A 136,007-nucleotide genomic window follows, 5' to 3' on the forward strand; every position below is an offset into this window, starting at 1 on the left:
CTGCCTTTGTGGTGCAAATTGGTCTTAGAGGAGGGCATATAAATCCTCTATTACTGTAATTTCTGATCACCTCACTCTTTGACGTATTGATTTCATACGGTGTAAATTAAAATAAGTTACCCCATTTAAAATACTTAGATTCTGCATTACTGATTTCTTGTATAAGGGGAAACCAACATGGAAGTCCCTGAAATCTGCTACTGCACATCACATTCCCTAACTCTGTGGAATTCATTCAGCATCATACTTCTTCAAGTAGAAGTAGTCTTAGCAGAACTCAATTTTTAAAATTTTGGTAGATAATGTAGGTTTAATTTTAAGCATTTTTTTTTAAAAAAAACCTACTTGAATTAAATGTTCACAGTTGTGGGAAGTTATGGGGGAGGGCAATTATTTAATGACAATGAACAGTGAGATTTTAAAAGTTAGAGCTTTCTAACCGTTCAAACACAAACTGTCCATAGCACCTGTTTAAAAAGTACAGTGACTAGCCTTCAGTTAAACTCGTGTCCTCAAGCAGCATTTTGCTTACTTTGCCTGTCCTACATTTTGATGGGTGCAGATGAATGTATTTTTTTGAGCCCTGTGTGTGAAATTTAAATTCACTGACATTTGCCCACATTTACCATACAACTCTCATCCTTCCAAGCCCGGCTAGGAGGCCCCAGCCCAGCCCCCAGGAGAGTGAGTCCCTCCCCCCACAACACGGATGTAGCATGGCTGACATGAGGGGGATTGGAGTCTAACTCTCCCTGACTCCTAAGGCGTTAGAAACGAAGGCGGCTCCCCAAAACTGGCTCTGCGGGCTGACCCCCCCCCACGGGCGGCGGGTCAGCAGCTCAAGCATCGTTGCGAGTTCAGTCCCGCTAGGCCCGTGCTGCTGAGGCAGAGGCGCTCCCGCTCCGGCGGGGGCGGAGGCAGGCCAGGCGCTGAGCTGCGCGCGGGCCTCTCTGGGGGCGTGGTCCCTGACGGGAGGACGGGGGGAGGCTGCGCAGAATAGGACATGGACGCTCATGGTAACCAAGCAACTGGGGGTGGGGCTCACTGTTTCTTTAAGGGCGAGTCGAGTGCCTATCGCATGGATGCGGCTCTAAGCTCGGCGCCGCGCTCACAGGGGTGGATGGGGCCCTCGGCAAGGCGGGGGCTACTGCTGGGGTCGAATTCGGGGCTCGGCTAGTCGGGTCTGGAGCGCGGGGGTTTTGACTGCGCCGTGGGGCGGCCGCTGGCGCTGCAAGGCAGGGGATCGCAGCGCCTGGCGCGGGCGCGCTGGGCCGCTGTCCTATGGCGTCTGTGCTGGTAAGGAAGGGAGCGGGCGGGCCTGGGGGAGACGCTGCCCGCCGAGCGCCGCTTCTGGGGCAGAGGAAAGGGAGGGACCCGGCAGCTCTGCTGTGCGCGCTGGGAGGGGCGGGCCTCCCGCTGACTGCGCTGAGGGAGCCCCGGGCAGCCGCCCGCCAGGGCCCGAACTGATGAGCGTGTCTCCAGCCGGGCACCAACCGGCGGAGCCGCCTGGGGTCCGCGCCTTCTGGCCCTGCCCCATGCGCTGCCCCTTCTCCACCGGGACCTGCTTGTCTCGGGCCGAGCTCTGGGTTCAAGTTGCCCCCTGGGGCGTGCGAGCCAGCGCCGCGGCGTTAGAGCACGTAACCCGGCCACCCGCCGCTCCCAGGGGAGGTGACAAGCCCCGCTAGTGCCCCGTGTTTTCCTCTACTCCTGCTGTTACCGCTAAGGGCAGCTCTCAGGTGTCACGGTGATGGGCGTCTGGGCAGATCGGTGATGGACGCTCCTGCTCCTCAGTGAGCGAACTGGCCAACTGGAAGGGAGCCTGGAGCCCAAAGATAACGGGGGACAGCTTGTCACAGCTCGCCCTGCCAAGGGAAAACCTCTGCCCTTGAAACAGGGAGGGCGGGGGGCGTCCAACAGCTGTTAAAGGGTTTTCGTTTGCGGTAACCAAACCAAAACGCATTCAGAACGCCCGTTCACTTTGATTTGTCAGAGGAGAGTTACAGTCCCTTAAAGGGGAGCAGGAGGGTGGCCTTGCATATGATTTGCTATATCCGTCCTGTTTGTTGCACGGCGTTTTTTACTGCCATCCAGGGCCAGATTCCACAGGGGCGGCGGGTTGTTGTTCCGGAACATCTGTGCTATAATAGGGACATTCTGTAGGGCCTGGCTTCTCGGGATTTTTCTCCATGTCAACATCTAGAGACCAGCACCTGGGCCTGGGCCTCTCTTGGCTGTCACCGCACTTCTCCGAGTAATGCAACCTTGAGCAGTGTTCTAGCTTTTAGGATGCTTTGCAGTACTCTCCTCCCCCACTATTATAATAATGAAAGTAAGTTTTATTCTGGGCCACCGCGCTGCTGCTTTCCCAGAATCTTTCAATTGTATCTCAGAGAAGCTACCGCCTTTCAATATTAATCTCGGTGTGATCATAACATGGCGAGTTCCGGGTTGACAGAACAAAAATCAGGTGATGACACAAAACTCAGTTCTCAGATATTACAGGTTTCAGAGTAGCAGCCCTGTTAGTCTGTATCCGCAAAAAGAAGAGGAATACTTGTGGCACCTTAGAGACTAACCAATTTATTAACTTCTTCTCCAGGAGGATCCTATCTTAATTCGTCCCTTTAAAGGCCATAAAGCTGCAGTCACCGGCGTTGACTTCAGCCCGAGCAGCACGGCACTTGGTGAGTTTGTTACCTTTGTAGCGCGTTAGAGTTGCAGGCTTGTGCTGAACGCTTTGTGTAGGATCCAGACGCCCAGGTCCTGCAACGGGACTGTACTCAAGGAGGAGGGAGGGTACAGTGCCGCTGGAGCGCACGGAGGGGGAGGAGCGAGCGGATGGCGACAGGTGGGTGGCCCCTACAGGTTGTTGCTTGGGCAGGAGGCGGTGTTTGCTCTCCGGGATGACTGAGGAAAGTTTCTCAGCGGCTTCCGGAGAAGCGTGCTCGTGTGGCTCCGGGTCTAGCTCCGGTCCCCGGCGGGTGGGGCCGGCGGAGGCGGGGCTGGCGCACAGGGTTGGCGGGGAGAGGCGTTTCTCTGTGTCGGACGGGCCAAGGGCTCCCTGCCTCTTTTTTTAAGCGACAACTTTTTGAGCAAACCAGGGGGCGGAGGGGGAGTGCCCGGGGGAGGGGTTTGTCCCGGGCACAGAGAGGAGGAAGTAAGGCACGAGAGAGCTGGGGCGGGGGCGCTCCGCACAGGAGGCGGGGAGCGGGCGGGCGCGCGGGGTTGGGAAGCAGCTTCGTTGTTTTTTTGCTGCTCCGCATCCCCGCTCCGGACGATATCCGGGAACAGGACCTGCCGCAACCCAGCCGACCCCTCCCCAGCAGCCTGGGCCCGGAACTGCTGCCTCCCCACGGAGGCAGCGCTGCAGTAACTTACAGCTCTCCCTGCCCGTTTTAATCGCTTGCAATGAGGATCCATCTGGCCAGAAGATGGACTTGGCTGGGCAGAAGCTGCCTGTTGCTTGGCCTCTTGATGATTGCTTACTTCGTAGTGGAGCTGTGTGTTTCTACCTTCCATGCCTCCTTCACCGGAGACAGCGTCACCAATGGGAGATGGGAGAGGCACTTTTCTGGCAGACAAGAAAAAGCAGAGGATTTGGCTCGTCCAGTTTATGAAAAATCCCCTCCTGATTCTTCTGCGCTAGGAGAATGGGGTAAAGCCTCTCGTCCACAGTTGACACCTGAGGAAAAGAAACTAGAAGAAGAGCTGATTGAAAAATATGCAATTAATATTTATTTGAGTGACAAAATATCTCTGCATCGTCACATACAGGACAATCGAATGTATGAATGTAAAGCCAAATCTTACAACTATAGAAAACTTCCAACTACATCCGTTATAATTGCTTTCTATAATGAAGCTTGGTCAACCTTACTGCGGACAATTCACAGCGTTCTTGAAACATCTCCTGCAGTACTTCTAAAAGAGATTATACTAGTGGATGACTTGAGCGATAAAATATACCTGAAGGCTGAACTTGAAAAGTACATTAGTAACCTGAAAAGAGTTCGTTTGATAAGAACCAGCAAACGAGAAGGACTGGTTCGTGCACGCTTAATTGGAGCTACCTTTGCTACTGGTGATGTCCTCACATTCCTAGACTGTCATTGTGAGTGTAACTCTGGTTGGCTGGAACCACTTTTAGAGAGGATTGTTGAGAATGAGACTGTGATCGTTTGTCCTGTTATAGATACCATTGATTGGAATACATTTGAATTCTACATGCAGACGGGGGAGCCCATGATTGGGGGATTTGACTGGCGATTGACATTTCAGTGGCATTCTGTACCTGAACACGAACGTCAAAGATGGAAATCTAAAACTGACCCCATTAGATCCCCAACTATGGCTGGTGGGCTATTTGCAGTTAGTAAGAAATATTTTGAGTATCTTGGTACATATGACACAGGGATGGATGTCTGGGGTGGGGAGAATTTAGAACTATCATTTAGGGTGTGGCAGTGTGGCGGCACATTGGAGATCCATCCTTGTTCCCATGTAGGCCATGTGTTTCCAAAGCGGGCTCCATATGCGAGGCCAAATTTCCTTCAGAACACAGCACGTGCTGCTGAAGTGTGGATGGATGAGTATAAAGAACATTTTTACAATAGAAATCCTCCAGCAAGAAAAGAAAATTATGGTGATATTTCTGAAAGAAAACTACTAAGAGAGCGTTTGAAATGTAAGAGTTTTGACTGGTATTTGAAAAATATTTTTTCCAACTTACATGTACCAGAGGATCGTCCAGGCTGGCATGGAGCTATCCACAGTATGGGAATATCATCAGAATGTCTAGACTACAATTCACCTGAACATAATCCTACTGGGACTCACGTGTCTCTCTTTGGATGTCATGGTCAAGGAGGCAATCAGTTCTTTGAATATACATCGAGTAAAGAAATTAGGTTTAACTCTGTGACTGAACTGTGTGCTGAAGTCCCTGAACAAAAGGATTTCATTGGCATGAGGAACTGCCCAAAAGATAGATCCCCTATCCCAGAAAATATCATATGGCATTTTAAAGAGGATGGGACTATTTATCATCCTCATTCAGGAAAGTGCCTTAGTGCTTATCGTACTTCTGAGGGTCGGCCTGATGTGCAAATGAGGACTTGTAATGCTGCAGATAAAAATCAAATTTGGAAGTTTGAGAAATAAAATGGCCATTGATGATAGTTATTATCTGAAGAACTTCAGAGTAAATTAGTGGCTAGCTATGATTTGATACATGAATTTCCTCTGAGAGCCTTCCCTGTAGTAGTTTAGGAACTGAATCTCCTATGCTGAAGTGTACGAAAGTGGGTTGGCAAATACTGGGAATTAATGTTTAAAAGTGCCTTTGTACTGACTTAAGGTTTTTATTTTTGTAGGGTCTTGATTCATTATTGCTCACATTTCAGTTTATATTTTAGTTTTAGGAAAAACATGACCTGTTTTAGACCTGAAGAGTTCTTACATCAAGTGAAAGAAAATCTATGTTACTTTAGATTAAGGTTAAGAATTTAAATCTAGAGAAGTTAAGGTTCTCACAGCAATGTTTACTTAGCTATATTGCAGATATGTATTATGACATAAATTCACAGAATAAATAATACAGTAGTACATGGCTGAGTTAACATTGGTGTTGGAAGTAGAACCTTAATCCTTAGTCCGTTGTATAATCATCCAGGTGTTTACTTTATTGGGGATCTGCCAACTCCTAAGGGTTTTGAAGAGGTCATATTATTTTTAAAGGAATGAAAGTTTCTATTGCCTAACTACGTGGAAGACAGGAAACATTAGGACTGGCCAGGCTTCATTCCTTAATTCATATCCCCCTCCACATGTGAACACCTCTTCAGTCTTGCCCTAGTTCCTGAAAGCAATTTGATTCTTCAACACCTGCCCTGCCCACCCTAATGCTAGAGGTAGTGGAACTAGAAAGATGGGCTAGCAGTATGAGAATGTTAGCCAGGTGGAGTTTGGGGGGTGGGAAGGGGATGGTTAGGGGTGGGAGACTATTGAGTGTGTGGCCGGCGAGCCCAAAATAGTGGGTAAGAACCTGGTGCATTTATCTTGAGTTTGAGAGAGAAAAGGATGGGTGTCATGTTGACATTTGTCTCTCATCTTTGAATTCTCAGAACTAGTATGCACATTCTGAGTGCTCTAAGCAGTAGCTAGCACTCAATTTCTGGACATTTGTTTATATTCTCAAAACTACCATTATGTTTACATAATCTTTTGCATTCTTTCTTGTGGTTTTTTTTTCATATATGTAATATTTTATATACCAGTATGTTAGGAGGTAAAGAGGTGCTGTGTGGATAACAACATTAAGGCAGTGGTTCTCCACCTATTTACTGTTGTGGGATGCATATGCAGCTCTCTATGTGTTATGTGGGCCACATTCACTCAATATATATATGGCCTGTGTGGCCCTGAGGATGTCATATGGGCTGCAACTGTGTACTGATTGGACCTGCAGGCTGCAGGTTGAGAACCATTGCACTAAGGTGTTTGTTTAAATGTGTGACCATAGATAGGATGATCAAATAAAGTTTCTTAGGTGTGTGATCATTGGATTGCATATTCTAGAAAAAGTACAATGCCAGTACCAAGTGTTTTGGGGCCTCTACATGATTCTTCTAGGCACTGGCTTAAGCTTTGGCAAATCCAGAGTTTTTTTTTCGTTCTGTATTCATCTTGTGCTGTCTATCAGTAGCCACCAGATACCAAATCTTGATCTTGGACTGACAGCTCTTACCTTCAGATAGAGAGCCACAAATTAATGACAGAAAGTGAACATAAAAATCTGGGGAAGGTCTAGTGGGATATAGTAGGTGGTGTTGGTTCATTACTCCAGGGCTAGGCAGAAGGGAAAGGAGATGGCTGTTTGGAGGGAGAAAGTGGGGTCATAAAAGGGCTGGGGACTTTCTTGAAATAATGAGGCAAGAAGGAAAAGGATGTGTGTTCAGAGGTATTTCTAAGAATTTGTGAAGGATTGGAGGGAGGAAGGGAAAGAAGTGACCAGCAAGCTGGGGCAAGAGTTGCTAGGATGGAAGAGTGACTAGATGAGGAAGGTTTCAGAGCAGCAGCCATGTTAGTCTGTATTCGCAAAAAGAAAAGGAGTACTTGTGGCACCTTAGTCTCTAAGTCACCTTAGTCTCCACAAGTACTCCTTTTCTTTTTAGATGAGGAAGATTCTGGATTACGGGTGTAGTGCAGGGCCATACTAAAAATGATTGCCACTATGTGGTGCTGGGCATTATAAGTCTCTGTAATTTATTTTAACATGACTAATTTGAAATCTGATTTGTATAAATTGATATAGAATAAGGGAATTGTCACATTATATTGATCAGCAAGGCAGTCTTTTGCACATTCCACCAAACCTGAAGTGCCAAGGAATACCTCTGCATTCCTCTGTAGACCTGCTACTTTGAGAGACTACAGCCCATGACATGCTGAAAGAGCAAGCTTTATATGGTCATATGCATTTGTGAAAGCCTTACCATAAATAAATTTGTTTCAGCATGCAATCTTCCAAACGAATTCATGCTTGCATAGGCATCTACCTTGTATGCCATGCATACTTACTGTATTGAGGGAAATGAAGTATTGTGCATGCAGACTATGCAATTTTTATTCAATTCTAACATTTATTATTTTTTAAAAACCTAGCAAACAGTGTGTTCCTTTTGGAGGACTATTTTATGAATTGGAAATTTAAAAATAACTTGTTGGGCTGTCTGAGCAGAAAATAAGAATGAACAAGTTTCTTAAATATTACACTTTTTTCAAGGCACTTATAACTGACAAACAATTCAAGAGAACTTTCTTATCCCATATTTCAGGTTTTTTAAACAGAAAAATAAGACTAAGAATGTAACACTTCTGCCCAATAGAAGCAATTTTTATAATATTATAAAGATCTGATAATAGGAACTTGGAAATGGCAATCTCAACCATAATTGAAGCATTGCTACTGTAATCTTTTAATTCTGTGTACGGATTTCTGGAAAATCTGAAACTCTCTGAAACAAAGGTATAAATATATCTATTTTTAATTCTATCAGTTTTATGAGAATTTTGGGGACAATAAAATTACTGTATGTGGATTTTAAACTACTGATTTTAAATGATAAAAGGAACTATGTAAATTTAACATTGATTAAATGTAAGCTTTTTGTTGTTGTTTTTGAAAAACAGTAATAAAAATGACAAATGAATGTTGGTTAGTTTTCTGGCTTTTGTTTTGTTTTTGATCTTTGCCACTTATATTAGTGCCCACTACATTTAGAATGAACTCCATCCATAGTATTTTGGCATTTTATAAAGGTTAATAATAATAAACCTCTTTTGCTTAAAAGCCAACCAAGATTCTGAATTTAAGCAGCCTCTCCATCCCTTTGGCAGAAATGAATTTTTCATCAAATAGAAACTCTTTAGAATTACTGTTGTATATGTATTTGCCATTGTAACTAATGATGAGAGAATATTTGATAGAGGCATAGTTGTGTTAATGTTCCCATTTGATTTAAATATTTAAGTCTATCTACACTGTAATTCCTATTTTACTGGGTGACCTGGTTACAGCAAGGTAGCCTCATGATATAGTTGAGCATTAAGTAGATGGGACCAAATCGTGTGTTTTAACTGTCTAACAGTTCTACAAAAGGTCAAAGCTGTGTACAGTTCAGTCCTACTAAATCTTGTTAACAATATCAGCGCTGCTGTGGTGTTCGGGGGGACTGGGTTGGAGTACAGTAGAAGTTCCACTCTCGATGGAACCTTACTGTCTTTGGTAGACACATGATCAATATGGCCAATTATTTTTATTCTGAATTTGGCAGTATTGAGGGGTGGGAGAGGAGCCTATATACTTCTAGAAGTACGTCCAGATGTCTTTATTTACTGCCAAGGAAATATCCTTGATTGAAGGCCATTTTACTAATAATTGCAGCCCAGAAATGTATAAACCTGGTGTTTGCATAACTATCATTCCATTGTTGGATGTGCAAGTCTTTGATTCATATGCAGAAAAGCAAAATATGTAAGGAAAAATCTATTCTTAATTTCTATTACTATTGCCTGTATCATTAGATACTTAAGTAAAACTGTGGTTGTAATATTGTTTTTTGTACATAGACAAGAATCAACAATGTTCTGACATGAGGTTTGTGCACAGTCAAGTTTTTGCCCTCTTAAAACATCGTTATTGTTGTAGTGTAGGCGGGTACTTAATTAGAACCATGTTCAAACATGAAAGGTGTTCACATATCTCCTGTGGGCAGTGCATACACCAGACCTGCTCATGTAATAAACTGTTTTTACAAAAGTAGTCTATGGACCAACTTACTGTGTTTAAAGGCTGTAACATGGCAATGTATCATGCCTATATAAAGACCAGACGGCATTATACCACAAAAAGAAAAGGATTACTTGTGGCACCTTAGAGACTAACAAATTTATTTGAGCATAAGCTTTTGTGAGCTACAGCTCACTTCATCGAATGCTCATGAAAGCTTATGCTTGTTGCCGGCACCCAGTGCCGAGAGGCTGAACAACAGCTTGAGTGGTTCGTTACCCGGTGTGCTACACCCAATAATCACAACGGGGTAGAGAAGCAGAAAAGTTTATTTGCAGCTGCAAAAAGGTACAGGGAGAATAAAATCTCAAATCCTGCACAACAGAGCAGGAAGTTACACAGGCTTTTATACATCCTTTTCCCCAGCATACTTATCCAATAGCAAGCTGCTCCAAGTATCCATATAGCCAGCCAATCCAGTTCCCAGCTAGTTAGTCCCTGATTCTCTGTATCATTTGTTAAACTATACATAAAGCTGCTTTATTCAGCATTGTTCTTCCATATCTCCCCTGTTTGGCCTTGCTTAGTTTCAGGCAGTCTGACTCTGCAACATACTGTTGCAGATTCTCAGCATAACTGCTGTGTGTGCCTCCAGGCGGGGGGGGGGGGGGGGGCAAGGACACTTGGGCCTAGCACGCAGAGCTGCTGCGAGTGCCTCCAGGCAGGAGGGGGGGCCAAGGACACCGGGGCCTAGTGCGAGGGGGCTTCATCGACACTTGTGGTCTTCCATCCCCTCGAGTTACCTAGTGGCCATGCCCCAGTGTTCCCAACATGCTCAAATAAATTTGTTAGTCTCTAAAGTGCCACTTGTACTCCTTTTCTTTTTGCGAAATCAGACTAACACGGCTGTTACTCTGAAACCTGTCATTATACCACAGTACATTTTCCAGTGTTGATGCATCCAGTAATATGTTTTGTAATAATTAGGCTTCATCTACAATGGCTTGGGACATCATATTTAGCCCCTCCCTGGGAAGAGCCATGTTTAAATAGGTATTTTAACATTTTATTTGAATTTTGTAGAACTTAATGCATTTATAATATCTTATTGAGGAAAAAGAAAACATGGTGCAAAAAGGGAAACAATAATTTTATAAAAAAATTCTGTGAAATACTTTGCTTGGATAACTCAGAGAACCATCTTAAACTGGAATGAAGAAACAGAAGAAATTAATTTAAAGTGCATTTTGTTACATATAAAGAATAATTTAAATACAATTGCTGCTAATATGGTTTCAGCTCCACTGTTGAAGAAATAAGCTGTTGCTGTTAGCAACATTAACCATAGATGTATTTATAATAATTCTTTCCTACCATGCTGTGTTCACAAAAGACAAATAAGGAAAGAAATCCTAAAATATCTTAATTTATATTATTGTGGCTAAGATATTGCAGAGGTTTAAGATTGTGGTATACCTTCTACATAAGATTACACACTGTTAGTTCAATTCCTGGAAGCAGAAATATTTATGCTGTCTCAGGATCCCATTGAAATTAATGGGACTCAGTTCTCTTTCCATGATTGGGGCCTTAGTTAAGGATGGACTGAGAGCTTCGGCTCTGAATTACCTTTCTTGTAATTGTGCTCATGTCTGTCTCTTTGTCTTCTTTTTTTTTATTTCCCCCAGCTTGATATAGACAGATGCTTATTTGTGGTTATTTTTAAAAAAATGAGTAAAGCAGTAAAAGGAAGGAGTTAGAATGTAATTTTAAAATATGTTAATGTCTGAAGCAAGAAAGTGAGCCAGTGCTATGTGATATGCCAGCTTGTGCTCCATGGGTTGCTGGTGGTTTGTGGATTATATTTATTTTAGGAAGTAGTGGCCTAATAAATAATCTGCCCTGTATTTTAAAGGTGGTGAACTCAAATTCTCTCTCCTAAAGCGAAAAAAGAAAAAAACACAAAATATTATTAGAAAGAGCCTACTATGAAATAACCAACTCTCAAAGTTAGAAAAAATTATCACATACCTACAAAACATACACCCTCCAAAGTAGGGGGTCCAGGGATAACACCTTGCCTCAGAGACTATCCTTCCCCTTGGCTTCTGGGAAAAGCGGGGATTAGATCCATGGAGAGGACTGTGTAGACTCTACTGACGGGCTCATCATTTTATGTACTAGTCTTGCCTTGTGCTGTATATGTCTCTTTAAATTTAGACCTCTCTTCCTCATCTCTTGCCTCCCAAATTACTGCCCTCGCTGGTGCAGGTCGGGCAGAGAAGTATTAACTTCTTCACATCTTCTGCAATTGCAAGGGAGATCCTATTCTCCCATCCCCTCTCTTCCCACTTTCAGTGAGGAAGGAATTATTTGTTTCTTCTCTCCTTTCTTTTTCTTTTTTTCCTTTCTGATCATGCCATCCCCCACCTGCTACACCCCAGTCATTCCCAGGCCTTCCCTGCCTTCATCTTTTCGAAGCACTGACATAGAACTTTACCAGACTGGTCATTTTCATTCAGCTGCTCAGAAACTTCTAGGTAAAGACTGAAAAACATTGTGCTTAAAAAGTTAAACACATCATTATACAGAATTATGTACACTATGTGATCAGCTGTTCTGACTGCAAAGGCACACAAATATGTTCCAGTGCTTGCTGTTATTGAACCAACACCTTCAGTTTCTCATTAAATTCACACTGACTCAAAGAATGTTCAAACTTAGATACCTAATTCCTTTTTTAGACACCTATGTTCCAGTTTAGGAGACTAAAACTGATATTAGGAGTGGAATTTTCAAGTAGATCTTTAGCACAGGCCTACCTCTGTGGAGTTAGGCCAACACATAGTGCTTTTTGAAAATCCCACGGTAGAGACGGAACTTTAGGCACCCATCTGTGAAAATTTGGCTCATGTCACCACTGTGACTTTAAATAGCTGCACGTAGAAATGGCAGTATTTGTTACCCTGTTTCCAGATGTTTTAAATTTTGTTCAGCATTGCGAAACCTGTGTTATAATTATTGGAATATTTACAGTATTTTCATTTTCAAAGTGCTTTGCAAACTAATTTGTTCAATACACCTCAGAAATAATGTCCTTATTTTACAGATGAGAAAATTTATAGTGACTTGTCTGAAGTCACAGTGAACCAATGTTAGTGTCAACATTTCTGTTTAGGAGTTCCTGGCTCCCAGACTTGGTACTAGGGCCACTAGACCAAACCTGTCTCTCAAAACATTAAATAGATAATAAATTAAGTGGCATTGACAAAATCAGCAGTCATTGTTTTTGTAGGCATTTTGTGTCATTTGACTTCCATATTAAAAATTAACAGATTGTTAATGATGGTGGAATTTAAGGTACTGTCACCAGTTAAGTATGTAGCTATAATACATGTGTATTTTAAATTTGAGCGGTTATCGGAGTTCTTATTATTTCAAGTGATCTAGTTGTTTGCTTTTAACAGAAAATAGCTTTCAAATTATTTCTTGCCAGCCTCATCTTCTTTGGATAGGTTTCTTATGATATGGAATTTGAGGCCACAGTCCAGAGCTTTCAGATTTGTGGGTCATGTGGAAGCTGTGACCAGTGTACAGTTTTCACCAGATGGACACCTCATGGCATCTGCTTCTCAGGATCGGACTGTTAGACTATGGATTCCCTGTATGTGAGTACAGTATAACTGAAGTATATTGGTTATATTTTTTGATACTGCAAATACCAGTATCAGAGAAACTTCAGATCTGTAGATTATTGCCCCCTTTCCAAACATCAGGTGGACCTGAGGGATAATGGGAGTCTGGGGCAGCTGGAAGCAAGGTTCTTAATTCTCCTTGGTTTCTCCGCTGTTCTATAAAAGTACAGAAATTAGGAAGCCTTAGCTCAAGGCAGGCAAGCATGAGTGGGTGGCAGGAGGAGGAAGGCCTAAATTCATGTGGCAGTGTTTTCTTTCAAACTCAAAGGATACATTTACTTAAATGGGAGTTGTATGGCTAAAATCCAGTGCAACAGTTTGCAATTTGTGGGTAAGTGATGAAAGAAGCCAAGACAGCAACTTTTATTCATTCAATCAAAATTTGTCTGTTCCTTTAGAGAAAAATGATAGTGATTTTGAACAAAAAATATTTTAGACATTTTACAGTATTGAGGCTAGTGTTTACCTTCACTCTTAAGATTGTTAGATTATTACAGTACATTAAAATATTTTTATTTCATTAATTAAATCTTCTGAACTAAGTAACAAGGCAAATGCTGGCAAGGCAAAGTACTTTTACATTTTAGAGTTAGTCATCTAGATAAACTTCTAATAGATCAGAAAACTCAGTTTTTCAAAATATCTGTGTGGCTTTGTCTAAAGCCCGTAATCAGGATTTACCAAGAGAGATTGTTCTTGTGTATAGGTGTATTCAGGGAAGAATTAATTTTGATCTTTTAATCAGTGTCAAATGATTATTGAGTTTTATATCCTCTATAAGGTTAATATTATGGAAAATGTTAACGTATTTTTTCAGTCATGGAGAATCTTCAGCCCTGAAAGCGCATACTGCACCTGTCCGTAGTGTGAACTTCTCACATGATGGCCAGTTCCTAGTTACAGCGTCCAATGACAAATCAATAAAAGTATGGAGTGTTCACCATCAGCGCCTTTTGCTTTCCTTATCCCAGCACACACACTGGGTTCGCTGTGCCAAGTGAGTGTTGTGGTGTTGTATTCTTTCATAGTGAGTTTGTAAAGGAGGAACATTATATGCTAATTTCCTTGTTTAGAACTTTAAACAAGGCATTTTATTTTCCAGAGGCTGAACAAGCATGCAGAAAAATGTGTAAATGGTAGAAAGCTGTTAAATGTGAATCATGTATCATACGAAGAAAAGGAGTACTTGTGGCACCTTAGAGACTAACCAATTTATTTGAGCATAAGCTTTCGTGAGCTACAGCTCACTTGCATCCGATAAAGTGAGCTGTAGCTCACGAAAGCTTATGCTCAAATAAATTGGTTAGTCTCTAAGGTGCCACAAGTACTCCTTTTCTTTTTGCGAATACAGACTAACACGGCTGTTACTCTGAAATGTATCATAAGGTATATTATTAAAATGATACAAGTTTAGTGCTATCCGTCCAGATTTTTAAAGGTGTTGCTGAGCTCAGCATACAATGCCTAACTGATTTAGAAGCCAAAATCCCATTGCCAGTAGCTGGAATTTGGGATCCTAAGTGCCTAAATCCTCTTTGAAAATGAAATTTAGCCTTCTAAATTAGTTAGGCTTTGTACATCGAGCTCAGCATGCCTAAATACCTTTAAATATCTGGGCTGAAATACTTAAATATATCTAGTTCACTTATCACTATACATGAAAAATATTGAAAAAAAATAGATATGGGAATTTTTTTGAAGAAAAAGTAAGACTTACTGTATTTTATCCTGGTTTTCCTATATTCTGTATGTATTCAAAAAGAGAAGTAATGAGTACTGGAGAAACTAGACTAATAAATTTGACTTTGACTAATCTCATTTTTTTTTCTTATTTTTAAAAACAGTTTTTCATTAATCAATCTGGGAGAGTTAGGGTAATTATTGAAGGATCATTGTTAGTTTAGAAAGACTTACCTAATGAAAATTCGCAAGCATGTGTATGTTTAATACCATTAAAATATTCATGGTAGAGAAAGCCTTAGTTTAAAATTTAAATGCAGAGTTCTAGGATGACCCTCTGTTTCCATTCACTTGTAACTTTTCTGTCAATTTTTCCTTTAGAGCTGAAACTTTCATACTTGGATTCAGCCTACAGGTCATTCTTGCACCCAATTAAGCTGTGTGGGTGTTTAAAAAATATATTTTAGTTTTTAGATTTCAGGGGCAGAAAAGGTTTTTTTTATAAATGGTATGGGAAGGGGTAATCTTTTCTGCCTTGTTTTGCAAACTTTGTTTCTCAGTAAGTATAACACCCTTAAACTGATATTGTCCTAGAAAATACCTTTTACTATTTACTATTCAGTTATCTGTATTACTGAATATTTGATACTACTTCTTAAATAGAAACCTTTTTTATACTTTACAGATTTTCACCTGATGGAAGATTAATAGCATCTTGCAGTGAGGATAAAACTGTTAAAATCTGGGATGCAGCAAATAAAGTATGCATTGATAGCTTTACAGACTATAAAGGGTAAGTGCCATGCAACAGAAGGAATGCAGAAGTTTATTCACTATGATATGAAGTTCATCTTCTGTGCTGTCTTAAATCAAATTTCACCAACATCTCTACGCAATATTTGAAAATAAATGCAAACTTTTCTACCAGCAGATGGAAATCAAAGAAATGCAAAGATTTTTTTTATTTTTAAGAAGCCAGTTGGCTGTCTAAATGTGCTCATCTGTTTTTCTGTCTCCAGGAGATGAGACCAAACCTGACTTGAGAAGATGGCTGGGTTAGACTTCTGACTACTTTTATCTTTGAATTTTTCCCCAATACTTTCCTTTCTGTTAATTTAGAGTAGGATGTTTTGTTAGTGAAGAATTCTCAGTTTTTCCCCTCATACTCATTAATATTCTGCAAGCTACAGTGTGTTCTGCCTTCTTTAGTTGTGGAAAGTACTTTGGTTTCATATTATCCCATATTCTTTTAAACATAAACGAGTCAGAGCTTTTGGGATGCATGGAACCTCCTGGAAGATAAGCCCAATATATACACTTTATTAGTTTCACTAGTGCTATGTTATCTCTCTCCACCTTTTGTCTGAGCTGAAAAGCACTTCAATTTTACTATTTTTTAAAAAGGTTCCAGAGGTGATCCTAGCAGTTTCAGGCTTGTAAACCTAACTTCAGTACCACACAAATTGGTTGAAATTATAATAAAGAACAGAATTATCAGATACATAGGAGAACAAAATATGTTGGAAAGTCAACAAGGCTTTTGTAAAGGGAAAGCATGCCTAACCAATCTATTAAAATTCTTTGAGGGGGGGTCAACAAGCATGTGGACAAGAGTGATCCAGTGGATATAGTGTACTTTGACGTCCCGAAAGCCTTTGACAAGATCCCTCACCAAAAGCTCTTAAGTAAAGTAAGCAGTCATGGGATAAGAGGAAAGGTCCTCTCTTGGATCAGTAAATGATTAAAAGACAGGAGAACAAAAGGGTAGGAATAAATGGTCAGTTTTCACAGTGGAGAGAGGTAAATAGCAGTGTCCCCCAGGGATCTGTACTGGGACCAGTGCTGTTCATCATATTCATAAATGATTTTGAAAACGGTGAACAGTCAGCTGGCTAAGTTTGCAGATGATACAAAATTAGTCAAGATACTTAAGTCCAAAGCTGACTGCGAAGAATTACAAAGGGATCTCACAAAACTGGATGACTGGGCAACAAAATGGCAGATGAAAATCAATGCTGATAAATGCAAAATTATGCACGTGGGAAAACATAATCCAAACTATACATGCAAAATGATGAGCTCTAAATTACGGTAGCTATTGCCACTCAAGAAAGAGATTGTGGAGTCATAGTGGATAGCGTTCTGAAAACATTTGCTAGATGAGAACATCTAATAGCACTGTATAAATCTGTGGTATGCCTACACCTGGAACACTGCATGCAGTTCTGATTGTGCCATCTCAAAAAGGATATATTAGAATTGGAAAAAGTACAGAGAAAGACAACAAAAATGATTGGGGGTATGGAACAGCTTCCATATGAGGAGAGACTAGGACTATTCATCTTAGAAAAGAGACAACTAATGGAGAATATGATAGAGGTCTATAAAATCATGAATGGTGTGGAGACAGTGAATAGGGGAGTGTTATTTATCCCTTCACATAACACAAGAACCAGGGGTCACTCAATGAAATTAATAGGAGCTTTAAACACATGGAAGTGCTTCTTCACACAATGTACAGTCAACCTGTGGAACTCATTGCTAGGGGATGTTGTGAAAGCCAAAAGTAGAAACATTCATGGAGGATAGGTCCATCAATGGTTCTCAGCCAAGGTGGACGCAACCCCATGCTCTGGGTGTCCCAAACTTCTAACAGCCAGAAGTTGGGAATAGAGGATGGCATGGATCACTTGATGATTGATTTGTTCTGTTCATTCCCTCTGGAGCTTCTGACACTGGCCACGGTTGGAAGACAGGATACTGGACTAGATAGATCATTCATCTGACCCAGTATGGCTATTCTTGTGTTCTTATTAATTCTCTTGAATTATAGATATTGCTGTTAAAAGAGCAATACTCATTAAATCTATTTTCATAATTTCCATCTAGGTTTGCAAACTATGTTGATTTCAATCCAAGTGGTACATGTGTAGTTTCTGCAGGTTCTAATCATACAGTGAAGCTCTGGGATATTCGAATGAACAAGTTACTGCAGCATTACCAAGGTAAAAGCTTATATAGCTTATGGTAACTAAACCTGTTTACTTAATTCTTTTATAATTATATTATATTATAAATTAAATTATATTATAATTTCTTTAAAATGGAAGCAATAAAATGTCTTGTAACTTTAAGAAATATTTCCTTAACTATCCTTTATTTACATTTTAGTGTACAACTTGATTTCATTTTATTCTGCTGAGAATACTTTCCCTTTTCATTCTGCTAATTCTTCTTGAGAGAAGAAGGATGAAATTATGCACAAAATGGAATTATAAAGTGGCCGAACAAGGTTGATTTCATTCAGTTTAACAGTTGACTTGTGAGGTTTTCTTGGCAGGAAATCCCACTGCCTCTTGGATTTCAAGACAGATGCTGTTTTCTAGTTTTTAATGCCGAATCTTCTACCTGGCCATTGTGAAAGTGACATATGAGCTAGACTCCTCAATAACATAACAGACAGCTACAATAACTCCTCGCTTAATGTTGTAGTTATGTTTTTGAAAAATGCCGTTTTAAGTGAAACAATGGTAAGCGAATCCAATTTCTGCATAAGAATTAATGTAAATAGGCGGGGTTAGGTTCCAGGGAAATGTTTTTCACCAGGCAAAAGACATTTATATATATATATACACACACACCGTATAAGTTTTAAACAAACAGTTTAATACTGTACACAGCAATTATGATTGTGAAGCTTGGTTGAGGTGGTGGAGTCAGAAGGTGGAAAGGATAGAATATTTCCCAGGGAATGCCTTGCTGCTAAATGATGAACTTGCACTCGACTGAGCCCTCAAGGGTTAACACATTGTTAATGTAGCCTCACACTCTACAAGGCAGCACAAATGATGCAAGGAGACACAATAGATGCATGGCAGTGGCTGCTAACATTCCCTGCGGAAACACAATGTGATGATGAACCCATGCTATCCCACTGGAGTGTACCACTCCCTCCACTTTCCAAAGTGCAGGAGAGGTGCATCTCTGTGTGAGTCAGAGACATACTGTGTGTGTGTGTGTGTGAGAGATACGCAAGCATTGCCCCTTTAAGTATACTGACTCCACTCTAAGTACACTGCCTTTTTAAGTAGATCAGCAAGTTGAGACACCACTTGCTGCCAGCAAGCTCCCTCTGTCCTGTGCCCTGTTGTGTCCATCTTCCTCTCTCCCTTTCTGTAGAGATGGGGTACAGGCAGTGTTTTCCCCAGGAATTGAAATTAGGGTGGGGGGTCAGGGCCAATGAAGGGTGAGACCATGAGGTTGAAGGTGGGCTGTATGGCACCATAGTAAAAACTGAAAAATGTTTCATGACCATTTTATTAGATTTAACTCATGTTTTAAAATTATCACACAAATTAAAGTTGGCTACTCAAGCCTTCTATGAAGCATTACATCTACATCTTTATTAGTTTCTTGTTATAATTTTGCACAACTCTGTTAATGAACTTCTTGAATGCAATGCGTTCATCTTTGGTGGCTTCTCGTATGTCCAGAACTTTCATTCCTTTAATTGATATGCTCATTAGTTCACTCACATGATCAGGCAGAAGGCGACTTCTTTTAGAACACAAAATTCTATTCAATGATGAAAAAGAATGCTCAACTGTAGCTGTTGTGACTGGGAGTAGCAAGAGATGAATTCCTACTTCTTTCATCCCAGAAAACCTAGCATAAAGATCTGGTCTAGCCACAAGTGACGATCAAATAGGAGTTGAAGTCAAATCTTCATTAATTCGTCATATGATATTCCACTCTGTGTTCAAATTCTCTATTCTGTCCTGAGCACATGGCTTTGCTGGTAGTGCCTCACTCCACTCAACTGTCGGTGTATTATAGGACAGAGATCTGTAAAAGCTATGTAGAGGTTGAGTAGAATCTAGAAGTCGCGGTTGTAAACGATTATAAAAAGATTTTTAAGAATAAAGTCTATGTACTTTTTCAGATGTCTTAACAAACACTTCTTGGTCTCTTCGCTTAAGGATTCAATATAAATGCCTTCATTAGTCAACTTCTAGACTGAAGTCTTTGCTTCTTCCAGTACTTTTTCAATGGATAGCTCTCTGATCCAAATGTAGCTTCTATTGCTGGACACAGATCTACTACTGTTGTAGCAGATGCCTGGATGGCATTGTTTAATGACCCAAGTGGTTTCAACAGTAGACTTACAAGAGAGAGAATGGCAATAGTCTTTTCTGAACGTAGTCGCAAAAGTAATCCACCAGCCTCACTACTTAGATCCATCCCATCTTGGTAGATACTTTCCAAAGCCAGTAATCTTCTATATTTTCTAAGATATTCAGTCTTTTTGGACTCTTGCTGAAAAAAGAACATAATGAAGACATTAAATTTATAGTTTTCTAATGTCTTTTGAAGAGTCTGCAGCTCATACTAGCGCTAGTTGGAGTAGATGGCCTGTGCAGTGTTTATAGGAGAGATTAGGGTTACACTTTTCTCTGAGCAAAGCTTGTACTCCACCATGTCTTCCAGAGAAGTTTGCAGCTCCATCAAATGCACAAGCAGCCATCTGTTTGGGGTCCAATTGACAAACATGTAACTCTTTTAAGATGTGGGTTGTCACAGATGCAGCTAATCTGTCTCTATAATTTGAACATCTAGAAATGCATCTACTGGCCTACCATTGACATCAAGATAACGTACACAATGACTTAATACTTGATGCCCATTTGCATCAGTGCATTCATCAGCCATTTATGGAAATTTTTTGAATGTGGTGAGAGAGCTCTTCACTTTTTCAACTGTTGAGTCTTTCACTGTTGCACCACATGTGTCTAGCCAGTCAGTTGAGTTTCTTGCAGAAAGCTAGTGAGCATTTGCTGGTTTTATTCGGAACCAGTGTTCAACTTCAGGATGAACAAGTGACAATGCACTTAACATTGGCCTCCAGTTTGTAGTATCTCTTGCTTAAATAGAAAGTATGATGCCACAGCCATGTTTGTTCGCATGAACTGTGTTGTGTCTCCAGCATTCTTAACAGCCTCATTTAATCTCACCAGTGTTGTCTTTGGTCAGTGGAGACTCAGACTTCAGAGGTGCTTTCACATGAATTCACCTCCGAGGTGGGGGGCAAGAAGGCACCTTGCTCATTCCTCCAGCTGCTCACTGTTCGCTCTGGCCACTGTTGTTCGTTGTGCCACCGTTCACTACATCACTCTGTTGCCAATGGCCCTGCGCTGTCTCCTTCTGCTGCCACCTGCCACTGTGATCTCTGTGAGTTGGTCTCTTGAGGTTCCACACAGCTCGCAGTGATTTCAGCTGAGCTCTCAGTGGAGGAACCTTGCTGCTAGTGCAGACGGGGCCGTCTCTTCCACAGAAATACTGTCCCACAGCAGGTCTAAGCACTTAGACCTGATTATCAGTGATTTCAGCTGTAGTCGTACTTAACAGAACAAGAAACTATCTATGGAGCCTAATCAGCTCTATCTTTAAACAGTGGAGAGGGGCAGGTCAAAAAGTACTTGTGACTCAGGCAGACCAACAAGCAAAACACATGTTCCCACCCTCTTGATGTCCTCAATCAGCACAGGCTGAGTACAGTTCTACTGCCCTTTACTCCTACAATAAGAACAACAACATTTAATTACCCCCTGCATTCAAGTGATTTGTAACCCAACCCCAGCCAAAATCTATCACTTGAGCAACACAGCTCTGTTTGCTGGATACCTAGATAGATTAGGTGTGAATGTAAATACAATCTGGTCTTAAAGCCTTTTCCCTCCAGCCACCACCTCATCACTAGCTGTTAGGGAGAGCTCATGTAGAATTTTGATTACAAATCATAATTTGAAATTATTAGGTTGGCCAACATCCCTGAAATGAATGTACTGACACTGTCATAAAAAACAACAGCTGTATAAGGAAACTAGTCTATGTTCACACTTTTCAAATCTATTATTTTTTTCAGATACACGTATTTTATCAAACACTTTATATGCTTTTAAAGTGTATATTAATGTTTCAACTTCAATTCAGATGTCCAAACAATCACTAAATTGGCAACACTGCATGTAACTAGTTCACAAAACTGGGGGGAGAGGGTGGGTGTTGGGAAAATTCGGGGGGTGGGGGGTAGGGAAATCCCTGGGTACAGGAGTGGGGGAGAGGGAGGCTTCCTGACATTAGCACCCCTTTTATCCACCCCACCCCCAGGAGCAGCTTCAAGGCAGGAGCAGCACACAGCAGTGGCAGGAGGGACACCTGAACTGCCCAGCAATTGTTAGCCTGCTGTGCGGCTGCTGCACAGGGAACTTAGGGGACCTGATATGGGGGCTGCAGGTCCTCCCTGGTTCCAAGCCCCCACCAGCCAGCTGCAACAGGCTGCTCTTCCTGCAGGCAGTCGACAAAGCAGGCGGCTGCCAAATGACATTATAAGGGAGCATTGCGCAACTTTAAACGAGCATGTTCTCTAATAGATCAGCGACGTGACAACGTTAAGTGAGGAGTTACTGTATAAGAAATGTTGCTTAATAACAGCTAACTGAGAAAGTGTGGTCCAGTGGTTAGAACGTGAAACTGGGAGTTAGAGCATGGGACTTCTGTCTTTTAATGCTAATTATGCCGCTGAGTAGTTCTCCGGTCTTGGACAAGTTACTTATCCTTTCAGTGTTTGGCTTTCCATATAGGTGTTTCAAGTAATAGTTAACATTTGAAAAGTGCTCTGGAAAATAGTTATGAAAAAATAAGTATTTTATTATTTAAATAAGGCAGAATGTGGGAGAAATAAATGGCATGAAAATTAGCATTCAAGTAGTTTTCATGTTACTTTGAAATAATATTCTGAATTTCAAGTTCTAGTCTATCATGAGAAGATAAAAATTTAGGAAAGGCTGGAGATATGGGGAGGAGACAGATTCATGATGGGGGAATACTATTCAGAATTTTTATTTAGAACTATTAGCTGAAAGCTCATCCTGTTGCATGGGTGTAATTCCTAAAAGCTGATAAAAAGGGCTCTTGTTTCCATGTGTTGTGTTGCAGAGAGCAATGTTGCTGTTTGTATATGTTCCCCAAAGTTTGTACACAGAGCAGCCCCCTGGTTGGTGGGACAACCATCTCCTTGTTACCCCATGTAGCTGTTACTCCTGCTTTCTCTGATCAACTGTCACATTCCAACCACCACGGAACCTTTGGACTCCAGCCTTCCATCTGGTTCTGACAGCCCACTGATGCTTGAACCTGGTGATATTCCAAATAAAAAAGAGCCATCAACCATGGTTCTAGCTGTTTCACTTCACAATGTCTCAGACATGCTAGGCTTCAGAGTGACAGAGAGAGAGAGAGACAGTCCTGGAAGATTTGTGTCGATTTGTGCAGGTGGCAAATGAGCAGTGTGCGCTGCTGTGAGGGGCTCTGTGTGTGTGTTGATTGTGTTGTTCTGTAAGAGATTTTGAAAAACTGGCAGTTGGGCCAAGTAATCCACCTTCTGTGCAGTCTTCCCCATACAACCAATTAAAGTGTTGCGTACAAATTAGTTGTAAGGCAGTGGTTTTCAACCTATGGTCCCCAGACCCTTCGGGGTCCGCCATTAATATCTAAAATTTCCAAAGGGATCTGCACTTCCATTCAAAAATGTTTAGGGATCTGCAAATGAAAAAAGGTTGAAAACCACCTTTGTAGTGTAAGGATGGCAGTTGGTTGAGTTACCTCTGATGTCACAATGGTGTAGTGTTTATTGTATGCCAAGAGACCATGCCTTACTAATTATAGTGTGCAATATAGTTATAGTAAAGTCAGAGTGGCTGAGAACTTAAAAATTGCATGGTAACAGACTGCAAAACTCCATGATAATTAAGCTGGTGATATTCTGAACAAAAAGGGTCCTCAGTCATGTTTGTAGCTGTTATCAGTTTTGCAGTGGCTCTGCAGACATTCTAGTCTACAGTGACAATCTGTTAATCTTATTAGGTAGGTGTTATTTTCCTTTGTCTTCCTACTTTTGATTTTCAGTACAGTATGTTACAGTATGAAAGTTTTAGGAAAACATACACATCTGTGATTAATAGCATAATTCAATATTTATAGAATATCAGTTTCCCATTAAGGCCTAGTCTACACTACAAACTTAGGTCAATGGAAGCCACCTTACATCTACCTAATAATGTATGCGTCTAAACTACCAGGACCCTTCCTCTGACCTAACTCGCCTGTAACATCTAATTAATTACTCCACGTCCGTGAGAGGCGTAGTGCTTAATTCGATGTTGATCGGTCAACAGAGAGGCAGTGTAGACACAGCATTGTATAAGTTGACTGAATTGGTGGCCAGGAAGTGTCCCATGATGCTCTGCTGTCACCGCTCTGGAGATCATTTTCAACTCCGCTGCACAGCAGCCAGGTACACAGGAAACAGTCCCTCCCTTGTTAAAGCCCTGGGAACTTTTGAATTTCCATTTCCTGTTTGATCAGTGTGGAGAGCTCACCAACCCAGCTGATCATGGGGACTCAATGCCCCAAACACACTCCAGCCTGGAGTACACAGGAGATGGTGGATCTTATTGGTCAGTGGAGAGAAGAGTCTGTTTGGGCACAGTGCCAATCCAGCCGAAGAAATATAGTCATCTACGCAAAGACTGCACGGGGCATGGGAGAGAAGGGCTACAGCAGGGACAGACAGGAGTTCCACATGAAAATCAAAGAACTTGGGGGGCATATCAGAAGACAAAGGAGGCAAAGAGTTGTTCTGGTTCTGCATCACAGACATGCTGCTTCTACAATGAGCTGCATGAGATTCTCAGCAGCAAACCTATTACTACCCCCAAACCCCACGTGGATACCTCCCAGGAGTCTGAGTCCCAGGCCACCTCAGGCAACAACAAGGAGGACGTTCTGGACAAGGAAGAGGAGGCGAGTGGGAGACAGGCAAGCAGTGGATCCATTCTCCTTGAGAGCCAGGAGCTATTTTTAACCTTGGGGCCCAGCCAGTCACAGGACAACATGGTAGCTGAGCATGATGCCAGGGAAGGCACCTCTGGTGACTATGCAATTCCAATCAAACTGTAGGATTTATATGCTCTTCTATTTTGTTTAATCTGAAGAAAAAGTGAGGTGCAGTGGGTATCTGCTTCACAGTGGCTGCTCTAGCTACACAGACGGTGCCCTCCAGACAATACTGTGTGTGCACAGGGATGACCCAGGAATCCTCAATGGAGATTTCTAGGAAACTTTCATGGAAGTACTCTGCAATCCTTTGCAGAAGGTGTCTGGGGAGGGCTGCCTTATTTGTTCTACCATGGTAGAACACTTTTGAATGGCACTCCAGTATTAAGTCTTCTGGCATTGCGATACACAGCATAGCAATGTAAGGACTGGGTCCGTTTATAGACACTTGCAGTATCCGTTTCCTTCAGGAGATTGATATCACATAAGGTCACCTCGGGGAGATGGTGGAAGTTTTCATTACAAGTGCTCATACCACAAATATTAGAGCATGTGATCTACCACCCATGGTGACTTCTGGGTCCCTCAACCACATTTTCTTTAACATGCTGGTGGTTTTGTTGGCAGGGAGCGGCACTGACCTTACATTCTGCAAGTCCAGGGTGACTATTACCAGCAGCATTAAGAGAAGTGAGGAGTGGGCTTCTGTGCTCTCTTGTGGCCACAAACCCCTGCCCCATCACCTTGGACAAAGACCGCAATTTGGGAGGCTTAACACGGGTCCCTGGTCTCAAAGCAACATCCATATTGCTAAGGGGCATGGTCTACATGTGCTCCCGATGTGGGTTTCCCACAAGTTGCAGCACAAGGCCTGTGCCCATGCCCATGCCCCTGAGCTGTACTCACCATGGGTGGAACAGCAAGTCAGTTCATTGAATAGCTAGGGATTCAGATTCTGTTCTGGCTTGCATTTGAGTGTAATAAGAGGAGTGATTTTTAAATAGCAACCTTGCACTAGATCCAGGGTATGCACTGACAATGGTTGCCTTGTGCTTTGTGTGCCTTACAGTGGAAGCTTGCCCTTCAGCACATCCTCCACACTAGCAGAGAGGCTTTCACAGATTAGGAGGAGGAAAAAAAGAACACACTATAGCGAAGCAAGACTCATCTGTGTGGCGCCTCCTGCTGGTTGCCCTGGGAATTAGCTCAATTCCAGCTCGGCGCACCCTCTGCTGGCCAGTGGCTCACCTGCCTCAGACATCCATGTCCCTCCTGGATCCCGTTGCCCCTTACCCTGGGGTTCTGCACCAGCAGTACCCCCACTCTGTGGGTCTCCCCTCCCAGGGGAACCCCTAACCCTCTAAGCCCACCTTGCCTCAGTCATTATTGCCAGTCATTATCTAGCCCCTGTTCAGTAGGGCAGACTGCAGTGTAATGGCCACTCATCACTGGCAAGCGGGGTTTGGAATTGCTGCCTTTCCCTACAGCACAGTACTTCTCTAGGCCTTCCTGTCAGTCTGCAGCCTGGGAGGTGGCCAGGCCTGAGCTCCCCAGCTCAGCCTGCCCCTTCCCCAGCACTGCTCTGTCCACGGTACTCTTTGCTCCTTCAGGCAGCTAGGTCCATCTCTCTCCAAAGCTAGAGAGACACTGACCCAGCTCCTGGCTCACAGCCTTTTGATAGGGCCAGCTGTCTCCTAATTGGGCATGGCCCCAGCTGTCGCTGCCTTCCCAATCAGCCTACCTTTTCTCCTTGTTTTTCCGGAGTGGGGTAACTGCCCCGCTACATACGCGGTGACATGTTCAGTGAGTTAATGAATGCCTCTGGGACTGCTGACATGGTGCTAAGATCCTGCAGTATTTCATTGTCTGAAAAACAGGACATGGACATGGAGGGCATCCCAGGAGCATGAGGGTGGCATGAAGGATGAGATACTGCTGATTATGAAGGACCAATCAGACATGTTGAGGCATCTGGTTGAGCTTCAAGAAAAACAGCTTGAGGCTAGACTCCCTTTGCAGCCTCTGCAAAGCTGCGTACAAGCATCGCCCTGTTCCCAATCCCCCTCCCTCAAGCATTCCAGGAGGTGGGGTGGGGGGGGGGGGAGTTCAGTATCCCTTCCAGTCAACTCTGGGAGAGGGTACAAAGAACAAACAAAGACTTTTGATGGGCAAGACTACTGCGTTTTCACAGACAAGCTGACTTGGTTTCTTCCCTCCCAATTTTATCACATTGTTTGCCCAAGGTTAAATTATATTCCTGGTCTTTGTTTCTTTATGCTTGTGCAATAAAAATCAGTGTTTCAAGAATGAAATACTCTTTATTTATTCCAATCGTGGGGACTTGGGAGTGGGAGAGGAGTACAGGGAAACTGATGCAACTGATGGGATGGTATGAGAAGGCACAACACAGATAAGCAGTGCACATTACTGTGGCTCATTACTGAAGCAGGTTTTCAAATCCTCCTGGAGATGCAGTGCTCCTTGCTGGGCTCTTCTTCTTGCCCTGGTATCTGGGTGCTCAAAATTAGTTGTGAACTTATCTGTCTCCATGCCCCACCCCTGCAGAAACTTCTCTCCCTTTGCCTCACAGGTATATTATGGAGCTCACAGGAGGCAGTGATAATAATAGGGATATTGCTTTCACTGAGGTCTAACCTAGTAAGCAGACTGTGTCAGCAACCCTTTAAATGGCCAAAGGCACATTCCACCACCAGCCTGCACTTGCTCTGCCTATTGTTGAACCATTCCTTACTGCTCCACGTGACCACTGTATGGCTTCATGAACCATAGGAGCAAGGGGTAGGCTGGGTCTTCCAGGATCAGTATTAGCATTTCAATGTCATCCATAGTTATTTTGTAATCTGGAAAGAAAGTTCCTGTTTGCATCTTTCTGAACAGACTTGTGTTCCTATAGATGCACACGTCATGCACCTTTCCTGACCATCCCATGTTGATGATGGTCACACGGCCCCTGTGATCCACCCACACTTGCAACACCATTGAAAAGTATCCCTAACGGTTTATATACTCTTTGGCTAAGTGGTCTGGTGCCAAGATAAGGATATGCATTCCGTCTATCGCCCCACCATGGCAAAGCCATCCACTATGTCCTGCACATTGCCCACAGTCATGACCCTTCTTAGCAGAAGTTGATTAATGGCGCTGCACACTTGGATCACAACAGCTCCCACAGAGGATTTAGCAACACTGAATTGATTCCCCACTGACCAGTAGCAGTCTGGCGTTGTAAGCTTCCACGGAGCGATCACCACTCACTTCTTCACGGTCAGAGCATGTCTCATTTTGGTGTTGCTGCTTTTCAGGGCTGGGGAAAGCTCTGCACAAAATTCCTGGAAAGTGGACTTTTGCATTTGAAAGTTCTGTAGCGATTGCGTATCATCTCATAGCCGCATAACAATGTCATCCCACCAGTCAGTTCTTGTTTCCCAGGACCAGAAACGGTGTTCCACTTATGTTCAGCTGCTGCGTGACTACCAGAAGCAACCAGGAATTGTTTCTTTCAATGGTTTTCAGCTGAGCTGCTTGAATGACATTGCAGTGTTCCGCGCTGTGGCTCCTGTCTCAGCTCTGGAAATACTGCAGGATAAGGCACAAGGTGTTTGTAATGCTCGCAACAAGAGTGCACAGCTGAGCAGGGTCCCTACTTCTCGGGCTATTGCATACGTGTGGCAAAGCCAGGGTTTCAAAAAAAGATACAAGAAAATATGGGTTGTTTGCCCCTGATATCAGAGGAGGGATGGAGGAAACTGCATCATGGGAGGCCAAAGCCATGTTCCCATTCCTCCCTGTGACAATGTTTTGGTCCCATGAGATGTTGCAAGCCCTTCCCAACCCCTCTGCAGCTAGTTAAACTGTGGGCTAGTTACCCGTGATGCACTACTCTGTGCATCAGTGCAAGCGTTGCTAGTGAGGACACACTCCATGGAAACAACCGACTGACTTATTTACTGCGGTGGCTGGGTGTCGACTTACATTTAAGTTGACTTAACTTTGTAGTGTAGACATGCCCCAAATCTATTTTCAAATGTTTAGAAAACAGCTAAGATATAGACATCTCCCTCTCTTCCTCCAAAAACAATTTTTCCTTAAAAATAATCATTTTGAACTTTTTATAGTGGCATGACTGCCCAAAGACATTTTGGGGGGAGTGGAGTTTCGTATTAAACCACTTTTTTTCTGTTTTTGTAACTATTAAAAATAGCTGCTACCCATTTGTATATTGAAATTCTCCAAGCCCTTAGCTTGTAGCAAAGACTAATATATTCCACTAAATAGCCACGTTTTAAAAATGATTAAAAAGAGCTGTAGTTAGTGTAATACTTTGTTTGTTTATTGGGGCAAGGAAAGGAGATTCTTAATCTGTTTTTTATGCCTGGGACACCATCCTTATGACCGAATAGGAGGATGGGCTCCATTCAGTGCCTGTTGCCACTCAGTAATGGGCAGGTCTTACAATGTGCTGATTGTCCTGATGCAGTTAGTTTAAAGTCCCTAGGATCCAAGGAAAGTCAATAGGAGATGAATGTGCTCTGCACCTCAGAAGATCCGGACCTGATTGACTAGGGCCCTGATCCAGTGAAGCACATGTTTAAGCATATGTTTAACTTCAAGCCTGTGCATAGTCCCACTGAAGTTAGCTCTGTGCTGAAGTATTTTGCTACATCAGGATGTGACAGTGTGATTAATGTGACTCAGTCCCTCTTCTCCAAGAACAGAAACTGACAATACAGAAAACAATGTAAACATTTAATATTTATTAAATATGTCTTTTCTATATGTTTTAGTGACTCAATATTACTTTTTGTCAACATTTTTAGCTTTCAGAAGAATGCCATTTGAGTTAAAAAACTGCAACGTATTTCAAGTTGGTCCCTTTGAAACTGTCCTTTAATTTTACAGCCTCTGAGAAGTTGCTATAATCTTAAGAATTCATATTTGTTTTATTTTAAAAAGCCACATGCTGTGAAAGTCAGCTTACCCATCTGAGTTTGGCCAATAAAAGATGGGACATTCAATGCTAAGGCTTGCTTTTCATCCTAAGCTCATGTTATTGGGTCTAGGTACCAGAAAACACACTCACTGGTACATGATCATAAGGAGTTTAGATTTAACAGTATGAAATTAATCACAGAGAATAGTCTTTGCTTTGAATTGCTTTATATTTTTTGGTTTGTCAAACTCTTTAATATCATGATTTTTAACATGCTATATTAGTGGTTCTCAAACTTTTGTATTGGTGACCCCTTTCACACAGCAAGCCTATGTGTGTAGACACTCCTCCCCCCCTTTATAAATTCAAAACACTTTTTAAATATATATTTAACACAATTATAGATGCTGGAGGCAAAGCAGGATTGGCAGTGGAGACTGACAGCTCACGACCCCCCACGTAATAACCTTGTGATCCCCTGGGGGGTCACGACCCCCCGTTTGAGAACCTCTGTGCTATATGTTAGTGTCTGAATTCTTTGTCTCTTTATAAATTTAATACATGTCAACAAATCTCCTCATACACCATAAATGCTTTTTTGTAATCAATGGATTATGATTACTATAAACTGCAATTATACTTGGATATTTTTTCTTTGTTAAATTAATATCTTTATCAATTTTAAATTAATTCCCCCTGGTAACTGGAAAGCAAACAAGTCTGCATCCTTTATTTCAATAAAAGCATTAATTACTTTAACATCTCACAATTTTTCTTCGTTTTATAATTTTTCTGGTGTATTAGCATGGAACTGGGTAACTGCTTTCTTTTACATTTGTTTTTCTTTTCTCCCAGTAATATTGGGAGTTGATTATTGTTTTGGGCACTAGAAAGCAACTACTACAGGAAATGTCGATTTTACTTCCAATAGTTAGTTTCAATGTCTGAATTTTGTCTCTTGTGAATTAGTTCACAGAGCAGGAGTTAATTGTGTATCATTCCATCCTTCTGGTAACTATATCATCACTGCCTCTACTGATGGTACCCTTAAAATTATGGATCTCTTAGAAGGAAGACTTATATATACGCTTCATGGACACAAGGTATAGCAGTACTGTAGTAGTTCTTTTTTAACTGAAATGTGAGTAGATTTTATCATATTGATATGTTTAATGACTTCATTAGAGGAAAAATAATACACTTACATGGTGCACTAATGATGGCAGTTATTTGCCAATGCATGACATTTTCAATGGAAAAACAAAGTCTTGCAGTAATGTGGCTGGTCACAAGTTGACAGAAATTGCATAACCTTAAGTGACAGTCAATGTGCTTAATGCTGGGTAACTGTTTTCATACTGAATATCTGAAATCAAGAGGGCAATGTTCAATAATTTTCATGTGAACAACTAATCATCTGCTAGATAAGTACATGTGCTGTATAAACCTTCTGTAGTTAATGGTGGAGTGTGTGGTAATCTTAACAGGAACCTCCTATCACCACTTTCCTTTTCTCTTCCTCCCTAATATGCAGCAAGCCCCACTTTCTGATTGAATTATTTATGATAAAAATATCAAATATATAGTAAAGTAAATATAAAGTAAAATAGATATAGGAAAGATTATGTTTAGAACAATAAGTAATACACCAATAATCATGACCTAATATTTTCCTGTGATTTGTAGTATTCATTTTTCACTCAACTTTAATTTTGTAGAAATCATCATTGCAGTTGGACTATTTCTCATTAGTTGTTTGCAGTGTTGTTATACTCATGTTAGTCCCAGGATATTGGAGCGACAATGTGGGTGAGGTAATATCTTTTAGTGAACCAATTTCTGTTGGAGAAAGAGACCAGTTTTCAAGCTGTACAGAGCTCTTCCTCTTCAGAAAGTTTGAAAGCTTGTCTCTTTCACGAACAGAAGGTGGTCCAGTAAAAATATTACTTCATCCACTTTCTTATTCATTAGCATTAGAAAGTTGTTGGAATTCTGTTGAACAAGAAATGGCTCTCTGTATTTCAATGTAAAGAGAGAGACTAATAGAAAAAAATTTTAGCACATGACTGAACTTTCTTTTAATTTTACAGGGACCTGTGCTTTCTGTGGCCTTTTCCAAAGGTGGGGAAAAATTTGCATCAGGTGGAGCTGATGCACAGGTTTGTTTAAAAACTTCATGTTCTATATAAAACAATTCTTCCAGTATTTATTATAGTGAGTGAATGAGTTAGTGTTCTGAAACCATAAGAATTACAGTGGACTTATTTGATCCATTTTGCATGTTTTTAGTAATTGTTTCTAGGTAGGCTTATATATGTTTAATTTGTGATATCTTATACTATTTTTGTTTTGTGCAATAAAATTACATTTTTACATTCACCAGTTCCAACTGAGTATTACAGTAAAAAACTCCATTTGTATTTTAGGAGTCCCATATCATAAGAAAGACACCATGAGTAATGATTCAAGTTCAGGGAAACAAATGTGGATCATAATACAGTAATTCAAACAAATCTCTTTAATTCAGAAGTGCACAGCAGGAAAGCAATTTGCTGTTACTAGTGTGCTTTGGCTAAAGATGATTATTTTGATGATGCACAAAAGATGTATCCTATCCTATCCACATACATGCTCTGTTTGCTACATTACCCCTTCTAATTAGAGGAAGGTACCTAGTCTTAGTGCACAAATTAATGAGATATTAGAAAATTTGGGCTGAGATAGGGCAAAATCTGTTTAGATTGTTCTGCCAGTTTAAATTAGCAAACACACTAGATTTCATGCAGAATATCAGTTTAATAATTATTAAACCACCGAGTCATATCATTAATCCTTATCCTGACTATGGGTGCAGTAGATTGCCACTGTGGGTAAATCTGGTCACTATGAAATTCTGCCATGTCTGGTCTTAGAGCTGCTTCTCCAGGTCTTTACATAGAGAAAGAAATAATCTACCACTTGGATTAGAACTGTAGTCTGTAAAATGCATCCTCAGTATTATGTGGCAACAAAAAACAACAAAATATGTTTTGGGAGCCCATGATGTAGGTGCAGAGAACAGCTTTGTGGAAGTTAACTCCCCGGAGTGTACTACAAACATGTTTCATATTTTGTTGGGGGGAAAAAAAGGGTGGAATTTTACTCAACAACTAATAGAAAACACAGCTTGAAGGAATAAAGTTCAAACTAAAAACGCGGCTGGTATTAGAAAGAAGACACCACTGTCTGACTCCTCAAGTACAATCAGATGCAAAGTACCAGAGATGTTGCTTCTATCTATCAGATCTGAAGTCTGATAGGAATTTTATTTGCATTAAGGAGCCAAAACAGAGTTAGCAAAAAATTCTTAAAGGGATCATTGTAAAATTATAATTCATAAACTAACAGATTTACGTGGAAATTCTGAGAAGCGTGTTTCTTACTAAAAAGAATAAGTGCTGTTCTCCAAAGGATATAGTATTCAGTGAGGGGGATATAAATCCTCCACTGTAACAGCCAGGAAGGGGTGAATGGGCAGAACGGTTACTTCCAGAGCTATGACTAAGCTGACCACCAACAGCTGAGATAAATGGCTGTTCTTGGAGAGAAGAGCCTCCAGAATAAAAGAGAAGAGAACAGGGAGGAGAACTCCATGGAAAAAGAAAAGAAATTTAAAGAGACTTCCCAAACAGTTGGAGAAGGCTCATGGTGCAAGGGGCTGCATGCAGCCAGAGAACTCAAAGGGAGAGTCCCCTGGGGCTCTCTGGCAGCATGCAGCACTCTTTCATCAGCCAGCATCAACCAGACAGCAGGAAGTAGCACAGAGAAACAGCAGGGAGTCTATAGAAGCACTCTAGCTGCTTCATAGAGTCCTTGGGCCAGAACCCAGACAAGAGGGAAGGCCTGGGTTCCCCCACTGATCCTCCAAAGTTATCAACCCTACAGTGAGGCTTCCAAGTCAATAGACTTCTGGTTTATTGGAGTCTTTATTACCCTGGAAGGGATAGGACTATAGATGACCTGATCAGAGGGCTGAGTCATGAAAAGGGGAGCAAGCCACCTCAGGCTCAGAGTGAGCAAGGATGGGGCACCAGAGACAAAGTGACTGCTAAGCTATGCTCAGCAATGGAAGGGCGCACTGGCCAGCCAGTGACCCCTCTATAATTGTTACAAGAGTTTAATTCCTGGGCTAAGTTGAAATCTCAACTCAACTTTATGGAACTGCTAAAGTCCTTCTCTTATCTCTACACTAAATGTATTCATTTTAGGGGATGTCTTGAGGTAATTAAGACTTTAGTAAATAGCTACAGTTAGTTGCACAGATAATGGACATAAAGGACACAGATTTCCTTGTAGTAATGCCTTAGCTCTAGTTACAAATGTAGTAACATTTGGCATCTGTTGAAAAAGCTACTTTATGTAAAAACATTAGACCAAAAATGTGCTCCAGAATTTATTATGAAGTGGATTTTGTCAGATTACATGGAATAGATAAAACTCAATCAGCTGTCACTTGCTTACATTTCCAGTCTATATAGAGGTTAATTTGAATTTGTTTTTGAATTTTTTCCTTCCTTCCAAAATGCTTAAGGAGCACGATTGAGTGCTGCTTTTGTACATTATCTTGAAATCCTACTTCCCTCTCTCTCCCCCCAGTGTGTTTTCTTTATAGCTGTCTTCAAGCTATTATATGGTATAGTATTGGCATCTCTTGTTGTTCTTAAAGTTTTTTAAAAAATATTTTTTAACTTTTGCATAAGTCACTGCATCGTAGATATTTTCAGTTTTTAAGGGAGAACTTAATTTAATGCAAGAGAATCCTGCATAACACATGCTTTTTGATTTTGGGGGTATTGTTATTACATGGCATTTTTGTGAAGATTTTCCATAGTAATATACTCCATATCATGTTGGCTATTGCTTTCTAAAATGTATAAAGTCTTGCTGTCCAACCTATTTTACCCCTTTATTTACCTTTCAAAGAGCTCTCTTCCTTTTCCCAATCATAATTCTATCTGGAGATCATTTTCTTGGTGCGTGGTGTTTTTTGCTACAGTTTATATTAGTATATCTTCATCTTTAAAGTTTGGCACAACCAACCATGGAATCTTTCATTTTTCACAACCCTTGCAGCTGCCAGACCTGCCAATGATGGAGGGAGGCACCCACAGCTGCAATCAATAAAGGAAATAGGGTCTGCTATAAAGATAAGAGGGCAGAGAAAGAAGGGGAGGCAGAAAGGCTTGGGTACCTTGCACCAGGCTGCCTACAAGAAAACAGCCAGGAGACTAGCAGAGAGACACACCTAGGAAGTGACAGGCTTTAAGGAATGTAAGGGTCCAAACACTGATCTCACTGACAGCAAGTTAAGGTGGGGAGGACAGTTAGGTGAAGCTGAGGCCCCTTGAGAGGCCACCCCAAGAGGCCATGATGGAACAATTTCACAGGGAATGTGTAACCTTCTAGGAGAAGAGTTTCAGATGTTTTGTACAGTTAACAACTTTAGGTTTCCACTCAAGCAGCAGCATGGAAGAGGTGAGACTTGAAAAAATCTTATAATGCAGATTGAGTCAAAAGTAACAATAACAATCCAGTTATTTGGGAATGGAGTAAAGATTGAACTGCCCAAAAACTACTTATTAATTCTTGTAAGACTAAAGGGATGAGCACATTCTCTGTACCTTATCTGCCTCTGATAAGAGCATGTTCTGTGAAAGCCCCCAGTCATGGGAGTAGTCAACATTACTGAATTTCCATCAACCCTTTTTTTCCCTACTATACACAGATATTGTAATTTCCTCCCCACAAACATTTTAAGTAATGTTTCCCTAGTGTTCTGTAATGACTGCAACAAATAACTTTTGAGTAGCTAGTCAAGCAGCTATAAAATGAACATGTGAACAGTGCACTATATTGTGTCTTCGATATCTTTCTTAATTTGGAGAGAGGCTACATAATTGTCAACTTTTGTTCAAACTGGCATGTTGGAAATAAGTTCCCCTAACAGATTTATCAAGGTTTGCCAGGATTTTTTCCACACAAAAATTTCTTTTGTACTCCAGAGTCCATTTGTTGTTGGTTACATCCAAAAATAACTATATATGTACTTATACTCTGTATTCTACTAACAATTCAGTTATAAGCATTGGCTAAAATACTTAGAACAGGATCAGGCTCTGGGTGATACCCCTCTGGAATCACACCAAATGAGAAGGTAAGGAAGAGCTCTTATGAACACATTCATTTCTAAAGAACCCTGCTTTTATATACTATAACAAACAAGTGATGTCATTGCTGGTAATTGGACTTTAGCTAAAGCCAAAGGAAGGAATTTTTGGGCTGAACACTGCACCTGGCACCTAATTGACCATGTTTTCTTCATTTCTGTTACTTGAGCCTAAACATTAAATAAGATAACACTGGTATCTCAAGGGTCATTGCATGTTTAATACAAACAATCCTCCTTTCTTGTGATCTCATTCTTTTTGGTCAACTGATCTATCACTCATGCTAATATCTAAACCCCACTTGAAACAATGTCTCACTCAAGCCAAAAATAGTTCTATATGGAGTCCTTCCACTAAAGAAATTAAAAGGAAACAGACATTTGATTTGGTACTGCATGATGTTTTAATTTAAAAAACCTAGAATATACAATTAACATGGCCCATGTTAAATAGATTAAAAACTAGGTCTCAAAATGTAACTGTAAATGGGGAATCATCTGAGCTGTGTTTCTAGTGGGGATTTGTAGGGATTGATTCTTGGCCCTAAGCTATTTAATTTTTATCAATGATTTGTAAGAAAACAAAATCCTACAAATAAAATGTACAGGTTACACAGATTAGGCATGTGGTAAATGATGAAGAGGACAGGTCACAGATACAGGTGATCTGGATTGCTTGGAAAACTGGACACAAATCAAAAATGCATTTCAGTATGGCCAAATGTAAGGTCACGTAGAAACAAAAAATGGGGGCCTCTACCCTGAGAGAGAGTGAATCTGAAAAGGACTTAGAATCATGGTGGATAATCAGGTGAACCTGGGTTACTAGTATGATGCTTTGGCCAAAAGGCTTGCACAATTCTTGGATGCATGAATGAGGGGATATTGAATAGGAACAGAGCGGCTCTGTTTCCTTCATATTTGGCTTGGGTGGGACTGCTGATAAACTATTGACCAGTTCTGGCGTCCACAATTCAAGAAGGATTTTGAAAAAATCTGAGGGCTCAGAGAAGAGCCATCTACTGACTGAAGGATTGGAAAAGCGTTTATAAGAAAAGACTTAAGGAGCTCAATCTGTTTGGTTTATCAAAAAGAAGGTTGAGTGACTTGACAATAGTCAATAAGTATTTACGTGGGGAATACAAATTTGATAATAGAGGGTTCTTCAGTATAGCACAGATCCATATTACAAGATTGAATGATTGGAAGTTGAAGCTAAAAAATTTCACTTCGTTTAGTCTGAATTTTTCTTAACTGTGATGGAATTAACTATTGGAACAATTTACCAAAGATGGTGGTGGATTCTCCATCACTGTCAATTTTAAAAATCAAGATGAGCATATCTTTTAGAAAAAAATCTTTAAACAAGAATTTTTCTTGTTCACTTAGGTCTTTTGTACCTTTCTACCTTCCAAGTTACTTCATTTTATCCAACTGGTCTTTAGCACATCACCTGTTTAGGTTTTATGTACCTATCCATTATACACGAGTAAGCTTCCATTACCCAACTTCTGAATTTTTCCTGATTCAGAACAATATGATCCAGAACCTGCAAAAGTGTCACCCTGTTCCTGGATCTTCCCAGAAAAGGGGTTTATCAATCATTACATGATTGTATATCTTACTTTCATCTTCCAACACATTACTTATCTTGACAGCAAATACATCTTTAACAATTCAGCAATTTTATGTCAAAAGAATAGACAAAACCACACTCATGCCAGGCAAGGGCTTGAATTAAGTGTTATCTATAATTCATTATTCATAATTACAAATTACTAAAACATAGCTGTATCAGAACTCAATCTTATTTAACAATCCTTCATTTTCTAGTTCAGTATGTTACCCTGTTTTATCCTTTAATCTATTAGAATCAGGGTGGGGACTGGAGGATATGCTATAATTCATTAACATTTCTTTTTCTGCAAGCATAGAATTCATGCTATTGAACCTTTATTTTAAACAGTGTTTTGCCTTTAAAATGAAATTGTAAGTTCTTTATGGAAATTGCATATAGCTATTGTATTGCAATTTAGAGAGCAGTAAATTTGCAACATTACTTTTTGAAAATCAAGTTCTTGTAGTTTTCCTTTTGAATAGTCATTTTCCTTAGAAAAAATGTTCCGTTTTAATAAGGTTGATGGTTGATTTACAGGTATTGCTGTGGAAGACCAATTTTGATACATTTAGCTACAAGGAAGTTCTTAAACATCATATTAGAAGAATACATACTGATGACCCACCTCACCTTCTTGATATTTATCCAAGATCACCTCATTCCCATGATGGGAAATCTCAGTCAATTGACGTAAGTTCCAGGATTACACACAATAATATTTACAGTTTCTCTATCTAACATTGGCTGTCAAAATACCATTTATATTGAGATGAGGTCTGTGTGGCAACAGATAATGCAGTGCTAAGCAATCTCTTGTCATTTATTATCTGTATCAACATTTTATTTTGTTTCAAAGAATATAACATTTTTAGAAACAAAGACAATGTATTGAAATATCTTTTAGCCTTTCTAAAAGTTAGATATCCTCATTTTCTACAAGAGGATGAGACTTGATTGTAATTCAGAAATTTCCTCTCATTAATGAAACCTAAAATAATGTATACTGTAAAGATTTAGAATTGTTTAAAGTAAATGATCAGGTATGGCTTGATCCATTTTTTCCTATCCCTGCAAATTTTTTGATCCTAGTGAGGAAGATTTGGGTCTATATTTTGGATACAAGCTCTGTGTTCTTGTGAGCAAGTAAGTGCAGAATGACAGGTTTCAGAGGAACAGCCGTGTTAGTCTGTATTCGCAAAAAGAAAAGGAGGACTTGTGGCACCTTAGAGACTAACCAATTTATTTGAGCATGAGCTTTCGTGAGCTACAGCTCACTTCATCAGATGTTTACCGTGGAAACTGCAGCAGACTTTATATACACACAGAAATCATGAAACAATACCTCCTCCCACCCCACTGTCCTGCTGGTAATAGCTTATCTAAAGTGATCAACAGGTGGGCCATTTCCAGCACAAATCCAGGTTTTCTCACCCTCCACCCCCCGACACAAATTCACTCTCCTGCTGGTGCTAGCCCATCCAAAGTGACAACTCTTTACATAATCAAGTCGGGCTATTTCCTGCATAGATCAAGGTTTTCTCACATCCCCCCCACCCCCATACACACACAAACTCACTCTCCTGCTGGTAATAGCTCATCTAAACTGACCATTCTCCAGGTTTAAATCCAAGTTAAACCAGAACATCTGGGGGGGGGGTAGGAAAAAACAAGAGGAAACAGGCTACCTTGCAAGGTAGCCTGTTTCCTCTTGTTTTTTCCTACCCCCCCCCCCCAGATGTTCTGGTTTAACTTGGATTTAAACCTGGAGAATGGTCAGTTTAGATGAGCTATTACCAGCAGGAGAGTGAGTTTGTGTGTGTATGGGGGTGGGGGGGATGTGAGAAAACCTTGATCTATGCAGGAAATAGCCCGACTTGATTATGTAAAGAGTTGTCACTTTGGATGGGCTAGCACCAGCAGGAGAGTGAATTTGTGTCGGGGGGTGGAGGGTGAGAAAACCTGGATTTGTGCTGGAAATGGCCCACCTGTTGATCACTTTAGATAAGCTATTACCAGCAGGACAGTGGGGTGGGAGGAGGTATTGTTTCATGATTTCTGTGTGTATATAAAGTCTGCTGCAGTTTCCACGGTAAACATCTGATGAAGTGAGCTGTAGCTCACGAAAGCTCATGCTCAAATAAATTGGTTAGTCTCTAAGGTGCCACAAGTCCTCCTTTTCTTTAAGTGCAGAATGCTATCCCTTGGCATTTCTCATTAGCACTAACTATACTTGAAAGGTTGTGGTACTTCACTTTGTTGGACCTCATGTTTATAATCAGGTAGAATCATAGAAGATTAGAGTTGGAAGAGACCTCAGGAGGTCATCTAGGCCAACCCCCTGCTCAAAGTATGACCAACCCCAACTATATCATCCCAGCTAGGGTGTTGTCAAGCCTGCCTTAAAAACCTCTAAGGCTAGAGATTCCACCACCTCCCTAGGTAACCCATTCCAGTGCTTCACCACCCTCCTAGTAAAATAGTTTTTCCTAATATTCAACCTAGACCTCCCCAGCTGCTTCTGCCATCTGCCACCACTGAGAACAGCCCAGTTCCATCCTTTTTGGAACCCCCCTTCAGGTAGTTGAAGGCTGCTATCAAATCACCCCTCACTCTTCTTTTCCACAGGTAGTTTTTCTAGCTGTAGATTGTCATATTAAAAAGCAGTGGTCTTAACGTGGTAAGACAAAAAATGTGACAAACTCAGTCAGCAACAATATGTAGGTGACCAATAATGACTTTGGCAATTTGTTGTTGGTTCTGTGATTTAAGTCCTCCATTTAATGTCCTACTCAGTCAGCAAAATTTAAAAAAAGTTAAGTCACCAATAAATAATAGAGATACAGTAACTTCTCTCCAGCTGTCTCATAGGATATAAATGGTCTTTGATGAATCATCAGAGCAGCAAACAATAATTCCAATGATAGCAGGAGGTTGCCTTAAAATTTTGAATGACCAGTTAATAGCTAAATCTGAGGTAGCATTTGTTAATAAAAGCATTTACCATCTCTGAAAGTTTCCAGACCCAGTGCACTCATTTTATATGTGAAATGAAGTGGTTTAAGAACATTCAGACTTGCAAACTAAGTTGAAGATTTGAAAGTCAAGCTGTCCCTTTCTGAGTATGCATAACCAGTAAGCCTTGCCTCCAAGTGAGGTGCATTATATAGCAGGTACAATTAATTGTGTAATTGAAGCACCTCAGTTGGTTAGGGTTCACTGCTCACGCACTAGTAATAATGCAAATTGACTTTCATATCCCATGTTCAGTTTGCATGGCTAAGAAAAAAGTTTTCTAAACTGAGTAAACTTGACCTGGAAGATACATCATCCCCTGTCTCATTATGCCATTTTAGAGTCACTTTTCAGATTATAACTACACTCTTTTTGTTCATAATTCATTTTTTCTCCCTGAAATAGCCCGGTCATCCTCTGCCCCACTCCCCTTCAAATAGGGGTATGTAGTTTATTTCAGCTGTAGGACAATCTGGTTAGGATACTTAATCCTTCTAGTAACTCATGTCTCCGGTGCACAGGTAAATGGAGACATTAAACAAAATGCAGAGCTGCTTAGCTTTGACAAACAACAAATGATATCTTATGGGGAATGGCAGGTGGAGAAGTTTGTCCTTAACTAAATCTAAGGCTTATTTATATTTAAAATGAAGCCAGTGATGCTTGGCATTGTACCACATTAAGAGGCCCCAGGAGCTGCGTTTTGTATTCATTAGAATGTAAACAAGCAGTAAGGGTGAAACCACAAATACATTTTAAGTGGCAGTAATAAAAGAATGCATGACCTTTCAAGCCTTTACAGAGACAGAAATGCAGTCTAGCAATATTCAAGAAGGGTTGAATATATTACTACAAAATAGTCAAGAAAGAGACCTACACACCTCCATAGCAGGAATGAAAACTATTTAATTGCCTTAGGAAAAATATATGAACACTAAGGCCTGGCCTACACCTAAGAATTAGATGGATCTAACTACAGTGCTAAGAGCTGTGAAAAATTCCATGCCTTGTGTGATGTAGTTAGGTTGACCTAACCTCCACTGTAGATGCATCTAGGTTGATGGTAGAATTCTTCCACCTCTCTGAAACGAGGTATCCATGTCAACGGAATACCTATATGTACAGAAAACCCCCTTCTGTCAATGTAGGAAGGGTCTACACTACAGCAGCACCACTGCAGAGCCATAGCTGTGCCGGTGCAGTCACTCTAGTATAGATATACCCTAAGACTGAATGACTGTATATGTGGGAATCAAAGAACACTGAAATCAGACATGTTCATAAAATAATTTGTTGCACAACTTATAAACCTCAGGGACTTCTATAAGTGGTTCATCTTGTGGTATTGAACCTCCTATAATGACAAACCTGAAGCTTCCAGGGAAGGTGTGAGTACATCCTAACTGCATCTTGATGCTTGTATAATGTTGTACACAATGATGGCACTAGTGAAGGTATCTTTCTGAATCTTCCAGGTGATCACTCCACTTTTTAAAGCTTAACTTGTAGCTAGTATAATACATGATCACAACTAGTAAGGAATTTATCCAGTCCTGCTTAAAATTCAGATCCATTATGTGTTTTAATGCACAGCACCAAATTCCATCTTTATAGCTTATAAAAACTTTACGATTCAATAAATCATCATCATTTAGGAGTAACCAGAGCTCCAAGTATTCTGCAGTTCTCAAATGTAAACTTTCATTTCAAACAAACAAAAAAACCCATGCACACACTCTGTAAGGCCTCTAAAGAATATGTCTACAATGTGATAAAAGACCCATGGCTGACCAGGGTAAGCTGGCTCAGCTGTGGGGCTATAACAGTACAGTGTAGATGTTCAGGCTTGGGCTGGAGTCTGGGCACTGAGATCCTGTGAAGGAGATGTGGCTCAGCCCAAGCTGCACAAGCCTGAGTCAGCTGACTCTGCCTCTGAGACTCAGTGGCACAGGTTTTTTAAGACAGTGTAGACATACCCATAGTTGCTGTTGTAGTCTTGAGAATGTCTAGAGTGTAAATAGATCCAGTGTTGTCTTCCTGTGTTAACAAGGACCTGAAATAATAGCTCTGAATTGTCCCATTCATTTTAATCAAGACCTCCTGGTTGTGTAGCTGCAGATATTGGCATTTTTCAGATATGCCATATGTAGCAATGCAGGACTCACCGCTACAGCACCTCCTACTGGTTGTCCAGGGAATTAGCTCTTGCAGCCTGGAGCACCCTCTGCAGGCCAGTGTCCAGCTTGCCTCAGGTCCCCATGTCCCTCTCAGACCCCAGTGCTCCTTTATCTTGGGGTGCTGCCCCCTCACAATACACACTCTCTGGGTCTCCCCATCCAGGGGAACCCCCAACCCTCTATCACCACCTCACCTCACCCTATGGCTACTGCTAGTCACCATCTAGCCCCTGCACACTGAGGCAGACTGCAGCATACAAGCCATTCATCATTGGCAAAGGGGGGTTTGTACCTGCTGCCTTTGCCTAACCCTGGGGCTGCAGCCTCTGCAACCCCAGTACCTGGTTTGGTCTTTGACAAGGCCTGCAGCGCTGCCAAGCAGGAGCTCTCCTGCTCCTCTCACCTTTCCCCAGCCCTGCTCAGTTGCCTGCACCCTCAGCTCCCAGGCAGCTAGGTCCTTCTCCCTCTGAAGCTGGAGGAAGAGTCCTGCCTGAACACCTAGCTAGCAGCCCTTTTATAGGGCTAGCTGTGGCCTGACTGAGGCGTGGCCCCAACTGTGGCTGCCTCCCCAATCAGCCTAGCATATTGGTTCCCCTGGGTAGCCCTTTCACAGGGCTGCTTTAACCCCTTCAGGGCCGGAGCGGGTGACCATCCCACTACACATAAAATTTACCATTTTGGTTGATGCAAGCATCTGATATTTTATTTTCTGTCTCCATAACCTGGCACCTGGTTATAGCTCTGTCTTGCTACCTATCTTCCCCACAAGGAGGAATTATTTGGATTACAGGTCACACTCCCTTCATGTTCATACACTAAACAATTTAAGAATTTCTCATAATAGATCAGACTATAGGTCCATGGAGCCAGGAAGTTAGGGAGCCAGAGTTGGAGTCCAGTTGACAGCCTGTGAGCAGAGAAAATCAGATATATATTTTGAGCTACCTAGAGAGCAAAACAGAAGTCAAGGCCTAGAGAAGTGAGTTGTTGAAGTCAGCTGCAAACTACTCTCTTCCTTGGCATAAATGGGGACAAGAAGGTTCTGAGCCAGGCCACCTAATAGATGGCTCTGCAGAAGCTGAGGCCCACAAATTGGAGCTGCGTTACCGGACTTGAAAATAAGCATTGACTTATTTTGCATCTGAATATCGTAAATCCCTAAATTGCCATTGAATGTTTTTCAAGGCATAATTGGATGAGAAACGAGTGTTTGGACTACAGAATAATTTAACAGTACTGTAGAATTCAGGCATTCTTGCCATGGAATTTGGTGGAATGGAATACAATTATGCTATGGAATACATATGGGCACTGGGAGTAACCAAATAAACAGCTATAGGTGCCTAGTAATTAACATCATAATTATCTAGTTGTTAATCTAGAGTTGTAGTGGGAAACACTGGACAAAAAGACTAGATTAAAATCTGCACAATACAAAACTGGCTTAGATTTACAGTTAAACTTTTAACGGGAAAAACATGTTCTGAACATAAGGGACTTCTTGTCTTTCATGCCATGTGTTTTTAATGGATTTTCTGTGAAAACATAAGTTGTGTATTATTTATCGGGAGATAGCAAGGCTTGCTTCAGGTTTAATTATTCAGAGATCCAGTTGTAGTGTAATATGCTAAATTATGTGCACCACTCTGGAAGAGACTAAGTTGTGTTTTTTGAGCTTTCTGTATTTCTGCTTTAATTGAATCCTCAGTAAGTAGTCGAGGTTTTTAAATTGATGGAAGGTTGAGCTAGTACATCATTTTTAAAAGATGTTCAAACTTGAATGTAATATTCTATTATATTTAAGTGTATTGTGTTTGTATTATGAGTTTGAATATGTTTTGCTTATCCAGTTGCACATTTAAATTTTTTGCGTAATTTTAAATCAGCATTTTCCTTAGGTGAACAGACTACTAATCCACACTAGGTGGCAGTAAAAATCAGAGAATATTTTCTTGGTTTGTTTTACCTTGAGGACTTCAACCCAGCAAAAAATCAGATTTTCAGATTAAACCAGGGGTCGGCAACCTTTCAGAAGTGGCACCTTAGAGACTAAGCAATTTATTTGAGCGTAAGCTTTCGTGAGCTACAGCTCACTTCATCGGAGCTGTAGCTCATGAAAGCTTATGCTCAAATAAATTGGTTAGTCTCTAAGGTGCCACAAGTACTCCTTTTCTTTTTGCGAATACAGACTAACACGGCTGCTACTCTGAAACTTTTCAGAAGCGGTGTGCCGAGTATTCATTTATTCACTCTAATTTAAGGTTTCGCGTGCCAGTAATACATTTTAACATTTTTAGAAGGTCTCTTTCTGTAGGTCTGTAATATATAACTAAACTATTGTTGTATGTAAAGTAAATAACATTTTTAAAATATTTAAGAAACTTCATTTAAAATTAAATTAAAATGCAGAGCTTATCAGTTTAGTGTGATCCTTGCCCTTACTTTTCCTTGCTGAGTTTCAAATGTCTGGCACATATTTGGATACTTTAAGCTGCACACAGGCTTCTGAGTGATCAGTTGTTAACCGGTTCTGAGAGGGACAGAGGACAGATTTCATGTGTGAAAATACCTGTTCACACAGGTATGTGGATCCAAATGGTGAAAGCATTGCAAACGCAATTTTCTTCAAACAGTTAAATTTCACTGGTAGGGACGTCCAGCAGGTCAGAATAGAAGCCCCCATGATCTCTCTCGGTAGTTTCACGTGCACTCCGCAGATCTCCAAACTTTAATGCCCACAATTCTGATCTTTTTAACTGAATGAGCTGCATTTTGAAATCTTCAACACCAATCCACTGAAATACAGACAAATCCAAGTCGCCTTCATTGAACTTTTCAGGTTTAATTAAAAAAGAAAGCATTGGGCCAAGTCTCTGGAAATCTTGAAATCTGTCAGAAAATTCTGATTCCAGCTCTTGCATGTACATTTTAATCTCAACGTCAAATGCAGTGCGCTGTTCCACATGGTGTGATAGTGATGTAAACAGCTTTTCAGGACTTAAAAATATTCCAGTACAGTGGCACTGGAACTATTTTTAAGGTGGGGTGCTGAGCTGCGCCCCCTCTTGCCCCGTCTGCACCCCTCACTGCCCCAGGATGGGGCCAGCTGCAGAGCCCCGGGCCAGTGGCTGGGACCCCGGGCCAGCAGCAGAGCCCCCCAGACCGGTGGCCGGGACCCAGGGCCAGCAGCAGGCTGAGCGGGGCAGCCGATGGAACCGCAGCTGGCAGGGGGCCAGCGGCCAGTACCCAAGGCCAGCAGCAGAGCCCCCGGGACCCATGGCCAGGACCCGGGCAGTGTGAGTGCCACTGAAAATCAGCTCGCATGCCTCCTTTGGCATGTGTGCCATAGGTTGCCTACCCCTGGATTAAACACACTATAAAGCTATAGTATGTAACAATATTTTTGTGTTTAATCTCTTCAAACCAATTCATGGAGGTCAGTAGAATAACAGTCATTTGGTTAGGAGTAGGAGACAGCAGACATTGATTCTAGTAATTTTTTTCTGCCATACTTTTTCCCTGTAATCTTCAGCAAATGACCTAACCTCTGTATACCTCATTTTCTTTAGCTATTATCCTCTACTTGAAGACCAAGTTCCCTTTAATAATTAATACTCAAAAAGTGCTGAGAATGGAAATTTGAATGGAAATTTCTGTCAAAGGTTAATATTCCTTTAGAAATTATTAGTCGATTAATGAACATGCTTAATATTCTAACCTAATTGACTAGGTACTGTTTTAATTAAGGAAGATTCTCTAGTCAATCTCCCTCTCAATGGAGAATTATTTGATACACTGTACTTTCTAGGGTTTTGGCCAGTCTCACTCTTTTTTTTTTTATTTTTTTATTTTTTTTTTTTAAAGTTAAATTAAATTTCCACCAATACCCTTGGGGAGACTGTTCTACAGTCTAGTTCATCTTGATGTCAGGAAATATTTTGAGAGATTTGTCTTAAATATTCTCTCTTAGCCTCATTCCATTGCTTCAGATTATGCTTATATATATTACACTAAATAATTATCCTCAGTATTTATACCCTTGAAATATTTGTAGACTGTTTCATGTCCTGCCCTCCTTACTTTCTTGCTTTATCTATACATATTTAGTTCTCTCTTTTTTTTTTTTATCTTGTAGACAGGCTCTGCAGCCCTTATTTTTGTTGTTGTTCTCTGAATTCTCTCCAGCTTGTCACTATCTCTCTGATGTTCCCAGAAAGCATATTACAGACTCACATAGAGAGAGACTATTACCTTCCGGCTCCAGGATGAAATTGCTATTGTATGAACAGTCCTCAGTCACCCTGCCTTCTTTAGTCAGATCACGTTATCTATTGGCTTTCCAATATCACTTCTAGGTCTCTTTCACGATGACCACTTCCCATGTTCCCTTTTAAGTAGAACTGGGTGGAAAATGGATTTTTCAGTGTCCTGGCACTCGTGAAAAATCATGGGAAAAAATTGTATTGTGTTCAACCAAAACCAATTTTTTTTTGAAAATTTTCTGCACGTTGGGGAAGTAAAAAAAATGTCAAGTTGGGTTAAAACAAAATATTTTGGTTCATTTTGCTCCAATGTTTTTTGTTTCAATTTCAGACATTTTCAGAAAAGCCAAAGGGAGGGGAGGAAGACCAGCCATTTAACTTTTAGCCCTTCTGTTAGGGTACTTTCCTGGGATATGGGAGACCCAGCTTTAATTTCCCCCTCTGCCTGATGCGGAGAAGGGATTTGAACTTGGCAAGATAATGCTCTAGCCACTGGGTTATGGAATATTCTGTTGTGGGTCTTTCTCAGTCTGTCCTGTTGAAGCTGTTCCATTGTGTGTAAATAAAGTCATTAGAGCAGGGACATGAAATTGGGCTTTTCACATCCTAGGTGAGTGTTCTAACCACCAGGGTCTAGAATAATTCTTGCACTTTCCATGGGCACATATATAGTGTAATACATATAAGCATAATCTAAAGCAATGGAAGCAATAGTCATTCATGTCTAGAGTTGCCTCTTGTTTATAGTTATCAAGCCAGGTTTTGTCCACTGCATTAATTTCTTATCTAAGCCAATTTTAATTGAGTTTTCATGAGACAGCAATAAATGTTTTATTAAAACCCAAATATATTACATGCACTATGCTTCTACTGTAACTGATTTTGTGATTTTATAAAAAAAAAAATGCAATCAGGTTTGTCCGACAGAACTTATTCTTTATTAGCCTATGCTGCCTATTGCTTGTGATTCACCTTACTCTATAAATGGCTAAGGAATTTTTTATTTTACTGAATTTCCTTGTTTTACATACTGTACAGCACAGCTGTATATTCTGTTCTGTAACTAACTTTGGTAAAAAGCCACATGAAGGAAAACACTAAATACTTGATTTTAGTGGCTTGCATGGATGAAAACAAATATCTTCACATATTACTGGAGATTACAGTTGTAGAGAGGAACAGGAAATTATGTCTACATTTTTCATTCTTATTGGTATCTACAGCTTGCTCTAAACAAAGTTGCACCAGTTTAATTCAAGGTGCAATGTTCCACCTATTTAGTTAAACTGGTGCAACTTTGTGCACGGACACACTGAACGTGCCAGATTAAATCTGTTTTACATGAGTTTAGCTTGCCTCTCAAGATGAGCTAAACCAATGTAAACCAGATTTAAGTCAATGTAGAATGGTCATACACAAACTTGCACCAGTTTAAATCAGTACTGCATCCTTTCTTTAGTTAAACTAGTGTAACCTGTGTGTAGACAAGTTCTAGATATCTTTACCGAAAAAAGTTTAGAAATAAATTTGTGGATGGTTAATTCAATATTTTTGGTTATTACATAAGCGTAATAGGTTAGCTGTAGTCTAACCAAATTAAAATCAGATAATTTTAAAATACCACTTGAGCACAAATGCTAATTTCATTTTTTTTTACAAAAGTGCAAATTATGCTCTGTATACAGATTCATTTTCTTTGCTTAATGTTGTTGCATTTGCCTTGAAATGGGAAATAGTTTAGTTTCACTATAACTTCTGTAAAATAGCTTTGTGTCCTCTGCTGAAATGTTAGTTTTGAACTAATGACAGAAACACTCCTCAGTGAATCACAGCAAGTACCCCTAATGTTTGTAAAGCCATTGGAAAATGGAAAAAGGTGGTGAAATGTGCTTCTTATTGTATTTTATTTGCTTTAAGATTATATTGAATAGTGTGCCCTTGGAACTGAAATTAAACTATGGATGTGGTTTGTCATGTATGTTGTTGTAATGATCCTTGAGAGAAAGTAGTAAAGGTGCTACAAGCAATAGTGAGAAGAGAGATTGGTTGAACAGTTACAGTTGTGGGCCAAATTTTGATCTCATGTACACTGGGGTAAATTCAGCGCAACTCCTAGAGTTATTCCCTCAATATTTTAAGTGTATTTTGTAAGTTTTTTTTTATTAAGATAATATGTTCAACTCAATTGTGTTGAACAGTAAGGCTTGCATTATGATATGCCACAGCTGTACATTGCATAAGATACTTTCTTTTTACAGGTACCCTATTCCGCACACTGGGCATGCACTTCATTTACTATTCCTTAGCTCTATGTCACACTCTTCTACTTTTTATCCAGTCCAAATATTTGGACTGGAAGAACATATTTGGCCCAAACATGTTTGAACTGAAGAACATATCAGAGCGTTTGATGCTCAGATAACAAGGTGATGGAAATGGTATAAAAACATAGATTCCCTAACCAGAAAAATGTAGTGTAAGGTCCTGATCTGCATGCTGCTTCATGTAAGCAGGCCCCTTGCTCCTATGTACAGCCTCACCAACTTCGCCGGGCCTCCTCATAGGTGTTAAGATCCATCAACATGAAGTATTCAGAGTAGCTGCTGTTAGTCTGTATTCGCAAAAAGAAAAGTGTGTATGGTAACACCCATTGTTTCATGTTCTCTATGTATATAAATCTCCCCACTGTATTTTCCACTGAATGCATCTGATGAAGTGAGGTGTAGCTCATGAAAGCATATGCTCAAATAAATTTGTTAGTCTCTAAGGTGCCACAAGTACTCCTTTTCTTTCAACATGAAGTAGTTTGTGTGACTGGGGCCAAAATAAACAAAAGGGTAGGAAGAGGAGAAAACAAAGGGAAAGGATGGAGAAAGTATAGGACAGCACTGAGAACACAAAGATTATATAGTTACATGGGATGTATGTTTTGGTGGTGGTTTAGATTTAATTAAAGCTGTGGTTTATAGGCAAGCTTATATAAATTGGATTTTAAGAAGGGATTTTAAGGAAGACAGGGACTGTAACACACAAGAGAAGCCGATATCTGGTTTTATAGTAATTTTGATGTTGACGCTCATGAGTCATTGATGCATAGGGGATAAGTTTTCAAAGTCTTCAGCCTATTTTGGAATAGTATATGACCTACATGACATAGCAGGAGTACAGGGCTCAGCATTCAGTGGCTCCAGTTGTTCCTCTCCAGCAGAGGTCTGTGTCATGATGGGTATTGCTCTTTCTCTCCAAAGGCTGTACATAGTGATCCGTATTATCTCCTCTTTTCAATATCTACATGAAATCAGTGCAAAAGATAGTGAGATGCCATGTACTCAGATGTCAACAGTATGCTGATGACACTCAACGCAGCTGCCCCCTTCACCCGGAAACTCTCCCCGACAGTAACCTCTGTCAGCACCACCTGGTGCTGGTAATAAACTTAGACGATAGTCCCAGGACAACATGGAGAAAAAGGGTTCTGTACCATCTGGGCTCAGCTTTCAGCTGTTGCCTCACCTGCTATAGAGCTCTGACTCTCAGGGCTTTTCCCCTGTGGGCAGAGGTGAAAGTCAGCTGGTATGCCCCAGTACGGCGTACCGGCAAGAGCCGATGCACCGTACTGGGGCAGCCTGGCTTCCCCAGGGGCAATTTAAAGGGTCTGGGCCTCCCAGCAGTGGCTGGAGCCCCAGGCCCTTTAAATTGCCTCCAGACTTTGCTGCTGGAGCCCTGGGGTAGCGGCTGCAGGGCTCTGGCAGCTATTTAAAGGGCCTGGGACTTCCCTGCTTCTACCGCCTGGGCCCTTTAAATAGCCACTGGAGCCCCGCCGCTGCTACTCCAGGGCTCCGGCGGCTATTTAAAGGATCGGGGCGGTACAAGCAGGGGAGCCGCGGGTCCTCTAAATAGCCCCCAGAGCCCTGGGGTAGCGGGGGCTCCGGGGCTATTTAAAGGGCCGGGGCTCCAGCTGTCTCTGCCGCCCTGGTCCTTTAAATAGCTGCTGGAGCCCTGCCACTTCCCCAGGGCTCCAGCGGCTATTTAAAGGGCCAGGGTGGTAGAAGAGGGGAGCCCTGGGCCCTTTAAATAGCCCCTGGAGCCCTGGGCTGCTCCTGCTACCCCGGTGCGGGTGGGGCACTTACCTTACAGGGTGGGCTGGGGCTGGCTCTGACCCCCTCAACACCGCCCCTTCCGGGGGCCAGAGCTGGCCCCAGAGTACCGGTAAGTCACTCGACTTACTTTCACCCCTGCCTGTGGGAGTCTTACCTCATCCTCTTCCAGGCTGTCTGCCTGGGAGTTATTCTTCTCCAGGGCCTGCCAGAGGCGCCATTTGCCCTTCTGCAGCTCCTCTCTCCAGACTGAGCTTTCTCAGCTCTCCACAGGCATCCCTTGCCCCCTTCCCAACTGGGTCTGATAATTAAACAGGGCCATCTGATCCTTAGCCAGTCAGGTCAGCTGGGACAGTAGCTGATCTGTCACAGGCAAGGCTGAGTCCAACGCCCCTTAAGGGGCCTGCCAGCCTGTGACAAATTTCCCCCAAGTAGAGTTTTTACTCAAAAACAAAATCACTCTGTGAAGTCCACAATAAACTATTATGAGTATTTTACATAAGATGCTCAGATACTATGGTAATCAGCAGTAATATAAAACCTTATGATAGATGTGAGAAGGATTTTCCTTCTGTGTTTTCATGAGGTTTTTATATTCCATTTACATTAATATTTCTCTTAGTTCTCCCATTTTAGATAAAGGAAATTTTCAGAACTATGACGAAAGGTACAAATCAAGCACTTCTAACTTCTGTTCCAAATTTATAGAACCAAACAATATCAAATAATTTAGTACCTGGACAGCACAGACTTCAGATATTTTGTGGTGTGTAGCTATGTAATGCATTTCAGGCAGAATGCAGCCCTTCATAGTCAATCACTTTCATATAGTAGCTCACCATGAATCAGTTTGTGCATGTTTTTCAGACATCGTGACTTCTATTCAGACACTTAACCTACCACAGAAACCACTGTTGCCTCATAACCTGAAAAACAAACATGATTTGCAAATAAGAATTAGAGTTCTTTTGAAAGTAGGGCTTAGGCTCCTAAATTACTTAGATGCTTTTGGAAATTGAACTTGTAGTCTAGCTATGTGCAAGCATATTTCCAGAGAGGAAAAAGATGAAATCATAGCAGAAATTTTACAAGGAATCTTCAAAAGAATAGGCTGCAAAAACTACATACTGCCCTTTTTAGTTTGGGCTTCAGATCACATGAAAAAATATATAGAGGCCACATTTGGAAACTTGGAAAAAAGCTTCCTGGAATGCATTTCTTCAGAGGTCATTAGTGATTCTATTGGAGATCAGCAGCTGGCTTAAATTTTGGGTAACATCAGTATTAACTGACCCGATTAAATCAATTTTATAGTTGCTATTTTCATATTTCTATTATAAAATTTAACTTCTTGATTCCTAGCTCTTGTGCTAAGAATAGGATAAGAACCTCTGAGTCAATTACTTTTTTGGGGTGTTTGAGGTTTATAACAAAAGTACGGACTATAGACCTATTTGATATGATCTATATTAATATAATTGTTTTCTTGAATGTGTGGTTACCAATACATTATGATTATGGTTACAGGAAAGGCTTCAAAGAAAGCAGTTTCTTTTATGAATATATTACCCTTACCTGTAGCTGTGTTGATAGGGATGCCCTCATTTAACATATGGTCTTTGTAGGCTCAGTCTTGTTTCCATTTTCTATTGATATAGAAATACTAACATCAAAATTTGTTTTTGACAGATAGATCCTAGCTTCGATGTGACAGATACACAAACGCTTGACCCACCTGTCATAGATATTAGTTCCTCCATGTATTTCAGTTCTCCGGTAAGTTTCCTGGGGGGCTTGTTCGGAAGGACAAAGTGTAGTTTAAATCAGTAGGTTAGTGGCAATGTGGACTTTCTCTAAATTGATAAAATGTAGTCAGAGTCCAGTAAATAGTTTTACTATTCAGAGAGTCTTAACTTCTTAGCCACCATGTTCAAATCTCCTTCCACAATTCAGAGTGTTAACCAGAAGATGGTGCAAGAGTGAAGTTTTCACTTTGCTGAAGAGATTTAATCTTTTATTGTACTGAAGAGAAGCTCATCATTAGTTGTTGAAAAATCACATGATATTTGTTTCTGTGTAAATATTTAATTTATGAAATATTTGATTTTGCAAACTTAAGTTGCAGACAAATAGACATGTACTGGAAAACAAAGAACAGTCTTTTTCTTGATAAAGAGTGCCAATAATGATATGATTTGATTTTTCTCCTTTTATGGTGTCAGCTAACACACATCATTCTAAGAAGGAATGATAGGATTAGCTCCTTTTAGTGTTCACTTTAATGTAACAGTGGTGTGTGGGAGGAAAGAAAGACAATATTTAAATGGTGCTTTCGTAGTAGGAGAAAAATGCTCACTCGGTGTTGGATAATAAAGGATGTACTGTTCTAGAGTTAGGTTAAAATGAGAAATCTTTTTCTAGGATGAGAATGTTTCCTCCTTCCCTCTCCCTCCCCATGAATTATTAGCTCTGAAATTGTTCCACTGAATTTAATTATTAGATGACAGGATGTGTAAAGAGTCTGCTGTCTAAGGCAATGGTAATCATCATAAGTAGCTGGCTAGAGTGGATGGATGATTTTATGCTTAAAGCACCGGACTGTGCAACAAGACTGTGTTTTGCTCCGTCTTTCCTCAGATTTTGTGTGACCATGAATGTCACTTGATCTCTCTGTCTCCATCTATAAAATGGTGGTAGTAACCCCTACATACAGGTGTGTGGTAAGAGTTATTTAATGTTTTAAAAGTGATTTGAGATCCTTGGATGAAATGCTCTATAGAGGTTGTAGTGCTGTTTAACCGTCTTTCCTCCCCAGCCAAACTGAAATCCTCACCTAACATTTGGCAAGGGCTTTTGTAATTCAAATGCTTTGATCTCATTAGCAATTTTGCTGTTGTGTTTTCAGCGTCACCGAGAAAATTTAGCTCTTTAACCTAGCTGGGGTCAAAATAATCCACTCACTTTACTGGGTATTTATTTTATAACTCTTGTAAGTAGTGTAGAGAAAATACCAAAAAAAGACCACCATAGTAACATTTAACTTCAGAAAGATTAACCATGCAAAAATAAGGAAGCTATTTAAGTGAAAATTAAAAGTTACAGTCACAAGAGTGAAACAGCAAAAAAAATTAAGTGCATCAGAAGTAGGAAGCCTGCCAAACAATCAGTGGGACCACTGTGATCATTACATTTCATTCTCTACACTTTCAGTTCTGCCATCTTCCTAGCTCAGGGGTGGCCAACCTGTGGCTCTGGAGCCACATGCAACTCTTCAGAAGTTAATATGCGGCTCCTTGCATAGGTGCTGACTCTGGGGCTGGAGCTACAGGTGCCAACTTTCCACTGCTCAACCCCATGCCCTGCTCCCACTCCGCCCCTTCCTGCCCCCTCCCCTGAGCCTGCTGCACCCTTGCTCCTCCCCCCTTCATCCCAGAGCCTCCTTTACACTGAGAAACAGCTGATCACGGTGGGCAGGAGGCACAGGGAGGGAGGGGGCTGGAGGCACAGGGAGAGAGGGCTGCCAGCAGGCAGGAAGTATTGGGGGTAGCGGGGGAGGGAGCTGATGGGGGCTGCTGATGTATTACTGTGGCTCTTTTTTTGCCATGTACATTGGTAAATTCTGGCTCCTTCTCAGGCTCAGGTTGGCCACCCCGTCCTAGCTGAACAACTCTACTTGTCCAACTTAATTGCATTCCACATTCTCAATTCCAGCTGCCTTTTTGCCACCTGTGACTCATTCCTCAAATCCTCCCCTTTTCTCTCCTCACAGGACCTCACTGATTTTTCTTCCAAGAGAAAAATGACAAAATACAATGTGACTTTCCCTTTTCTCTATCTCCTCCTACAACTCTTTCCTACTTCTTCTCTACTGTCACCCCTTCACTTGCCCTAGTCACTCCATCTCATCCCAGCTCTTGATCTCGTTTGTGCCCACTCTCATCCTCTCCCATACTCTTCTCCTTAACATCTTTCTTTTCTCTTGTATTGCCTCACAATACAAGCATGCTTTAGTCTCTCCCAACTTAACAAAAAAACAAACCAAAACAAACAAAAAACCCAAAACCTTCTCTCTCCAACTGCCCCTTCTTCTTTTCATCGGTAAGCTCACTGAACACACTATGTGAAGTTTCTTTCCTGCAATTCCATCCTAGACCCTCTCCAATCCAGCTTGTGCCCCTTTCACTCCACTGAAGACACTCTCACCAAAGTCTCCAATGGCCTCTTAGCCAGATCTCAGAACCAATATTCCATCCTCATCCTCCTTGGCCAATCAAATACCTTCAACACCATTGACCATGCTCTTCTTGAAATCTTGGCCTCCCTTGGCTTCTGTAATTGCTTCCTCTCCTGGTTTTCTTCTTCTACTTCTCTATTCGCTTCTTCAGCGTATCCTTTGGAGGAGCTTTCCCATCCCCCTCCTGACTGTCTGTGAGCATTCCGTCTTTGGTGTCCTTCACTTCTCCTTCGGCACCTTAACACATGATAATCTCATCCACAAACACAAATTTAAGTATCATCTCAATGCTGATGACTCACAAATCTACCTCTCTGCTCCAGACTTGTCTCCTTCTGTCTAAACTAAAATCTTGGCCTGTCTGTGTGACATCTCCTGGGCTGGTCTAGCCATCAGCTGAAGCTCAACATGGCTAAAACAAAGTTCCTAATCTCCCCCCCACACTCCATCTCCTACCCACAACCTCCTTTCTTGATCGCTGTGGACAACGCCACAATCTTGCCTGTCACTCAGATCTGTTACCTGGGTGTCATATTCAACTTGGACCCGTCAGTAGTCCTTACATCTAGGCTATATCTAAATCTTGCCAGTTCTTTCTGCACAGTATATTTAAGATACAGCCTTTCCTATCCATTCACACAGCTAAAACTGTCATCCAGACTTCATCATAGAATATCAGGGTTGGAAGGGACCTCAGGAGGTCATCTAGTCGAACCCCCTGCTCAAAGCAGGACCAATCCCCAATTTTTGCCCCAGATCCCTAAATGGTCCCCTCAAGGATTGAACTCATAACCCTGGGTTTAGTAGGCCAATGCTCAAACCACTGAGCTATCCCTCCCCACGAATCATCTCATGTCTCAATTATTGCAACATCCTTTTTTCCTATGGCCGTGGCAAATACAGTCTTTCCCCACTCAGCTCTGTCCAGAATTCTGCTTCAAAGATCATTTACCCAGCCTGTTTTGACCATATCACTCCCCTATTTGCCACCCTCCACTGGCTCCCCTTTTTATCACATCAAACATAAGCTGCTTGTCTTCACTTTTAAGTCTCTCATTCACTATTGAGATGTTGACTCCCACATCCAACCAGCCCATGACACTAGCCTCCATCTCCCACTTGTTCATTTTTCATAAACCTTCATGCTTTCTTTTATGCCGCCCCTCACATTTTGGGCAGCTCCACAAAGCAACCTTATTATTCTCCTTCAAAGCCATCCTTGAAATTCTCCTTTGCTGTGATGCTTCCAAGTAACGTGACAGTGGTCAGACTGCTGCTGTGTTGAAACTACTGCCTATCATGCTGAGCAATATTGTCTCATCGTTCATTTGTACTTCCCCATCTCTGTATCCATCTGTTATTTCCTGTCTTATACGTAGACTGTAAATTCTTTGAGGAGTAATTTTTTGTTTATTCTGTGTCTGTACAGCATGTAGCACAATGATTCGTGACTTGGGCTCCTTGGTGCCATGGTAATATTAATAACAAAAAACTTTAAGGTGAAGATAGGGTATTTCCACTTCTACATTGTGGTTTGCGAGGTTGCCTGGAGGGCAAAATCTACACACTCCTAAGATCTCTAGAAAAGGAGCTCAACTTCCCCCAGCCTTGAGTGCATTAATCCCTTGGAAAGCCACAGAAGGCTTCTTTCCCCAAAATCCTTATAAATTTTAGGAGATTAGTTGGGGGAGCTCTCACTAAACTTTCCCCTGGCGAGCCTAGTCCTTTGCTGTTTTGAGGGTGTTCTGTATCCCTTGCCTTAGGACGCTTGTATAAGGGCCCTGTAAATCATAGGAAACTCAATAAGGCCCCAATCTTCCAGGAAGAATGTTTCTACCTATTTTTTTGGTGGGGGTATTGCTACAAAGTGTCAAAAAATGTTAATTTTTAAAATTTTGAACTACCACCTTTTTAGGTATTCTAATTTATGAATCCCCTGTCCAATTCACCTTTCTGCTTGGTGGGAAAATTCTACCTTGAACCAAGATACATCCTACCATCTTTGAGTGATATGACTTTTTGTGTATTTTAGATGAAGGGACAGAATGAGACTTCTAATGAGAAAAGTCTCTATAACCTTAAGTATGGAGTGTCTTGCTGCCTTATTATAATTATGAAAGCATTGGGAGTTATTGAATTACATGTTGAAATAGGTCTTGGGCACTATGGACTATTGATTATTAGTTCTGTTGTCTGTTTCAGTAGAATGAGGAAGGAAAGCAATCCCTAGATGTGTCTGTGTGTTAGCTTTTCTTTGTTTTTTGTTGTTGTTCATACAAGAATAATAGGATAACTGGAATTTGCACCATTGTTAGCAAGAAGGGACTGCCAGTTCTGAATATTCCCCCCTGCAGCCAATAAATACTACAAACTGGGCGGGCCTGGGGGGGGATGGGCAGGGAACATTCAGAGGGACATGGCGGGGCCCAGGCTAGCCTCCACATGGGGCAGGGAGGGAGCACCCCCTTGTCCCAGCCGTAGCTCTGGCCCCAGCTCCAGCGCTCCCGGCCCCAACCACAGCCCGACTCCCAGCCCCGACTGCGGCTCTGCTCCCAGCCCCAGTTCCCAATCACAGTCCTGAAGGGCAGGGCGGGGCCCAGAGAAGTTCCATTATAGATGGGGGTGGAGGGTCCCAAAAAAAGTCTGGGGACCACTGAAATATTACTTTATGGACAAAATATATATAGGAAGAGAGAGTTCACTTGTGAAGACAAAGAGAATATTTCAGTAAATGTTGTGGCACCGGGGTATCCTAGTTACTAGACAACATTGCAAAACCAGTTCAGAGCCACCTCCTAACCACTTACGTAAGCAGAGATTTAGAAAAACCTACTTGAAAGAACACAATTTATAAAGATGTAAAAGTGAAAAACTAAATTTTGTACTATCTTCAAAATCAAGGTGGAAAAAGTAATTCACTTATTGTTCTCCTCAAATAATGCCAATAATTTGTAATTAATCTGCTAAATGTATAATGAATAGTAAATGTACCTCATTAAAAACACATTGATCTTTCGAATAACAACATTCTTCATTGGCAAGATATAGAATCACAGATTACAGTTCTTTAATGTGTGAGAATCTCAGACTATTTAGCCTGTTTTTGTTATAAAGGTGGCTTTTTCTCTTCTATATTATTGAAGCCCCATTCAAAACACTACTTGCCTTCTCCCTCCCCCACTCTTACTGTACAGCTTAGTATTGTCTGACAACTTAGTATTGTCTTTGTGTTCCTGAGTTACGAAAAAGTAAAAGTTGGAAAGGACTTTTGTTTTTCCTGTAGGACTGTTTCTTTCTGCCCCACCCTTTGATTTTTGCTTTTATGTTGAGGGTGTATTTATTCAATTAAGCGTGCAAAGCAATGCACGGTTAACCTCAGGTCCCATGATAAACCCGGGGTAAGTTGATGTCTCGCTAGCTGTTCTGATAGCAGCAGGAAATCACTGTGAAGGCTCTCTAGTGTTCCATCTGTTGACCTTGCTCATATAAACAAGATTTGAAGGAAGCAGAGCAGTGTGAAGTCTGAAGCAGCCATGCTGCCTGTAATACACATTTGCTGTCCTCTCCTCCATTGATAGTTATCAAAGGCATGATGTATTTGTTATTCGTACACAATATTGACTCTACAGTTAAAACTGTGTGCTAAATATTTTAAGGGGGGGATAAGAATAGTTCCGTTTTTCTTGGTGAGGAGTAGATTAATTTGAAGGGATCAAATTTTTTTTTTATTTTATTTTTTTTTGAAACAGTGTAACATTTTAAAGAAGGGATTAGAAACAAAAGTTAATGCTCAGAAATTATTATTCAGAAAGGTGAAATATTGCTAACTAGTCCATGCCCCTTTAGTAGTAGGTGTCTGGATTTCTCAATGCTAAAAGCAGAAAAGATTTTGTTTTATTTATTTTCACAGACATTAACATAGACTCCCCTTCCTCGCCCATAACCCCTCCCGAGAAAGGTACCTATCCAGAACTCTAGCAGGTTTTTTTGACACACAATTGAAATTACATTCTGGGATGTGACTACTACCAGTATAGATGAATTGTCATCCCCAGCTCTTTCCCTACCTTACTGGAAGAAGCTACCATTGATACCTCTCTTCTTGGGGCACCAGCTTTCTTCCCTACCTTCATGCAGCATCAGAATTACATGGAACAGAGGAGAACAAAGAAAATTTCCTCTAAGAAAAAGTGAGGGAAGAAGGGACCCTTCTGTTCTTCTCTCTACAGTTTTGAACAGGGATCCATACTGTTCATCAACCATCCCCTCTGCCCTGGCCTGTACAATACCCTAAATTCGTGTGCTCTTAAACTTCCCTTAGTCAGCGTATGCTACAATACTGTCTTTCTCTCTTTGGCCTCTCTTGCACATTTCCTGGGCACAAGCTCTCTTTGTTACTCCTTCAAGAAAATGGGATCCTGAAGCCCAGCTGCTCTAGTCCCCAGGACCAGTGCTGACCCACCCAGCCTCCCCAGTAGCTTAAGCACACTCATTCCCTCAGCTCCAACTGTGTGGGCACACTAGGTTTATGGTTTAACTCTTCAGGAGCATGTGATAGATGAAGCAAACAGACACAGATAGGCCTTGCAAAGGTTTCCAAGCACACTTATTCTTTTTATTTAGATAGCATAGAAGACCTACAGATCCAGAAAAATATAATAAAACCCTATACACACTTTCCTGCCTCAGTTTCCTCATCATTCTGGAGCATTTCCTTTGCTTATGTCAGAGTTCTCTGAGGAATTCTGAATCCTGCTCCTCCAAATCATGGAGTCTCTCCTTCGCCAAGTCAGCTTCCTTTTACTCTGCCTCGTTCCAGAGTTAAACAGCCCTGGCACTCCCTGTGCCCTCCTCCCAGAATAGCATGCCCCTCTCTTTCTTTCTCTTGAGTTTGTAAGTCTTACCACTAACACCTGGCTTCTTTTGTTCTGCTGCTGGGAAAATTCTACTGCTCCAAATCCTACCCCCTCTGCAGACAAACTAGGTTGTTAGTCTCTAAGGTGCCACAAGTCCTCCTTTTCTTTTTGCGGATACAGACTAACACGGCTGCCACTCTGAAACCTGTAGGTTGAGCTAGTTTCTCAACTGGAATATAGTCATTAGCCTTAACAACTGTCCATTGTCCCTGGTCTTGGAAATGCATAATACAGCCCCATGGCTGACTGCACATACAGTGAGACATGAAATTGTTGTATCATTAGATAATTTCATCAATCAGAATTCATAAATTGTACATAGACCGAATCCCCAAATTGTCACAGGTTTTGATTCTCTGGGTCTGAGCCCATCACAATTACTTGACATGTGTAGTGTACCTGATTTAAGAGGCATGCTAGTGCAATTGATAATGGATCTAAAAATTAGCTATACACAAGAGAGAAGTAATACATATGTAATAAGGGAGGAATGTGATCTTAATGGCCTTCCTTTGCACTGTTTATAATGATGATATTCTAACAGGACATATAACTACTAGTATACTAAGAAAGAATTGGGAATGTATGTTGCACTGCTGCATAATTAAGTAATACATGTCAGGGTGTTCATTAATGGTGCTTTGAGTGAATTGAAGACTGAACTTGACTTAATATCCTAGATAGTTGGAGAGGAAGATTTCCTGTGCTATTTTTAAGTATGTAGCCTGTGCTAAATAATTACATTGGTTCAGCTACAGTATTAGTTAATAAGTAAAGTAATTAATCATGTTTATAACAGTAGTGCTTAAGGGCCAACCAAAACCAAGGCCCTGTTTTGTGAAGCACTGTACAATTGCAGAAAAGTAGATTTGTACCAGATGTAGTCAAGCTCCCCTGGCTGGACACTTGCAAAACGGCTGCTGTGGGATCCAAACTCTGCATTCCATGTACCACTAGTGTTCTGGGGCTGAGCACAGTTTAGGCACTGTTCCCGGCTTTGGGCCTCTAGGAGGGCACACGAAGTGCGTGCAAACCTTTTGTCTGACACCCCCCCCCCCCTTGGCAATGGACACCCTGCGATCCCATTATCCAAAGGTTAGCCATTAGAAGAATAGCATCCAAAGTAGGGATCTCTGGACAGTCAGGGCTTATCCACGTGGAGATACAGTATGCCTCCTGCACCAGGATGTGAATGTACAGTGCTCAGGGCCAGCTCTACAGGTTTTGCCGCCCCAAGCAGTGGAAAAAAACTGCCGCTGCGGACGGCAAAAGGGAGAAGCTGCTGCCATCTTGCCGCAGCGGCTGGCGGGACAGAGGAGCTGCTGCCAAATTGCTGCCGCCGCAGAAACACTGCCTCCCCTTTCTAGCTGCCACCCCAAGCACCTGGAGCCGGCCCTGACAGTGCTATTGCCACACGCTAAGTCGCTGTGTGGTCCCAGCTACCACACGCTAACTGTGCTGTTCAAACAGCAGCAGGTCAAACCTCATGATAGAATTTGTGTGTATGGTAGTAGGGTCCACACAGTGATTTAGTGTGTGGCAGGGTAGAGCATTGCAGATTTACATCCCAGCTTGCCACACCCTAACTGACCATGTAGACAAGCCCTCAGAAAACTGTTTTACAGTTCTGACTGGACTTTCTTTGCCCTGTGTTGATTGGCAATTTGCTCCACTCCTCTCCTTCCTATTTCCCCCTTCCTCACAATTTCTTCACTTCAGCTTCACTCTGTACCTGCACCTCTTACCCTCTTCTCCCCTGTCTCTCTTCCTCCCATCTCTTTCCGTTTGTTTCCATTTAGCCAATCCCCTCCTAAGTAATCCCACCCAATGGGTGGAAAGAATCATGGAACTGACATGATGTTTGCCACCATCATCTTGTTCACTCTGCTTGTGTGTTATACTCAGTGGTGGATTAGCCACTGGGCCAACGGGGCCTGTGTCCTGGGGCCCTGGGCAATTAGGGAGGGGGGCCCTGGAAAAATGCCCCCCCCAACCTTCTCTGCCCACCCGCCACTCCTGCCAGGGAGCCAGGCCCCGACCCCATGCCCCGACAGGAGCGCTGGGGAGGGGTGGGGCAAGCCCCCGGCCCTTGACCCCATTTATCCAACAGGAACACCGGGGAGGGGCAGGTGAGACTGCAGGCAGAAGGGGTGGGGACGGGCTCCCACTTGCTCTGGCCCAGGGCCCCACAAAATCTGCCTCTAGTTATACCCTTTCCCCAATCCTGTGTCTGTCTTGTCTATTTAGATTGTAAGCTCTTTAAGATAGGGTTGGCAATGGGGCCTCATTCTTGGCTGGCCCTTAGGCAATACTATAATAAACATGGTTAGTAATGAAATTCTTAATATTTTGTTTCATGTTGTAAAACTAACTGGTTATTTTCTAGTAGTTGTGTAGGTGAGTTAGAGCTGGCAAAAAAAATTTATAAATGTTTTTTTAATGTGGCAGCAAAACACAGTGTTAAGTGAAATGGTTAAAGAAAGTTTATCAAGTCAGCCTATTCTTTTTTGTAGTTCCTTTAGTAAATCAGCACATTTCTGGGAACTGGAGGTGTAAAAGTTCCAGGTATTATTTCTGTCCCATAACTTCCTGAGATACTGTACTTGTAAGCTGTCATAGGAATGTTTTCCCTGGGCTGGGAATCTAAGCTGTTTATCCAAGTTCTCACAGCTGATTCTGAGACACGTAGAAAATGTCCGACATCTATCAACCCACACATCCAATAACAACTGGTTCCTTCCTCTTCCTGTGGAAGAGTAACATCCTCTGAGAAGAACTGTACCCTGAGGAATGCAAAAACCAGCAGCTAGTCTTTCACACAGGAAATAACTACTAAAGCACTTCCAGAAAAGCGTTTCTTTCACTTGGACTGTCAGCTTGTAATGATCTTTCTGCTGACCTAGAATATGATTTATTACTGGTCTGAATGCCATTTGTGAGTCTTAGTTCAATGGAAAATAATGAAGCTTGTGTTCACCAGTTCCATAAATCTTTAAAACCCCTCTTGTTTTGGATATAGTGGCACAAGTGAATGTAGTTGAATATTTTATTATTCAGTTAATTTAACTGAATTTAAAAATGATGAAAATGTTTGGTGGTGGTTGTGTTTATAGAGTGTGTAATTTGTGTTTTCCCCTTCCCTTAAAAGTTAATGGGTTATATTTTTTTGTCTGAAGTTGTATGCTAAGGCTTTGGCACAAACTGACACAAAACTAGGGAACAAGACATTGAGGCTGGAACAGTGCCCTTGACTTACCCTGTTATTCCTAACCATTGCGTGAGTCTGAGGTTGGTACAGGATGCTGACAACCATGTGTGCTGCAAAATTTGAATGAAATGCTTGTTTAACAAAACAAAAAATAAAAATATTTAAGATTCAAAATGAGTAATAAAGCACTTTAAAATAAAGTGTATTTCTCTTTGCAACTGATTTAAAAGCTGTTCCTCCTTTGCTTATCTGACAACTCTCAAGTCAAGGCCGTAGAATTCTGTTTATCCTATTACTGACTACACTGCTAACATCTCGTTCAGTCAAGGAATGCAGCCACCTGCTCCACTTTAAATGATGGAAGTGACTTATGTCCATGTCAGCTCCATTACAGTGGCTCTCCCTGCTGCTGTCATGTTACTCCCTATGTGGTCAATAACTAGCAATAAGCAGCATTGGAGTGCCTATTGTGTTTCTAGGCATGAGGAAAAAATACTAATTAATAGTTAAGAGCAGAAGGGACCACTGTGATTTTCCAGGCTGACCACCTGCATATCTCAGGCCAGGGAATTTCACCTAGTAATTTCTGCATGAAGCTAACATCTGCTTGAGCTAGAGCATATGTTTTTAAGCCCTGGTCTACACTAGGACTTTAGGTCGAATTTAGCAACGTTAAATCGATTTAAACCTGCACCTGTCCACACAGTGAAGCCCTTTATTTCGACTTAAAGGGCTCTTAAAATCGATTTCCTTACTCCACCCCTGACAAGTGGATTAGCGCTTAAATCGACGTTCCCAGCTCGAATTTGGGGTACTGTGGACACAATTCGATGGTATTGGCCTCCGGGAGCTATCCCAGAGTGCTCCATTCTGACCGCTCTGGACAGCACTCTCAACTCAGATGCACTGGCCAGGTAGACAGGAAAAGAACCGCAAACTTTTGAATCTCATTTCCTGTTTGGCCAGCGTGGCAAGCTGCAGGTGACCATGCAGAGCTCATCAGCACAGGTGACCATGATGGAGTCCCAGAATCGCAAAAGAGCTCCAGCATGGACCGAACGGGAGGTACGGGATCTGATCGCTGTTTGGGGAGAGGAATCCGTGCTATCAGAACTCCGTTCCAGTTTTCGAAATGCCAAAACCTTTGTGAAAATCTCCCAGGGCATGAAGGACAGAGGCCATAACAGGGACCCGAAGCAGTGCCGCGTGAAACTGAAGGAACTGAGGCAAGCCTACCAGAAAACCAGAGAGGCGAACAGCTGCTCTGGGTCAGAGCCCCAAACATGCCGCTTCTATGGTGAGCTGCATGCCATTTTAGGGGGTTCAGCCACCACTACCCCAGCCGTGTTGTTTGACTCCTTCGATGGAGGCAATACGGAAGCAGGTTTTGGGGACGAAGAAGATGAGGAGGAGGAGGAGGTTGTAGATAGCTCACAGCAAGCAAGCGGAGAAACCGGTTTTCCCGACAGCCAGGAACTGTTTCTCACCCTAGACCTGGAGCCAGTACCCCCCGAACCCACCCAAGGCTGCCTCCTGGACCCAGCAGGCGGAGAAGGGACCTCTGGTGAGTGTACCTTTTAAAATGCTATACATGGTTTAAAAGCAAGCATGTGAAAGAATTACTTTGCCCTGGCATTTGCGGTTCTCCTAGTTGTAGTCCTAAAGCCTTTGCAAAAGGTTTCTGGGGAGGGCAGCCTTATTTCGTCCTTCATGGTAGGACACTTTACCACTCCAGGCCAGTAACACGTACTCGGGAATCACTGTAGAACAAAGCACTGCAGTGTATGTTTGCTGGCATTCAACCAAAATCCGTTCTTTATCTCTCTGTGTTATCCTCAGGAGAGTGAGATATAATTCATGGTCACCTGGTTGAAATAGGGTGCTTTTCTTCAGGGACACTCAGAGGAGCCCATTCCTGCTGTGCTGTTTGCCTGTGGCTGAACAGAAATGTTCGCCGCTGTTAGCCACAGGGAGGGGGGAAGGTTGAGGGGGTAGTCACGCGGTGGGAGGAGGCAAAATGCGACCTTGTAACGAAAGCACATGTGCTATGTATGTAATGTTAACAGCAAGGTTTACCCTGAAAGAGTGTAGCGACTGTTTTATAAAATGTGTCTTTTTAAATACCGCTGTCCCTTTTTTTTTCTCCACCAGCTGCATGTGTTTCAATGATCACAGGATCTTCTCCTTCCCAGAGGCTAGTGAAGCTTAGAAAGAAAAAAAAACGCACTCGCGATGAAATGTTCTCCGAGCTCATGCTGTCCTCCCACACTGACAGAGCACAGACGAATGCGTGGAGGCAAATAATGTCAGAGTGCAGGAAAGCACAAAATGACCGGGAGGAGAGGTGGCGGGCTGAAGAGAGTAAGTGGCGGGCTGAAGAGAGTAAGTGGCGGGCTGAAGACAGGGCTGAAGCTCAAATGTGGCGGCAGCGTGATGAGAGGAGGCAGGATTCAATGCTGAGGCTGCTGCAGGACCAAACCAGAATGCTCCAGTGTATGGTTGAGCTGCAGCAAAGGCAGCTGGAGCACAGACTGCCACTGCTGCCCCTCTGTAACCAACCGCCCTCCTCCCCAAGTTCCATAGCCTCCACACCCAGACGCCCAAGAACGCGGTGGGGGGGCCTCCGGCCAACCAGCCACTCCCCCACAGAGGATTGCCCAAAAAAAAGAAGGCTGTCATTCAATAAATTTTAAAGTTGTAAACTTTTAAAGTGCTGTGCTTAAAGTGCTGTGTGGCATTTTCCTTCCCTCCTCCACCACCCCTCCTGGGATACCTTGGTAGTCATCTCCCTATTTGTGTGATGAATGAATAACGAATGTATGACTGTGAAGCAGCAATGACTTTATTGGCTCTGCAAGCGGTGATTAAAGGGAGGAGGGGAGGGTGGTTAGCTTACAGGGAAGTAGAGTGAACCAAGGGGCGGGGGGTTTCATCAAGGAGAAACAAACAGAACTTTCACAGCGTAGCCTGGCCAGTCATGAAACTGGTTTTCAAAGCTTCTCTGATGCGTACCGCGCCCTCCTGTGCTCTTCTAACCGCCCTGGTGTCTGGCTGCGCGTAACCAGCAGCCAGGCGATTTGCCTCAGCCTCCCACCCCGCCATAAACGTCTCCCCCTTACTCTCACAGATATTGTGGAGCACACAGCAAGCAGTAATAACAGTGGTAATATTGGTTTCGCTGAGGTCTAAGCGAGTCAGTAAACTGCGCCAGCGCGCCTTTAAACGTCCAAATGCACATTCTACCACCATTCTGCACTTGCTCAGCCTGTAGTTGAACAGCTCCTGACTACTGTCCAGGCTGCCTGTGTACGGCTTCATGAGCCATGGCATTAAGGGGTAGGCTGGGTCCCCAAGGATACATATAGGCATTTCAACATCCCCAACAGTTATTTTCTGGTCTGGGAATAAAGTCCCTTCCTGCAGCTTGTGAAACAGACCAGAGTTCCTGAAGATGCGAGCGTCATGCACCTTTCCCGGCCGTACCACGTTGATGTTGGTGAAACGTCCCTTGTGATCCACCAGAGCTTGCAGCACTATCGAAAAGTACCCCTTGCGGTTTATGTACTCGGCGGCTTGGTGCTCCGGTGCCAAGATAGGGATATGGGTTCCGTCTATAGCCCCACCACAGTTAGGGAATCCCATTGCAGCAAAGCCATCCACTATGACCTGCACATTTCCCAGGGTCACTACCCTTGATATCAGCAGATCTTTGATTGCGTGGGCTACTTGCATCACAGCAGCCCCCACAGTAGATTTGCCCACTCCAAATTGATTCCCAACTGACCGGTAGCTGTCTGGCGTTGCAAGCTTCCACAGGGCTATCGCCACTCGCTTCTCAACTGTGAGGGCTGCTCTCATCCTGGTATTCATGCGCTTCAGGGCAGGGGAAAGCAAGTCACAAAGTTCCATGAAAGTGCCCTTACGCATGCGAAAGTTTCGCAGCCACTGGGAATCGTCCCAGACCCGCAACACTATGCGGTCCCACCAGTCTGTGCTTGTTTCCCGAGCCCAGAATCGGCGTTCCACAGCATGAACCTGCCCCATTAGCACCATGATGCATGCATTGGCAGGGTCCATGCTTTCAGAGAAATCTGTGTCCATGTCCTGATCACTCACGGGACCGCGCTGACGTCGCCTCCTCGCCCGGCATCGCGTTGCCATGTTCTGGTGCTGCATATACTGCTGGATAATGCGTGTGGTAGTTGATGTGCTCCTAATTGCCAAAATGAGCTCAGCGGCCTCCATGCTCGCCTTGGTATGGCGTCCGCACAGAAAAAAGGCGCGGAACGATTGTCTGCCGTTGCTCTGACGGACGGAGGGGCGACTGACGACACGGCTTACAGGGTTGGCTTCAGGGAGCTAAAATCAACAAAGGGTGTGCCTGTACATCAAGGAGTATTTCAGGCAGGACTGCACGGAGGGTTCCAATAAGAAATGGTGCACCAAAGTTATCGTTGTTATTGGAACAAGGAGGTTAGCCTGGCCTCTGATTGATACATGGCTAGATTTACCTCGCTGCGCCTTCTCTGTGAGTGACTGCAGTGTGATCTAGACAGGGGAGGAGGAAAATGAGTACAAAACAAATCTGGTCTATTTCTTGTTCTGACCCACTCCATCTATCCTTTACATCTTTGGCTGGCAGCAGACGGTGCAGAAGGACTGCATGCCATCCACATCTCATGGCTGCTTGGCAGAAGATGGTACAGTACGACTGCTAGCCATCTTCATCTCTTGCCTGCCTGGCATAAGATGGTACAATACGACTACTAGCAATCCTCATCTCTTGCCTGCCTGGCAGAAGATGGTACAGTACAACTGCTAGCAGTCCGTATCGCCTGCCCGCTCACCATAAGACGGTTCAATAGGACTGCAGGACTAAAGAGAATGACCTGGTCAAGTCACTCCATATTTAGTCCCTGCGCCCATGTCTGCCCAGGCGCTCCCAGCCGACGTGGCCAGGAGCACCTCGGACACGACGAGGACGACTACCAGTCGTATTGCACCGTCTGCTGCCAGAAGGCAATGGGTTGCTGCTACTGTGCAGCAAAGCCGTACCGCGTCTGCCAGCACCCAGGAGACATAGGGTGACGGTTACCTGAGCTGGCTCCATGCTTGCTGTGGTATGGTGTCTGCACAGGTAACTCATGAAAAAAGGCGCGAAACGATTGTCTGCCCTTGCTTTCACGGAGGGAGGGAGGGAGGGAACGGGGGCCTGACGACACGTACCCAGAACCACCCGCGACAATGTTTTAGCCCCATCAGAGTGCTCCATTGTGAGTGCTCTGGACAGCACTCTCAGATGCCCGATTGTTTGCCATTGCTCTGACGCTGGGAGGGGCGCTTACAGGGTTGGCTTCAGGGAGCTAAAATCAACAAAGGGGGTGGCTTTACATCAAGGAGTATTTCAGGCAGGACTGCACGGAGGGTTCCAATAAGAAATGGTGCACCTAAGTTATCGTTGTTATTGGAACAAGGAGGTTAGCCTGGCCTCTGATTGATACATGGCTAGATTTACCTCGCTGCACCTTCTCTGTAAGTGACTGCAGTGTGATCTAGAAGAATGAGTCCCCTAGACAGGGGAGGGGGGGAAGCAAATCTGGTCTATTTCTTGTTTTGATCCACTCCATCTATCTTTTACATCTTTGGCTGGCAGCAGACGGTGCAGAAGGACTGCATGCCATCCACATCTCATGGCTGCTCGGCAGAAGATGGTACAGTACGACTGCTAGCAGTCCGTATCGCCTGCCCGCTCACCATAAGACGGTTCAATAGGACTGACTGCAGGACTAAAGAGAATGACCTGCTCAAGTCACTCCAAATTTAGTCCCTGCGCCCATGTCTGCCCAGGCGCTCCTGATCGACCTCACAGAGGCGACCAGGAGCACCTCAGACATGACGATGACGGCTACCAGGCGTACTGTACCGTCTGCTGCCACAAGGCAAGGGGTTGCTGCTACTGTGTAGCAATGCCGTACCGCGTCTGCCAGCATCCAGGAGACATAGGGTGACGGTTACCTGAGCGGGCTCCATGCTTGCCGTGGTATGGCGTCTGCACAGGTAACTCAGGAAAAAAGGCGCGAAATGATTGTCTGCCCTTGCTTTCACGGGGGGAGGGAGGGTGGGAACGGGGGCCTGACGATATGTACCCAGAACCACCCGCAACAATGTTTTAGCCCCATCAGGCATTGGGATATCAACCCAGAATTCCAATGGGCAGCGGAGACTGCGGGAACTGTGGGATAGCTACCCACAGTGCAACGCTCCGGAAGTCGACGCTTGCCTCGGTACTGTGGAAGCGCTCCGCCGAGTTAATGCACTTAATGCACTTAGAGCATTTTCTGTGGGGACACACACACTCGAATATATAAAACCGATTTCAAAAAAACCGACTTCTATAAATTCGACCTAATTTCGTAGTGTAGACATACCCTAAGAAAGATCTCCAATCTTGACTTAGATTTCAAGTGATGGAGAATCCCTTGTTATGCTTTTATCTGTTACTATCAGAAAACGTCTCCTGTTTTAGGTGTTTATGAATCCAGACCACATGAGCTCTTTTAACCTTCTCTTCAATAAACTAAACAGTGTTTTAAGACTCTCAGGGTATGTCTACACTATGAAATTAGGTCGAATTTATAGAAGTCAGTTTTTTAGAAATGGGTTTTATATATTCGAGTGTGTGTGTCCCCACAGAAAATGCTCTAAGTGCATTAACTCGGCAGAGTGTTTCCACAGTACCAAGGCTAGAGTCGACTTCCGGAGTGTTGCACTGTGGGTAGCTATCCCACAGTTCCTGCAGTCTCCGCTGCCCATTGGAATTCTGGGTTGAGATCCCAATGCCTTATGGAGCTAAAACATTGTCGCGGGTGGTTCTGGGTACATATCGTCAGGCCCCCGTTCCCTCCCTCCCTCCGTGAAAGCAAGGGCAGACAATCTTTTTGCGCCTTTTTTCCTGAGTTACCTGTGCTGACGCCATACCATCGCAAGCATGGAGACTGCTCAGCTCACTGTCACCGTATGTCTCCTGGGTGCTGGCAGACGCGGTACTGCATTGCTACACAGCAGCAGCAACGCATTGCCTTGTGGCAACAGACGGTGCAATAGGACTGGTAGGCATCATCGTCATGTCCGAGGTGCTCCTGGTCGCCTGTGTGAGGTCGATCAGGAGTGCCTGGGCAGACATGGGCGCAGGGACTAAATTTGGAGTGACTTGATCAAGTCATTTTCTTTAGTCCTGCAGTCAGTCCTATTGAACCATCTTATGGTGAGCAGGCAGGTAATACGGATTGCTAGCAGTCCTATTGCATCATCTTCTGCCGGGCAGGCAAGAGATGAGGATGGCTAGCAGTCCTATTGTAACATCTTCTGCCGAGCAGCCATGAGATGTGGATGGCATGCAGTCCTTCTGCACCGTCTGCTGCCTGCCAAAGATGTAAAAGATAAATGGAGTGTATCAAAACAAGAAATAGACCAGATTTGTTTTGTACTCATTTGCACACACACCCCTCCCCCCGTCTAAGGGACTCATTCCTCTAGGTCACACTGCAGTCACTCACAGAGAAGGTGCAGCGATGTATCTATCATCTAGCCATGTATCAATCAGAGGCCAGACTAACCTCCTTGTTCCAATAAGAACAATAACTTAGGTGCACCATTTCTTATTGGAACCCTCCATGAAGTCCTGCCTGAAATACTCCTTGATGTAAAGCCACCCCCTTTGTTGATTTTAGCTCCCTGTAAGCCAACCCTGTAAGCCGTGTCGTCAGTCGCCTCTCCCTGCGTCAGAGCAACGGCAAACAATCGTGCATCTGAGTTGAGAGTGCTGTCCAGAGGAGTCACAATGGAGCACTCTGGGATAGCTCCCGGAAGCCAGTACCGTCGAATTGTGTCCACAGTACCCCAAATTCGACCCAGCAAGGCTGATTTAAGCGCTAATCCACTTGTCAGGGGTGGAGTAAGGAAATCGATTTTAAGAGCCCTTTAAGTCGAAATAAAGGGTTTCATCGTGTGGACAGGTGCAGATTTACATCGATTTAATGCTGCTAAATTCGACCTAAAGTCCTAGCGTAGACCAGCGCTCACTATAAGTTTTCCAGATCTTGAATCATTCTTGTAGCTCTCTTTCTGAACCTCTGTTGGTTTTTCCACATCCTTTTTGAAGTGTGGACACCAGAACTGGACAAAGTAATCAGACAGTGGTCTTACCAATGCAGTAATACATATGTAATACCAACTTCGTCCTCCTACTTGATATTCCCCTACTTATTATACAACCAATGATTACATTTGCACTCTCAGCTGTTATATCACACTGCAAACTCTTGTTCAGTTGGTTATATATCATAACACCTTAGTTATTTTTAGTGTCACTGCTTTCCAAGGTAGACCCACTCCCACATTCTGCCAGTTTGATCTAGGTTACTTGTTCCTAGACCATGTGTCCTTGTATTTGGCTATATTAAAATTCATGGTGTTTGAATGAGCCGTGGTTACCAAGTGACCCAGATTACTCTGTAGAGTTGACCTGTCTTTATTATTTACTATTCCACCAATCTTTGTGATCTGCAAACTTTTTCAAAAATTATTTTATGTTTTCTTCTCGATTATTGATAAAGATATTGACTACCAGTGGGTCAATAACAGATTCTATTGAAATTACTAGAAACACCACCATTTGTTGATGATTATCCATTTACTTTTGAAGATTCATCAACTAAACAATTTTTAACCTATTTAATGTCCTACACTGACTTTCTATAGTGCTAATTTTAATCAGAATATTGTGCAGTATGAAATCAAATGTATTACAGAAGTCTAAGTATATTTTGTCAACACGTTTCCTTTTTTTCAACCAAGATTACAGTCTAATCGAAAAAGGTTATTAAGTTTGTTTGACAAGATCTATTTTTCATTAAAGCTCCCTGATTGGCATTAATTATGCTACCATTCTTCACTGATTGCATTCCATACTAGCTGTTCACTGGTTTTTTTGCCTGACATCACTGTCAAGCTATCCTACCTAAAGTTTCACAGGTCATTCTGTTTGCCATTTATAAATATTGATGCACTAGCTTTGGAGAAATTCCAGAGGACTGGAAACAGTGTTCCAAGATATATTAAAAAATTAACAGTGGTTCACAGGTTCAATTTCTATTCAGATTTTGGGGTGCAAGTTATCTAGTTCCCCAGAATTAAAAATGTTTAAACACAGATGCTGTTTAATACACTTCTTAGTTATTGTTGGAATAGAAATTATTTCTTTACCACTGTAAGATATGAATATACATCCATCTTTCAAAATAAAGAACAAAAATACTTATTAAACACACACTTTTTGTGAATCATTATTAACAATCTTAACACTGCCATACTATAAATCTACTGCTTTGTTTTGTTTTTGTTCTTGGCGTATTTAAGAAAAATCCTTATTGTCCTTTGCCCTAATAGCCTTAGACCTGTTCCTTGATACCTTTAGCTTCCCATATCAAATGTCTACATTTTATAGCTTCTGATTTACAATGATTGGTGTCAACTCCCCTTTGTTTATATTTATAACATATTATTGCTTTACAATATCTATGAAGACACTAGACTCCCAGCCAGCAGTGTGGCACTTTGAGCTGTTGATCTGAGATTATAGTGCCAACTGCTGAGCACTGCAGGTTTTCTTTTTATTATCATTTTAACAATGCTTTTAAAAACATTGTATTCTGTAACATACTGTATGGGTTTATCTGATCCCATCTCCTGACCAGTAGAGAGTGTTTTATCTCCGGACTCTGATTGGAGAGGGTGTGTGTATCTCTCCATGCCCCCAAAGAGGGGAGGAGAAGCTTGGAATTACACTGTCCTTCATGACAGGAGTTAAGCAGCCAATTACCAAACCTGTGTGGGGTACTGTGAAAGCAGGAGGGAGAGCACCCGTCACCCTGCTACTCTGTTGTTAGATGCAGGCTTTGTGTTTTAGTGATATCAACAACTGTTGCAGGAGATGCAAAAACAAAAAGCAAACACCCACACCACTCTTGGGGCTTGTCTGCCCTGCAAAATTAACACAACTGTTACTCCTAACTTCTACACACAAAACCGCTTAATGCAGGACCTGTGGTGCTATTAATTTGATTTGGTCAGCCCAAAAGGGGGTATAGGCTAAAACTTAAGTGAGCACAACTTGTCAGCTACTAACACAAGCATTCTAATGTAGATGCAGGTTAGTGCCACTCACGTGCTGCAAGCCCTCTAATGCCATCCCACAATTTCCACAATGGGAGTGGGCAGGTGGAGACAAGGCATGAAGAAATCTTGTTTACAGTGCCCAAAAAGACAGACCAGTTTCCCCATAATCCACTGGGAAAGAATTCAAAAGCAGCTTAGCTTACTGCAGTGCTAAGAGCCAGAGGATCTGCACCACAAACAAGTGAATACCATCTCAATGTGGACACAATAATGTGAGTGTTGTTTCACAGTGTGGTTGCTCTCTCTTGAGGTAGACTAACTCAAGAGCAGTAGATAACTCAAGTTAATTCTTGAGTGAAGATTTACATTCAAGGTATGTCTACACTGTGTTAAAACATCCACAGCACTGAATCTCACAGCCTGGGCCAATTGACTTGATCTTGCAAGACTTGGGCTGCAGAGCTATGAAATTGTAGTGTAGGCATTCAAGCTTAGGCCTTAGAGTCTGTGCTCCAGCCCAGGCCCAAATGTCTGCAACTGCAATTTCATAGCCTCAGAGCCCAAGTCTTGCAAGCTTGAGACAGCTTATGGGAGCCAGCCGTGGCCGTGCTGCCAGTCTTCTAATGCACCGTAGATGCACCATAAAGGCCTGAACTTAGAAGGAAAAAAGCTGTCAATTTCCCTTCAATCTAAATAAAGATGTTAAAAGTAGTCTGTTCGTGTTCTGGGATCTCAAACAGAGGGGAGTTGCATTTGATGGTAATGGGGGTGAGATGGAAGTGCTTGCAGGGAGAATCAGAAATGAACTGGGTAGGGGAATGGGTAGGTTGAATGATTCAATGGCCATTGTAGTCTCCCCTGGATGTTTCTATTCTGGCATTTAGCTGTGATGATTGCATCCTTTGACTGGCCACCTTCAGGTGGCTGTGAAGGTGGAACAATGCTGACATTTACAGGGGTTATGGGATGGTGTTTTTGGTTATGAGGACTTTGGCTGCTCAGTTAACTTGGGAGTGGACCGGTGGAGATAAGGCATGAAGAAATCTTGTTTACAGTTTAAACCAGAACCTAGATGCTTATTTTCAGCTCCGGATATTTCACCGCTAGGTAAGTCTCAACTTATATCAGGCACCTACAGTTCTAAACTTTTAAATAAATCGTAATACATTTGCAATTACAGCAATTAAATAGGTAGTCAAATCTTGTATTTCAGTATGTAAACTGATTATCTATGGGGATCAGAAAGTAGTTCTCTCTCTCTGTACAAAATTAGAAAAGTACAATTTATAATTTTCACATTCTCTTGAAGAAACAGGTTTTGCCTGCTGTTAGAGGCTGAATATCAGGCTAGATGGGCTGATCCAGTATAGCAGGCTCTCTTCCCACATTGCTAAGTAAAAACAAAACATTTTTCATGATGTCACTGTAGCGTTTGGTGATTTTTTTTAAGTAAACATCTGATGCCATGCAATACGTGTATGATAATTAAAAATTGATAGCCTGATTAAATATTCAAATTGGTCCTGTTTGTAAATCTGGTCAGCATTCAACAAATGAAAAGTAGTAATAAATGGGGGGTAGTATAATGTTCCTGTTAATGCATGTCTTTCCTCTGCCACAGTTGATCTTAATGTTTCTCTTAGTTATTCCCCTAGTATGTGATGTATAATGTACTATTAATATAATTAATTTAGTAAAGCAATTAAATGGCATCTTTAATTGCTCCTTGACATATTGATCTCATATTGAGCTTTAAAATGTCTTTTAAATATAATTGAGCCCCTAATCCTGCATTCTAATCAGCACAGGTAGACCCTTGTGCCTGTGTAGAGACCGTTCATATTTATGGTACTGCCACATGGGTGGGCCCTTATGCTTGCACAAACAAATGGCAGGATCTAGACCAATGTTTGTACCAACAATATCTTGTGTGTAAACAAGCTGTGCATTTAATCTGATCTCTGTAGATGGTCTCTGCGTATGTCTCATTGCTTTAAAAGGGGTTAGTGCATTTTACTTTGTCTAATGTAGGGAAGCATGTAGATTGGATATAGCATTATAGTCTGCACCTGCCTTAAAAAATAGTTAAAATCAGCAGCCCAGACTTAAAATTCTTGTGTCTTTCATGCTGCAGCTGCTGCTTTTTGCATTAATTCAAAAACAATGCACTCCAAGGTTAATGTGCTTTTCTTGTGAATAATATCCTTGCACTTACATAGTTTGTAAGTTCATAGTTCATCAGAGGCTCTTGTACTGATAAAAAGGTGGGTGAGCATTATCCTATTTTACAGATGCTTTATCCTACAACTCATTGAAATCTGTGGCAAAATTCCCATTAGAAATAGAATCCAAGTTTCAGGACTCCATTTATCCTGTTCTAACCATGAGAGCACAATTTTCTAGACCAAATCTCCAGTTGTTTATTATTGTATAGCAATACAAGAAACTCATATTGTGGGTACCTCATATTTGAGTTTTGTACATACTTCGACTTTCTATCCTAGTCTTGGTATGTACCTGTATTTGTGTTTCAGGTGCTAATGTAACTTAATCATATTAAAAGGAAGTTCATTTAAACTGGAAAAAATGATTTATGTTAGATCTGAAATTTTGTGTCAGGGCTTGGACATGGCATTTTTAGAGGGATACACCAATTTGTGCAGATCTAGCTAATAAAAATGGACACCGAGTAATATAAGTCTTGACAGTTCCTATCTGGAGGTCACTGATGTGAATATAACATTGCATGCCACTGTATTGTGGAGCAACAGAAGAGTGAACAAGGTTTAAGCAATGTTTGTGAATATAGTAGTGGATAAACTTCACTTTGTTTTTTATTTTGAGCACAAAGGGAATGCTAATCTCTACCAATACTGTATTTTTCTGTGTAGTTGTGTGTTTACCTAAACCCTAACCTCCAAATGTTGTTAATTGTCCAGTGATATATTTATTATTTTTAAATCTGCTATTTGGTGATGCTGCCATTTTGTGTAAAAGATCTGCAGCAATGTTTGGGGAGTGAATTTGCCTGGGTAAGTAGTATGAATAAAACACATCCATAATATTGCATTCGATATAGTATCTTAGTACTCAATGTTCCTATTTTCTTTATACTTTTATACACACACACTCTGCACAGTACATAGTGTTATGCCATTTACATTATGGGGTAATAAGGTTTAAATTTTTCACTTAACTACAATATTGCCACACAGTTAAAATTATGCACACCATTAAATTGATATGCTACATTTACATGCATTCAATGATGTGGAATGTACACTGAATATATAGTGTATTTCTAAATACTAATAAATCCACAGTGAACCTGTTCTTTACTCTTTTTTTTTTTAAGTTGTGGCACTAAATTACCACATAATTACCATGTTGGTGAATGATAGAATGGGAGTGTCTGTGCTGGTTATAATAACTTTTTTTATAAATCTGCAGCATCCCTGCTATGCCTATTTGTAGCATCCCATTTGTATCTATTATGTGGAATATTACCACATACGGGAATGGAAACTCCACTCGTTTCAACACGTGAACTTTCCTTTTTATGCTTACATTGCAGTTGAAGCCTATGTTTCAATTCACTAAAATTGTGGCGTTCTGGGGATCTGCTAGGACCACTATCCTGTTCTATCAACTGAATTCTTGCCTTTCTGCAGCTATATGACAGCATGGCTCCTGCAGGAGCCCTGGGGCAGGACTTCCTCTAACTTTGTCGCCATGTTGCAGAGAGAAGGGGAACCTTGTGCATGATTTTTTCCCTTTGGGTTTGGAGGGAGGAGATCACACTGCAGCCAGTCCGACCATCTCACAACATCAGTGGCAGGTTTGAATCCCTCTGGAGTTTCCATACTTGGCTTCTACAAGATCTCAGAAAAGGGGCACCATTTAATGGACCCATTTCTTTCCTAACCCATCCCACCCGTTTCCTTGGCCCACGTCTGCATATTTTGGTTTTCCTCCAGTACCACTTATGGAGAAAAGCACAAAGCCTTAAACATTTTAGCAGTATGCATTTGTACTTATTTTGAGGGTAGTTCTCCAGTATTATTCTTTAGTTTAACAGAACTAATTAAGGTTACGTTCACTAAATAGCTGTGACCATTGTGTCTTTTACTTAGACCATAATCCCTATTAACTAACTTTTTTCCCTCTTAGGCCAAAAACATGCACACTCTGACTTCTTTTTAATTCACAAAATTGAAAAGAATTATTCTCAATTTACCAAGAAAAATATGTGAATGTCAGATGTTGGCAGTTAGAAAATAAACCAGCCCACTCAGTGATACGTTTTCCTACATAGAAAGGTGTGGGGTACAAGCAGCATTTTATAATTACTTCTAGATGGGCAATAAAATTCCATATTTTTATAGTTGCTTATATGATTATATGTGCAAGATAATTTGAATATTAAAACTAACTTGAATATTAAAAGTAACAGATGGTTTCTAACGCTTAGTCTCTAATATTATTTCCCTAATGTTGTCACATCAGCGAGGCAGAAACTTCCTAACCATACCAATAGTGGCATTAGTTAGTATGTAAATTTGATCTTCAAACTCCAGTAGCCAACAAGTTCCCTGAACAATTGCTCACATTTGTTGTCTTGTCACAGTTGTGATTTGAATTGCATCTTGGTGCTCTTTCATGGGCTGCTGGAACCTTGACCCTTCTCCTGGTACCTAGGTATCTGTTTCAATTTGGGGTTTTGTTTTTTCTTGAAGTTGCAACAATAGCAGCCCAAAAAGCTCTAGTCAGCTATAAAACATAGTTCTTTACAGCAACCTTGAAAAATTACATCCAAAGTATTACCAGTGAATTCTCTGGTCTTAGTGCAACCAAACAGAACTTGTCTCTCTATACCTACCAAGCTTGTGTACCACCATGTTTAACACTTTAATTGTTGCTGGACAATGTACATGTTTTGATTGAACTTCTAATAGAATACTAATGACAATAAATGAGATGTCAAAAATATACCAGGTATGTCAGACCACCTTACAGAAACGTTTCTTGAACATTTAGGATGAGATTCTCCAAAACTTTCAGCAATGGCTTAACTCTTCTTCCACTGGCTACAGTAGAAGCAAGGTTAGGCCATTGCTGAGCACTTCTGAAAATCCCATCCTTGTGTTCTACTAGGCTGCATCGAGTATTACATTTATCCATACAAATTAGAGAACATGTCCCAAATGGTCTATGCATTACTAAAACTCCCCAATGAAATGGATTAACATGACCTTTTTCTTCTTACTCCAATTATTGAATAAAAAATTAAGAAAAATAGCATATACATATAGTTTTTCAAAATAAATTTTCATACATGTTTTCACTTCAAATGTTTTCTCGGACAAGTATTGTTAGAGCACTTTTTAACCTTTTGAAACCTTACTTCATCTGCCATTTTAAATGTAATGTAATGTTTATTAATAAAACTTGAGTCAGGTCACTGAAGTGCTGTCACCATTACATAGTACTATTTCTCATTTTCCTGGCTTGCAGTCAGGGGTTTAGATGGCAAGCTGTGAAATACTATTTTTCTGGCACTAGCATCTGGCTCTTTGGCTGACTCCTCAATCAGTTGTGCTGGCAGCATTGGAGTTGTCTCTGGGTCTCTTATGTGGCTGTGTTGCAGATGGGTTTCTTGTGCTTCTAACTCCATGACATGTTCTTAAAAATGATTTGACTTGGAGGGATTTGCTTTTCTCAACAAAAGTCGAGCTACATATCTGATGGTGTTGTAGATAGCTTCCTGTTGTTAAATTCTCCCTCCCCCATCTTAAGGGGAGAGTAAACGCGAAACTGATAGCTCTTTTACAATCTCAGATCTGCCAGTGAAGCATGTATGGGGGGCGGGGGAAATCTCTCTCTCAATGGAAAGTTAGGAACTGGGATGCCAGGTTCCCTCCTGACAGCAGCTAAAAATGAATTCTAGAAACATAATATCAGTGAATTTATTTTTATATATAGTTATCTGTTGTATGGCATGGAACCAGAGTATCTGAACACCTCACAAACATTCATTAATTTATCCTCACAAAACTCTTGTGTTGGGAGAGAATTATCTTTGTTATACACATGAGGAACTAATTTACTAGTGACTCTTGTTTGCTGCCTGCTCATGCAGGGATCCAAGGAGCCATCTTATTCCCCCTGCACTTGCTACCCATATCACAAGTAGCAGCATTCTTCCTCCTATACTGAAGAATGAGCAGGCATAGGTGAACCTTAGCTCCCTGCCTTCCTTCCACGCCCATGTACTGGCCAATGCAGTGTAAATTGTGACTCCAAGTCACTCCTGGTCTGCTCCTGAGCTAGTGCAACTATGCCCTACCCCTTACTCAGGGCAGACTGTAAAACTACAGTCTAGCATAGTGCAATTGTAGATAGTCACATTCACATGGGAAGTGTCTAGTATATCAGGAAGAGAACAGTTCTGAATCCCAGTCCAGTGCCTTACCCAAAATACCATTTTGTGTGTGTGTGTGTGTGCATGGGCACACGCACATCTACATGATCAGAAACACCAAATCTACAGAAGCCACATTGTAGGAAGTCTTCCTAAATGTAGTTGTGGCTCTAATTGGGCTTTGTGTTCTAGAAGAGGTTGTTGTTTGGGGTTTTTTTTGTAAGAGAAAATAGTTAAATTAATAGGAATCTGAAAAGTGCGGTTTGTTTTAGAGACCTTCTGATGGAGGCAACTGTGTGCCCTCATTCAGTACCCAGCTACTAAATATGGGAAGATTCTGTCTAAACCCCTCCAAGAGGGCGCTGCCAGACATAGCAGCTTCTCTGTGCCAAAGGGATTGGGATAGAAGACACCATTACCCATTTTCAGTGCTGTGTAAGCACCTGAAGAAGTCTGGTGATTTAGCTTCATCTAGCCATAAGAAATCTGGGGTTTTCACTTCGTGCAGCCACAGTCTCTTCTCCTTCAAGGGCTAGATCCTTGTCAGACTTCCATAAGGAGAAATCAATTCCAAGGTTGGCATCCTTGGTGAGGTGATCCTCTTTACTGCATTCTGCCGTAAACCGTACCAAGTTGTCAATTCTGCCAAGTCAAGGGATACCATCAAAAACAACTCAATTTCCTGCTTTGTCTATGGCATTGAGTTCTGTTCCCCCTGCTGTTTTATCAGTACCACCTACGGCCAAGGTGTATGTGGTGGCATGGGATCTGTTATATTTGTTAGTACCGGATTTGCTACTCGTGCAGGATGACTCTGTCACAGTTTCAAGATAACAGCACCTATATTCCTCCTCCATAATCCACCAAGGACACCTATATAAAGGTTTCCGGCTCCCAGCTGTTACCTCTTGGGCAAAGACCCGTATCTCTCTTCCTCCTGACCAGAGATTTCTAAGTTGTACAGCTCCCAGGATTTACACTGTGATATCTCCAGCCAGCCAGACTGCCTAAAAGGCCACTGTTTGTGCTTTGCTTTCTCCTTGAAGGCTAGAAACAGTGTAATTGAAAGTTATCACACAGCTCTTTCTAAGCAAGCGTATTTATTAAGGTGAAAGCATTACAGTAAAAGCATACTAAAAACAATAAAAAACATACACATGAGCTAAAAGGCTTACCAGAGGTCACCCCAACTGCAACCTCAGGCCCTAGTAGGTGTCAGTTCTTCAAAATCCACAACTGAGTTTTTCCCATGGTTGCAAGTTCACAACTGTCTCAGATTCAGAACCAGAATTCAGATTGGGCAGTTCAGCTGTTTCTTCATACAGCTCGGGCCTTTGATTTTGTCTCAGGGATCACATAATCAGCAGACAATGACCCACTCCTCAGGACATAGCTTTGGAAGGCTGGTGTTTAGCGTAGCCAGAGCTGGGGGATTTGCATTAACCTCTCCCCAGGTATTCCCCAGGGAATCCACTTCACATAATTATCCCAAAAATCCCTTCTTTTCTGACACATTTTCCATTAGTCCTCTGAACTCCCAGGCCTCAGATCACTTTTCTCCTCTAAAGAGGTTACATACAATCCTAGTCCACAATAATACATAAATTTTGCATTTATTACAATGGATCCCAAAGATACATAAACTTAATTCCATAATGTTTTTCAATGATATTGTAGGAAATTGGCCCTTCTGGAAGTTATGGGGAGTTCCCCCAGATTTGAGGTCCTCTTCTTGTTGGCACTGGACAACGAGATTGTCCTGCAAGTGCCATCCAAAGTCCTGCCATCCTCGATACTTATGTGACACTAGACCACCTTCTAGGTGCTGTTTCCCAACTGGAACTATCCTTGATACCAATGATGGGCCAGCTTTACCAACAAGATGCTATTCTCCAGCTTGGTACTACCTGTCAGCTACATGAGGGTTTATCTACAGCTATTCTTCTTCCTTCCTCAGAGGTTCTTACACTAACAAACCAGCCTGATACACTAATATACTCCATGATGAGTCTACTGTCTTTGAGTCATCATCTCCTGTCACCGATGACTACAACATTTACCAGGAGCCTTTGAAGAGGATTGGGGAATTCTCTGGGGATTCAGGGTGTGTTGGTTCAAAACGACCACCATTCATGCCCCTGCTAGTGTGGCTTTGGGGCTCACCAAAATCCTTTGACAGACTCTCTCTTCTTTAGCACACATGGCCAAAAGAACAGAGAAGAGGTATCAAGCTCCATCACAGGGGCATGAATATTTTGACTTGCATGTTATCCTAGTGTCTTTAGTGGTGACAGCTATAAACAAAAAAATTGAGGCAAAGCTAGATAAAATTGATTCCCAAGGACAAAGAGGCTAAAAAATTTGATTTGTTTGGGTGAAAGCCAGTTTACAATTTAGAATGGCAAACCACCACCAAGTTTGTTCTTGGACAAAATGGATGAGGCGTAGCTATGACCTAGCAAACAGGGCATTAGCTCACTCCACAAGGACTTAGGCGGCTTCAGTACCTTTCTTAACTTATATTCCCATTTCTGACATTTGCATTGTTGCCCCTTGGTCTTTGGTTTGTACATTTACCACTCATTATACCATCTCCCAGGCCTCCAAAGACCATGCTAATTTGGGAGAATAGTGTTGCAGTCCTTGTTTAGATAGACTCTGATACCTTCCTCCATCAGGTTTCAGAGTAACAGCCGTGTTAGTCTGTATTCGCAAAAAGAAAAGGAGTACTTGTGGCAGCTTAGAGACTAACCAATTTATTTGAGCATAAGCTTTTGTGAGCTACAGCTCACTTCATCGGATGCTGTAGCTCATGAAAGCTTATGCTCAAATAAATTGGTTAGTCTCTAAGGTGCCACAAGTACTCCTTTTCTTTTTGCTTCCTCCATCAGGAACTGCTTGTGATTCACTCAAGTGGAATGGACATGTGTAATGACTTAAGGAAGGCAGAATAGTTATAAACCTGTTCCATAACTGCTGTTCTTCCAGACGTGTTGCACACATCCATTCTACAACCCCCCTCCTTCTCCTCTTCGTCTGAGTTATCACACATATGGTCTTCCAATTTGCGAAGAAAGTGAGAGTGGTTGGGGCAGCCTGTCCTTTATGCTCCTAGCAGACAGCACAAGCACATGGAGGGTGCATGCTCTTCCGCAAAGGGTACTGCTATGGGAAAAGTGCTCCAGTTCCAGTGCACTGGCATGCAGTCCATTCAAGTGGACTGGCCATGTACAACACATCTCGAAGAACAGTTACAGAAGAGGTTTGAAACCGTTTTTTCTTTTCTTAGCCCAAATGTGAACTTGCTTATAGAGCCTGATAAAATTCTCATAAGCCATCAGTCATAATGTTTTCTAAGCAAGTAAAAAAGGGAGTTTTTTCTCACTTATTTTTTCTCACACACTTTTTGTACTCTGACAAATGACAAAAGGCTTCTTTTTGGAATGTCAGTCTTTCTATGGACTTCAGCCTCAGTGATGAGTCATACTTTTTTCTGACAATCAATGCTTTGTTGTTCTGTGTCATTGCAGCTGCTATGGCACTATGAGTATGTGTGTGTATGTATATAGATAGATATATAGATAGATATTTGATAAGCAACACAAGTAGTGCTGCCTGTACTTAAAGTTATAAAACCCTGTTAAGGTTCTTATTGACCCTGTTTTTTATTTGCATATTACTAGAGGTGAATGAAGTTTTTCCACCAAAACTTTTTTTGATGAAAAATGCATATTTGGTGACACTGAAACAAGTAGCAAATTCCTGTTGATTTTACTAAATTATTTTGGCTAGAAGAAAAACCAACCTTAAATCTGAAAAAACTGAAGTGTTTTGTTTTGACATTTTTGAAATGAAATGTTTTGATTTTTGATTCAAACAACTTCATTTCAAAATTTTCTCTTTAATTTTATTTTAAAAATGATCAAACAAAAAATGCTTGAAATCAAAACAAAACATTTTGTTGCAGGTGGAAGAAAATGTTTTGACCAGAAATTAATTGACTCTTTAATTTGCCCACAGAAAATGGAAAAATTTCATTTTTGGTTCAACCGAAAGCTATCCTTTATTTTATTTTATAGCCAGTATATACAAAAATCAATTATTCACCCAGCTGTACTTATAATTTTGCCAAACTTAAACCATTTTAAACTAGAGGCAGAGTGTTGTTTTTTGTTTTTTATGGTTCAGCTTAAACAGCTCTGCCATTTCTGAGAATACAATTAGGGGAAAATGTGTTTTGCCCAGGTTTTAAAAAATGCTGAGAGCCGTTTCACTGAGAAACTCTAATACCTCTATCCTTGAAATTTAGCCTGGTGTCAGGATGTGCCTTTTGCCGTCCCTTTGAAAATTTCCTGAATGTGCCCGAACTATAAGCCTCTGGAAAACAGTGTTTGCATGTCCTCAGTAGAGACTTGTTAGATTTTGGCTGCTAAATTTTCTGAAGACTCCATCTGCAGTGAACTCACAGCTCCTATCTGTGACTAGACTGGTCGTGTAGAGCAACTGAGCAATGTGGGGCTGAGCAGGGTTTTGCCAACAGTTGCTTCTCCTGAAGCCACTCTGACATGGGAACTGAGAGTCAGGAGAGCACAGAGGAGACAACAGTCTCATTCACTACACAACTCCAATTGATCTCCAGAGCAGCTCCATCCTGTGTACTGAATGAAGCAGCAGTCCCATAGGAAAAAGTTATATGTGGTAATGTAAATGAAGAGTGTCTCATGCATACACACAAAGTGGCTGAATTAAGGTTTCACAGACAGCCTTGATTCTGGCATTTTCTAACTTTTGAGTCATTAACTTTGCCACCTTATTGTTCTTTTAGTGCTGTTTTTTGTATATATAATAATATAATGAACTGCTCTAGCAGATACAATTATATACCATTATAAGAATATAATTCTTTTTCTGTGAACTTTCACTTTCCAAACTGTAGGAACCAAGGAAACAGGTAGAATCCCGAGGGTGAAAGTGTTCATTAGCATGCTAGCAAACTGCTCCAAGGAAGTTGTGTCCTCAAACGCACAAGAGGCGTGGAGTATACTTTGAAGTGCTCCAAGGTACTGCAGTTAAATCATGTGAACTACTGGATTTGTTTTTGTACAGAACATTTGTGTATCCAATTTAAAGGAATCACTACTTAAATAGGTTCTAAGACATCTTTGAAAATTGGTGAAAGAATGGAAATGCAGCTGCAAACCCAAACAAATTAAAGGAAGGGAAGACAATTGCATATTTGGAGAAAATACGAATCCAATAAGTTAGAAATATCACTGTACTTATGTACGGTTACTTGGCCTAAGGATAAGTTAATATATAACATGTTAATGAACACTAACACCTGGACTCGGCCATGTTTATGCTAGAAAAAATCATCATGTTTTAAAAGTGTTAACTAATATATTAAACACAATTTTGCTCTTAGTGTAGACCAGGAAAGCTGTTCTTAAAAAAACATGCTAGGTGCTAACTCATGGTTACGTACCTCATTTTAAAACACAATGCTTTTACTTAGTGTGGACATAATCTTAAAGATACACCAGGGAGAAATGGAGCTAGAGAGAGAGACACTGGCTAGAGACCAAAGGCTCTTCTTCTTTCAGGGAAATATTGGAACTCAGTTTATTGGGCTACAAAAGAGAAGACACACATGAGTAATATATAGTCTACAGAAAACGTCCAAACTTCTGTTTCTAAGCTTGGGGTCTTGCTAGCTAGACTTTTGAAGTATTTTTCATCTAGCTGTTTTAAGTGCTATATAATATGTTTGATTTTTCTCTTTGCTTTCTACCCTAAACCAAGTAAACTACTTTTATTTAAGATAACTGGAACTACTTGTGTTTTAGTTGTGTAGACTAGCAGCTAGGGAACAACTGCTGTCAGGCACCCCAGAGAGGAAGAAACTGATCTGTGAATATCCTGCTCAGTTGGTGGTACAGGGAAGCTGAAGGATGACGGGATGAGTCACACTTGCTATGTTTTTAGAAAATATCCTTAGAAATAATGAAGTGTAAAGGGAAAGCTGTGTATTGAATATGCATGATAATGGCTCAATTTGTGAAATTTAGACAAAGCCTGGTCTTGGGCAGGGGAGCAGCACCAGGAGGCATTTTGCCTTAGGGAGGTAGAATAGAAAAGGAGTACTTGTGGCACCTTAGAGACTAACCAATTTATTTGAGCATAAGCTTTTGTGAGCTACAGCTCACTTCATCGGATGCATACTGTGGAAAATACAGAAGATGTTCTTATACATACAAACCATGAAAAAATGGGTGTTTACCACTACAAAAGGTTTTCTCTCCCCCAGCCCCACTCTCCTGCTGGTAATAGCTTATCTAAAGTGATCACTCTCCTTACAATGTGTATGATAAACAAGGTGGGCCATTTCCAGCACAAATCCAGGTTTTCTTCCCCCCCCCCCACACTCCTTTTTCCCACACACAAACCCACTCTCCTGTTGGTAATAGCTTATCTAAAGTGATCAATCTCCTTACAATGTGTATGATAATCAAGGTGCGCCATTTCCAGCACAAATTCAGGGTTGAACAAGAACGTCTGAGGAATGGGGGTGGGGGGGAGGAAAAAACAAGGGGAAATAGGTTACCTTGCATAATAACTTGGCCACTCCCAGTCTCTATTCAAGCCTAAGTTAATTGTATCCAATTTGCAAATGAATTCCAATTCAACAGTCTCTCCCTGGAGTCTGGTTTTGAAGTTTTTCTGTTGTAATATCGCAACTTTCTTGTCTGTAATCACGTGACCAGAGAGATTGAAGTGTTCTCCGACTGGTTTATGAATGTTATAATTCTTGACATCTGATTTGTGTCCATTTATTCTTTTACATAGAGACTGTCCAGTTTGACCAATGTACATGGCAGAGGGGCATTGCTGGCACATGATGGCATATATCACATTGGTGGATGTGCAGGTGAACGAGCCTCTGATAGTGTGGCTGATGTTATTAGGCCCTGTGATGGTGTCCCCTGAATAGATATGTGGGCACAGTTGGCAACGGGCTTTGTTGCAAGGATAGATTTCTGGGTTAGTGGTTCTGTTGCGTGGTATATGGTTGCTGGTAAGTATTCGCTTCAGGTTGGGGAGCTGTCTGTAGGCAAGGACTGGCCTGTCTCTCTCACAAATCTTGGGAGACTTAAAAACTTCAAAACCAGACTTCAGCGAAAGACTGTTGAATTAGAATTCATTTGTAAATTGGATACAATTAACTTAGGCTTGAATAGAGACTGGGAGTGGCCAAGTCATTATGCAAGGTAACCTATTTCCCCTTGTTCCCCCCCCCCCCCCCCATTCCTCAGACGTTCTTGTTAAACCCTGAATTTGTGCTGGAAATGGCGCACCTTGATTATCATACATATTGTAAGGAGAGTGATCACTTTAGATAAGCTATTACCAGCAGGAGAGTGGGGTTGGGGGGGAGAGAAAACCTTTTGTAGTGGTAAACACCCATTTTTTCATGGTTTGTATGTATAAGAATATCTTCTGTATTTTCCACAGTCTGCATCCGATGAAGTGAGCTGTAGCTCATGAAAGCTTATGCTCAAATAAATTGGTTAGTCTCTAAGGTGCCACAAGTACTCCTTTTCTTTTTGTGAATACAGACTAACACGGCTGTTACTCTGAAACCGGAGGTAGAATAGCTACTTGGAGTGGCTGTACAGTGGCTTTGCACTAATGTGCAAATGGCCCTTTGAGGGGTGCAACATAGTCTTCTCCGATGCAGCTGGCCAGCTCTGCTGTTGTGTTTATAAGGAGCACGGGTTGGAGCTGTGGTTCCACCTCTTCTCCACCCCATTTGGAGCACCATACCCCTCCACAGATGGCAGAGCAGGAGGAGCTCTTACACACCCTGGAGTACATGGGATGCAATTCTGCTTGGCTCCCTTATGCATGCAGTTCAAAGTGATGGGTAGGTTCTTCATGTCCTCCTCTTCTCCTACCCCCTGCTCACCCACATAAAGGCAAGGCCAAAACTGACCTTCAGTGATTTTCTCCTGTCTTTTTTCCCCACTGAGGTTTGGTGCTCCAGATACATACATATTTCATTTGCTCCTCCCTCCAAGTACAATGCACACTAATTAAGACAGGTTTTTCCCAGCTACCTGAAATCAAAAGGTTATGAGCTTAACTCCAAGAGTTCATTTTTTTTAAATTAATGTCTATGTGATTTGGCTTTGGAACATAAAGCTGAATGAATTGTGTCTGGCCTGTCTTCCCTAGTGTTAACTAGTTATCAAAGTGGGGCCCTTCATTAATTGACATTTTATGTAGAGGTTTGTCTCCTCATAATGAATCATTGGCTCAACAGCCACTGTTTCCTTGCAAAAACAATGAGGAGTCTTTGTGGCACCTTAGAGACTAACAAATTTATTTGGGCATAAGCTTTCGTGGACTAGAACCCACTTCATCAGATACTCTGTATCTGATGAAGTGGGTTCCACGAAAGCTTATGTCCAAATAAATTTGTTAGCCTCTAAGGTGTCACAAAGACTCCTTGTTGTTTTTGCTGATACAGACTAACACGGCTACCACTCTGAAACTTTTCATAATGACAGGTTTCAGAGTAGCAGCCGTGTTAATCTGTATTTGCAAAAAGAAAAGGAGTACTTGTGGCACCTTAGAGACTAACAAATTTATTTGAGCATAAGCTTTTGTGAGCTACAGCTCACTTCATCAGATGCATTCAGTGGAAAATACAGTGGGGAGATTTATATACACAGAGAACATGAAAAAATGGGTGTTACCATACACACTGTAATGAGAGTGATCAGGTAAGGTGAGCTATTACCAGCAGGGGAGCGGGTGGAGGGGGGGAACCTTTTGTAGTGATAATCAAGGTGGGCCATTTCCAGCAGTTGACAAGAACGTCTGAGGAACAGTTGAGGGAGGGGAGGGGGCGATAAACATGGGGAAATAGTTTTACTTTGTATAATGACCCATCCACTCCCAGTCTGTATTCATAGCTGTAGCTCACGAAAGCTTATGCTCAAATAAATTTGTTAGTCTGTAAGGTGCCACAAGTACTCCTTTTCTTTTCACTCTGAAACCTGTTTCCTTGCAGAGTCTAGTTAGGTGTATGTGGCAGTTTGTCTAAGGTTTATTTTTAGCTTATCCCTTTCTAATATCCAAGACAGGACAAAATACCACTCCCAGTACTGGAAAACATGATCTGGCGCCAAGTAGATACAATTTTCTGATTCAGATATTTTTCTTATGTTGCCAGTTACTGGAAAAAGAACATTCTTTTTCTCATACAGCTAAGAGAAAGTTCTGTAAGCTGAGTCTGCTCTATCAAAGCACTTTTTAGCACGGACAAAGACAAAGCCAACTCATCATATAAAGCTTTACTGTTAATTCTACCTATAAGATGTTTCCTTGAATGTGTACATATGTAGTCTGAAGTAATTCGCTGTAAATTAAAATTGGCTAGTTTATTTTGATTGTGAATAGTGGGAATATTTCAGTGGTTTCATGTTATCCGTCCTCAGTTTTAAGAGTTTCCTGCTGCATCTATTTACAGATAAATTGAGGACCAGCCTTTACTACATTCCTTTACCTTTTTTACCATCGTGTGCACATTGTTATTTTTAGTCCCTGAGGTCCGCATATGTATTTTTGTAATTTATTAAAGTATTTCAATATGCTTCTTCATGAATTGTTATATTCAGAATTGACTGTCTGGTAGGGAGTTTCCCACCTTTGGAAATGGAACCTTTAATGGTTTCAGTCTCCCGTGTGGTGGTTGCATTTTTTGTTTGATTTTTTGTTTTTTTTCACCAATGTTGCTTTGCTGGTGGAAGAAAATTGAACCTTAGCCAATTTGTTTTTTCTCTAAACACTTAAGTAAATGGTCAAATCTGATTAAAATGGTGGTGGGGAGGGTTCTGTTTCTAATTCCAATTATACTTTGTTTACATAGCACTTGTATACTTGCAGTAACTTTATCAAAATTTAGTTTTAGGATAAATCAAGAAAATAAGAATATTAGGGAAATGGAGTCAAATAACAAAAGAAACTAAGTCCCTGATCCTGCGATGGGATTTGCATGTGTAAATCTATATTCATACAGGGAATCCCATTGATATGAAGCATGTGAGTCCATGCATGTGGATCCTTTTGCAGGACTGGGTCCTGAATATACAGGGAAAACTGTGATTCAAGCTATAAACAAAGTTCTGTCAGTTGAACAAAGTGAACAAGCAGTGGGGGGGGGGGGAAGAAACTCTATCTCTGACAACTATAGAAATTGTGGGTATTAGTGGTACTATAGGAGGTTTTAAAGAAACAAAACTTCAGACATAAGTGATTTGTTTTTAAGTTGACTTTGATCCCTAAAGTATATCATATAGTTTTGTGTGTGTGTACAGAAATCAGGACTATAGAAGTTTTTGTCATTTGCAAGCAAAACTGCATTTCTTTTGATTTGGGAAATAAATTATATATACTTGATTACCTACACCTACACTGTACTAGTGTATCCATTACAAACTAGATCTCATGCTCTCCACAGTGAGCGGAACATAAACATTGCCACAAGGCCCCTGGTTTCTCCAGCAGTCTATTGCAGCAGAATTTTTAAAATGGATGGTTTTACTGACTTAAATATGAAAATACCTTTTGCATATTTTGATGTTAATTGCAATTTGTTTTACTCTCCCCCTAAAATTTTGATTTTTCAATATGCTGTCAGGTCTTGTCTTGTATTGTACAAAACTCCATTGTAAAGTTGTCACTGTGAAGCTGGAGATTTTAATAGCTGGGTACAGGGAAAACTAGGGGACTTGGCATCTGGAAAGTTGAGGTGCAGTTTGGGGTTATGGGATAAGTACAACTCGATGTTTCTGTCTGTCAAATACTTAACAATGCTAACATTTTGTCCTCACTTGCCTTCGGAGTAAATACCCTGTGGTCTTAGGAAGAGAACAGTGTTTACACTTGGTTAACATTTGGAAGGTTTCATGATCATGGGGGCTATAAATATAATTTTTGTAATGAAAGTTTGAAGCTAGAGCAAAATTCTGTGGCATTTGATGGATTCTGCAGTAACCTGTGCAGGCATGGAATCGCACAATATACAGTGCACTGATTATAGGCAAGTGTATTGTATCTTCTCAGTGGATAAGTATTGAGTATAGTCACAATCGTGGAGAAATTAGCAATAGAAAACTGTTATTTTTAATACTTGTTTGAAATAATACAATGTCCTGGGCACTTTCCAGACTATAAGAAGGGTCAATCCCTGTGCCATGCAACTACATCTATTCAAAATACTCTTAGGTCTACTTATTGCTATGAACATGGCTCAGAGAAGCTTGCTATTTGATGCTGTCACAGCTTTGCTAAATTTAACACAGCTGTAATTCTGGCAAAATAAATAAATAAATAAAACTGATTTATCGGCGCACAGCTGCAGATGCGACAAGGACTTAAGTTTGTTTTGCATAGCTACTTTTTAATATTACCAAGCCACCAGTTATTCTTGTTCTCCAATGGCCCAGTCACCTCTAAAAGTTCAGTCCGCTTAAGGCTGAATTTGTTAGTTGAATGAATAATAAAGTGCTCAGCCATGTTAGGTGAAACTATCTACTTTTCTGAGGAAAATAGTTTAACCCTTTTCAGTTTGTTGGTTGTGAATGTGGGTTCCAGTACTGCCACTCAGAGTTGGGCTCTAAATTAACACACATACTACTTTCAGTGCTCATTGCCTCACTGGAGTGAAAGAGGCCAAATGTTTACTCTCTGTGTGGGTAATAGGAGATATACCTATGCTTCAGAGTTCTTTTGATTCTTATGACTTATTTAATTCAGGTTTTCTCTTAAGATTTGGAGGTGACTAAGATGGACAAGAGACCATGCAAGACTCTGCGTGTAATTTTTTGGGCTGAATTTCTGTATTATGGTCTGGTACCAAGAGAGTTTTGCTTAGACTAGGAATATCTAATTAGATTTTGGGCAAACTATTTAGCCCACCTCTGTTTTATTGATATGACTGCAAACTCTAATAACTGATTTGATTACACAAGCTAAATACTGTATTTGAACTGCCTCACCAACCAGTGAAATGCAGCAGTCTCTAAATTGGAACACGGAGAAGGAAGTAAGAATGAAACTACAGAGAAGTTTAGGTCAATAGAATATACTTGATATGGATTTTGATTAGGATACTTGGGTCACCCTCATACTTGATACAAGTGCTATAGGGTCTTTAATGACCACAAGACCACACCACCGTGGCCCAACATCATTTTAAATTATTTATCATTTTAGATAGGAATGCATCTGTCACATTCTCTAGATATGCATATGTAATCACTAAAGCCAAATAAATTAAAACTTAACAATATTGACTCAACTATAGAAAAATCGACTAATTCTTCAGTAACAGAAACTCAAACTTCTCTTAAGCCATGTTGTCAAGCAGAAGCCTGGGTAAATAGATACAGCTTGCATCACTTCTTTGAAGGTTAACAAATGCTCTGGCTTTGTCCAGCGAATGAGGAAAGCAAGTTCTGGAAAAAAGGACCCTCCTCAAAGGCTGCTCTGTCTCCAGCTTCAGACATACAAATCTAGCGACTGCCAGTGAGAGCCATAAGAAAAGGAGTACTTGTGGCACCTTAGAGACTAACCAGAGAGCCATGTAGCTGGTCTCAAATGTCTGGACAGAACTTAAAGTAAGACACAGTCTAAGAGCCAAATTGACCATGCTGAAGGATTGTTATAACATAGTGATGCTTTGACCATACTGTTAACACAGCATGGTTTGTCTCTATTGAGTGAACTAAACCACATAGGTTTCAGAGTAGGAGCCGTGTTAGTCTGTGTCCGCAAAAAGAAAAGGAGGACTTGTGGCACCTTAGAGACTAACCAATTTATTTGAGCATAAGCTTTCGTAAGCTACAGCTCACTTCATCGGATGTTCATAATATGTTACCAAAAACTTTAGAGGGCAACTTGTGGGATGCTGTGGCGTATGATACACTCCCCCATTTTAAACTGCCGTTGTAAATGAGCTGTAAGATACCTAGTGCCTAAACCATACTGGGCTTTAAAGATTAAAATCAGGACCTTGAATGGCACACAAAACTAAAAAGAAGCCAGTGCAATCTGTGCAGTGCAGATGTAATATGTTCCAAGTGAGAAACACAGTTAAATGGGGATACACATTTCACACTATAGCAGCTGATAATCTTTTAAGCTTGCCCCATGGAGAGCACATTGCAGTAATCCATTTTGGAGGTGACAAAAGTCATGGATAACACTGACAAGATCTGCATTTGAAATGAAAGGTCACAGCTTCCTGGCCAAGCAGGCACCTTTAATGTAGCTGCCACTACTACATGATGATCCAGAAGCAACTGAGAATCTAACAAAAGACCCCAAATATGAACCTAGTTAGCAAAAAATATTGTCCTATCCTTACCTCCCTTCACCCAGCTGCACTTCATCTAGCTAGCTCTAACCTAAGTCCCACAATACCATCCATTCTTTTGTATTCAGCTTATGGACAATTTTTAATAAACTGAAGTGTTATATTGTGGCTTACATTATCTTGGGAACTCCAGGATTGCCATTTATGTGACTGGGTAGGATAGTCGAGATTGTGTAATAATGTGAGGGAGGGAGTTTTGTAAACTGCCAAATACAAAAATAACATTGAAATTCTTGCTCATTATAAGCCCATTTTATTGATGGGTTGTTCATTGTATGTGGGAGATGGAAGGCTAGATTGTGGTGCTTTTGTTCTTTGATCAATTTGGGCTTGTCTTGTTTGTGACACATTGTTTTTAGTTATTTTAATGTTAACAGGCAGGTAGACCATATGCTCATAACTGAAAGGATGATTATTAAATAACAAGCCTTGCCAACTTTGGGATTCATTAGAAAGCTTGTCACATTGGTAAGTTCTACCTTCAATTCCATCCTTGTTATAGGACGATTAGGATATTCCACAGGAAGCTATTGAATATGCTTTCTATATGTGAAGATTTACAGAAGATTAAAGGCAGATGTTTTGCAGTTTGTGTGGGTTGGGTTTGTGTTTTTCCCATTCGTTCTCCAAAAGCATTTTTTTTTAAAGTTTATTTTTCAGTAAACAAGAACGTGATCCGATCAACTATATATATGAATACATCCATCTTAATCAATTATTATGATATATGAGGAGAAGAGAGTCTTCGCAATATTTATTTCTAGTTAATAAGTGCCAAAGCTCCATGGGAAAACATGCAGGGGTATGCAAGGGTGATCAGGTTACATGAAAGCTCCTTTCACAGATTTTGAGTGCCACCCACAGAGTTTGGGCCATTTTGCTTGACAAAAAGTGAAGATGATCAATTATGGTGTGCTGACTATGACATCATTCATAGTCTAAATTTAATTTCCTACTAAACATCCGCCTGGTAATGCTATAGAAATAGCTTCCTATTGATTCATTATCTCTGCTCCTTGTCTTCTAATTTGTCAGTTACATGGAGTTGCTCAAATGTGAATCAGTTTCACTGTTAACAGGCAGTGAATGGAAATACTGAACCTATTTTAATTTTCTTTTTAGCTTTGTTTAAAAGTGATAATTCAAAATATGGATAATTCTTGCCTAGTCCAACTGTATTAATTGAAAACAAGCTATTTCTCTAAAGTCTTACATAGCAGTCAGTTGTTTGAACAGTAACCTAATTTCCCAACCTAGTTTGTAGTAAATTGAATTATCTGTGTTTATGAATTGTTAGTATTCTGTGTGCTCTAAAGAAAGAGGCTGCTTTGAAGGGATGGGGGCACTCAGACTTCATTATATAAACCATCCCATGAAAAACAGCATTGTTAAGTAAAAGCAGTTAATTGAAAAAATTGTTTATAAAAGATCACTTGACAGAGTAAAAATGATGGATATGTACTAAAAATGATGCATATGGACTTATAATCAATAGTTTTCTCTTACTACTTTAATAGCATTGTGTCATTCCTTGACACTGAACCTTAGCCATTTGAATATTGATTTGGATTCTGTTGCACAGCTTCTTTCTGAGTTCATTACTCATGGGCTAATGCCTGCCACCTGTGGAATTCAGTGGCGGTCCACTGTTGTTGCTGGAGACTCCAGGACAAGGCTTCAATCTTCTGCTCATGGAAACTTTTAAATAACACCATAATACAGGTTCAAACTAAATGTATACCCCAAATTATTTTTTTTAAAAAGGAGGAGGAGCAAAAATATACCACCATGACTAAACAACAAAGTAAAAGAGGCGGTTAAAGACAAAAAGACATCCTTGAAAAATTGGAAGTCCAATCCTACTAAGGAAAATAGAAAGGAGCATGAACTCAGGAAAGTTTAATGTAAAACTATAATTAGACAGGCCAAAAAGAATTTGAAGTGCAACTAGCAAAAGAAACAAAAACTAAGCAATACTGAAATAAAACCGCCTCTGAGCACACACCCCTAGTTGTTACCTACCACCCCATACTGGAAGCCATATGAAGGATCATCAAATAACTACAACCTATACTCCATGAGGACCCCCTCCTGACAGAAACCTTCCTGATCTCCCACTTCTGGCCTTCAATCAACTCTTCAGCCTTTCCAAGCTCATCAGAAGCAAGGTCTCCATAGACCAGGACACCAACTCAGAGCAGCACCAGACCCTGCCAGAGCAACAGATGCAAAATCTGCAGACATATCTTCACTGCTACAGTGATCAACACTCCCCCCAACACACCTTTCAAGATCCATGGATACTACACATGCCTATCACAAGTGGTATTCTTCATCCAGTGCACTAAATACCTCAGTAACAACTATGTGAGTGAAACCGGACAATCACTATGCTCTCAAATGAACTCACATAGGAAAATAAGACAAATGCTGGATCACCGGTGGGTGAACACTTCACGGAGGGATCACTCTATATCTGACCTGTTAGTCCTCATCCTCAAAGGAAGGCTGCACGACACCTTCAAAAGATCAGCCTTGGAACTTAAATTTATAACTTTGCTAGACTCTAAAAATCATGGACTGAACAGAGACACTGGATTTATGGTTTATTACAACAATCTGTAACCTGCTAATCCCTTTTTTTGTCCTATGACTGCAGAGGTGTTAACAGGCCACTCTACTTGAATAAAGAAAAGGAGTACTTGTGGCACCTTAGAGGCTAACAAATTTATTTGAGCATAAGCTTTCGTGAGTGGAAAATACAGTGGGGAGATTTTACATACACAGAGAACACCCATTGTTTCATGTTCTCTGTGTATATAAAATCTCCCCACTGTATTTTCCACTGCATGCATCCGATGAAGTGAGTTGTAGCTCACAAAAGCTTATGCTCAAATAAATTTGTTAGTATCTAAGGTGCCACAAATACTCCTTTTCTTTTTGCAGATACAGACTAACATGGCTACTACTCTGAAATCTACTTTGAATAGTCCCTTACAATATGTGCTAACTACTTATGCTAAACAATCTGTTTCACTCTGCGTTCAGCTGTAACGCAAGAGCTTCTGTGTGGCTTGAAAGCTTCTCTCTCTCCTCAACAGAAGTGGTCCAAAAAGAGAGATTACCTCACCCATCTTTTCTCTCTAATCTGCCATTTTGTCACCCACTTAGTGAGATCCCTTTGTAACTCTTCACAGTCAGCTTTGGACTTAACTATCTTGAGTAATTTTGTAGGGTCTGAAAACTCTGCCACCTCATTGTTCCTCAAAACTGGCACTTCAGGCAATCGGTGACTAGAACAGAGGCACATGAGGATCCCACTCCCAACAAAATTGCACCATCCTGGGATTACAGAGGGGTAAGTGAGAAATCTCTTCCCATATTCAGAATGATTCTGATTTACTGAGAAAAGCCCTAAATGGTACTAAGTTACTCCTACAGTACTTTCTTGGGTGTTAGCCAGCCGATGGGAGCAGGCAGACCACCTTTCAGGCTCCCAAGGCCATCTAGCAAGTTACTTCCCAGTTGAGATATGTTTACCGGTATCTCTCTGTTGTGTGGTTCCCATGCCAAGATGAATAGAGTACTGCCTTCCCACTGTAAACAGCCAGGCAAGGTATTACCACATATGCATCACCCCACCCCACACACACACACAAAAGTAATAATTTATTAATGCCTTTGAGGGTATCATAAGATCCAAATGTGAACATCTGATTAAACTAAATGTTTAACTAAAATGTTTATATAAAAACAAAGAAATTGTGTACATCTGGGGAGCCTAAAATTGGTGCAGCAATAGCTTTATCATTGAAAAACACAGTCATACCTTCAGAAAGTGACTTCCTTATAAAGGACCCCATATCCTAAATGAGTGATGACACACTGCACAGCAATTTCAAAGCCTTGGCTATAGATTTTCAGGTGAAAGCTTTTTCATCTATTTAGTAAGGAAAGCCTCCATTGTGACAAACAAGTGGCTTATTGTCTAGAGGTATAAGCCTTGCTTGGAGTTTTCTCGGACATCTCAGGTTTTCTCTTGGTTAAACCTTTGATGTGATTTGTAATGAGCAATGGATTCTAATTTGGTGGCTACAAGGAAGCCATTTTATACACAGTAATAGCCATTACTCATTCTAAAGAGATATCCTGTGAATGTGGATTTGCTGGTGTGGAGTTATTGGGGTGAAATATTAGAGAAATTAGTAGCTGAGATTGCAGAGAGCCTTCAACTCTCACTGTCAAAGCTAGCATAGCAATCCATTGGTTGCTACTAACACCAAGAGTATCCAAGATTACTCTGGCAGATGGAAAAATCTGGAATAAAAGCTTCCAAGGAAATCACGATAAATTTTTCTCCAAACGAACAAACGGTCTCTTTGCACCGCAGAGACAAAAAGAGCATTTGTGTACAAGATCTCACAATTCCTATTCAAGACTCTTCCTTTTGATCCACCCTCTTCACCCAGAATTTTAAGAGGCTGGTTGTAGTCACAGCAGAGCATAGATCGCACATTACGCACCTATACGCAGGCACAGACAACGTGCAAATCAGTACCCTGTCCAAAGAAGCAGACCTCTTCATAAAGGAATTGCTGCTGGAAAAGATTCATAACCACCACTTCTTCAAAATCAAGAGAAGCTTCTGATCCCAGTGCAGAGAATTGTTCACCCTAAGGTCAAATTAGACATGGTTCTGGCTGTAATCTTACCATCATGGTAAAGATTTGCTAAAATCTAAAAATTTCATTGCATCAGTCTTTTCCTGAAATGTCATCAGTAGTCAATTATTTCCAATGGCTAGGATTGCTGGTACTATGCATCAGCTTTATCTCCTGAGTGGGTTTCTCAAAATGCAACTACTAAAAATCCTTCTGAGGACATAGAACAATGCACTCAATGCAATGCAAAATTAGATATTCTCAGATAACATCCAAAAGCCTCTTTGGGTATGTCTCTACTGCAATTAGACATCCTCAGCTGGCCCATGCCAGCTGATTTGGGCTAAGGGGCTTGGGCTAAAAGGCTATTTAACTGTGGTGTAGACATTCATGCTCACTGGGACCCTCCCACCTCACAGGGTCCCAGAGCTCAGGCTCCAGCCTGAGCCCAGATGTCTATACCACATTTGAACAGCCCCTTAGCCTGAGCCCTGTGAGCCTGAGTCAGCTGGCACAGGCCAGCTATGGGTTTTTAAATGCAGTTAGACATGCCCTTTGTGGGTAGAGAGGTACAAACAATATGCTAAAAGCCAACCCAGCTTCCACTCTAGACCCTTACATACTCACTGTGAAAACAAACATGCTTTCAAGACAATTTTCAATCCTTTTAGTACACATCATTTTAGTTCATTAGATACCTCTATCAGGATGTCTTTTTTAAAAAAATAAACAGCAAAACCTGCAAACGTGGCCATACGGGGTCACACTCATGGCCCATCCAGTTCAGTATCCTTTCTGTGACAGTAACCAATACCAGATCCAACAGTAAAAGGTGCAAGAAACCACATAGTGGGCAATTATGATACTGGCAGAGGAAGTCTCCCTCTACTTCCCATTAGAGGTTGGCTTATGACTGAGGCATGAGTTTTTATATCCCTTTGAAAACTAGGGAGTAAGCAGAGATCATAACTTCTCTGTGGCATAGGAAATAATGTCCTAATTAGAGAAGAATTTGTTACCTTTCAAGACAGTTCACATAAAGGATACAGTTGGCATGTTAGGTTTTTGGGAAACTATTCAAAGAAGTCCATCAGAGGTACTGGGTGGAAAAGTATATGAACCCTCATCTCAGGAAGTTTCGCAAAGTAAGTTTCCATTCCTCTGCAGAAAGCATCCTTTGCTAGGAAGGTGCTACCATGTTGGTTTACACGTAACTTCTTAATTTGTAAAGATCTTGCTTTCTCTGGGAGGAGCTCCCATTCCTTCCTATTATTCTTCTGGAATAATTAAACTCTGTTTATCCTGTCCCCTTCTGGCATTTGCTCGCTACTTTCCATGAATAATGAAGGAGTAGAGAAGCTATGCAATGGAATGAGAAATGTCTTACATGATAATTTGCTTTCTGCTAGCACTTCTCCCTGGATTCAACCCACTCTGGCAGTCTGGTAAATGACCAGAATGTACACTGAAATTTTTCTCTAAAAGGAGACAGACATATGTTGCCTTAAGGTTAATTTAATATATTAGATCAAGTTGTTTTAATTCTAATAATTGGTTACTGGAGTTTGGCTATGGAAGAACTCTTCTGGTGGCCTGAGCCTAGTCCTGGAGCCTCCAGCAACATGGGACTGCCTCCAAATTCCACAAGTGGGAATCATTGGCCCATGAGTAATGAATTTGGAGAGAAGCTGCAAACAGAAAATTAGGTAAGATTTCTCATTTCTACAGTCACTGAAGTGAAGAAGATTGCTGCTCTTATACCATCTGATGTGGGTCATATTTTGTCAGAAACATATCTAGATGTCTTTAATGCCATTAATCATTAGGTACCTAGTCATACTCGTAAGTTATCTGATTGAAGTTTGTAAACTTTTTCCAGTGCTCTTTCCTTGTTTATAACTAAGTTGCAGATTCTTTGGGCACAATTTATCATACATACATACATATATTTAAGAAAACTGGTTTGTCTTATTTTTGTGCATTGCTTATTTTCCTTTCAGTATTTCATCCTTTCAAGTTTGACAACTATTAAGTCTTTGTCTCCCACTTATTTATTTAGCCCTTCCCTGCCATGTCATCTCCTGAAGTCTTTGCAGACAATATCAGTGTCCCAGGGGTCCTACTCAAGACACTAAGATAGTATAAGACTTTCTGCCTAAGGAAGCAGTACATGTTGAATTGACCAGAGGCGCTGATGTACTGAGCTGCAAAACACTCTCCACTGCCCGTTCAACTGCTAATGTCCTAGAATGTTAGAGCATTGTTCTGTTGTTAAATCAACAAAAAAAAATCTTTTTTATTTATTTCCTCATGCTGCTTATTCAAGTTGACAGATTTTCTCCTTGGAGTTTTAAGGATACATTTGTATTGGGTTTAGTAACAAAAGTTGTGGGAGTTTCTGAAATTTCTGTTTGATTTACTTACAGTCTGCAGAAATTCAAAAATACATCTGTTGTATCAGCACCGAGACTAACAGGAAACCTCAGCTTCCAAGTAGGTCATTGTTTAGGGCAGAGATTCTCACACTGGGGCAGTCAGAGTGGAAAGTATTCTGCAGGGTGCATGAGAAGCTCTAAGGGTAGGGGAAAACGTACTACACACATTTTACCCATAGCAATGAATAACTAGCAACGCTGATTCCTCCAGATACATCAGGTCCTCAGGTTGCGCTGTGCATTTGACTCTAGATGCCGCTGTGCGTTTTGATGGATTTCTGTTAAGCTTGCATCATACAAAGTCATTGCCATCTGTACATGAATCCGTTTCCTATGACGCAGTGTGGAGATTTAATTGAAGGTAGAAGGGGATCTCTGGATAGCTGTCTCAAGCATACAGCCCAGTATGGAATTGCTGTGCTCCAAAAAACAGGTGCACCCCTCACAGTGGTAACAACATTGTGTTGCAAGTAAGCAGTATCTCACTTAAAATATATATTACTCTATACTTAAATGTCTCTTTTGAATCAATGCCTTACTGTTTTTAATATTTAGTAAGAGTTGCCTGTTTTTTTTAATTGGTATATGTACTTGTATAGTGGGGAGAGGGGGTATAAACTACTACAGACACAAAGAAGGGGGGCACGATCAAGTATGTTTGAGAACCACTGGTTTAGGGTAGACTTAACTTGCCAGTGTCTAATACTCTTAGAATTTTTCTTCCCCCACTCCCAAAAAGTGTGTGTATGTGTGTGTGTGTGTGTGTGCACGCACATGTGTGTGTTGTTTTGAACTACTTGGCAATCATTTTAATAGCTTATCAAAAAGCTTGATTTATAAAGCAGTAAGCATTAAGAAAAGACCGGGACTGTGTTCTATATTGCTTAACCACATTTATAATCCTTTTGCTTTTATCTCATAAAAAGATGTATTACTCATGCAGCAGAAAAATGAATTTGCTTTTCAAAAATATTATCAGAAAAAAATAACGTTCTTGCCGTTTCCTGTTATAATTAAACATGAGAATCCTCTTTCTTCTGTTTTATTAATAGGTTGTAAGATGAGAATGATTTTTGGTACATAGCACCACAATTTATGTTTCTTATTTTTCTCCATTAACCAGTTTTGGAGAACTTTTCCAGTTGGTCAGCTGGCACACATGCAGAAGAGCCTTATTAATCCTATTTCCTAAGGATCGTAAAAAGCTAAAAACATCTTAGTGAGTTTGAGGTCCTTTTATGATCTGGGGGAAGGGCATTCCACATACCCAAAGCTACAGAGGCAAGATATGAACAATACCCCTTCTGCCACAACAATTCTCAAGCTACAGCAGCCCCATTTTCTTCTTACATGTCTAAAAATACATAAAGTGAACAGCACCGACTTTCTAAGATGCCGGTGGAGGCGGGGAGGCTCAACCCCCTGGCTCTGCCCCAGGTCCTGCCCCCACTCTACTCCTTCCCCCGGACCCCTGCCTCTTCCTGCCCCTACTCCATCCCCTCTCTCAAGCCCCACCCCACCCTGCTTCTTCCCACTGCTTCACCCCCGCCCTGCCTCTTCCCACCCTATTCCGCCCCTCCCCTGAGCGTGCCCTGCCCTTACTCCTCCCCCTCCTGCCAGCGCCACCTGCACGTGCCAGAACAGCTCATCCGCGGCAGGCAGTAGGTGCTGGGAGGGAGAGGGAGGTCCTAATCGGCGGGGCCACCTGCAGGTGGGAGGTGCTTTTGCGGGGAGAGGGAAAGATGGCTGCTGGTGGATGCTCAGCACCCACCATTTTTTTTCCCTGGGTGCTCCAGCCCTGGAACACTCATGGAGTAGGCACCTATGCATAAAATTACATACGAGCCAGAAGGCAGCGAGATATTCAGGACCAAGTCAGTTAGGGGCTTTGAACATTTTAGAATTGAAACCTAAAATTGAATCCATGCCCAAACAGACAACCGATGCAAAGAAGTGGGAACCCAAATTTCCCCCTTCCCACCTTGGACAACTATTGAGCCATTTCTTTCTGCTTTAGTTGCATGCAGAAGTTCAGCCCCTTCCCAAAATAAAGCTAAATTGGAGTAGTTCAAGTGTAATGTCACGAAGGCATACATCACAGCGATCAGATCACCAGAGATGGCTGCAGACTTGTAACATTCTCAGAATGGCAGTAAGTCTGCCATATCCATGGCTGCTAAGTGATCTTTATAATCTGCCCTGGTCCAAGAGGGGGTTATAAAGGAAAAAAGCAAGTGGGAGAAATACAGATACTAAACTTTTAAAAAAAAAAAAAAATCTCCAATGTACAACTAGAATACTATATTCTTGACTATATATAGTGTTGATGCGTATAAATTAGTGGTTCTCAACTCCGGTCCACCACTTGTTCAGGGAAAGCCCCTGACGCGCCAGGCCGGCTTGTTTACCTGCCGTGTCTGCAGGTTTGGCCGATCATTGCTCCCACTGGCTGTGGTTCGCTACTCCAGGCCAATGGGGGCTGCAGGAAGTGGCGCGGGCTGAGGGATGTGCTGGCCACCCTTCCCGCAACCCCCATTGGCCTGGAGCGGCGAGCCACGGCCAGTGAGAGCCACAATTGGCCAAACCTGCGGATGCGGCAGGTAAACAAACCGGTCCGGCATGCCAGGGACTTTCCCTGAACGAAGGGTGGACCAGAGTTGAGAACCACTGGTATAAATGTTATGGATTATCTGATAGTAACAGCTAGCAAAACTATACTGAAAGTTCTGTACACTGTATCCTTTATAAACTCTGTCTCCTAAGTTTATAACATTCACTTGTGAGAACTTGCTGCAGGTTCAAGCTTTGCAGGCAAGGTCTTGACTGGCAAACAACTTTAAAATAAACTACATTCCAAATGCCAAATTTTAGACTCTGGTGCTTAACATTTGGGCATCTAAATCTCTATTTAAACACCTAAATCTCTTTTTTACTGATCTGGTCCAATTCCTATGGAAGTCAGTGTAAAGATGCCTGTTCATTTCAATGGGATTTAGATCCAATTTTTAGCTAACTACTGGTTGATTTGCCGAAATCAAGACCTAGCGCCCCAGCTTTGAAAATTGGACACTAAATCAATTCAATGATAAAAGTTCTAGGAATTTATATTGGTCATGAGCAGGATTTTTTATCAAATTATTACAAATTTTACAAATTAAGATGTATTTTACAATTCTCTAATTTGAAAATCTATCCAGTTTTAAATTAAATTATTAGTATTTTGGAGGATGAGAGGTAAAATTTCAGAATTTTCTCCTACCCTATTTTCGGCTTATAGGGTCATTTCACAAGACTTAAAGAACCGTTAGAGAAGCAGTTACACTTTTAACTTCTTGTGTATTCTGTTTTCTTTTGTAATCTAATGGATATTACAAGGCTAATTTGTGTAAGAACAAAATGTGGCTACTATCATTAGTTTATTTTGGGGAAAGATATATGAGACATTAAAAGAATGTGACCCTTGGCATCTTGATAGAGCCAGGTAGAGTTGATGTGAGTGACCATCTGGTGACTGCTGACTTTGCAGCCTCTTCTCGCAAGAGAGTGCCATTAGGACTCCTGAGGGTGCAAAAAAAAACTGAAATAAAGCAGCATGAAAGGAACTGATACTGTCACTGTGATCTTGAGGCAATGCTCATATATCAGCATTGTTTGATAGTTTAATCTCCTCTCTCTCCCTCAAATTCAGGTTGTGTGTACCCTTTCAACCTTTTCCTCCTCTTGTTCTTTGAGGAAGGCAGTTTCCCAGGAAGATGTAGCTGAATGAGTAGCTAAAAGCTATCTATGGGTGTTTTTCATTGTATAGGATACCTTTCTCTTTTATTAAAAAAAGAGTTACATTGACTTTAATCTCCAGTAGTAAAGCCTCTAATCCCTCAGTCATACTTACCCAACATGTAGTAGTTGGTGTTGACATCATCTGTGAGGATTGCTGAATTTTCTCCATATACTATGAACTTTTGTTCCCTCATATATCTGCCACAGCCAAAATTCTCTCATTGGTGAGAATGAATGGATGTGATATAAAATTGGACCTTATACAGAAAGCAAGACTGACTCTTTCGTATGTGCTTATGTATGTGCCAATATATTTTTGAAGCATAAAAAAACAGATCTTTATACCTTCCTTTCTCTATGATTCCAACTAAATGAAGTCAAGGACAACTGGCTCTTCAAATGGAGTTTCCACATTCAAAGATGATATGAGCAGTGAAGATCTGCGGTATCGTCCTGCTTTGTTCTCACCAACAAGCTCAAGAAGGAGGCTGGAAGACAAGGTTGAACCAGCTGTGTGTACCGTGGACAAGCGCATAGACATCTCGCCAGCTCTGGGTAATGCTTTAGAGCACATTGTGGAGCAGCTGGATGTTTTGACTTTAGTGAGTATGCAATGGACTAGTAACACTTCCTTAATTAATATGGTAATTCCCTCATTACTGGGTAAAAAACCTGGAGCCACACTCATAACCCAAAATGTGTGGGCTGACTTTACAGATGGCTAGAGCCCTGCTGAATTCTTTCAATCTCATGAAATATTGGTCATGTGAATTAAATTCATTAACGTCAATGTAGAAGGTTATTTAAAAAGCTTTTTCCTGTTATGCAACTGCCAATGGCATTTTAAAACTTTGAAAGGCTATTGTTATATTTTTAACTCTTTGGCTGGCGAAGTTGGGATTTTTCAGTAGTAACTGCTAATGTTGATTTACCAGAAGCCTGCTGTTGACTAGAGAGTGTTAGATTCCAGCTTGAACAATCATGCTCTGGCAGAGGATGAACAAGATAAGAAGGGCAGAACAGTTGAGAGAAGAGCATCCCCATCTTTTGGTAGTTCCAGGACTATAGAGATTTTCAGCTTGAGGGCTCCAGGTTGTAGGTATCAAGGTGGAGTCCAGGCACTGGCATAATTCTAAAAATCATTGTGAGACAGAGCAAATACCAGCATTAATCAATGGCTTCTAATTCAGTTGAAAATTCTCAACATTTCCTCTCAGTAACTCAGCTCCAGCCAATTTATATTTAAGGAATTGCACTTTACTTGGTAATTTATTAAAAGTGTACCTAATTGAAATGGGGTAATCAGATAAATGTAGTGAAAGAAATGCAGAGAGAAAATGCTTAATTTATCAGAAGAATCAAAAGGGCTATAAGTTAATTGTGGAATAATGTAGATTAAAGCAGAGCTGTCTAGAAAGTTACCTTTCTAGAAATAAAGTGAATTCTTGGAGGATGCCTTTTATTTAGTACTTAAAAAAAAAAAACTTTGTTTCTGCAGTGCTCATTTTTGTAGCTGGAGACCCAAACAATATGTTCCGTTAATGGATAATATTTTATTTATATTTAAGCTTGTGTAAATGAATAATTATCCTGGGATACAATACCTTCCAGTAAGTTTTGTTGGGGCAGGTTTATGCCTTTTGACAATCTTCTTAGTTAAAAAGCCATAGTATTAATTTTGGGTTTAAACGGTAGACTATCTGAAGCCAGTATTGCATTCATAGTATTTTGTTGTTCAGTACAAGCCATTGTTTTTGTGTGTAAAGCATTGTGTACATTTATGATATTGCAGAAATATTTTAAAAATACATTACTGTCCTCTTCTTGCAGACTATTTCAATCCTGGAGCAGCGACTGACTTTGACCGAAGATAAACTGAAAGAATGCTTAGAAAATCAACACAAAATGTTACTTCAAGCCAGGCAAGGAGAATAAAAAGTACAAAGGTAGTTGATCTGTACTGATGAATATGTTTCATACATTCTCAGGGAACTAATAAATGATGTCTTATTTAGTCTCACAATGAGCAAAAAGCAACTTTTGTCTGTTATTTTAACCTGTTGCTTTCAGGAGAAAAAAGTGAAAAAGCACATGCAGTACATTTTAAAGATCAGTGGCAAGCTAACATTTCGTTAACATATTTAATAAAATGTAGTTTAGCAGAAGATTAATACAATTTTAAAACACATTTTGGGTGACTCTTTGACATCCATAGAGTGAGGATTTCACTCTTTATTTTGTTTACCTCTCAACCTTTTATCCTCATTACATTCTACCAGTTGGCAGCCTATACTTCAATACTTCTATAAAAGCACTGAACAACAAACTATGCAATTTTAGATGGAAAGCGTTTATTGTGAAAGGAGGTAATGCAGCTTTTTCAACCTAAGTGAGACTTACTTCAAAAAAAGTTGCCTTAAGAACAGCAGGTAGAAATTGTACACATAGAGAAATGACAAGACCTGCCCAACTGCTAAGAAATTGCAGGGGGATTTCAGGGAATTCCGTTTTTTAAGGGTAAACAGATTTTTGATGACAAATATGAAAATAAAGTATTTTAAGCTTTTATCCAGCACTTGAAGCTGTACAAATCCAGTTGTAAGTAAGGCCATATTTTGTATTTCCATTCATTATATATGCCATTAAAATGTAATTTTCCTATTTAAGATTAGCATTGAAGCAAAACTAAGTTTAATATTTTTGAAAAATACCAAACATCAAAGTAAAACTAGCCCTATACTGTAAACCTTTAAGGCCCTGATCCTCCAAATACTTCTGCAGTGCAAAACTTTATGCACTACAAGTAGTCCAATGAAAAGCAGTTAAAGAAACATAAATTAAGCACCTCTGTAAGCCAGTGCAGGATTAGAACCTAAGAGAGTGAGGATTTCTACAATCCTAGTTTGCATTTTAAAGCTTGGATGCATGTGTAAATATTGCTGGTTTGATTATTTTTAATAAAGAGAAGAAGGCAGAAAGGAGACTTTTATTGTAAACATGAATTGCCAATCATTAGAGAGGGATAAATTCTAGCTTCTCTATGATATGAAACTTTTACTTTTTCTTTACATCTTCCTGGTGTCATTAAATGGCAGTTGCAGAGCATCTCTCCTCTAAAATTTACAATCAAAATTGAGCAGTCTTTCCTTTCTGCAGCTTCGTGCTTACATTGTGAATTTGTATTTTGCGTAAGACAAAGTGGAGATCATATAAATAATGCAAATTAAGACCTCAGTTGTGCAACTGAATCTGTATAGCTCAGTGGTCACCAACCCGTCGATCGTGATCGACTGGTCAATCCTGGAGACTTTCCCAGTCGGTATGGTGGTGCATCGGGGCTGCCTGCCTCTAAGGCAGGCTTCCTGCCTGCTGTGGCCCCACGCCACTCCCAGAAGCAGCCAGCATGCCCCCATGTGGGGGAGGGGCAGGGGTCTCTGCGCACGGCTCCAGCCTGCAAGCACCATCCCCGCAGCTCCCATCGCCGGGAATGGGGAGCTGTGGCCAATGGGAGCTGCAGGGGCGGTGCCTTCAGAGAGGGGCAGCACACTGAGCCACGTGACCCACAGGGTCTGCAGAAGTGCATTGGCCCCTTCCGGGAGCAGCATGGCCACATGGTGCGCTACTGGCTGGTAGGGTGGTGGGGTGGCCCAGCTTGTGATGGGGAGGAGGTGCTGATGTGCCTGAGTGGGTCCAGGGCAGGCAGGGAGCCTGCCTTAGCCCCACTGTGCCACCAACCGGGCACCACCTGAGGTAAGTTCCCCCCAGCGGGAGCCCGCACCTAAACCCCCAGCCCTGAGCCACATCCTGGAGCCACCACTCCATACCCCCTCCTGTACCCCAAACCCCAGCCCTGACCCTCCTCCCAGAGCCAGCACCCCATACCCCCTCTTGCACTCCAACATTCTTCCCCAGCCCGGAGCCCCTGCTGCACCCAAACTCCCTCTCAGAGCTTGCACCCCTCACCCCCTCCTGCACCTTAACCCCCTGCCCCAGGCTCAGCCCAAAGCCCTCTCCCACACTGCAAACCCCTCGGCTCCAGCCCAGAGCCTGTCCCGAACCCCAACCCCCTGCCTCAGCCCGGTGATAGTGAATGAGGTGGGGAGAGCGAGCAACAGAGGGGGGGTGGATGGAGTGAGCAGGGCGGGGCTTCGGAGAAGGGCCGGGGTGGATCCTGAGTTGCCCTTAAATTCAAAAAATTATCTTGGGCGTAAAAAGGTTGGAGACCACTGGTATTGCTGAACCCCTTTCCTGTGTTGAGCCGCACTGAAATCACTAGAGCTCTGCTTGAGCACAAGGGCACACCCATGCAGATTCGATTGCAGAACAGGGGCCAAGGTGGCAAACGACATATCTCAAACATTATTATTTAAAAGTCTGGTATGATCACCCATTTCTGACCATGCATCACCGGAATCTGTGACGCATAATAATCTGTGAATTTGGTCTATTGATCTATAGGGAAAAAACGTAATCAGATCAAGACCAAAATGTAAATATGTGTGAACTGTACTTGTAGTTGGGGGAAGAGGTATTTCATAGGGAACTAGCCTTTCAATTTGGTCATCTGGGTGCATATATATATTTCTGTGCAAATATGTACTTGTAAAATGTCTTCCATGATGAAAGTCATTGTTGCAGTTCTATCTATAGCTTTAAGATAAATCTGTCCTTGGATTATGCAATTATTTATACCACTATACAACGTGTAGCTGCATAAATGCTAGCTTTTAGGTCAATGTACTTTGCTTATCATATTTTAATATTTTCACATTCTTACTTAACACTGAGTTTTCCTCATTTGAGTGAGAGGACTAAAGGCTTGTCTACACAGAGCAGCAATGCACACTACAGGGTGTGATTTCTGAAGCACACAAATGTGTTTCACATTAATTGGTCCATATAGACCCTGCTGGTGTACATTAAAGGTTCCCTAGTACACTTTAACAAAGTGCTGTTTGAAATAAAAATCACACACCCCCATAGGATGCATTACCCCACCATGTAGATAAGCCCTTAGAAATGCAACCCTTTAAATCTCAGGCAATTGCTATTTTCTCCTAATGAGCTATCCTTTATTAAAAATAAAAAATCAACCTTATCAGCAGAATCAATTTGTTGTTCTTTGAGTGATTGCAGATGTCCATTCCACTGTAGGTGTATGAGCGCTCCGGTGCAGTTCTTGAAGAGTCTTTCCCTGAGCCATACCCATTGGGGTGATACGAGCACCTTCTGGTGTCTTGCACCTCACATGCAAACATAAAAGGCTGAGCTGCCCCCGATCCCCCTAGTTCCTTCCCACTGCCCAAGACAATTGTTGGAGCGCCCTTTCTTTGCTTCTGTAAGACATTAGTGAAATCTATAAATAGTACCTGTTGTATAGTTTTAAAGTAATTATTTGGTCAGTGTAAAAAAAAAATTGTTTGTGTGGGTCCATCACCCAGTCTCAATACCAGCTCCAGTACCGGAGATATGCCACACTCTTCGTCTTTCAAGCACTGCCAGTATTGTGGTAAGGCAATGCTTGATGGTGACCCTCATTCCAGTTGCCTTGGGGGAGCTCATGTGAGCAACAAATATGATGTTTGTAAGGGCTTTAAGACTCATTCCAAAAAAGACAGGGCAGCTAGATTGAAATGTCTGCTGCTGGAATTGCAGCTATGACCTGAGCCATCTACCACGGTCCAGGCACCAACAACCTTGGCCTTGGTTAATAGTACACCTCCAGCATTACTGGTACCAAGAGACTGTTTTCCTGAGGGGTTTGAGGCTATGAGAGAGTTGTTAAACCTCTCATTGCTGCCATCACCAGCAGTTCAAGAGTCTTACCTAGCACTGGTGCCCAAGGTACCAATGTCAGCGGTTTCACCTCCACACCAGGCAGTTCTAACTGATTCAGCCATTAGGACACCAATTAAGGCGGTGTCGTCTAAGGGAAAGCGACAGATGATCTCCCCAGCTCCCCTTTCTTCAGTCTGAACCTTCGTCTGTGGTACTGATGGTTACAGTATCGCCATGGTCACAAGGAATAAGCTTCTTCAGATGCTGAAGTGGGATCCCATGTGTCCCAACATAGCCAGTTCCACCATATACCACATGTCTTTTGGAACCCAAGAGGTTCTCCCCTCAGTCAAGAGTGTCCCCACTACCAACGCAGTTGGCTCCATCTACTGGCAATCGGGAGCATCGATGCCACAAGTAACCTAGCATTGGTAATGAGCTTGGCACTGAACAGATTTGGGATCTCTCTCATGAGCAGCCGTAAGAGGAGCAGGAACTGGACTAGCTCCCAGTACCGTTGGCATCCACTTCCTCATCCCCTGATGAGACAATCATGCTGGAAACCATTTCTCTACCTCCTGATGATTTTAAGACTCATCAGGATGAGGAAGATGGCGATGGTCCTTGACATCCATCCAGAGGAGCTCCAGAAAACCCCACACAGGTTGGTGGACATCTTGGCATCTGCAGCCCCAGATAGAATAGCTCTCCCTATTAAAGATGCCATTTTAGAGCCTACCAAGGTCCTCAGGCAGACCCCAGCTTCCCTTTCACAGACTGCAAAAAGAGCGGAGAGAAGGTACTATGTTCCCTGTCAAAGGTTCAAACTCCTATATAATTACCCTTTCTGAGCTCCCTTGTAGTAGCGGCAGCCAATGAGAAAGACAGGGGCACTAGGCATCAACCCCTAAAAATAAATTGGCTAAGAGGCTGGACTTGTTTGGGAGGAGGCTTTATTCCATAGACAGATTGCAGCTTTGTATTGCAAATCAGCATGCTTTGCTGGGCACTATGATTTCACCCTGTGGGATATGGTTTCAGAGTTCAAAGACAGGCTCCCAGATGAGTTGAAACAGGAGTTCCAAACATTAATAAAGGAGAGCAAGATCGTTTCCAGAACAGCTCTGAAGGCCTGGCTGAATACAGCAGATTCTGTAGCTCACAGCCTGAGCTGTCCTGATTACGCTCTTCTGGCCTCCCTCCAGAGATTCAACAGAGCGTCCAGGATCTCCCTTTTGAAGGACCATTGCTCTTTCAGAAAAGACTGAGATTGTGCATAATCCCAAAGACTAGAACAACACTGAAATCCCTGGACATTTGAAGCGGCATTCTGTCCTCATCAGTCCCAGCATTTCAAGGGTTTGCCCCTCAAGCCCAGGACCTGCCAAGGAGAAAGAGCAGAGGTTATGAAAGATGCCCACCAACACCCTCTGCTTCAGCTGCCACCGGGTCATTTACACAAGTGGCATCTTCCAAGAGCTCACTACCAGTTCTTAGAGTGCCATCTTTTTCTTTTCCAATTTTTGCAAACCATCTGTCCCACTTCCATTGTGCTTGGGCCCACATCACAACAGATCAGTGGGTTGTAAGCATGGTGGAAGTGAGATATACACTCTAATTTATTTCTTCCTGCCTCCCATTCCCCTTTCTCTTCAGCAACCTCTCCCATGAGGCAGTGTTACTGCAAGAAATACAATCGCTTCTCCTGGTAAGACCTATAGAAGAGGTCCCTCCTTTGTTCCAGGGAAAGGGCTTTTACTCCCAACACTTTCTGATCCTGAAAGCAAAATGGGGTCTCTTATTTTAGATCTAAGGGAATTAAACAATTTCCTAAAAATCAAAGTTCCAGATGGTCTTTCCAGCCTCCATTATTACTTCCCTGGAGCCAGAGGACTGGTATGCTGTTCTCGACTTAAAGGATGCTTACTTTCAGTGGCAATTCATCAGAGCCACAGAAAATTCCTGAGATTCATCATCAGCATTCGCCATTGTTTGCTCACGACCCTTCCCTTTGATCTCTTGGCTGCCCTTTATATATTTACAAAGTGTATGGCAACGGTAGCAGCGTTCCTCTGGAGGTCAGAAGTCTGTCTTCTCTTATCTAGACAACTGGCTGATAAGAGGTTGATTCAGGTCACAGGTGATATCCAGCATAAGCATAATCTGATCCAATTGATGCACTTAGCCTGCTGATTAACCTAGACAAGTAAGTCCTGTCTCTGGTAAAGAAAATAGAATTTATTGGAGGCTCCTGGACTCGACAAAGGCTAGGGCCTAACTACCTCAGGCAAGGCTTCATGCAATGGAAAACTTCATTCTAGACTTAAAGGCTTATCCCCTCATCATGGTGAGAAACTTTTCAAGGCTTCTGGGGCATATGGCAGCATGCACCTATGTAGTTCAGTACATCCTGTGTTTCAGACTTCTTCAAGTCTGGTTAGCAGAGTTGTTTTCTCCAAGAAGGTACCACATAGACATGTTAGTGCATGTACGAGGTCATCTGTTATCCTCCCTAGTTTGGTGGATAGACCTAATCAGTGTCTGCAAGGGAGTTCTTTCCCCCCCACCTCAATAATCTCTTACCTTAGGCCTGGTCTACACTACAACGTTAGGTGGATACTTCTTATGTCGACCTAGTTGTGCATGTGTCTACACTTAAATTGGTCTCCCATTGATGTAAGTGCCCTGTTAGGCCGACATAGTAGCACCACCTCTCTGAGTAGCGTCAACGTACTTAGGTCTATGCAGCAAGTGTAGACACTGCGTTACTTACATCAACCCTTACTGTCCTCCAGTAGCTGTCCTTCAATGCCCTACACTGACTGCTCTGGTCACCATTGTGAACTCCACTACCCACGGTCACCGAGAGCAGAAGCCCCCCTCCCTTGTAAAGCCCTATGAATTTTTAAAAGTCCTTTGCCTGGCTTGGCGAGCACACCTAGCAGTTCTCCATTGTTGAGTGTACGGTCCAGCTGACCATGCTGGCTATATGCTCCTGCCTGGAGTAGGCAGAAGTTATTGGCTCTCCTGGCCTGTGAAGAGAAGAGGCTGTGCCGGCACAGATCCAAACCAGCCATAGAAATGTCGACATCTGTGAGGAGGTTGCTGTTTAGCATTAGTTCTGCTCTTGGGGTATTTCAAAGAGTAATTGCACAGATCTTTGAGGGATCACTAAGTGCTGAAGATATAATGGATGATGTTTTAATAGTAGGGGCCTTAAACACAACGATTTAGGCAAATTGTGCAGAGAGCAAGAGCTCTTATTCCTAACACTGAAATATATGAAATGACATATTGGCCTACAAGTAGTTGTGTATAAATTGAGCGAAAATGTCTTATTTGCAGATTCAAGTAAAATAAAACAGATCATTGAAGCGTCCGCTTTAAACTGCCTAATGGCTCCTCAGAAGTGTAGTGCATTGATAAACTATTTGGCAAAGTTAACTTCACTTCTACTTATGGTCACAGTAACATTATCACTGGGAAGACAGACAAAAACAAGCATTTGAGCAATTAAAAACACTGGTCAATCTACAAATTTCACAACATTATGACTAAGTCATTGTATTGTCAGATACACGAAGAGAGATGGTTACATTTCCCTAAAAAAAGGCAGAACGCAACTGTGTCCAAGTTGACAGAGATGCTGCAAATTGCTAGATTGCCTTAAATATTGTCTATATATTTGTAATCTCAAGTTTGAAAGTTAGATAAAAGTTTCTTTAAACTATCTTTAGGTACTATCTGTTTCACCGTTGGTAAGTCAAATAATTTAAATTTGTAAACTATGGGCAGGAATCATGCCTTCTTTTCATTATAGGAAACATTTAGCACACCTTTGGGTGTTCACAAAAATAATACTACTACTTAAATACTGGAGATTCCTAGATTCCTGTTGACCCAGGAGAAAAAAAGGGGGGGGGAAATGATGCCTTAAGCAACACTCAAGACAATTAGAAAGCATGTGTCAATGCCGGAGCCAGCAGAATCATTGGTCACTAGCAATGCTGAAGTTGCCAAGTCCAAGCTGAATCTCTCTGAGACTGCAATATAATATACCTGGAGTGAGTCATGTTAGCAGTTTGTCTTGGGGGGAAAGAACAGCCAAATACATACAGGATTGGAATAAACTGGAATTGACTAATTAAGGGATTTTGAAAAATATTTCAATATATATTGATCAGTTACATGTTTTCAAATTTCAAGTGCACAAGAAGAAGGAGTTTTAGTATGCAAGCGTGTGACCCAAGGACCTTTTGATGCCAATTGGCAGAGGGCACAGGCCTACATAAGGATATGGGAATCTCCTGGATTCACAAAAAAAAAGCCATGTAAGGTTTCTAATGAAAGCCTGTGTCACTGGTCATCATAGTCCTTGGAAGGTGTACGTATGGAAAATATATAAGAAGTTATGTATATGTGCTGAAATTATGTTCTCTAGGCCTTGTAGCTAAAGTTGGGTCACTCAAAGTACCATGCCTGGAGAAAAACTTCTCCAGGCATGGTATCTTTGTGGACCTCTGTGTATTCTGTGTCTCACGTAAGAAGTTTATGAGCATAGTGAGTCAAATGCTAACAAAGAACTGGTGGAGATGTCAGAATGAAATTAACAGGAAGAGGTAAATAATGGGAGGACACAAGTGCCCTATTTTCAGATGAACATCAAAGGGCTGGGCTAGTCTATTTAGGGATGCAGAGAGATGATCTGCCATCCTTCCATCTGTGAGGACAAGCTGCCACTGGGCTTGATCTTATGAAAGGGGAATCTCAGCCACCCTTGCTGAAAATGCTGGGAAAAGGACTTGGGGTAAGCGATTCCGTAGGAAATGGGGGAATGTCTAGTGAGTTTAAATTTAGGCTCCAGAAAGCATGATATGATTTTTGTTTTAAATTTAACCATTTGTTTCCAATATTCTTTCTTACTGTCATTTGAATCTCTGTTCTTTGATAATAAACTTATTCTTGTTTTCACTATAAATATATCTAAGTTCTGTGTGTTAAGCAGACTGATGATCCAGAGTTAAAACTAGTCAGCTGGTGTGTACTATTCCTTTGGGAGCAGTGCATCAGAGTTCTGTGAGTGGTCAGTGGACCAGGAGCTGGGCTCTCCAGTGGGATGCTTCAAGGGCTGGGAGGTTGATGTGTACCTATTATTTGCCTGCAAAGGGATAGCGTAGCCTGCAGGGGCTGAGAGGGGAGTACTTGTGCTGTCTGTGGCTGGGGTTGTCTGAGAGCTGACCCTTGGCAGGTACAGACAAGGCTCTGCTGAAAGCAGATGGTAGCAAGGTGCCTTACCCCTGTGAAGCATCATCGAGTGACTATGTTACAGCCTATCTTAAGCTTCTAACCATGCTTAATGTGAACTAGATGTTTCTAGATACCACAGCAAATTCAGATTGAGGTAACTGTTCATGCCATTAATAAAACATACTGCACCTTTTCTCTTGACTAAAGCTGATGAAAAATTTGGTTCAGGGGCCGAACTAAAAAGAACTGGAAAAAAATTTGGTTTGCTTCAGACCATATCTGACTTTTCAGTTTTTCTCACCGAAAAGGAAAATATATATATATTGTTTGACCTAAAATGAATGGGGTTGGGGGGGGGGGGGAGCATATTTCATTTTTGGTCATTTTGGGGTGTTTTTCACCCTTTTTTTTTTTTAAAAAAAAGCTACATTTCTAAATGAAAACACCATTTTTAAATTAAATCAAAATGCCTAGTTTCTAAAATGGTCAAAATTCAATGTTTAGTTTTAAAAATGCGCCACACATTTCATTTAGAAATGGCCAAAATGAACAGTTCTGACTTTTTTTAAAACAGTTTTTCCATTCAGTTTTTGCCTAAATTATTCACCGAATTGAACCCGAATAGTTTCAATGCCCCCCAAAATGCATTTTTGGCTAATTTATTATTCACCAAAAATCTTTCACCCAGCTCTGCTCCTGGCAAACCTGATTCCTGAAACATTACATGGTGTCAGATATTATATTGACCCAGAGCAGTTTCTTCCTCCAAGGCACCTAAGTACGTACACAACACAAGTGTCAATGTATCAGTTATCATCCTTGGGCTTCAGAGCTACAATTCCTAGAGATGAAGGTACGTGAGATACTCCCACATCTCTAGGGATTGATTGTACTTAGTTGCAGACTCATTAAGAGCAACACTGCATCGGTTCACATTCATAATCTTTAAAACTAGAAACTTTTACAATGAAAGTGTAATTTCTGAAGAAACTAACAAGCCCAGGAGAAAAGTGTTGGTTGAGTTTACAAACTGTTACTGACTCAATCTGACCACTAATAGAAAGGTCAGGCCTCTTTACCCCTCTGCAGTCTGGTAACTTCTCACTTTTCTGACATGATGATTAGTCATGAACTCTGAATGTTTAGCTCTTAGAGTTTCCCTGTGAAATTTTACTTCTTGTGCTTTTCCCTGGGGGAGAATCATCTGGCATTAAATAGCTCAATTATAATAATGTATGCACTTGGCACAGTCTCCTGAAATACAGCCATCGCTGGAGAGGTGATTGGCAACTAACCTGAGCAGGTCACAGTAGTATGAAAGGAGGGGGAATTTGATTAAGGACATCCGGGCAAATGCACAGTGCTGGGGGACTTTTACCGTCCATATAAGCAGGCAGAACTTCCTTCTTAAATATTCTACTACAGAGACCATACCATTGATCTGAACATTGTCTCTCACACACCTCTTTGAATACTCCACTGGACTTGCAATGGTGTGAGATCAGAAACTAGCCCCAAGACTATCGTCGGTCATTTCTACTCTATGTACTTACAAGCTTTGTGAAGTAGAGCAATTCTGGACTCTTTGCTCCAAGTGGTTAAAGAATGCGTACATGCGCATCGGATCCAGGAACACCATGTATTTGTCAGAGTGTTCCGTCTGGGAATTTTTCATGCTTCAGATGCATAATACAATAGAAGCCCTTGCTTTGTGGGAAAACTAAAGGCAGCTGTTAATTGGAAAAAGCACAGAAAGGTATTTTTCTTTGCAAGGAACATAGATTGCATTTATTGTGACTCACTTCCTAGAACAGGTTCAATACCCCAATACCCTTTATCTGGGTAACAAACGTTGCTCTCTGAGTACAATATTGATTTTATTGTAAATTTTAAAATTAAGCTGGAAAATTTGTTCCCAAGCCAGTTCAGTGTATGGTAAGTAAACTGCATTTACGACTCAGTGTTACAAGGCAGGTTCATGACACATTAATGTAGTTGCTGTTATTTTAGTGTCTTTTTAATAATAAAGACACAAGACAGTCTTTTATTTAACCATATATTGATGAGCTATGGTACTTAGCATTGATGCAGCTAATACAACACAAAATGACTTTTTATCTCAGATTATTCTGTCATGGAAGTTAGCAATTCCTTGGGCAGTACTGGGTAAGGTACCTTTAACACATTCAAAAATGCACATTACGGGTGTATTATAAATAATCAGAAAATAGTTCATTTTCAGCTTTGTGCTTTACTGCCTCTGCATTCTCTCAACCTCCTTTCGGTTCCTGCCCTCATCAGCAAAAGGAGAGATGGAGTTGGGTAGGAGGTGTGACATCATGGTATGGGTGGGAAAAGAAAAGGGGCTTAGAGCCTGACCCAGAGCCTATTAAAGTAAATGGAAAGACTCCTGTTGACCTCAGTGTCCAGAGCCTTTGGATCAGGCTCTTATTCAACAAAACAGCCTCAGCTATGCTAAATTTCTCAGATCACTTTCTTGAAAAAAATCCCAATTGCAAGTCCTAAAAGCAACAAGGATTTACTGACTTGGTTAAAATAAATGAAGCAACTTATTCCGTTCAGCTGCCGAAGGGGTAGTAGTTGCCAAGATGGGAAAAAAAGACTTCTGTTATATAGTCACCTTTTTCATCCTTTCATGCTTTGTCTTGTAATGACCTCTATCTCAGGTTGCTTCCTACTTCTAATCCCCAGAGGAAATCCCTATTCCTTTCAGAGAGATAAAACATTAGAACAAAGGGAAAGTAGCAGGAACTTGCCAGTCTCTGTACTATAGAATTTCACTGAAGCCTTTCCAGGCCCTGATGATGGAACCCAAAGGCTTACAGTGTTTATTCCTACACCTGTATTGAATATCAAGATCTGGGGTAAGATTAATCATTTAGAAGCAGAGCATGCTTGCAGGGGCCATTATTTATTAGGGCTTTACAAACAACTGTGTCAGAGATAGAATTATGTGATGTTCAAAGCTGTCAAACCTTCTACCTGCTGATTTTTTTAAAAGTAGGTGAAATCCAGAATAGACTCATGCAAAAGGCCTGCTGCTTCATGTTACCTTCATCTTGCACATTTTGGAAAATGAAACATTAAAGATGCAATATTCTGGAGATGAAAAGGACAAAATACTCCAGGCAGCATTTCTTCCTCATGAGAGCATCTGTCTAACACATTAGGAGCTTTTTAATCTTCTTTTTTATTTATTTTTTACCCTAAAATATATGTTGCGAGTACAGAACCCAGGATTTGGGTTAGAACATAAATAGAGTGATTTAAAGGAGGAAGGGCAACTTAAGATGGATAAATTCCTAATTTATGACCAAATTCAGCATTCAGTTACACCATAGTACATCTAGAGTAATTCAATTAAAGTTAAATGGCGCTACACTAGATTTAGAGTGTTGTTGCTATGGTCAGAATTTAGCCCTTAGTTTTTATTTGTTGCAAACACTTATCCTGGTAAATTCACAGTTCCCCAGAGAGTTTTGCACTTGCAGTAATCTGTAGTTAAACGGTAAATGTAAACAATGGTGGGATAATGGAATACAGATTTAAGCACAATTAACCATACTTGGTGCCCTCAGACCAGTAACTAGTGCCTATTTATCTACATCACAAAAACACTGCATGCTTTGGCATGATTTATGCTATTTACTCAGCAAAAGATCTAGTCTTGGAATAGCCACAGTGTTACAGGGCAGCAATGAGATTCACTGGAGAAGCTTGGACAGCACTTGTTATGCTCAATTCCAGCTAGTGCTAACATATTATAACCCTGATTCAATGAGGTACTTGTAAGTAACTTTTGGCATAAGTAGTCCCATTGAAGGAATGGTTCCATTGAAGTCAATAGGTCTATTTGCATTCTTAAAGTTATCCGCATACTTAAATGTTTTGTTGAGTTTGCCGTCTTCTTGAGCACTACATTCTCTGAACTCAAAAAAATAGCAATTGAAGACTAACTTTTCCATATGGTAAATTAAAGACAGATTTATTAAGTAGAACTTAAACCCCTATTTTCTTTACTGATATCTACATAACAAACAGTCATTTGTTGTTTGCTTCATAGTTAACTGATTTAGGACCTTCAAGCTCTCGGCTCATGGAACTCCTGCTGAACTAAATGGAGAGCATGCAGGATTGGACCCTTAACTTGAACAAATATGTTCTACAGCCTCCTGGATTTGCTTTAGGAAGACCTGCAGAAATATAAGGCTTTCCAATGTAATTAAAAATTATAACAAATGAAAAGTCAGTAATTTTGCCAGGATTTTATTAAGAAAGAAAAATGCTCTGGAGACTGCGCTGCGCTGCAATGATAAGTTAGACATGTATAATTTACACTCTGAGATTTATTCCTCTTTTCTTGTGTCGAATAGTGGCTTCTGTAGGAATTTCAAGGTGGGAGAGTTGTGCCTTTGCTCTGTATTTTGAGTATCTGAGAGGTCTACGTGCAGATTAGAAGGGAAATACCCAGGAATGAATTTATGCTTCTACTTAATAGATTTGGCACGGCCAGAAAAGAATATAAATCCAATTACTTATAGGACTTGAAAGATCCCACTTAGAACAAACTATTGATCAGGATAAAATGATCACTGAACCACCAACTATCTCATAATTTCTTTTTCTATATGCAACTATTTAGGAAGTTGTAACGGGCTTACAAATCATTGCCATGTAAACATCAGAAATAAAATGTTAACTGTTGCAACGCAGAGTTTACCATTTGGTTTAGAGAAATAGGCTGTAATATAATGATCAAATCTCTCTGTTTAGCAGATTATTTACCATTTTGAGGAGTGAGCTTCTTTACACCACTCAGGACACATTGTTTCTGGTGATTTTATTAAATTAAATGAAACTATTGACTCAACTCACATTAATCAAACCAAACATGTCTATCAAACATTAAAATTCCAAAAAATAGAACAGGGTGCTGGGAGTGAGTCTTCCCCCACCCCCTGCAGGCAAATGTACGTTGTCTGAATAGTGAATAAATGGTAACAAAATATTTAAGTATCTATTTGTCCTCTGTCTATTTTACTGGATACATAATTGATTAATGTGTTTTTCTATAATAACTTTCTATATTTTTAAAGCCAATTTCTCTAATTTTGGGCAGCTTTTCATTGGAAAAAATGTCAGTAGCCTAGAAGCTACTAACAGATGAGAGATTAGTTCTTCATCTCTTTGGGTGTGATCATTTCTGCAAATGAAGTGTTTTTGTACAAGATCTGGTTTTCTCCTTCAGTATTCTCAGGCAATCTCTTAATTCTCATATTGCTTCTCCTCTTTCTATTTTCTACACCATCTAATTTAAGATACATCTCCCTCTGCTCCGGCAGTGCCATACAGCTCTTCAGCTCTGTCTCTCACACTTGTTTCTGGTAGGCCATTTTCTAGAACAGTGACTTGACCTTCCCAAGTCAGTAACTTCCTGCTTTACTGCCAGAATCTTGGATGTGCAATTGTTTCTCAGAGATGAACTCCCTGATGTCTGCCATTGTGGCCAGTTAATTTACTGCCCTGTCATTTCTGCCAGTTTTGACCTCCATGTCTTCAGGTAGAGTCAGAGACGTCCATGTGCAAGCCTGAAATGCTCTTCTTAGTGAGATTTATTTAGTACTTAATTTTCCGATTTTTTTCTTCGGAGGTGGGGGGCATTCTCTGCAATTTGTGCTCTGTTCTCTTGTGTGGGTAGGAAAATGAGATGTAGGAGATCAATGGAAGCATATTATTTTGCTATCCACTGACAGCTCAGGCTTCAGACATCCATCCCAGTTCAGCCCCTTACACTAGTTCCCCTATCTCTCAGTTTCTAACACCCTACAGTTGATTGTTTTTCCTGTTTCAGCCTACCGCATCTGCCCATCAGGGTGTAAATTCTACCCACTTATTTGCACCTCCACTTTTGGTGTCTTAAATTCACTTAATGGGGATGATTTGGCCAGTGCTGAGTGGCTGTGACATTTTAAGCTCTGGTTTTTTTAGCACAGTAGTTACCAAACAATGTAGAAGCTTGCAGTGAATATCATTTTTAGACTTGTATTTTAACCACCACATTTTAGATTGGCATTTTCTCATTCAGGAAAACTGCTTCATCAGAAAGATAGACTGTCCATCAAGCAGGCCCACCCAACCTCATTAGTCTGTATTCATCATAGTTAGGCATGCTACATAGTCTATAAGATCATAGTTCTTATTCTTCCCAAGCACAGCCTCTGCTTCCCTGCCTACCAATCCTTTATCTGATTCCCTGCTGTGTGTCCTATTCTCAGTCTACCAATTCACTGCTTATCTCTTCCCCTCCCTGTTTTCAGCAAGTCTTCTCTCAGATCCCTTTCCTCTGAAAATATTTTGGAGCTTGCAGTCGTGCACTTGGCTACTACCACGTTGGGCATATCAAGAAGCTTTCCTGATCCATGATGGGTGGAGTTTCCCAAAAGCGTCAATTCAGTATTAATGTATAAACAACAGGCCTGCCAAATGCTGTAAAAGTGAGAGACAGCATCAAAATACTGTGCTTGCAAATTTCTCTTTGTGTTGGTTACAGCCTAGCATGGGGTAGAAATCTTGATTTTGTTCACCTTCACGTGGCATATCTCCATTCAATGGAATTACAGCAGGAAGAAAATTGGTTCTCTGGGTGTTAGCCATTTGCTTTGGATCAACCTGTAGCTTCAGTTTAAAACTTCTTGGTAACTGAAATTACTAAGTTCGTTTCTGCGAGCTGTCATGAGATAAATTGCATAATAAGGACATAATTTGCAGCTCTCGGATTAAGTTTGAATCAGAGCATTGTGTCGGCAGGAGGATTTTGAATTGAAATTGCAGTTCAGACAGCATTATGTAACCTTGAATTACTTGCAAAAAGAAAAGGAGTACTTGTGGCACCTTGGAGACTAACCAATTTATTTGAGCATGAGCTTTCGTGAGCTACAGCTCACTTCATCGGATGCATGCTGTAGCTCACGAAAGCTCATGCTCAAATAAATTGGTTAGTCTCTAAGGTGCCACAAGTACTCCTTTTCTTTTTGCGAATACAGACTAACACGGCTGTTACTCTGAAACCTTGAATTACTTGGTTCATTTGAGAGTTTTTACCCCTAGGGAGAGAGAGGGGTGGGTAAGAAGTCTCAAATACTTTTAACCAGCAAACTCTACGTCTGTGGGATTTTTATTGGTGGGGCTGGTAACACCACCTGTTATTAAGGTTGCCCAACACTTCTCATTCTAAGATGCTGCTCTTCTTTGAGTGCCTGCTCATGTCAATTCCAAGTAGGTGTGTGTGCGCTGCGTGCACGGTCCTCGGAAGGTTTTCCCCTAGCAGTACCCATCAGGTTGGTTCAGGTGCCCCCTGGAGTCGTGCCTTCATGGCACCGCATATAGGGCCCTGCCGACCCGCAGTCTCTTCCATTCCTTCTTCCCATCCGTGACGGTCGCTGGGTGTTTCTCTTCTCTTGCTTCAGCAAATGTTCCCTTAGTGGTCACTGTTGTTGAAACCTGTAAATAGTTAGATTAGAGTCAGTGTTTTTATAGTAGTTTAGCTTTAGTTAGTTAAGTTTCTGTTTGGGGGGGTTTCCCTCTCCCTCCCCCATCACGTTTTCCCTTCCCCGGGACCAGGGCATACCTTGGTCCCAAGGATTCAAGCCGTGCAGGACCTGCCATAAACCTTTGCCAAAAGGCGATCCCCACAAATCCTGTTTGAAGTGCCTGGATGAATCGCATCAGACAGACCAGTGCAGGATTTGCAAGGGATTCTGACCCAAAAAAGAGAGGGACTTCAAACTAAAACAGCTGTTGAAACAGCTAGGTCTGGCAGTGTCATCTTTAAAGGTTCACCTGGCAGTGATCTCTGCGTTCCATCCAGGGATTGACACTCAATCAGTCTTTGCTAGTCCGATGATGGGCCTTTTCTCAAGGGACTAGATAGGTTATACCCTCAAGTTCAATATCCAGTATCTGCATGTGACCTTAACCTGGTGCTTTCCGAGCTAATGACCCTCCCCGCCTTTGAGCCCTTAGCAACATGATCACTCCTCTACCTTTCACGGAAGGTGGCATTCCTGGTCTTGATAACTTCAGCCAGGAGGGTGTCTGAGCTCGAGGCCTTGACATCTGAATCTCCATACACAGTTTTCTATAAAGTCTAGTTACAGCCTCACCCAGCCTTTCTTCCAAAGATGGTATCACAGTTTCATACAAGCCAGGACATTTTCCTCCCAGGTTTCTACCCTAAGCCACATGCCAACAGCTGGGGGCAAAAGCTCCATTCCCTAGACATCTGGTGGGCACTGGCTTTTTATATCAAAAGAACAAAACTGTTTTGTAACTCAAACAAACTCTTCATCGCAGTAGCGGACAGGATGAAGGGCTTCTCGGTGTCATCCCAGAGGTTTCATCGTGGATCACGCCCTGCATTCGCACTTGCTATGACGTGGCAAAGGTACCAGCCCCTGCACTGACAGTGCATTCCAGGAGGACGCAGGCCTCCTTGGCTGCATTCCTGGCACAAGTCCCTATACAGGAGATTTGCAGGGTTGTAACATGGTCATCGATCCACACTTTCATCTCACATTATGCCATCATCAGCAGGCTGGGACAATGCAGCATTTGGCAGAGTGGTGCTTCAATCAGCGAATCCATGAACTCCGACCCCTCCTCGTAGGGACTGCTTGGGAGTCACCTACTTGGAATCGACATGAGCAAGCATTTGAAGAAGAAAAAATGGTTACTCACATTCTCATAACTGTTGTTCTTTGAGATGTGTTACTCCTGCCCATTCCAAGACCCACCCACTTACCCCTCTGTCGGAACCAGCCGGCAAGAAGGAAACAAAGAGGCAGCGGGTCAGCAGGGCCCTATATGCGGTGCCATGAAGGCACGACTCCAGGGAGCGCCTGAACCAACCCTATGGGTACTGCTAGGGGAAAAGCCTCCTGGCAACTGTGCATGCAAAGCGCGCACACCTAATTGGAATGAACATGAGCAACACATCTCAAAAGAACAACAGTTACAAAAGGGAGGTAAGTGTTTTGTTTTGTTTTTTTGGGGGGGGGGCGGGGGGCTTCAGTTGTTTATAACTTTGTCTAACTTTAACCGTTTGGCTGTAATTTCCCATGCTGAGTGTCTGCCTTGGGCTGAATTTTTTTGGAATTTGAGCCAAAATGGTTTATTTCTGAGAACAAAACTATTGAAAAAATGTTGTTTTACCCGTGCTAAAAAATTTGGGTGACCTTTTCTTTAAGAAGCATTAAGATGCCTTATGCTTTGCAGCAGAGACTTTACTTTTGGCCAGGGTGTGGCCTTTTTGTCAGTAATGTGCTCTTCACATTCCCATGAAAATCCACTCAAATGTGGCCAAGTTATTAGCCTTGTGTCATAAATATAAAGGGAAGGGTAACCACCTTTCTGTATACAGTGCTATAAAATCCCTCCTGGCCAGAGGTAAAACCCTTTCACCTGTAAAGGGTTAAGAAGCTAAGGTAACCCCGCTGGCACCTGACCCAAAATGGCCCATGAGGGGCAAGGTTCTTTCAAATCTGGAGGGGGGGGGAGGGCAAAGGTTTTGGTCTGTCTGTGTGAAGCTTTTGCCGGGAACAGATCAGGAATGCAGCCTTACAACTCCTGTAAAGTTAGTAAGTAATCTATAAGTAATCTAGCTAGAAAATGTGTTAGATTTTCTTTTGTTTAATGGCTGGTAAAATAAGCTGTGCTGGATGGAATGTATATTGCTGTTTTTGTGTCTTTTGTAACTTAAGGTTTTACCTAGAGGGATTCTCTATGTTTTGAATCTGATTACCCTTTAAGGTATTTACCATCCTGATTTTACAGAGGTGATTCTTTTACCTTTTCTTTAATTAAAATTCTTCTTTTAAGAACCTGATTGATTTTTCATTGTTCTTAAGATCCAAGGGTTTGGGTCTGTGTTCACCTATACAAATTGGTGAGGATTCTTATCAAGCCTTCCCCAGGAAAGAGGGTGTAGGGCTTGGGGGGATATTTTGGGAGAAGACGGCTCCAAGTGGTCTCTTTCCCTGTTCTTTCTTTAAAACGCTTAGTGGTGCAGCATGCGGTTCAAGGGCAAGGCAAAGTTTGTACCTTGGGGAAGTTTTAACCTAAGCTGGTAAGAATAAGCTTAGGGGGTCTTTCGTGCAGGTCCCCACATCTGTACCCTAGAGTTCAGAGTGGGGAAGGAACCTTGACACCTTGAAAAATCATGATCTCTCTTGCTAGAACTTTGCAGATTAAAACTCTGAAGATTCCATCTGCACTGGACATGCTCTGGTCCAGGGCTCAGCATGACATTTCTTTACAGCTCTGGGCTTTTGTGGGTTGGGGCTGAGTCTGGGCACCAGAACAGAGAGCAGGGAACTTCTGCCTCAGGTGAATGTATGCAAGGACAAAGTAAATCTGTTCAGTCAACTACAAATCCCACGTTTAACTTTGTTGTCAAACATCTTTGCTCGCTGGAGTGTTAAGTGGAAGCTTTGGAGAAGAGAAAAATATAAAATGAGTTCAAACACACTTTGACTGGGATAATTGGCATATTGTATAATGCAGTTTGTTTTCCCCATCCTCTCTCTGTATTTGGGCTTTAATACCTTTGCACAGTGTTGTCTTCGGTGGTGGTCGAAAATGGAGATAATCGGAGACTTCTCTTTTTACAGCGTAAAGCTTCACTTTGAGCTTTGCCAAGTGAATACATTTAGTTTTCACATGAAATGAGGCCAAATCCTGAAAAGCAAATTAAGCAGCCTTTTTTTTTTTTTTTTTTACTTTACAGCTGTTTGATAGAGGTTCCTGCCATCTTTTAGCAACAGATTAAGGAGCGGATTAGCAATGAGTACATGGAGGATGTCTGCAGCTCCACATGCACATAGTCCATTGACAGCTGGCTGGTTAAACCTTTACTGTTATTGTGGTATATTTAACATTATGTAGATGGCTACTTAGGGAGCTGTTCCCTCAGTTGTACTGTTATTTGTTAGTTGTAAGATTTAGACATAAACCTTTAATTATGTCTAGCATCTTTTGAGAAAGTAATTTCTGGTCTCTCCTACTGCACCCAACTTCTTGGGGTGCTGGTGTGGGTGTGAGCAGGATACCCTTTAATATGGCTTTAAATGATCGCAGCAATGTTATTTAACATCTGTTAGAAAAGATTGCTCCCCTATGCCCAGTTTGTTTTCTTTGGACAGCAGTTGTGTAAGGGAGGCAAATAATTTCAGAAACTTTTTTACAAGGTTAGATGTAGTGGGTCAAACCTTCGGCTGGTATAAACCAATGCAGGTCAATAACAGGTGAGGATCTGGCTCAGAAACATTATTTAGAGATTAATTGCAGTCCTTTTCTAACATATAAGCACCTTTCAGAGTATTCAAGTGAGGCTCCTTTAGTTGTTTTCCAAAAAATGCATTCAGATAATGTCTGAATAATAGGAATAGCCAGAAATAACTAGCTGTATATTAAATGTAAAGAGAGATTGGAGTTAAAATTTGCAAAAGGGCCCACGTGATTTAGGAGCCTGAGTCCATTTTCAAAAGTCACTTATTCACTCTAGTGCCTAAGTCTCGCTCTAAATCAATGGGACTTCAGCTTCTAATCACTTGGGTGCTTTGGAAAATTTTACCCTGGGTATTTTTTTACATATAGTTTGGAAATGCAGGAAAAACTGCAAAATTATGGTTCAACATAATTCAATATATTCTATATTTGCTGGATACTTGTGGTTTCTTTTATCCAGATGTTTCCTTATTAAGCAATTAGGAAGAAGTTATGTTAAACAGCCATCAAAGAAAACTTATGGAAGCAGCAGGGTGAGTAGCAAAAACATGCATAATATGACCACTGAACAAAGGAATCTGCACCTTCAGTGTCAGAATGGATTGCATATGAACATAAGTATTCATTAGAGCACATTACTTACAAACTCAGAAGTAATTCAGAGAAGATTTGGGACCCATATCTGAGGTTAAATTTGATATCCATTTTTAAATGTTATAATAGTCATTATAATGTAGTTTTTTGTAGATTTGTTATTAGTCACCTCCGTCTGTGTATGTGTTTGTGTATATATATTTATATACATATATATGTACACACAACATACTGTGTTGTATATGCTTTTATATACAGGATGTTGTGGAGGTGTACATTTTAGGTATTTAAAACTATAAAAATATATTTGCATGAAAGATACTGAACTATTAACATTAATGGACCCCCTGTGCCTGCCCCCTCACCGAATTCAAATAAACTATTTAAGATTCCAAATATCTAGTGAAATGCATAGCTAGCCTCAAAAGATTTACCTTTCATCTAAAAGTAAGGGTACATCTACAGTACGAAATTATTTCGAAATTATTCTATTCGAATTTTCGGAAGCTATTTTATACATTCGGTCTTCTGTGTCCCCACTAAAGCGCATGAATTCGGCGGAGTGCGTCCAGAGTACCAAAGCTAGCATCGAATGTCAGAGCGGTGCACTGTAGGTAGCTATCCCACAGTTCCCGCAGTCCCCGCCGCCCATTGGAATTCTGGGTTAAGCTCCCAGTGCATGATGGGCAAAAACATTCTCATGGGTGTTTCTAGGTGTGTGTCGTCAGTCACTCCTCCCTTCGTGAAAGCTACAGCAGACAATCGTTTCACGCCTTTTTGGCATGCAGACACCATACTGCTTTCAGCAGACGGTGCACCGCTGCTCTCCTGCTACTATGAATCCACCTGTCATTTCCTCTCATCTTCCTATGTAATCTCTACTATCTACTCTTTCTCTTCCTCATCAAAAGCTTCCACTGCCTACTCTGCTCAGCCATCGAGAACTGAGCAGCGCAGCTTCCGCCACCAACCCTGCTCTCCCGCTATTGCCGCGCTTCCGAGCTTCTCCATGTTGCCTGTCCTGGGCTCCTGCCTCTGTGAAAGCTACAGAAGACAACCATTTCCTGCCTTTTTTCAGCTACCATGAACCGAACAGCACCTCTTCCGCTGCCACTCTGCTCTCCTACGTTTCGCGCCCTTTTTCCAGGATTACTTGTGCAGATGTCATAGCAATGGAGCCTGATCAGATCTCCACTGCAGTTTTGACCATTGTAAATACCTCACACATTATACAGCAGTCTGTGCAGTACCTGCAAAACTGGGCGAGGAAGCAACGACAGCATGATTACGATAGTGATGAGGACATGGACGCAGACGTTCCTAGAAGCATGGCATGTGGCAATTGGGAGATCATGGTGCTGTTGGGCCAGGTTCATGCTGTGGAATGCCGATTCTGGGCCTGGGAAACAAGCACAGACTGGTGGGACTGCATAGTGTTGAAGGTATGGGATGATTCCCAATATCTGAGAAACTTTCGTATGCGTAGGGCCACTTTCATGGAACTTTGTGACTTGCTGTCCCCTGCCCTGAAGTGCAAAGACACCAAAATGAGAACAGCCCTTACAGTTGAGAAGTGAGTAGCCATAGCCCTGTGGAAGCTTGCAACGCCCAACAGCTACCGGTCAGTCGGGAATCAGTTTGGAGTGGGCAAATCTACTGTGGGGGCTGCTGTGCTGCAAGTAGCCAACACAATCATTGACCAACTGCTATCAAGGGTAGTGGCTTCGGAAATGTGCAGACCATTCTGGATGGCTTTAATGCGCTGGGGTTTCCTAACTGCGGCAGGGCGATAGATGGAATGCGGAACACCGGCGTGGCAAGTACATAAACTTTGGGGTACTTTTCCATGGTGCTGCAAGCACTGGTGGATCACAAGAGACTTTTCACCGACATCAACATGGGATGGCCAAGAAAGGTGCATGACGCTCGCATCTTCATGAACTCTGGTCTGTTTGAACAGCTGCAGGAAGGAACTTACTTCCCAGACCAGAAAATTACTGTTGGGGATGTTGAAATGCCTATAGTTATCCTTGGGGACCCAGCCTTCCCCTTAATGCCATGACTCATGAAGCTGTACACAGGCACCCTGGACAGTAGTAAGGAGCAGTTCAACTATAAGCTGAGCAAGTGCAGAATGGTGGCAGAATGTGCTTTTGGATGTTTGAAAGTGCGCTGGCGCAGTTTCCTGACTCGGTTAGATCTCAGCACAACCAATATTCCAATTGTAATTGCTGCTTGTTGTGTGCTCCACAATATCTGTGAGAGTAAGGGGGAGACGTTTATGGCAGGGTGGGAGGTTGAGGCAACTCACCTGGAGGCCAGTTTCACATAGCCAGACAACAGGGCAATTTGAAGAGTGCAGCAGGGTGCGCTGCACATCACAGAAGCTTTGAAAACCAGTTTCATGACTGGCCAGGGTACAGTGTGACAGTTGTGTTTGTTTCTCTTGAAGTTACCCACCCCCTATATATATATATATATATATATATATATATATATATATATATATGGAAATAAAGTCACAATTGTTTAAAAACCGTTCTTTATTATTTGTTGCACAAAACATTGAGAGAAATCAGAAGGTAGACAGGGGAGTTGGGGGTATTGGGTTAGAGTGGAGGAGGAGGAGGGAAGGACAAGTCCAGAAACCAAATCAAAATTTCTGATATGCCAGCTTTCTGCTGCTTGTGCAATCCTCTGAGGTTGACTGTGTGGGTCCCCGTAGCCTTCTCGTCCCCAACCCCGTGTTCTCGGGCATCTGGGTGAGGAGGCTATGGAACTTGGGGAGGAGGGAGGGTGGTTATACAGGGGCTGCAGTGGCAGTCTGTGGTCTTGCTGCCTTTCCCGCATTAGATCCACCATACAGTGGAGCATGTCAATTTGCTCCCTCATGAGCTTGACCATAGCATCCTGCCTGCTTTCATCGTGTGCGTCCCTCCTCTCTTCGTATTCATGTAACGCTTTACGCAACTCTGCAATTGTTTGCCTCCACGCATTCAACTGGACCCCATCAGTGCGGAGGACTGCATAAGCTCAGCAAACATGTCGTCCCGAGTTAGTTTTTTCCACCTTCTAATCTGGACCAGTCTCTGGGACGGAGTAGATAGGGGCTGCGTTGAAACATTTGCACCTGTGGGAGGAGAAAAAGGGAGGGTAGTATTTTAAAAGATACATTTTAGAGAACAAAGGAGACGCTCTTTCTCAGTGAAACAGGCTATTCATAGTACACAGCACATGTTCTTTCTGTACAAGGTCTCATTTTTGTCTTATACTGAAGTGCCTGTCACTTTGGTGTGAGTAAGCCATCACATGCGGCCGGGCAACAGCTTGCAGGCAGCCATAGTAAGCCCTAGGGGCATGTGGGGTTCTGCTTCTTCTGCAGTCATTTCAATGCTTTCAAACTGTTAGGCCCCCTTTTCCATAGCAAGCAATGCCTGGTGGGTTTGCCATATAAAAGGAGGATCTGCGGGCTCTCTGGGAAGACCAATTCACACAACACCTTCCCCCCTCAACACACACACCGCATGGCTCCGATGAGGCTGTGAGCAGGGATGAGCCCTTTAAACTGAACGCGAACAGCCCAGCGCTGCTGGGTTTCTCCCCACCCCCCACCATGTGGCTTCGATCAAGCTCTCACTCACCAGAAGTGCCTTCTCCAGGGTCATGGTCCAGGAGCATGCCTTGGGAGTGAGGGAAGGCTATTGGCTCCAGTGTTAAGAATAGTTCCTGGCTAGAGGGGAAAACAGATTCCCCACTTGCCTCCTGTGCACTGTTCGCCTTCTCCTCCTCGTCTTCGTCTTCCAATAACTCATCCTCCTCGCTCCGTGCAACTCCCCCCATGCAGGTGTCCAAGGACAGTGGTGGGGTAGTGGTGACGTCACCCCCCATAATTGCATGCAGCTCACGGTAGAAGTGGCATGTATTGGGCTGTGACCCAGAGCACGCATTTGCCTCCCTGGCTTTTTGGTACGCTTGCCTGAGCTCCTTGATTTTTGTACAACACTGTTCTGTGTCCCTGGAGTAGCCTCTTTCTGTCATGGCCCTGGAGACGTTAGTGTACTTATTTGCGTTTCTTTTTTTGGAACGTATTTCTGCCATAACAGATTCGTCTCCCCAGCATGCGATGAGATCCATTGCCTCCCATTCGGACCATGCTGGAGCTCGTCTGCGAATCCTGGACTGCGTGGTCTCTTGTGATAGTGGACTCTGCATGGTCGCCTGTGATGGTGGACTGTGCTGATGGGGACCAAACAGGAAATTCAAAAGTTCCCAGGGCTTTTACTGCCTACCTGGCTAGTGCATCGGAGTTGAGAGTGTTGTCCAGAGCGGTCACAAGGGAGCATTCTGGGATAGCTCCCGGAGGCCAATAACGTTGAATTGCGTCCACAGTACCTGTAATCTGGAACTGTGATCTCGATTTTAGTGCTACTCCACTTGCCGAGGTGGAGTACGGAAATCGGACTAAAGAGCCCTTTAAATCGAAAAAACTGGTTTGGTCATGTAGATGGAATCAGTTTTATTTCAAAGTAACTCGGCTAATTCTGAAATAACCGCGTACTGTAGACCAGGCCTAAATGTCTGAAATCAGTTCCCTGTATACTTGTAAACTAGGCCCAGAACTCATGGGATCATGTTTCTTCCACAAGAATTTACCAAGTCAGCTTTTGCTGGTGAAAATTAGATCTTGGGAAAGGCCTGTGGCTCTGTATGGGTGAAGGAGGCCACCGGTGCAGAGCAGCTTTCAGGGCGAGGGCCCCAGATCTGAGTGAAGGGTTCTTGTTCTGTCTTGCGAGAACTGATGACATAACAGTCTCTTGCAGAAGAAACTCCGACTCTTCGATACAGACCCTGATTTATGAGGAAACTAATTTAAAATATTTCATGATAGAAATGGTCATGCTTGTAATTTGTCAGCACTTCCCACATTTTTGTTAGATATTTGGAATTTTAAACGGTCACTGGCAATTATTTAGAAAGCATCTCAGCTTTCCATAGCAGCAATTCTGACCCCTATTTGGCTGTCAATCCTTCCATTTCACCACCACCCCACCCTGAATCAGGAAGAGTGCCTGATTGGCTGGCACTTGGGGTCAGAGTTAGAAGGGCTCAACACCTGCATTTAGGGCCAGATTCCCAAAACAGCTCATCACTCAATAAAGTGAGCTCTTTTAAAAACCCAGCCCCTTATTTTGGTGCATAAAGTACTCCTGGGGGAATTCTGCACCAAAAAATTCTGTGCACAATATTTTAAAATTTTGCATATTTTATTTGTCAAAATAATGCAATATAATCATGCTGGTTCAATTATTTTGGTAATTTATTTAAACTACAATTCAATGGATAGAGAATGGGAGTTGGGATCATAGGATGAAATCCCCAAACCACATCTGTCTAATAGTAATGTAGCTAGGTTTGACCCTTTATTTCTAGATATTAGTCAACAAATATATGCAGCCATATGCTCAGTGTTACATCATAGGCAACTGAAGAGCAAGTGTGGGCTGGGGAATCAAACTCAAAATTTATATTGGCTACTGACCATCTCCAGAAAGGTCAGTAGCAAACAGTTCATGGAGAAGATTTTGATAAGAAATTTTTTCAGTCAAAAAATTTAGACCAGTTGTAATCACTAAAGCACCATAAGCATTTATAGGGCCATACTGTCCTTTACACCTCTCTGGCCATGTAAAGGAGCCTTAAAACTTTTACACCTGTTTTATACTCCTGGGGGAATTCACAAAGACAATGGGAACAATTCATTAAGCAGGCAGGCTGCTACATTCTGCTCTGCCTGAGGGGGCAGCCTGCACCATACCTACCTCCTTAGATACACCCTGAAGCCCTGCCCCTCCATGCCGATCATGCTGCAATAGTTAGCAAGAAGGACAGTCTCTCTCTCTCTCTCTCTGTCACTCACAACTCCTCACCCCTTCACACACTCCCAGTGGAGATTTATGTCTCTATTGGCTGCTCCAGGCGCCTGAACCAACCTGCCTGTGCTGCCAGGGAGGGTCACATGACTACCCTTGTGGCTTCCCTTTGTTACTCTGTCAGAAGTCATTTTTCTGCGGGAAAGCAAAGAAATGTGCGGGGGACATGAACTCTGTGCACGCACAGTGATGCAGCATTCCCCCAGGAGTAATAAATGGGAGCTGAGATCTTTTGAAAATCTGGCCCCAATTGTGCATACTGAGCTCTTTCAAATATCTGTCTCTGTGTCAGTCCCAGTGCTGCCATTTGGTGTTTAGTTACAACTATGCTGTGCATAGTTGTCCTGGGTTTGAAATGTCTGCTCTGGATAACCTGAATCGGGCAGATCATTTCTTTTTTTTTTAATTAAAATGAGGTCTCTTCAAGACTGTAAGGCAGGCTGGGCCACTGAGCAGCAGAAAACTGAGACTCCTGAATGTTTACACATTGATGGAAAAATCCATGTATACTGGTGCAAATAGCATGTTACCAAAACCAGATATCTGGCCCATAGTGTGCAGTGACTGCTATAAAATTTGCCACTTGAGTTACAGAACCTTACACCTAAACATACTAGAATTTATAATCAACCTTAAAATAATGGCTTTCATGCACAGGGATCAGTAAAACTTCTTTTGGTTCCCTTTGCCTGAGTAGGCTTCTTAATTTATCCTCCCCAGAATTGGGGCCAATGGTGAAAAGCTGCCTAAATGACAACCTGAGGATATGGAGTTCTGTTTATCCACAGGCCTGATGGACACCTCTAACTTGACCTCCAGAACTAGCCCACGTAGGGAGCAGAATAAAGGATTGCAGGTTAAAAGTTTAGAAACCCAATCCCCGCCATTACAAAAAGCCTAAGAGCCCATTTACTCAGGCAAAACTGCTGTGTGTGGGGATGTTGTCATAACCCAATATGGTCTTGTCTATGTAAATAGAATTATTTTCTAGCACAGTTGGGTCCCATTCCCCGCATCACCATAGAGTTGTGTTTGTACAAGTGTTCTAAATCTCTGCATATATTCAGTCTACTGCCAGCAAGCTCAGGGCAATGTTCCCACAACCTATTAATGGAAGGGTGGAGAAGACAGGGTGAAATCCTGGTTCCAGTGAAGTCAATGGGAGTTTTGCCACTGACTTCACTAGGGCCAGGACTTAACTCTCCAGTCTTTTCTTGGCTTGTAGTTGGCTCTTATCTTTCCCTGACTGTGAATGGATTAATATGTCTAGCAATAGCCATTTGCTCTCTCCCTCTCTTTTTAAAAATAGTGAGGGGGAGGGCCCGCTGCCACTGAAATCTCATCTAGAGTGTGCAGGTGATCATCAGCCCCCAGAAAAGAGAATTTCACGGCTGGTACTTCTTGGCTACAGGTTGGTTCCCAGCACTACGTTACATTTTGGTTATTGGTTTGGTTATTTGTTAGATGCTCTTTTTTTAACATAGGTTCAAAAGACAGATTTGAAAGATCTCAACTGGAGGAAAAATATGGAGAAGTCTTTGGCTAAAGGGGTGTGAAAATTCTCTCTTCCTATTGGATGCCTCTGCCTCCATTTGCACATTGAAAAGGATCAGTCACAATCTGGTCTGTACTTATGGAACAGGTCCACAAAATAGAATTGGCAGATGAGAAATTGCCATGTGGTTGTCTCTATATATACACGTATACACACACTGGGTGAAATCCCAGCCCCACTGAAGTCGATGGGAGTTTTATCATTGACTTCAGTAGAGCCAGGATTTCACCCGCTGTCTGTATACACACATACTGTGTATGTACTAGTATAGCCTATCAAATAGGAAAGCATCCTCCTGTATTTCATGTTTTCCACTCAAGTCCTGATTTCACATATCCTATTTACCTTGGGCTGAGAAATAGGTTAACTGATGGACATAATTTTTGTCTTAAATATACGTTTCTTGCTTTAGAGGATTTAAGTCAGACCCTTATATAACATCGTTTCTTGTGGTTTAATGGAGTAAAAAAACCCTTCTTGCTTCTGAGTTCTGCAATAACAATCACATTCTCAGGAAGAGGAAATGAGCAGTGTAGTACACACTGTATCTTTTAAACACTAACCATTGTTAAGAGCATGTTGCTGCAGACAGAGTGGCAGCAGGGCAGGAGGGTGGGAAGCAGGTGTTACCTGCAGGGAGCACAAGGCTAGCAAAAACAGTTTAGTAATTCAGATAAATTACCCACCCTGACTCTACCCTCTACCAAATGGAAAGACTTTTTAATACCACTAATTGCCAGTATGGGAAAGCTTAACAAATGCCTGAGGGAAATGGACAGTTAAATTTCTCATCTTTGGCCTCTTATTGGAAAAGACCTTGATCTCCTTCTTTCAGTCTCCATAGGATTACATTTCACACCTAATACTATAGTCTGAGATAACTTGGCTTCCCGATGCCCTGCTATGGATGAGTTCTTTGCATTACAAAGAAATCAAAACTCTCTCCCTTCTTGCTAATCCTTCTTTGTCCTTAACCTAGCCCGTTCTCCATCTCTTCTACCTCAGAAAGTGAATGGCTTCACTGCAGAGTGAGCTCAGATTTGCCTATCCCAGGTGGAGCATCTCCATTGGAAAGCCCTCCTCACACCACACCCATGTGGCTATGGCTATGCTAGTGCTGTATCAGACTTGGGTGGGATACCCCAAAGTTACATTTGCCAAGAGTGAGGCTGAATGTAGGTGAAGTTGACCAAGAGGAACTTTATTAAACCCTGTGCACTGCTCTGTCCATGTGGCTCTGTTTTTTCTAGGATAACTCCACCCATTTCTTTTTCCTCTGGTGTCCCATCAATATCAGTGACTCCAGAGAACATGGGCCTTCTGAGTCCACTTCTACTGATCATGATACATCTGTCCCATTTTATAAACATGTTAATATAAATATTAAAACCAAATAATTGGCACCCAGACACCAAGCCATTGTCCTTTCACCCTGAGGTAGCTAGCA

General features: G+C 41.7%; 2 protein-coding genes across 9 annotated transcripts; both read left to right on the forward strand.

Moving 5' to 3' along the window:
- The first annotated feature begins 1,052 nt into the window (after positions 1 to 1,052).
- On the forward strand, positions 1,053 to 109,259 carry POC1B (POC1 centriolar protein B). Of its 8 annotated transcripts, none has more exons than XM_073327575.2 (12): positions 1,053 to 1,296; positions 2,600 to 2,684; positions 12,786 to 12,957; positions 13,802 to 13,981; positions 15,350 to 15,457; positions 17,554 to 17,669; positions 30,479 to 30,612; positions 31,600 to 31,668; positions 37,870 to 38,022; positions 52,570 to 52,656; positions 104,530 to 104,707; positions 105,983 to 109,259. In XM_073327575.2, exons 1-12 carry the CDS (start codon positions 1,282 to 1,284, stop codon positions 106,024 to 106,026), a joined length of 1,341 nt encoding a protein of 446 aa, XP_073183676.1. In that variant the 5' UTR covers positions 1,053 to 1,281; the 3' UTR covers positions 106,027 to 109,259. The 8 variants fall into 8 exon arrangements, 6 of the variants coding, with proteins under 6 accessions (XP_073183676.1, XP_073183674.1, XP_073183675.1 ...); XM_073327573.1 differs by having other exon boundaries at positions 1,054 to 1,296; positions 104,530 to 104,754; XM_073327574.2 differs by lacking the exon at positions 52,570 to 52,656 and having other exon boundaries at positions 1,054 to 1,296; positions 104,530 to 104,754.
- GALNT4 (polypeptide N-acetylgalactosaminyltransferase 4) lies at positions 3,175 to 5,748 on the forward strand. The gene has a single exon (XM_073327572.1). It carries the CDS (start codon positions 3,409 to 3,411, stop codon positions 5,158 to 5,160), a length of 1,752 nt encoding a protein of 583 aa, XP_073183673.1. The 5' UTR covers positions 3,175 to 3,408; the 3' UTR covers positions 5,161 to 5,748.
- Positions 109,260 to 136,007: the final 26,748 nt, after the last annotated feature.

The sequence above is a fragment of the Lepidochelys kempii genome, chromosome 1, assembly GCF_965140285.1.
Source record: "Lepidochelys kempii isolate rLepKem1 chromosome 1, rLepKem1.hap1, whole genome shotgun sequence".
In the NCBI taxonomy this organism is placed as follows: Eukaryota; Metazoa; Chordata; order Testudines; family Cheloniidae; genus Lepidochelys; species Lepidochelys kempii.

Coding starts and splice junctions, on each gene's coding strand:
- POC1B (XM_073327573.1), top strand. Junction 17,670..30,478: donor GTTACTGCAGCATTACCAAG/GTAAAAGCTTAT, acceptor CTTGTGAATTAG/TTCACAGAGCAGGAGTTAAT. Junction 52,657..104,529: donor CCATGTATTTCAGTTCTCCG/GTAAGTTTCCTG, acceptor AACTAAATGAAG/TCAAGGACAACTGGCTCTTC.
- GALNT4 (XM_073327572.1), top strand. CDS start 3,409: ATGAGGATCCATCTGGCCAGAAGATGGACTTGGCTGGGCAGAAGCTGC.